General features: G+C 37.1%; 3 protein-coding genes across 8 annotated transcripts; 1 reads left to right on the top strand and 2 right to left on the bottom strand.

Moving 5' to 3' along the window:
* Positions 1-1146: 1146 nt before the first annotated feature.
* LOC127812210 (protein RICE SALT SENSITIVE 3-like) lies at positions 1147-4815 on the bottom strand. Its single transcript, XM_052352585.1, has 7 exons — positions 4248-4815; positions 4122-4172; positions 3888-4022; positions 3512-3617; positions 3316-3357; positions 3163-3219; positions 1147-2225 (listed from the first exon to the last, which is right to left on the bottom strand). Exons 1-7 carry the CDS (start codon positions 4379-4381, stop codon positions 1476-1478), a joined length of 1275 nt encoding a protein of 424 aa, XP_052208545.1. The 5' UTR covers positions 4382-4815; the 3' UTR covers positions 1147-1475.
* A 21379-nt stretch (positions 4816-26194) lies between these two features.
* On the top strand, positions 26195-119318 carry LOC127811523 (uncharacterized). Of its 5 annotated transcripts, XM_052351458.1 has the most exons (22): positions 26201-26588; positions 27874-27934; positions 36470-36526; positions 77220-77300; positions 80954-80981; positions 81130-81252; positions 83314-83425; positions 83604-83641; positions 83778-83831; positions 97772-97840; positions 98024-98140; positions 98633-98701; positions 102388-102467; positions 102910-103038; positions 103115-103385; positions 103972-104049; positions 104154-104318; positions 104820-104950; positions 105084-105222; positions 118358-118482; positions 118595-118777; positions 119106-119318. In XM_052351458.1, exons 6-22 carry the CDS (start codon positions 81217-81219, stop codon positions 119143-119145), a joined length of 1836 nt encoding a protein of 611 aa, XP_052207418.1. In that variant the 5' UTR covers positions 26201-26588; positions 27874-27934; positions 36470-36526; positions 77220-77300; positions 80954-80981; positions 81130-81216; the 3' UTR covers positions 119146-119318. The 5 variants fall into 5 exon arrangements, 4 of the variants coding, with proteins under 4 accessions (XP_052207415.1, XP_052207414.1, XP_052207418.1 ...); XM_052351455.1 differs by lacking the exon at positions 77220-77300 and having other exon boundaries at positions 26199-26519; positions 27802-27934; XM_052351454.1 differs by lacking the exon at positions 77220-77300 and having other exon boundaries at positions 26199-26588; positions 27802-27934.
* A 1106-nt stretch (positions 119319-120424) lies between these two features.
* Positions 120425-123680, bottom strand: LOC127811524 (uncharacterized). 2 transcript variants are annotated; one of them, XM_052351460.1, is made up of 3 exons: positions 123307-123680; positions 121078-122838; positions 120425-120982 (listed from the first exon to the last, which is right to left on the bottom strand). In XM_052351460.1, the coding sequence occupies exons 1-2, from the start codon at positions 123373-123375 to the stop codon at positions 121093-121095; spliced, it is 1815 nt and encodes a 604-aa protein (XP_052207420.1). In that variant the 5' UTR covers positions 123376-123680; the 3' UTR covers positions 120425-120982; positions 121078-121092. The 2 variants fall into 2 exon arrangements, with proteins under 2 accessions (XP_052207420.1, XP_052207419.1); XM_052351459.1 differs by having other exon boundaries at positions 121120-122838; positions 123307-123679.
* Between the last annotated feature and the right edge of the window lie 20499 nt (positions 123681-144179).

Below are 144179 nucleotides of genomic sequence, written 5' to 3'. Positions count from 1 at the left end.
TAAAGCTTAAATCAGATTCTAAGAGAATGTTTAGAAGTAATAGAAATATAATCTAAGTGAATTCTGATCGTACATTGATTGGAGAAATTAGTCTATATTTATAGAGATTGAGATTGTCAGGAAGAGAGATATCCGAGTTTTTCAGGATTATTTGTTACAAATTTTCAAAATAAGATCTCGAAAGTTAATTGATATATTCTTAGATCTAATAAAAACTCCTAGAAAGATCTCCCAAAGATACACAAAAGTGCTTCTCGAGTGGGTCTCCGAAGAGGTACTTGAAAATGGCCTTGAGGAGATTTCTCGAGGACCATTAGTCTCCTTTGAATTGAGCCCATTTTGTTAGATACAATTTCTATTAGAATTATTCTAATTTAATAATAAACCATGCCTACAACCAACAATAATAAATATTTTCTTTTATTACATATAGATAAGGAAACGAGGCATAAGATGGCATGGTTTGTTTGTAATGTCATTGTTTTGTTGTTGAGTTATGTTTCACCACCATCCAAAAGAAACACCAACATTTCATTGTAAAGTCTGCCTCTTCTTTTGTTTTTATACATAATAAATTATAGCAAATGCCCACACCAAAAGGGTAAGAAAAATTTCAGGATTAATTACATTAATAATCACTTAACTTTACATTATATTATTATTTGGTCACTAAACTTTAAAATGTTATTCAATAATCACTGATATTTCAAATCTATCACTAATTAGTTACTGAATTTTAAAATTATTATCTGTTAGTCATTAATATTTTAAAACTGTTTCTCATCCGTCACTTATGAACTTAAAGTTCAATTATTAACAAGTGACGAGTGAAAAATGATTTTGAAATATTAATGACTATTAAGTAACATTTTAAAGTTCAATGGCTAAACAGTAATAATTTTGAAATATTAATGACTAATAAATAACATTTTAAAGTTCAGTGACCAAACAATAATAGAATACAAAGTTGAGTAATTATTAGTATAATTAATCCAAAATTTTAATACACACAACACCATGCATAATACTACGAGAAGTGAGTTAGACAAGATTGTGTTTCTTTAAAGTGGTACCAAACATATATAATTAAATGCTTTCTTTACCTTAATTAGTTTAATATTGTTTAATAACACACATTATTCAAAATTTTGTGACTAGAAAGTATTCAATCTAATTGAAATATAATGAAAGATTGTATACAAAATATGATGTTTTTGAACCCTAATAAAACGGGAGAGATTCTCAATGCAAGTAGAACTCAAGAAAACCTACTCTAAAGTCTAAAAGGAAAGTTTTCATGTCCTGCATGCACGAACAGCAAGTCTACAACTACAAAAGATGATGGAAGATGTTCAGTCAATTGAACGAAGAAACACAAGCGATGATCGAAGAAGAAAGACCATCAAGACAAAACACATTAAGCTTAAATACAACTTCTCATCCTTTATTTATCCCCTGACTTGAGCCTCTTGAAATCACTCCAAGAAGGTCTCCATTGCATCAGGATACGATCCCCCTTCCGAGATCTTGTACTCCAGAGGATTGTGCGAATGGTGATCGAGCGAAGTTGAAGATGAAGATGACGACGACGCCATTCTGGGAGGCAAGGTGAAGCTCCTCCCGAACTTGCCTCCCCTCTTTCTCACTCTCTCTGGATGGCTATCCAAACTCAAGTACTCGTTAGGATTTGTGGCTGCATTGTGCATGTTTGAAGCATCAGAAGGGTTTGGATTATTCCCTTCCAGTATAAGGGGGTGATGATCTTGGGCTTGGTCCGGTTTGTTCCCCAAGCTCTCCGGGTTGAACAGAAGCTTTGCATCATCAGACCGGGCAGTGAGCGCATTGAAGAAACTCAACCCGTTCGGCCACTTAATGTCGTTTTCGTGATCACCTATCATGTCGTCGGTTCGGGTTGCAGAAGAATGGGGAAGGAGAAACATATGGGTGTCATCCTTGGTCTGGGGAAATCCAAGTCTAGCAGAGGTTTGAAAACTGGGAGATGCTGCTGCTGCAAGGACTGAAGTTGTTGATGGAAGAGGCGGTGGCCCCCAATTGAATAGAGGTGGCGGCGGCTGTGTTAGAAACGGGGGTTGCTTCGCGGGAGCTGAGGAAGAAGAGTTGTTTCGGGTCGATGAGAATAACTGGGATAGGTAAAACCCGGATTGGTAACCAAGAGACTCGAAGGTATGTCTCATTCTCAGCACAAAATGGAGATCTTCAGGTATCTGATACATAAAACAGTTCCCATCCATCAGAAGAATCAATGCCATGCCCAAAGATTAGAGAAATACTAGTAGACAACTAAAACAGCATCTCTTAAGTCCTTTATCCCGCTATTATTGCACAAACTTTTTAAAATTTAAGTTTGTTTACAAAATAAAACTTCGACCCAACTAATTATTCCCAACCCAAAACCCCATTTCTGACAATGCAGACACCACATCAGTGGTTTACGGAATAACCCTATTGGTCCCTCAATTTTATGCTTTTTTTAACAAATTTCTCCTAACACTTAAACTTTTGATCTTATTATAATTAATCCCTCTTTAAAAATTTCATTGACTTTGTCAAACAATTATGATGTTGTAGACACATTGAATAAAAAAATAAAAAATAAAGAAACAAAGAATAGTGGTTCTCAACACAATAATAATATTTTGACGGTAGAGAATTTTTAACAGGAAATTAAATTATAATAAGATTAAAAGTTCAACCATTACCATGAGATAAATTAAAATATAAGAACTAATTTATAACAAAGCATAAAGTTTAGTGACTAACAATATTATTATTTACCCAAATACCAATTTTTACTTTTACTGAAAAATCGGGGGCAAAAACCACAATTGCAAATTTTGCCCGAAATTTACAAATCGGAAAAGCGGGTTACAGAAACTGATGATGTGTTGGACAATGAGGCGGCTTTGATGTGATGGTAAGTTTTATTTTGAATTGCGAAATATTCTTGCAAATAGGCTTAATTTAAAATTTAAAAAATCTACTACTATGGGGTTGACTACATAAAAATTGTAGAGATTGCATGGAATTATTACCACGAAATCCACTCTAATTTGTTCAAGAAACACAAAAACTAGATAATCAACCACAAGGATCAGAGGCAGAAAAACAGAAAGGAAGTCAAAAGGAAAGAGACGAACTCACAATCTTGCAGGAACCCAGTTGCAGAAGGCCATGGCCGGCTTGAATCACAGCAATGGTCTGATTGATGGAAACACAAAGAATAAGAAGTTAGCATTATAGTCTTAAATAGACAACACTGGCAATAATGGCATTTGTTCAACTTCTGCAACTGACCTGAATGCCTGATTCAAACTGATCGGTCCATTCAGAAGGAAGCTGTGATCAATACCAACAAGAGTGAAATCATTCATTAAGCTAATAATGCTTCGATTGGGACTAGGATTTGTGGAAGGAAGGTAAAACAATTTCACTTCACTGGGAAAAAGGGGGGATGAACAGAGAAGAGAGTTTTTAAGCTTTGGATACATACAGCATCGAAAGAACTCTGCCAGTAATTGGAGATATTTGGTTCACATTCCGTGGGCTCTTTGAACACCCATTTATGGCACTTATCAGAAGCCACCTTCCCCATCAACCTGATTAAACCAAACCAAATTACCCAATCAAAACAACCATTCATCTTCATCCCATTAATCACCCATATATTATATTACACTGCTTTGCTCCCACTAAATTACTGTATCTGAAGGGGAGGGATAGAGAGGATTGAAATTTGATACAGTCCGATATCACGTTTGATTAGCTCGAAGAGCTTTTCACGATATTTCCAGTGATATAATCTTATTTGTTGGAGAAAATACTCGATATCCCAAATTGAAATGAAAAAACACCTACCCAGTACCCACCCTTCTCCATAATTATAGAGCTGAATGGACATTTTGCTGAAGGCCTTCCGGACAGGATCCTCGCCGCCGCCATCAATTTCTTCCAAGCAATCCGAAACTCTGCCCTTGCAGAACCCATCTTCCCACATCAACATCCTGCACCGAAACATCCCAAAACAGGGGTTAGTTCAACTTAGAACACTGGAAACATAGCCCTATTTTCGCCTGATTTTGCCATGAAATCGAGATGCTCACAGGCTACCGTTGTCGTCCCCGATTTTGCAGCCATTACCGCCTCGAACACGCCTGCAACAACAATGGCGGAGACCTATTTAAGAACGAATTGATGAGAGAGACAGAGAGACAGAGAGATATACGGACGGGCGAGGACGAATTGTCCAGAAAACAGAGTAAGTCCAGTCTGAGTCGAGACAGACGCTTCGGAGGGCCTCGTGAAGGGCCATCATCCCAACTGCTTCTTTGCTCCTATCTGATGATACTCCTGAGCCCACCATCTCTCTCTCTCTCTCTCTCTCTCACTCTCTCTCTCTCCACCTTTTTTTTTTTTTCTTTTATGTCTTTCACACCCCACAATGAAAACCCTCCCTCTTTGTCTTCCGTGGTCTTCTCTGTGAAAAAGAAATGGAAAGCAAAGAACAGAAAATGGTGTGATTTGAGGAGATTTAAGGGGATGTAGAGAGAGGTTAACAAGAATCAAGCATTAATTGTGGGGATTCATTTGGATGGAAGAGGAGGGAAGTAAAAGGAGGGGGCGGCAGGTGGGCTGGCTGGGCGGTGTTTTACCGTGGGCATGGAATGGGATGGAAAGGAAAGGAATGGAAATGGTGGGGACAAGCAACAGGGAGACGACTGTTCTTCACGGTTAGTAAGAAAGAAAGACAGAAAGAAAGAAGGAAAAGCAGAAGAGGAGTGATGAGTGAAGAGGGATGACAGATTGGGTGGGGTGGCCGCTGCGTCCGTGCGGTGCGACCCACGGCCAAATCTCCAACTTGCCCTCCTCCCCATTCAATGCATCTTTTTGGTCATCAAATCCAATTTTTCTTCTTAATTTGGGATCCCTCCCATGAAATTAGCTAACTTCAAAAAGGTACCTCAAAACACATACAAATTTTGGAATTTCATAAACAGTAACCACCAATGCTTTTGCATTTTAAAACTAATTAGTGTCTTTTTGAATTTTTTTTACTCAATAATAAAAAAAAAAGTGAGACAATAAATATAATAATTATCTTTGTTTATGACTAGAGATTATCTGTGTTTTATAAAATAAAATTAATTACCGCAAGTGAATTTTTATTTAAAGATATCATGATTCAATCCCCTAATCACCAACGATGTGAAATTGTCTCTCTAAGTGTTAAAACTACCACTATGATACTATAAGTTTAGTGTAAATTTAACTTAAAATAAATAATATAAAAAAATCTATTAATATCCTAATTACAGTCTTTTAGATTTTGGTTGTGGGGTAGGGGTGGGGTTAGGTTTGCTTGCTCCAACCTACCAATTTTGTACTTTTATGTTTTGCCCTGTGGCTCTGCACGTCTGGTGAATTGCTTGTTTGAAAATGACTCTAAAAATTATATTTCAAATTTTTAAATAAATTATTTAAATATTGGGTTTAGAAATTATATTTTTAAAAAATTTAATTTTAATTCTTAGAACAGAACATAACAAAATAAAAAAAAATAAAAATATTGGGATGTTGGCTAGTAGGAGACGTGCGATGAAGTGACGAAGGACAAAAATGACATTACAATTTCTGGTCAAGAGAAGATATTCTGGGGGTTGGATTTGTAATAATTAATTTTTTAAAGCATATTATTATATGATTGTTGTGTCAGTTGTAAGAGGTAAGTCAGTCCAGCATAATCATAAAATGAATAAATAAATATATAAACTGCAGTTTACGAAGTGAAAAGCAGAATTCTGGCTTGGGGGCACTCCTCTTGTCACTATTGCCTTACCTCCCTTCACAGTTAAGGTAAGTTAAAAACCTAAATTGCCCTTTGATGAATTTAGCCAAAGTATTTGTAGTTCTTTTATCTTTTTCTTTTTTTGCTTTATTCTTATTAATATTCTTAGTGATTTAGTGTTTGTAATTTCGATTATATCAAAAAAAAATAAATTATAAATATGAGACTTTATTTCACTTTACATGACGAGAATTAAATTCACGATCCACTAAACTGATATTAACATATCACTTATTCGATCATTCAATTTATATTTTAGAGATTACATTATTTTTTTTGGTCCAGAAGATTTTGAATTAAAGGAAGCGCGTTGAAATCAAGGGAGAACAAAAAATTATAGGGGGAGTGCCCAATCAGTTTCACAGGTATATTAGAGAGGATGATTAGTAATGCAAAGAAGGGGTCACGTGCGCACGTGAGAGGGCCAGTGGCAGCGTGTCGGTGCATCTCTGCATCGTTTCTCATAAACAAGTAAAAGGGAATTCATCTTTTGCAGCCAAGTAAAAGGGTAGCGCAGGAAATGCGGGGCCCTGCTCCCTCCTCTGCCACAGCCCTCATCAGCCACGCTCCGCCCCTTCCACTGAGCGGGAGAAGGTGCCGCCTACCCAACGACCGTCGTCGGTGGCGCGTGGGAGATGCCAGAAAATTATTGAAGAAATTTATCTTACCTTGCCGTACGGGGCTTTCTTCTCGTTCTTCCGCATTGACCGGCCCACTCCCCGGCGGAGCCTGCAAACCCCCACGACGGTATCTTTGTAGGCCCCACACCCAAATCCCTTCCCCTGACTTCTTCCGGGCCTAAACGACGAATACTATTTATCAACAACAAATTGGATTATAAATACAAGTCAATAATAAATCAATAAAAACTTTATATATAATAAGATTCGAATTTTTAGAGTAAATATTTATTTCTGTTATTAATATTGTTATTTAAATTTTAATTAAATTCAAACCTAATCAGAATAAAGCAAAAAATAAAAATTAACAGTGACGGGGGGACGACAAGCAATTCTCTCTCATTTAGCGACTCAACTCCTCCCCCTTTAGGCTTCGTTTCCGTGCATCCTCTTCCTCACCTCAAGTTTAATCAGGGGCAGCCTCTCCTCCAACGAATGGCGGCGGTGGCGAAAGCCCCCAATCTCTGGCGACTACAACTAGTCTTCTTCTCCAAGGCGAGTGTCTCATGCGGCGGTGGTGGTGCGCGGTGGTACTTCTTCAAGCGACAATTGGCAATGGCAGAAGGACAATAAGCAATTGACCACCGGCCATTAGCGATAGCACGTGCTTCTCCTTGAACCATGTATCAACGAAGGGTTCCAACTGATGACAATCTTTTCATTTTTTTTTTTTTTTTTTGTGAATTACGTTTCATTACGCCCTAAGCCACCCTATCTTTAGAACTATAACGAGGAGATAAATTGCGGCATGTGTCCTGAGTGACTAAGAAGATAGATCTTGACACCACTGATGCTATTCCCAAGATCCTCTCCCAGAAACCATTCTGCTTCCTGTAGGAATTGAACCCACACTTGAAGTCCCTAAATGAGCTTTCGGCCTATCCTTTTGCTATTCGGATATGCCCGGGTTACAACCTTTTCATTTTTAGTTTTATTTTAGTTAAGCTTGAGTTGATTTAATTTACTTAAAATGGACAATTCATCTCCCCCGTTTGGTGCTTTAATCATTATCCTCTTTTTAGGTATATTATCATAAAAAAATTTAAGATAAATTTTTACCCTATTTTTAATTTTAGATTCAATTTTTAATTTTATTATTTTGATACTTTTTACTATTATTTATTGTTATTATATTTTACCATTAACTATTAATTTAAATAGCATAGTTGATAACGTGCCTCCTAAGCACCCGATTTGATGAAAAACCTACAAATATATTTTTGATAAGGAAAAAGTAACAACAATAAATGGTATTGAAGAACTAAAATTAAATAAAAGATTGAATGTTCCAAATGATAAAATTAAAAGTTAAATTTAAAATTGAAAGTAAAAAATTGTTTACGCCATTACTATTAACCAAAGAATAATAATATTTATTTCCATTTTGTAGTTTGAATTAGTAGTAAATATCTAATATATTTTTTTATTGTGATTACTGACATTAATGTAAATATATATTAGATATTGTTGTTGATGGAATATAACAATTGAAATTTGTTTGTTTTGATGAAATTCAGCGAGTAGCTGGAAGGACCTGGCCAACTACGAAACCTACCTTATGAGAGTACTAGTGCAAGGGGAAGTTAGGAGAAAAACTCGATTTGTTGTCTAGGAAAACGAATATGGTGTGCCGGAGGATAGATTAGGACTATAATGCTTTGTGAGGGAATCAAGAGAAGTTTCATCGTCCTTGGGAACAATTGCAGCATAAGGGTAGGTGGAGGAGGTCTTGCAAGATCAAAGGCAATCAAAAGGCATGTGGAGATTTCTCCCACACGAATCTTCCGATACTTAAGTTAGATAATATCATGGTGATGAAGTAGAAAACAATATGCAACAATGCATTAAAGAAGGCAACAAATGATATGTTGGGCAGGATAGGTGTGTAATCTTAAAAAAAAAAAAGCTTTTGGAGCCTAGAATATGTTGGACCCAAAGGTATAAAAAAGCCTCTAGAATGTGGGGGAAGAGCCCCTAAACTGGAGGGGTTGATGGGTATTTAAACTTGCCAGTCGATGATAAGAACACATGACACGCACGTGCGAAGATGCGATGCATTTTCCCATGGAGGCACAATGCTTCTCCCATCGCACGTGGCATTGTCCTGGGATTAAGCTCGGAAGGGCATTTGGGAGAACCCCTTATTCTCATAGAGAAGGTACTTTGGAAGGAAGAAGACCTAGAACAAGCGGGTCATAACAATGCGGGGTGATGTAGATAAGAGACGTGTCTCCAGGGGCTCCTTTTGAGAGCGTAGCTCAACTAGGAAAAATTATGATATGCAAATCCAGGAAGCTAGTCTCGAATAATGGTTTCTCAAGGGGATATACTCCAACCCTGAGAAGGTTTCTTTGAAATGATGCTTTATCTCGACCCACTAGCTATTTTGAGGGGACTTCTGTTAGTGTTAGTGTAATGACCCATTTATTTATGAATTAATGTAAATTTGTGTGTAAGGAATTAAGTAGAAGAAATTAAAATTAATGTAATTTTGGTTGAGGGAGTTTTAGTAATTATTCAGAAATATTTTTGATTAAAGTGTAATTTTGGAAACTAGTGGTTGAATCACCTTAAATATAAAATGGGTGCAATATTAATTGAGGGAGCTTGTAGACCAGATGGCATGCGCACGTAAGGGCCTAGGAGAGGTCGCCAGATCAAACTCGCACCCATGCAATGAAAAGGCTGGGTTTTTTAAACCCAGACAAGCGCCAAAAAGGCATTGTTTCAGGGCACCAGATGGCGCCCATGCACGTAGCCATGCGACCCTGTCACGCCACGTAAGGCCCTGCGTGGCCTGCGGCACGCCACATGACTACTAGTTGCTGCCACCTGTTGCCTTTTGCCTTGTCACGTGTCCAAGCTACTTTTTGCCATAGAAATTGGTTGTCTTTGCTGCCATAGGGCTCACAACACTCCTTCCTCTTGGCCTATAACTAGGTAGTGAGTGTTTGAGTGAAATGGGTGAATTTTGGAAAGAAATTGAGGGAAATTTTGGTGGTGTGGACTTGAGTTGTGACATCAACGACCCTGGTACATTGCAAAGGTTAAGGAAAAATATCTAAGGCAAGTTCATGCTTCTTAACTTTCTATTTTGCAAGTTCTTCTCATTTTCTTGCAATTTCCTTCATGTTCCCTCTATCTTGCAAGCTCTTTAACACACTATTGCCCTTACTTATACGATGGCCTTGATTTCTTGAGTTTGGAGTAAGTAACCTTCGATTATGGGAGGATCAGCTTGCATGTGGCCTATGTGGTTACTCCGGTAACTTTTCATGGTTCTCATTTATACCTATTGAGTCTCAAATAGGGTTTTGTGTCACCCTATCTTCCTGTGGGAATGATGCCTTATTGAGGACATGTAAGGGTTTGATGTTGTCTTGCATGAGTTTTGCTCTTCTATGTATGTTGCCTCAAGTAATCATATGTCATCTATATACGATAATTCATTATAATATGCATAGTTGTGATGATGCATAGAGCATGTGCATGAAAAGGGTTTTGAAATGCCTAAATGTTTCATGATGTGCGCAGCGAACGGGATCTGCAAGATATATCTGTAGAGAAAGCTTCGACTCAGAGACAGACTTCGGTCCCATGGTTTTGGACTTTGGTCCCATGATTATGGTTTTAAAATATTGCATATGAGCATGAATGCATGTTTCATCTTGTTATCATGTAGAGTGATGTGAAGAGGTGTGGCATGAGTGCCATAAATGTTATTCATAATCCTTATTGTTTCTCGTTTTCCATGATTCTCATGTTTACTTTCTTTCAGTTATACTTGATGGGCCTTGTGGCTCATATTTGTTTGCATCATTCCAGGTAAAGGTAAGACTAAGAAGATGGGCGAGCCAAGTAAAGTTGGAGTCATGGGGTAGAAGTGTATACAGAGTCGTCTCAACCGGAAGGTCCTTGGAGGTGTTTTTGATATGTGTAATACTAAGTTACGTTTTGTTTATCTTCTAGGTTGTACCCCTGAGGGGATATGGTGAGTATGTTGGCCTTAATATGTACATGTCTATGAGTAATGATGTATGAGTATGGCTTTCGTTGTTAATAGCAAGGAATATGCATGACACTTCTAATTAGATTTTGCGCATATGCCATTTTTTCTGATGGGCCCTTCTCGATTCCTCGAATGCAGGATCTCCGGTGATAGAGACGCTATAATTATCAGAGCTTGTCTAAAAGAGAAATTGAGAGAGTTTAGGGGTGTTATAGTTAGTGCCTTAATACTAGATTTAGATGACTTATAGCATATGTAATTGGGACTGATAATGTAAATCTTACAAATTCAATAAAATATATTTATATATTTTATGATCTTATCTTCATTCATAGCTCTCTATTTATATTTATGAATGAGTCCCTAGATATTCTTATAAAGATCTTATTTTTAAGTTGTTAAGAATATGTGACAAAGATCTTTAGTTTGAGATTTCTTAAAGTTATTCCTGGTACTTAGATTTCTCAAAAGAGAAATATGATTAATCGATTATGAACTGGCACATAGGCTACTACCATTGATTAATATGAGATACTAATAATGGATAGTGATCACATGCCATAATGCATGAGATGTTGAAAGTAGATTTGTGGGTATATGTTTGTTGAACATCTGTTGAATGTGATGTATCTAACATATCATATAATTGAGAGGATTAATGATCTCTTACAAACTTCGTGTTGAGAAATTTGTATTTTAATTTATGGAGAAAAAATCTTGACAAATATATTTTGGAAAATTTAATTTATTGATAATTTTCAAAACATTTTATAAAAATCTTTTTATATATAAATCTTTTTGGAAAATCTCATACTCATATAGTTATGTATATCTTTCAAAATAGCTAAGTACTGCTTTTTGGTTCAACAAGTAGTATGAAACTTATAAATATATTTTTCTTTAAATTAGAGAACTTCAGGCTCATATACTTTTATATATTTAAAAATTGAAAATTATAGTTTTTACATAAATTGAGCTTGATGTAAAATGTTTTGAGAAAATATTTTGAAAGTTCGGTCAAGTATAAAAGCCTTTTGTTAAACTAAGTATATGTATTTTTGAAACTTTTGAAAACAAATTATTCAAATATCCTTTGAAAGCTTTTACATAGCCTTTAATAAAAAAATAACTTTTAAATCAATTGCTTAGTATATTTTCAGAATAATCGAGCATCTCAAAAACCTACTCGAATATGTGCAATACAAATCTTATGTCTTTCAAAGTTTCAATCGAGTATCTTTATAGAAACTAAAACATGAGCACATTTTTAGTCGAGTATTGCTTTGTATTTTCAAAACAATCAATTAAATGTTTTAGCAAAACGTTCTTTCAATCGACTATTAAGATTTTTTGCTTGAGTAATTTTTACAAGCTCTTTATATTTCAAAAATCAATCGAGTACGGACTATTTTCAATCAAGTATTTTTTTATCCTCAAAAGTCCAAGCTTTTTCTTTGTCGAGTATATTTTTCTCTCAATCAACTAATGTATTTTCAAAATCAAGTATCTATATAGTTTAATTGAGTAATGATTGGATAGAACTTGGCTAAGTCTCTGTGCTTAATTTAAATTGAGTATCAGTTATCTATACTCGAGTATATGCTTTTGTTAGTCGAGTAATCTTAGCCTAATAGTCGAGTGTTTAATGCAAAATCTCTGTAACTTTTGAGTTAGTCGAGTAATACTCCATCTTACTTGAGTGAGGCTTCCATATAATCGATTATCTAATTTATTCAATCGATTGGAGTGTTTTATTAGTCGAGTATCTCTAAGACTTAGTCGAGTAATTGAAATATGATTTCAAATTTTAAAACGGTTACTCAAAAAGAAAAAAGGGACTCGTTTTGACTGATAAAGCTTTATTTGTTTATCCTGGTGTGTCTAACTGCATTCTCTTATAAAAGAATGTTAGAATATATTTATACTAGTGTGCTTAATGCTTTCTATACTTATTATGCATATATTTCTAACAAATTTGAACGTTAATGGCTAAATCAAAGAAGCTGTAAGTGTGTACAGGTTTCTATGCCAAATCTTTAGACTCTCAAGCTTCTATAAAAGGCCACGAGCAGCAAAAGATGGAAGCTACAACTCGAGAATCAACTTAAGCTACTAATGTTGTTCTAAACTCAGCTAGCTATATTCTTTTTAGGCCTATAGCAAATGCTTGAAGTGAACGTCTTTCATACTTATTCTCCTTCACTTCCAAGCTAATATCTGGTGAAATTACTTGTATATCTTTTTAGACCAGATATGATAAGAGAGTTGAGTGCTTATTCATTCATTCTTTCAAACTATCTTTTTGTCCAAGAGAAAAGTGATATCTTTGTATCATTTTATATTTTTTCTTGAGATGTCCTTACACACATTTTGTGTAAACTTGTAAATAGTTATGATTGTGCCTTGAAAAACATTGTCACTTGTAAATGGTTATGATTGTGCCTTGAAAAACATTGTCATGGTTGTGGCTTAGTGACTGCTCTTATCCCCACCTTATAATTTATATTATTTAATCATTTTTCAATGCAAAATTATGGGGACGTTTATACTCGTCAACGCACGAGTATGCGTTACAACACAAATTTATTTACTGGACGGGAGTCCAGGTCGATTCACTAGGAGATCTTTATTAAAACAGAAATGAAAGTAGCGAAATTTTTTTATATACTGAACGACTTTGTCAGACCAATTCAACTGAATTTAGGGGAAAAAAACTAAAAAAAGAAATTGAATGTGCGATTGAAAACCAAACATCTCGGGTCAAGACAATTTCAATATCGATCCAAATATTTCCCAAGACTCACAAAAGATAGTATCATCAGGTTAAATTAATATTAAGATTTTTTTTACTATTGATTATGTTTCGGGATAATGATGGTTCTAATTCAAGTAACCGACATACATGGCATGCCAACTCTAACTTAAGCAACCACCATAAACCGAAATGTATATAAAGTACACTTGGGCTTGAGGATGATGATATTTCCAGATTGGGCAACCTACATACATGGCATGAGGGTTTCGGATTAGGCATATACCCTAATCCAAACTCAAGTGTTTGGCAAAAAAAACTAAATATTAATTTTAACACCTCTACTTACAATGAAGTTCAGTTAACTCGGGAAATTTTGGCATTGGACAGTGTCATTGCCTTAGACCAGAGAATTATTAACCACACATCTTCATTTAAAACTAAATTGATATGAATTTAAATGGCGAAATCTAAATGACTAGAATTAAAATTGCAGAAATTAAAAGACAGTATTTAACTAATCATATCAGTCGGTGGATAATAAAGAGACGAAAATTAAAATTGTAGAAATTAAAAAATAGTATTTAATCGACCATATCAGGCGGTGAAATTTAAATGGCGGAAATTAAAATTGCAGAAATTAAAAGACAGTATTTAACCGGCCATATCAGGCGGTGGATAATAAAGATAACAAAAAAAAATAATAGAACATAACTATATAGAAACTAAAGTTGAAAAATTGAGAGAGAAATTCTAAGAACACAACTATGCTTTTATTTAGAAGAAATTATATTATTACAAGTGCAATCAACTGAGCTATTTATAACCCACAAGATACAATAGAGACCACACAATTATATAGTTTAATATTACAAAGATAAACAAAATATCTAATTTAATAATACAAAGATAAACAAAATATTTAAGAAGCTTCCACAAGTTGGGCCTTTAGTTTTGGGCTTGGTCCTTCATTATGTAAAGCTTCATATCCATATATTATTTATATATTATTTTTATTTCTTTATTATTATTATAATTTTTTATTTTATATATTATATATTTTTTTATATTAATATTTTTAAATCTGCATGCAATCACAAAATGCATATCAATATTCAATTTAAACCAATTTTAAGATCAAAATAAAGGTAAAATTATAACAAAATTTTTACAAAATTGACCACTAATCACACCCCCCAACTTAAACATTGCTATCCTATAGCAATTAAACTTTACACTGACCAATATTTATTCACAATAATTGTATGAATATAAAAATTTTAAATTCAAAACCAAAATGTATAGAACAAAACAAGTTATCTGACATACAGTCAAATATTCTAGATCAGATTTCGGTCAAAGGTCATATAATATTAGGAATGACAATCAAGGTGACTAACACACAAACTTACTCCCTCGAAGTTTTAACTTCAAATCTTAGTATGAATTTCCTCTCCAATAAAAAAATTGATTCATCTGGTGTACACACAAGGGGATGCACCGTTATAAAAGTAAATGCAAAACAAGTTCAAATTCAATGTCATGCGAAATACAAAGAACGTATTTTCATGAAAGAACAAGAAAATTGACATAGTTTCATGACTAGAATAATGCCTTAGATGAATAACTTCTGAATTTAAATAGAATTCCCTACTCCGAATTTGAATCCTGAGATCACATGATTTATAGCATCAAAAGGGGACCAGACCAGGTTGTAATGGGGCTATGAGGTTAATATAGGTTGTCAAAGAAAATGGTAGAGTGTGCAAAGAGTGTGTCGGGTTTTTTTTTTTTTACACTAATATTAAACTGGACATATTGTTTTCTTCATCATTTATTTTGAAACACTTGTACTGACTAGCTAAGAGAACTTCTTCTTTTTTTTTTTCTTTTTTTTTAAATATGAAAATACTAAGATAGACCGATTCCAAAGACACATAAGGTTGGACAAATTTCAGGTGGTTACAGGTTAGATGAGAGTAAGAAAAAGAATTTGTTTAAAAATGACTCAAGTGGGATAACAAGGGAAGGTTAATGTGAAGAAAGAAAAATGTTAATAGGCTCAAATTGCAAGAAATTGATCATCTTATCATACTTCTACAAAATGATGTTACTCAATCAACTAATTTTGAATTTGAAATCAGCAAAATTTATCCGTTATCATTTTAAACATTAAAAACAAATTGATGTTTTGAAACTATTGAAAACATAAGATAAACAATAAAGCACATTTAGAGTAAGTGTTATTTCACTCAGAATTAACAGTTATTAGGCTCAAACACTCACTCAAGTAATAGTCTCCATTTATGCTAAGGGATCATGCAGTGTGATAATCATCTAATTATGATTGCCTTTCACTTTATGACTGATAAACAAATTTCTAATTGTTGAACACTTGATGCATGCAAATCACTTATTCTAATTCCATATATATATATATATGTCTTGAAATAAGAAATCAATACATTCATGTTTCGTATTACAAACTTAACCGACTATGAGTGTATAACTCTAAAACTTTAGGGATAGCGTTATTTAAAGCACACACAATTTTTTTTTAATTTTTAATAGGAGGAGATAAAAATAAACAATTCACACAAAACTACAAGCATGCAATTGCAAATTCACAATTAAACATGGAGCAGATAATTCATAAATATACCTTACTTCCCCCAACTTGAATTGCAGTAATAAAATAGAGTTGTTAGGAATACTTGTAACTTCATGAGTCTATAAATTTACTATGAACTGCTAAAACTTGAACAAATAAGTGAGAATACCCTATATATATATATATTTCTTTTTCCACACCGAAGAAAATTCATGCAAGTCATAAAATAAATAGATGCATCTCAAGAGTACAAAAAGTACTCCTTACTCAACTATCATATTATAGACTTGCCCTATAGAGATAAATCTAAATTAATTGGACTCCTTTGGCGCTTGCTTTTAATTGCCTTAGACTAGTCTATCCAAGACTCGTAAGGATCGTGCTGTGGAACATAAGAGTGTAATTTCTCTAGCATCTCCTCAATGGTAGATGCGAAAATGAGAATCTTTCTTGCTGAAAGAGAAATGAACTTTTGATCCACAGCCTGATTAAGAAAAAAAAAAAACATCTAAAAAATGGTTAACATTTAAAAGTCCAATGGGTTTGGTATGGAGATTCATCTTGACCCAGGGGATTATACAAAATATTTCTTCAAGTGTACCAAAATCTCTTAATAAAACAATGAAGGCATCTGACTGAAAAATCTTACAAGCAATGCGCTCGGACACAGAAGTCGTTCTTATAAGTTAATCGTGTGTAATCCCTAAAATATGTGGATCAGCCAAAGGGATTGGCATTACACCTACCACATATGATTTTTCAAAATGTGCAGTTTGTGAAACACATTCATTCAATCCACAACTTCACCCTCCATATACCAAATTAATTTTTTTCTCTCCCAATTTTAGGCCAAGTTCACTTGCTGCAATCATGTAACAACTATTGCTCCCAAGTTGAGAGCCACATAGTACATGTATGGTATTGATTCGACAAATTAGCTGGCATTCCATTTATGTTAGTTCTTTATGTATGCCCTGAAAGTAGAACTGGTTAAAGAGGTTTGGCGATCAAAAGTAGCTACACAAAAATTCAACGAGAAATAAATACAAACAAAAATCATGCGTATATACAAGTAGTTGTGATTGTGGCTCACATCTTCCTTTGGTTTTACGTCCAGAAATGGCTTAAACACCTTCTATGAAGTGGGGATAGGCTTCCCATCCAATTTTCTTATAAATTGGCAGACATGGTCATTTTAGTTAGATTCCCAAGACTATAGCGTTGGTGGTCACTTCTGAACTATGTTTATAAAGCAAGAAATTCTCGTTGCAATATTCCACACGGATGCGTCTCAAGAGTCAATCGGATATCATCCAAAGACTCCTTACTCAGTCCATCATTTATGAAACTAATTTTATCTTCTCGATTTATGGACACGAACCCCACAGATTTGCATCGTGTGTTACAAGTCCATCGAACACATTTGTGACAACCATTTAATCTTTTTGCTCTTAATTTTTTCGAAAAACTACTCTTTTCCAATCCTGAAAGTGCTTAAAACTAGGTGAAGTTTCGCCAGCAAATCGAACTTTGGCTTCAATCAATCAACGAATATCTTCAGGGATGTTTTTACACATCAACAGCCTAAGTCTTTCACACCTAATAGCATAATTTTTTTTCAAATCATTTTGCGAGACAGATGGATATTACTTGCGAATTTTCGAGAGCTGAAGATCCATTTTTTTTAAAACACAACTACTATAAAAGGAAAGTAGAACAAAACTATGAACCTTTCAAAAGGGACGAGAGTACTTGATTGGAGAACAACACGAATGAGAGAAGACTGAGCTTACAAAAATGTGGCTTGCCTCATACAGATATGGGGTCTCTTATAGTGCAGTGGAAGTCACTATTCCAACAACCACACTTGGCTTGAGACATGCCATAAATGCAGGGTCACGTCTGGTGTCTATTTTTTCAACATCTGGTGTCTCTTTTTTCAACGTTTGGCGTCTCTTTTTTCTTTATAGGGTAGTGTGATTGCACTTCACGAGAAAAATGGTTGCCATCAGCGTTAAGTCAGTCTCTCTCTTTTTCTATCTTTTTTTTTTTTGCATATATATATATTTATTATTATTATTATTTTTAAAAAATAATTTTTTTATTTTATTATATATATTTTATTTTTTAGAGTTTTTTTTAAGGGGCCTAATAAAGTCACATATACCACACAAAACAATATTAGCAAGTTAAACAAAATTATTTGCACAATGGATCAATTTCAAATTCTAATAAAATACATTATATGCATTATCAATTACTTGCCTAACAACATTCCACATTTTTTATTTTTAACGAACACTTATTATTGTTTTTGTATTATTTTATTTTTTTTCGCTTTTTCCAATTTAGTATCAAATAAGTGGTCACGTCTCGAATCAAAACATTAAGTATCAACTGTGAACCAATCATCATTTGAAAACTCATAGACCAGAAGTGTTTGTTTTATTAAATTTAAATGTGGAATGTTAACTCTCATATCTTAAAACACCTCGGACATGTCTATTTTTATGTGATCCCTCTCTAGATAGATTGGCCTAAAGGACATAAATTTAGGCTCAAGTTTGGCTAGGCCCGTGGTATCTTCACATTTCGGCTCTTGGGTTTTATCCTCTTCTTCCTCCCATGCTTCTTCTATTCTCACATCATTTTGGTCCAATTTTTCCTCTATGATAGCTTGTACCATCCTAGGGTCATCAAGTCTCTCAATTGGTTCATCATTCCTAGGGATGGGTGTAGATTGGACCGACTCTTGACCTATGGGTGCATTGAATGATGATTCCTCCCCAAGACATTGACCTAAGGAATTTTGATTGGGTTGGTTTGGAAACTCGTCAGGTTCACTCATGCTCAAGGTCTGTGTAAACTCGGTTAATTGTTCTAAAATATCACCTATGCCCCTAGTGCTTTGTTCTTGAAATTCGGCCATTTGTGTATGAATGAGTCCTGGATTTCCTTTTTGAGAGTCTTATTTTTAAGGTGTTAAGAATATGTGATGGGATTATCTAGTAATAGGATTTCCTAAATATTCCTAGGTGTTAGATTAGTCGGATGGGGACTCTGATTAATCTATTATGCATTGGCACGTAGTTTTCTACCTGGATTAGTATGAGATACTAATGTTTAAGGGTGGTGAATCACATACCATATAACACGTGATGTTTATAGTAAACTCGATGGTGGTTGTTGGAGAACAAAGCACTGAATGTGACCTCGATAACCAATTACATGGCAATAATCTTGTCATCAAGTTGTGATTGTGTAACTGATCCTTTGACTTGAACTGACATAATTGCCTTATGTATTAGTGTGTGGGATTTGCTAATTCACTGAACCATCCAATTATGAGGTAGGGACGTTCATCTATGTGGTCTCGTATTACTAGTGCATGGAAGCAAGTGCTCAGGAATAGGATCTGTCACCCTCATTAAAGTGAGACGAACGTCCTATGTGGTCTACTATTAGTGTGACAGGAAAATGCTTGGCCAAGACAATATCATTAATCAAGAAAGAGTTCCTAAGGTATCGTCTAGTCACGTTGATGAGATGAAACACATAGTTATTGAGTTTGTGAGTTTATCATACCATAACTCTCGCTCAGTCAGGACATTGAGTGATGGAAGGATTGTATTATACGGTAATTGACAACTGTAATAAGCTCACTTGAAGTTAGACTTCATTGCTTTCTATATTGTTCTGGGCTGTTGTTAGGCATTTCCCAAGACTTTTCAGAACGTCATGAGAAAAGAAAAAGATTCTCAGGGCAGGTTGAGGTGATTTGGCTGATGTCAAAAAGGGATTTTGGCGTTATCTAATTGCTATTAGTCAATAAACCTACAAAGTCATACACCCTATAGCATGGCATCTAGTATCAACACTATGCACATATCATGTCTCCAACATCATTAATAGTTAATGATGGATTTTGATATGTCATTAAGTGTTAATGATGTGGTTCGTTAAAAGTTAATGAATCAGTTGTAGTTTTCTTTGGAACTGCATGAAGGTGTTGATTGCTTTAGTTCAAATGGTTGATTGTCCAAAACGGTCAATAGCTTGACAAAACCAATCGACCGATTTTCCACTTATTGGAAAATGGTCAACTGCCTTGAAAGAACCAGTCGACCATTTTTGCCACTTGAGCCTAAGTTAGTGGCTTACACATGTTATCCGGCTAAGGGGGTTGGGTGGCATGAGGAGAAATTTGATTTCTCCTCTTCATGAGGCAGAATCAAGAGAGGCATTGGGGTGCTTCCTTGGCTTCTTGCATTGTGTCTTCTATTTTAGCTTCTAATTCTCTTACAGATAGTTTAAGTGTTAAGCTAGGTACTATTGGTATGTCCGAGAGAGATAGATAGGTGCGAGTAACACAGCATCTTTTGGCTAGCACAAGACGAAGATAACCAGTTGACACTAGAAAGCTTGCTGGGTGTGGATGGACTAGGCTCTCTACAGTTAGAGAAGGATTCGGTCTTAGTGTAAAAACAGTTTCTTCACCTACTTGATATCAGGTTATATGTATGCTATTTATTGTATTTCATTTGATAAAATATCATATTTCTTAAATACCCAAGTTGTATAGATAGGCATAAAATATTGCTTTCGTTGTATATGTCTGATACAAAAAAAAAAAAATTAAAATTTTACCTATACCACAATACATCAATACTGACACAATTAAAAATATTCTAAAAATAGAATTATTTTTTATTTTTAAAATTTAAAATGTATTAAAAATATACAATTTCTGGTTTGTTAAAATATTAAATAAATAAAAAATAATAAAATATATAAATCATTGAATTAAGTGGGTCATACCCGTTTTGAATGAATAACCCGACCCAAATCCGTGGATTTGGGCGGGTTTAAAAGGAAAAGAAACAATGGATCGGGGTTTCAAACAAACGACCTCCTCGGCTCTCTCTCTCTCTCTCTCTCTCTCTGTGTGCAGTCACCGTCCATCGGCGTCGATGCTAATGTCGACCACCACAACACCGTCGTAGACCAACTATTTCCATCGCCACCAGCGACCATGACCTCTCTTTCACCAGCAGCCACCATTTCTTCGCCTGTTCTGATTGACAGTCGGGGCTCTTTGCCTCCGTCTGCCCTTCTCTATTTTCTAGTGTGATAACAACAAGAATAACCTCAACCTCTAGTAACCACTATCGACCGATTTTAACCCCTATTCGATAAGATCTTTAGCCTTTTCCCTTATATATCGATGTATATATATATACACACACACTCGCACAAAGATCGAACTGTTAGATTTTTTTGATTTTTGGGTGTGTGGGTCACAAGGCCAAGGCTAGTTTGATGATCGGTTTCGATTGTCGGAATCTATCGTGGACGGTGACTGGTGATGCTGTTCAAAAAATGGGATTTTTTGATGAAAAATTAATTTTTAGATTTGGTTAAATTGTTGAATCAATCTGATTTTTAGATATGTAAACCATCATAGGCGAGAGAATGTAATGACCGGTTCTGATCGCCAGAATCCCCGACTGACGCTAGTTGATGGCAACAGGAAGTCCAAAAGCTAGTTTTTAGATATATGTAAATTGAACCGTAAATAGGATGTTGGATCCATTTAAAGTGATTATAATATTCAATCTGTGCCAGTTTATCTGTAAAAATGATTATATTCACAATTTTTCATCCGCTGGTTTGGAAACAAGAAAATAAGGATGATGAGACTATAATTGAAGGGTTTCGTTGTGCTTTGTTTTTTCCCTTGATAGTGTCTTTGTTCTTTGATAAATGGTCTTTAATGTTCTCTTTTTGATAGATATACATAGACTCAATCAGAGAGGGATACACAATGAACTTAAAACATAGAGTATGTGTGTTCTTTGTATTATACCTATGTTGCACAAGTAGATGCCACTTAATGGTTTTCTGGCTTCTTTATGTATTTTCTGTGCACTTTCTCTTGAAGATGAAAGTTTCTCACGCTTAGCATGCATGTTTATTGCATATTGTTCTTTGGGCCATTGTTTGGAATGAAGATATTTTTTTGAAGAACTCGTCTTTAATTTTGTTGTTTATATGTGGTTTTGATAGAATATAGGAAAGTTTGTAGCATATAGTCTTCAAGCATTCGTTGCCATGAAATTGTTTTTAGTTAAAACTACTCTTAATTAATATTTAAAATTAGAAAAATTACTTTTATCAATCTTATCTAATTCTTGTTTTATATCTTCAAAAACTACTAGTCAATACAGAAAATAAAGACCTCAACTGTTGATTAAAGGGTTTATATAAATTTAATATTTATGACTTTTACCTTATGGATATTTCTAATTTTTAAACGGTTAAATTTGAAAATTATATATAGTGTTGGTTCTAGTAAAATTTATTTGAAATTATAGGGCTCGGTATTATTAAATTCAAAATATGAATTATATGTTAAATTATCAATATCTAATTATTTTAATAAAATTTTCAATCCACAAAAAGTAATAGATTATATAATAAAATTAGTACTCAATGAATGATAAAACAAAAACACTAAAAACACTTTTGTTTACAAACAATATTAACTAAAAAAAATTACTTAAAGAAAACATTACAAAACATAAATGATCTTATTTGCAAGTATGATAATATTAATTGCAATGATAGCATAGGAGGATGCAAATTTTTTTTTTTTTTTTGGAAAAGACAATTTTTTATTTTTTTCAAAAATGAAAAAGAATTTTTGTTCACAAAAAATATAAAAATTAGTTTGGGAATATGCTTGCATATATTGAACTAGATTGACCATAAACGTAATTATTCATTTAAATAGGTATTACTATATTTGATTGTTGTTATTCTAACTAGTAAAAAAAAAAGAAACAAAACATAATTGAATATATGGATTACGGGGCGTGCTTATTGGGTGCGCTATGAGTCAGTTTTCACCCATTGGGAAAAGCCCTTCCCCTTCCCTTGTAGTAGTGTTGTAAACTTTGCATGGAAAAGCACGGGATTGGTTCAACACAATAATCGAAGAGAGTATTTTTTTAAGTTCAAACAACTTGTGAAACAAATCAAAAATAGAACTCAAGGCAATCGAGCCCCAAAGAAAAACAACTTTTGTTTGCTTCTAATAAAGCTTAGGCCAAATGATCCCTTGAGGCAGTTTATTGCCATATTTCAAAAGGAAATCGTTGACACAGGGGTGGATCTAGAAATTTATGTTGGAGATGTTGAATTTTTTTTTTTCTTTAGATGTAAAGCTATACATCACAAATTTTGGAATAAGCTGGAATTTTTTTTAGACTAATTTATTATTAAAAATTAATTTTAATTGTGGGTTGCCCTGTGCTTTAGCCAGGGCAGCTCACGTGTAAATCCACGACTTGGTTGACATCAATAAATTGGAGGATATGGTGGCCATGTTGTTTCCTAGAAGATGTTCCAAGAGAGTGGTGAATTGATTTAATAAAAATTTTAATTTTTTTTTAAAAGAAACTTTTGGTGATAATTGGCTTGAGATATGTAAAAAACAAATGTATTTTTACTTAACTTAATACTTAATCTTTCAAGTTAAGTAAAAAACAAACACAATTATATGAACACAAGATTTTATAGAGGTTCAGTTATAAGAGACTATGTCCTCTCTCTCCAATGTATTTCTTAAAAGTTTCGCTAAGAAACATTTTCTAATTTTTCTTTCAGAGCTAGTAACATTGATTACGACTCTAGCCTTTATACATAAGTTAGAAAACCTTAATTAAAACCCTACCCTTTGAATAAAAGCTAGAAAATCTCAAAATAAAACCCTTTCAAACAGGACAACGTCTTGGTTCAAGTAATACAAATCCCACAAGAAAATCTAAATACAAAACTTACAAAGTATACAATACAAAGACAGTGAGTGAACTCAATCACAACCTTTCAAGTTTCAACACACCTCTTTACTTTAACATAATAACTTACTTGTATTTCCAGACCTTTTGTATCTTTCATTTGAGATATGAGAAGACTTCTTATACACAACTTTCCTAACTAGTTGGTAGAGACAATGGAGATAAAGGTTGAGTGTATTTAGCAGGTGCCCTCACTTTTCATCAAAAGATAATCAGATGTATTTCAAAAAGATTATAAAGCTTCTAAAACTAATCTCAGAATGATAATATCTTCAAAAAGTAGAAACAATCAGGTCAACATAGACTAAAATGAGTGTTGATGCATGAGATGACAAGAAATGATACAAAATATCATTTAACCAAAGCAAAAAATTTCTTCAGCTTTTTGGCGACTTTAAAAATGAAAGAGCTGATTAGGAAAAAAATCTCAAGAACAGGAGAGTATTTTAAAAATATGAGACTTAGATGAAAAATTTGGGTTCAAGTGCCCATGGAACAAGTATCCTCAGATCAAGTGTGTTTCTGGTGATAGTGTTCAAATGTTTGAGGGAGCCTCTTTAGATGTTTGTAAGCTATTAGTGTGTTTGAACAACTTTGGTTTAGAAGTCCAAATAAGCTTTAGGAACAAGAACACTTACTAAACATACTTTGAACGTTTGTATCCCTTGGTTTAGGCATCTGTATAAACCTCTAATGATGAGGTTGCATTTGGACATGACTTAGACATCTGTGATTTGGACTTCAAACATTTGTATAAAGATTTGAGGCTAGGTCGCATACTGGGCATCTTTAAGTCGTGGATTGACCTTTGGATGTTTGTATGAAGCCTTACAATTGGGTTACAGTCTAAACGAGATTCAAACATTTGAAGATAGGCATCACATGTCTATATAAATGATTAATTTGGTTGACATATAGGGAATAGGTTCAAACATCTAATGAACCTCTTTTGGATGTCTGTACCTTCTACGATGTTTGAATATCCTCATTCAGATGGCTAAAATGCTTTAGGATTTTTAAGATCTAATTTTAAATTTATCTTTTATTTTTTTTTTGTTAGAAAATATTTTTATTATCATGAAAATCAGAATACTTAAAGGTCAACACATAGTTACCCTCACCAATGCTCTCAAAGAAACTAGGTTTAACTTCTCTTTCAACAAAAATGAACAAAAAAACGTTATAGAATTGTGTACTTGTGCCATAATTTCCCTCCGTTTTTCACCGCTAGTTAACATGGCCTTTTGACTTTTTTGAACTAGATCTAGCTGAGAACCACCATTAAGTGCTTGATTATGGATCATCTCTAAAGGTTTAGAATCTGACATAGGTTTCTATAAGCTTAAAAATTAACCTATCTTCTTGTAAATTTATAACAAGAATCAATATAGAAGAATAACTAGTTTGTGTATCGTAATAGAACAACAATTGCTATTCACAAATTTGAAAGAATAAATAAACTTCAACAGTGGCATAACTTGGGAAGCTCTTGGGCTTAAGTGAAACCTATGAGCAACAATTAGATTACTTGAATTGTTAGGTGGAGTGGGACATGCAAAGTGACAACGCAACTAATTTTAAACGAATAATCATTAACATACCTATTAAATAATTTTAAAGAAATAAAAGTCACATTAAACACTATGTCTACCCAACATAAATTAATGTTAGCATATAATGACATTAATGACATTTTTCACTCACCCAATAAACAAAAAGTTTACCAAGAAACTTCATTTTTCAATTATGAGTCAATTCAATTGTCCCAAAAGATCGGTTAAGATGGTCGGCCCAAATCCAAATAAGTTCTCCAATTCGATGATTTAATGATTGAAAACTCAGTATAGAAATATCAAACCTCAACATAGAAACATCATTAACAACAACAATGATTTTTCTCTATCTTGATCTCTTCTTCGCCAAGGGCCAAAGCCTCTGCAACGAGGCTCCTCCAATAGAGGAATCCATACATATATTCGTATTTGCATATATAAGATAGAAAGAAGGTTATGTGGGTTATTCTTGACTTCATTTGGATCTACATTTTGCCCTTACTATTGGAAAGGCCCAATGACCAAGCCCTTTTGCATTGCAATTAGCATTAAGGGTATGCACCCTAAAACCCCACATTGAAGGAATGGTGGCATTGTTGTCCTCGTTGTTTTCAATTTATTTTGCCATCACAACAATTGGATGAGTGGCATTCTAGAGCCCTAATTTAGTTGGGTTGTCACTTTGCATTTCCTATTCTAGGAGTGAATTTATGTATGAGTTGTCATGGGCTGAAATTGAGGACAGCCAACAATAAAATTTAAATTTATTAAGTAAAATTTTGAATTATTTAGTAATAGCCCAGTTGAATTTGGGTCCAAACCACCTCAATTTTTTTCAACCCAGCCCAGCCCACCTCCCTTCTCCTTCCTCTCTCGATCTCGCTCTCGCTCACCCTCCTGCATCTCGCTCTATGCCTCCTCTCTTTTGCTCGTCCACCCGCGCTCGCCCTCGGTCTCTGCCTCTCTCTTGCTCTGCTCGGGCTCGGCCCCTCTTGCTCTCGCTCGGCCTCGCTGCCTCTCGCCTTCGCTCGCCCTCCGGCCCTCGCTGCCTTTCTCTTGCTCTCGCTCGCCTTCGGCCCCTCGCTCTCTGCCTGACTGCCTCTCTCTTGCTCTCGCTCGCCCTCGCCCTCGCCCCCACGCTCGCTCGGCCAGTCGGCCTCTCTCGCCCGCTCGCTTGCTGCCTCTGATTCAGGTTTTCGTTTTACCCCCCAAACTTCCAGTCTCCAAATCTGCTTCATTCGAGCCCGGATCTGTATTACTGGTTTGTTTTCTCTTCTTTGATTCTCTCGATTGACAGCTAAATCTAGATAGTTTTTCTGTTTTTCGACCATATTTTTTTTACCTGTTTATGCTTGATTTGTTGTTGAGGTCTCTGCCTTTTTTAGCAAGTTTTAAGTAAGTGATTTTTCTAACTTTGTGTCTGCTTGCCTATTTGACTACTGCATTTAGTTAGGAATTGTCGTGGCTGGAAGCCTGGAATTTGTTATTGTGAATCTGTTATTGAATATTTGAATCGACCATACTTTTGCCTTCTCTTGTTTGAACTCTAGAAATACAGTTGTTGTATTGGCCTTGCATTTGCCTCAAATCTTGAGTTAAATATTTTACTTGTTCGATTATTGAATTGTGCTATTTTTGTTTGTGTATCTTAGAATTTAGAATGGAACAATCTTCTGCAAAGAAAGGAAAAACATTGTTATCTTTTTTCAGAAAGAGATCATCATCTTAGTGAAAGTACTTCAATTCATAGTGTGCAAAATCAATCTAGTGAATTTACATCAATTTCTTCAAGTTTATCTCCTGAAATTTACATCAATCTAGATGAATTTTTTGTTTCAAAATCTCGTCGAGCACAAGCTTAATGAAAATTTGTTGTAATGACTTTTTGGTTACACAAGAATTTTATTATATTAAGTTTTTAAAATTTCATCCCCCCCCCCCCCCCAAACCTAAATTCCTGGATCCGCCCACCTCACAATTCGAGTAATCTAACGGTTGTTCATTGGTTTCGCTTGAGCCAAAGAGCTTCCCAGGTTTTTCCATCGTTGACGTTTATTTATTCTTTCAAATTTGTGAATAGATTTCAGATCTCATTTTGGTATTGGTTAATGATATTTCTTCAAGTTTTTCCATCGAAACCATGTTCGATGAGACCACCCCTTTATGTGAATATGCGAATTCGACTTTGTGAAGTGTAATTCAAAGCTAGAAAAGATAAATTTTTAAGCCAAAATTAGATGACTGAGTTGTGTATCTCTGGTATTAGATGACTCTGAGTTGTGTATCTCTGGTATTAGTTAATGATATTTATTTTGGTTTGTCCATCAAAACCACGTTTGATGAGACGGCCTCTTTATGTGAATATGTGAATTTGACTCTGTAAAGTGGAATTCAAAGTTGGAAAATGAGATATATTTGAGTCAAAATTAGATGACTCTGAGTTTATTCAATTGTGTGCTTGGCCTATTTATTAGGAGGGTGAGATGGAAAGTAATCGTGGATAAAGATGGCTGATGAGGATGTTGCTGCTCTTTTGGAGACTGCAGGATCCAGATTTAGTGACTTGGAGCTGATTGGAAGGGGGTCTTTTGGAGATGTTTATAAGGCGTAAGTTTTGAAAGTTCTACTGGTTTCATATTTATGATTTTATTTGTGCACAAGGTGTTATTACAATGTCTTGTTATTCACATTTTTCCTTTAATTGTTTGCCCATTTAATATTTTTCTAAGATTCATAGCAACTAAGTAGAAGTAGTTTTGTTTTGAATTTCATCAAACAATGTGATTGAAATTTAAATAAGGATTAAATTTTCTATTATGTTTGCCTTTCATTTGATTGATGCATTAGCCTCGAGTTGCATATTCTTAACAAAACACACTGCATTTATTAATTAACAGTATTGGGCTTTTAGGCTTTCTATCAGGGTACTGAGTTTGTAGCTGTAGATTTGTTTTGATAATCACAGGATTATCTAAACTGGTACTTGGGTTTGTCATATGGTTTTATCTAGTCATCACAACTAGGCCTTACCTAGTGGTAGAGTTACCTTCTTCAATTGTGGCAGAGTTGGTGATGCCTCCTTCAATTGTGGAGTTCAATGGCATGCCATAGTTGACCTAGTTAGTGGATGACACAAATATGGGAAATTACCTTTTTATGTGTTATCAACCCCATGTAGTGGGATAAAGGTTTGTGATTGCCGTTGTTTTTTGCTTTTATGTGTGATATGAAATTGTTATTGAAGGAGAAATTGCATAGCTTGTAATGGAATCCAAGGTCTGCTTCATATTAAAGGGAACTATGTTCAATTTCTTGTTAGGGATATTGCACACACCTGTTGATGTATAGAGAGTTTTGCGTATTATAGTTTTCACTCTTTCTAAGGCATTTCTACAAAATGCAATTTGGTTACTTATCAAGTATAAAGAAATAACTCATCAACTACATAGACAAGTAGAAGTATAGTAAATTATGTTAACATAGAACTATGCGGAATTACCCTTAGATGATATAGGCCTCTCTCAACACTCACAAACCCTCTCGGTGTTAATAGGAATTGAAACAGAAAACTTAAGCAATCAAACAGAAAGAAAATAAGAACAAGAAACAGAAAACAAACCACACAAATGCCAAAATTTATCTTGGTTCAGTTTCCTTTGAGGAAACCTACATCCAGCCTTCAAAGAGCACCCCGAGCAATCTTATTAAACCAAAGAAAACCGACCTGTACATTAGCAAGATCTCCCCCCTATTCCCGAGTACAAACAACTTCTTCTTTCCCAACATTACAAAGCTAAATCAAAACTCTAGCCTTCGTCTCAGAGAATACAATGTACTCGTTACAATAGAAGAGAATAGAATGGCCGCACACACCCCCTAGCACTCTATTTATAGAGTGGGCGGTTATCCTTAGAGAAGGTATTAGATATTTACAGTTTAACACTCCCAATTTCCATTAATTACAGTTTGAGATATAAACTTCTATCTAATTCTTCAATGGCCCTCTAGCACACTTCCATCATTCACTCCCTACTGCCATCCTCTTCTTATACCATATACTCAAGACAACATTTCAACAAATTAAATCGGGGATATTGAGATTAACACTTGGTTGATTACATGCCAATAGTTTGACAGGTGTTGCTTTGGAGTGGTCAGCCAATTTGTGGTGCTTGTTGTAATGATAATTATCTGGATGACTTTGGAGAAAGTATTTGTTATCTGGATGACTTTGGAGAAAGTATTTGTTCCTCAGATATTGATCTAGTACCAAAGAAAAGGACACTTAACAGACATTTTAGAAAGCCAATGATGTTTTTATCTGCTTTAGAATTCTACTGTTACTTTTTAAAAAAAAAACAAACTCTACAATTGTCATGCTTTTGCAGGTATATGACTGGCTGGATAGCAGAATAATAGGTCTTATCATCATTGAATTATTGGGGACCTGATATTCTTCTTCATTGAACTGAACTGAACTTTGAATGGCTTGGAATGCCAAGGTTACGGGTATGAGTTGTGGAACAGCCTCTTTGTAAACACAGCAAGGGGAAGGCTGCATATAAATACAACCTGCCCCTGACCTTCACAAAGAGGGAGCCTCCTGCAGTCGGGACACCTTTTCCCCCTCATTGTGCTTTCAATCTTTTCTTTTTGCTCTTTGTGTTTCTATTTCTGATAAGGAGCCTGGTTAGTTTGCAAATGAGGTATATGGGGCACCCCTTGTGCATATTAGGGGAATAGCCTTTTATATCCTCTCTTCAATTAGTTGCACTGATATCGACAATTGAATATCACTATGTTGAACAAGAAAATTCCCACACATGGGGATTACTAGGATATCACCATGATCATCTGTGTTAGCTTTATCAATTTGTGCTGCTAGTATAACCAGCTATATAATCTTCTTGTCTGATTTTTTCTTGTCGTAATAAGAGTTGTTTGCTTGTTTTCTTGTATATAATCTTCTTGTCTGTGTTAGCTTTTCCTCCCTCATGAGTTTCTCTTTTACAGATGCTGTATTTTGTGTGAATATATTTTGACATTTAAATTGATCTGTTTTATTATACTGCAATTAGTTTTCTTGTATTATCGTTTTGTTTTTTGAATTAATGTTGGATAGGGTAGGGTTAAGTAAAAGAAAAACAAAAGAAGAGAATTTTAATTGGCAAAGAGGTTGAAGCCTATGCATAGACAGTGTATAACAAAATAGATAATCTGTTCTATTGTAACCCTCTAGAAATTTTGAAAAATGCCTCTGTAATCTACTAAGGTTCAAGTTCCCCCCTCAACAGGAAATAGTAGCTGCATATACATCTTCCAGAGTAGCATCGCTCCTTTCTAATTCAAATAACATCAAGCAAGGATGGCCAAGACTCATGGTATTTTTAATCTGCTTGAAACCGCAAACCTTAATATAGTTTACGGCAAGCGTGTGGATGTTCTAGTCTGCTTGCAAAGAGTTATTGAAAACTCTCCATGTTATTGGTATTGCACAGCCATGAGAACACCCAAAAATACTGAACGATCCAAGAATTGTTACAACTCCATCATCTGTTCATAATTTATGAGTAAATGTTTTCTGATTCACCTGATCCTTTATTAATGCCACTGTAAGATAGAAATGCCCCTCACATTGAAATAATCAAGTGTAAGGGCTTTTCTAGGATTAGCCAATCAGACACTAGCTTGTGTGAATCATGCGTTCCCATCTCAAACTTCTTCAATGGCAAGGTTGATCGTTCTTCTAACCACCTATATTTGAGGATTTAACCTCAAGTTTCCTTGAAGGAATTGCCGTACATCTTAATAGGTCTAGTGAGAAAGGATTTTACCTCAACTCTATGAGGTCAATAAGTTTTCACTTATTCTCTCCCTTTCTCTCTATTAATGACCACACTGAAATACCACATGTTGTATCAGAGATTGGCTTGAGTACATCATTTGTTATATTTTGAGTTGTCTTGTTTAGTTCTGTGGTCTTATCAAGAATTGAGATATACATTATCATAAGTCAAGATGCACCTTGACAACAATTGAATTTGTGGGAAAAAGGAAACGGTATTCCTTCTTAATTTTATTGATGTAAATAATAGAATTTATACAACTTACATCATAGAATTTATACAAGAAGGTTCCTAAGAATTCTCCTAAGTTTTAGAACTAGATTACATTCCCAATTTTTTAGGACTAGATTACTTATCTTATATCTAGGACTAAATTACAACAATTTAAATATACAACAAATAGATAAAACACAAAATAGATACAAAAATAAAAGAATAAAATCCTATCTCCATCTTGATTCTCGGCCATAGCTTCTTAATCTTGTTCTAACACTCCCCCTCAAGCTAGGGAGTAGATATCAATCATACCCAGCTTGTTGATCATGGCTTCAAATTGGGTATTTGGCAAACCTTTTGTAAGAACATTGGCTATTTGATGGCTGGAAGGGATATATGAAATCTTCAATAGACCACTATCCAATTTTTCCTTTTAGGAAATGCTTATCAATTTCAATATGCTTGGTTTTTTCATGTTGGACCGGATTGTAGGCTATACTAGTAGTTGATTGATTAAGATCCCTTTTTTAGGCGTAGCTTTAAGATAACATAAAATTTTCCTTACTGTTGCCACATGTTCTTCATTAGGATCATGCATGAACTGGCTGACAGCAAATGATATGTCATGCCTAATATGTGATAGATATATTAATCGCCCTACCAAGCATTGAAATCTCCCTTTGTCTACTTTTTGACCACCCTTATTAGCTTGTAATTTTGTATTGGGATCAATTGGTGTCCTTCCTCCTTTTCCTCCTAATAGCCTTGTTTCATCAAGCAAATCCAAAACATATTTTCATTCTAATAGAAAAATACCTTACTTTGAGTGTGCTACTTCTATACCCAAGAAGTATCGTAATTGGCCGAGGTCTTTGATTTCAAATTCATGAGCTAAGTTTTGTTTGAGACAACCTTGTCCAGTTGTGTCCTTCCTCATTTTCCTCCTAATAACCCTGTTTCATCAAGCAAATCCAAGACATATTTTCGTTGTGATAGAAAAATACATTTCTTTGAGTGTGCTACTTCTATACCTAAGAAGTATCGTAATTGGCCGAGGTCTTTGATTTCAAATTCACGAGCTAAGTTTTGTTTGAGACAGCCTTGTTCAGTTGTGTCATTCCCTGTCACCACAATATCATCCACATAGACAAGTAAAACTGTTACCTTTTCTCTTGTATGTTTGATAAATAGGGTGTGGTCTCCTCGGCTTTGGTGGTATCCTATAGAAAGCAAAGCATGGCCTTTGAAAATCTTCCAAACCATGCATGAGGGGATTGTTTGAGCCCATATAGGGCTTCTTGATTTTACAAACCTGATTCTTTCCATCTCCTTCATGTTCAAAACCTAGAGGGATTTTCATAAAGACCTCTTCCTCTAAATCTCCGTGTAAGAAGGCATTTTTGACATCGAATTGTTGCAATTTCCACCCAAATTTAGCTGCCAATACTATGAGAATTCTTATCATAGTCATTCTGGCCACAGGAGCAAAAGTTTCTAGATAATCAATACCATAAGACTGTTGATGTGCTTGGTTGCAGTTCTTCAATGGGCTGCCTTCTCTTGTACACATAAGGAGAACCTTTATATCTTATAGGAGAACAGAGCCTTGAGTGAACTTGTTCCATGGGATGATCAGTTGATAAGAGTTGTGGTGTCATAATAGGGCTAGTATCTTGGGAAGGAAGACCTTGACCAGCTGCTCTTGTTTCGAGACTAGTATTTAGAAACTCCCAGTCCATATTTACAGGACTGATATCTGTTGGACTTGCTGGAATGGGAGCAAAATAGGGCTGAGATTCGCTGAATGTGACATCTTGTGAAACATAGAACTTTCGGGTGTTTGGGTGGTAGCACTTATACCATTTTTGTGTTGGAGAATATCCAAGGAAGATGCACTTAAGGGCCCTAGGGTCCAACTTGTCTCTATGGATTTTGAGTATGTGAACAAAACATACACATCCAAACACTCTTAAGGGTAACTGAGTATGAAGATTAAAGTCTGGAAAAAATGAAGTTAAACATTGGAAAGGACTTCGACCATTGAGAACCCTAGATGGTATCCTATTAATGACATAAGTAGCAGTTAACACTGCTTTTCGCCAAAAATATTTTGGCACATGATGATGATGAAGTAAGGTTCGGGTGACATTGAGAAGATGACGCATTTTTCTCTCTGCCACCTCATTTTGTTGGGGCGTATCAATGCAAGATGACTCATGTATGGTACCCGCTTGTTGGAAATAATTGTGCAAGTGAGTGTTAAAATAATCCTTTGCATTGTCTGTTCTAAGCCTTTTTATAGTATTCCCAAATTGGGTTTGAATCATTTTGCAAAATGTGATCAACGCGGACCCAATAGTAGCCTTATCTTTGAAAAGAAATACCCAACACATTTGAGTGCAATTGTCGATAAACGTAATAAACCATTTTGCCCCAGAACAATTGGGTATTCTAGACGGTCCCCAAACATCAGAATGAATCAAGTAGAATGATTTTGAAGAGAAAATGTTGCTAATTGGAAATGAGACTCGATGATGTTTAGCAACAATACATTCATTACACCTAAGACTACTAGGATCTAAAGAATTAAACAAATTTGGAAATAATTGTTTTAACAATCTAAATGGAGGATGACCTAGTCTAAAATGGTGTAACCGTATAGAAGATAAGTTAGAGGCTGACTGGGAGGAAGAAGAATAAGCCACAAGTTCCTGCTATCTCCTTGTGGAACAATCATTCTCCCCATCCAAGATATAAAGCCCATTTCTAACTTTAGCCACACCAATCATCTGCCTCATTTTCTTGTCCTAAAACTTACACATTGAAGGTGAGAAAACAACCCAATAGTCAAGATTTTGGGTTAGTTTTTGTATAGAGATTAAGTTGGTAGTTAGAGCTAGAACATAAAGAATTTGTTCAAGGGAAAACTGAGAGTTTAATGATACTTTGCCTTTACCTAAGATAGGGATAGTGGTTCCATTGGCAATCATGATATGTTTGGTAGGCTCAAGGGTGTCATAGGTCACAAAACAATGAATATTAAGGGTCATATGGTTGGTAGCCCCTGAATCAAGGACCCAACTGCTATTCTTACCAATTTTAGAAGCTGAAAAAACTGTATAGGAAGGGAAGTTACCTTGAGAATTACCTTGGTGGGCTAAGGAACAGGTTCCTCCATCTTGAAACGTTCGGAGAAAGGCCTTTAACTTACCTAACTCCTCAGTATTCAGTTGGGTAAAATTAGCTTCTGCTTCTCCTTTATCAGCCTCCTCTTCTTGTTCCTTGTTAACATGAAAACTTTCAGACTTCATGTTCTTGAAGCCTCCAATCCTGCTCAAGACTGTCTCCTTCCCATGCAGTTTAAAGCATGTTTCCCTAGTGTGGTGGGGCATTTTGCAAAAGCTACACCACTGTGAATCTCGATTAGTACTAGGGCCATGGTTCTGGAAGCTTGATCCTGGTCTGCCGGGGTTCTGAAACCCTGATTTTCCAGCTTTATTTCCTTTGCCTTCTTGCTTGCTGATCACTAGGGATGATCCCTTGGTGGTATGTTCAGTTAGCATAGCATATCTTCGATTTTCCTCACTCCTTACAATTGCAAAAACCTTATTTAGATTTGGGAGTTTATCCTTACCAAGAATTTGCACCCTTACTTGGTCAAATTCAGGATTGAGTCCAGCTAAGAACTCAACAATCCAGTTTCGCTCAATTATTTGATTGAGTGTTGCAGCATCTTCTCGGCATACCATTTTGATGGGCTGATATTGGTCAAGTTCCAGCCATAATCCTCTCATCAAGTTGTAGTAATTCGTGACTGTGAGCTGGCTTCGTTTGGTAGATGTGATCTTTGTTTTGACTTCAAAGATCGTGGAAGCATCTTGGGTTTTGGAGTATGTCTGCTATGTTGTCTCCCATACAGCTTTGGCTGTATTTAGGAACATAAAGTTCCTACTAATTTTTGGTTGCATAGTTCCCCATAACCAAGACATGATGCGAGAATCATTTATGTCCCAGGCTATGTAAGTTGAATCCGTTTCCATGGGAGGGTTTCTAGTTAGATGGTTACTCTCCCCATGGCCTTTAAGAAGAGTCTTCACTAATTGGACCCATTGGGGGTAATTCTTTCCGTCCAACCTATAAGATGGATGGACTATAGGTAATTCAGAGGCAAGAAGAATTTCACCAGCTACTGGAGGGTGATCTTGCTGGTGTCCTTCCACAAGATTTGTCTCTCTGGTTGCAGGATTTGGACTTGCTACATTTGATAATTCTGCCATCACGATCTTAGGAGGGATGAAATCTTGAACTGCTGCAGGCTACCAGAGACTCTTGGAACTACAGGCTAGTGAGTGCAATAAAGGCACTCGGGTGAGAACAAATCTGGCCAAGAACTGTGCAATGAAGGCAGCACCGATAGGTGGATCAAATAGAAGGCTGTGCAATGAAGGCAAAAACAAGGTAGGAACTGTGCGATGAAGGCACTAGGGCTACGATGTATCAAAGTAGGACTGATGCTCTAATACCATGTGGGAAAAAGGAAACGGTATTCCTTCTTAATTTTATTGATGTAAATAATAGAATTTATACAAGAAGGTTCCTAAAAATTCTCCTAAGTTTTAGAACTAGATTACATTCCCTACTTTTTAGGACTAGATTACTTACCTTATATCTAGGACTAGACTACAACAATTTAAATATACAACAAATAGATAAAACAAAAAATAGTCTAAATAGATACAAAAGATAAAAGAATAAAATCCTATCTTCATCTTGATTCTCGGCCATAGCTTCTTAATCTCGTTCCAACAGAATTAGACAGGCTGGTATGATTCAGATTTTGGACTGTTTCTTCATGCCATTTCTTCATTTAGAAACTAAAACTATCCATTTCTTTTCTATATTTTCGACTGTTTCATGAAATTTTCTTATGATCATAATATATCACCCATTGTATAATGAGATTACGACTTTCATGCTCTTTCTTCATCTAGCCTAGATTTTTTACTGCTTCATGAAATTTTCTTTTGATCATAATATAATACCCCTGTGCATAATGAGATTACAACTCTCTGATTTGCAGGTTCGATAAGGAGCTTAACAAAGTGGTTGCTATCAAAGTTATAGATTTGGAAGAATCGTGAGTATATCTTTGGATATGCTTGTTTTCTAGAATCTATTCTCTGTTTTGCAGTTTTTTCCTCTTACTAGATCTGGTTATTTATTCTTTGAGTCTGTCTTGTGCACTTATCTTAGAGCGGAAGAAATTATAAAAATAAAAAATAAGTGTATCAGGATTTATGCATTTTTAGTTTTGCTGTCATTAAGTGTTCTACTGACAGTCATTACTTCTAGCCGATAAAGAGACTGGAAACAATTCTGTTGGGAACTGCCAAAGATAATGCCATCATGATATGCTAGTCCCCATCTCATCCCATGGATTTTCATCAGATATAGTAAAGAATGTAGACATGTTGATGAGCTGCACGTATATGACGCCTTTATGTGTATTAATTATCCATATAGGATTTAGAGAAAAGATGATTAATTGACAAAGCGACATGTAAGTCCAAAGATATGCACACACATACATACATGAATTGAGGTGAGTGGTTAATCTCTATTGATATTTTGCCAATTAAGCTGTGGATCAAATTGATAGGCTGAGTATTATATTGGAATGAGGGGAATGGCCCAAGGACAGACTTAGATATTGTTGTTTTGTTTCCTTCCTGTGTAGGCCATCCAGCTGCAGTAGGTTGTGGGGTGCTGGGTGTGAAAATGGCTGTAGTATATGGGTTTACTTTGTGGATAAAACTCAACCATAAAAGTTTGATTAAAAAAGTCACAATTTTCGAGCTCTATGATGCTCTACGGACACTGAAATTACTTTATTCACTTGTTTTCTTTATTGTGAGGAATGATGCAGCATCTGAAACAGAAGATAATGGATTGCTATCAGAAGTTCTATTGATCAAATTAAAGAATTTGAGCATCTCAACTCTGAGTTCTGTTCACATAATCTGTCTTCATAGCTTACTCACACCTACCAGTGCTCAAGAATTCACAATGTTTGTTTAGCATTGCACAATCACATGCCCTATTGCGCTGGAATTTTATCCATAAAGCTTGCTTAAAAAGGTTATGATCTAGTTTAACCCTTACCAATTCAAGGTGTTGGAGGTGTAATTTAAGGGTAGTTCTTTGTTTTGAAAGCCACAAAATTTTTTAAAAGGCACTGGAAATGGTTCAACCTTGTAGTTGTTATACAACTAATGATACTTGATATATCTTCAAGAATGTGCAAACCCAATTCAATATAGATCCAAATTTTGGTATAGTAGGAGGGAGGATATGGAAAGCGCAGAGAAGGTGCAATTGTGTTTCCCAGGTAAGGAAATGACAATTAATGTCCACAACAGAAGAATGAGATCTATTTTTTTTTTCCAAATAATTATAATGGAGCTTGTGAAGGTGAGCTGTGGTTCTATAATTGAAAGGTTACAGGTTTTGAGTTCTGGAAACCACTTATGTGTAAAGCAAGAGTAAGGTTGTATTAACTAAGGGAGACTGGGAAAATCACTTGCTCTATTTTCTCTCTCAAATTGATACATGGATTCCCCTTTGGTTTTATAGAGGAAGAGAACAACATGAAAGAAAAGAATAAAAAAGGAAAGAAGAATATGCCTAAGAATATACTCTATTAATAAAATATTTCTACATTCCCTCTCAAGCTGGTTTGAAAATATCTTCCATGGAAAGCTTGTTCACTAATTTTTCAAACTGATTTTTGTGTAACTCCTTTGTAAGAACATCGGCGACTTAATCAATTGTTGGAATGTAGGGCGTACAAATTACCTCATTATCAATTTTATCCCTAATAAAGTGCTCATCCACTCCTACATGCTTAGTCCTGTCATGGAGTACTGTATTATGAGCAATGGAAATCGCAGCTTTATTATCGTAGTAAACCTTAGTTGGTAAGGGAGTGGAGACCCTTAAGTTCTCTAGTAGTCTTTGTATCCACATGACTTTACAAATCCCGTGGGCAACTGAACGAAATTTAGTTTCAGTACTACTTCTGGCTACTGCGTTTTGTTTTCTTGCTCCTCCAAGTGACAAGATTTCCTCCTACAAAGGTGCAGTAGCCTGATGTAGATCTTCTATCAGTAACATTGCCTGCCTAGTCTCCATTTGTATAAGTCTCTATGTGAAGATGTCCATGTTTTCTAAAGAGCAAACATTTTCTAGGAGTTCCCTTTAGGTACATTTGAATTCTGTAGACAGGTTCAAAATGCTGTGAACCTGGTAAGTGCATAAATTAGCTTAGTACACTTACTGCAAATATTATATCAGGTCGAGTATAGGACAGATAGATGAGTTTGCCCACAAGCCTTTGATATTTCTCCCTTTCTACCACATCTTTGGCGTCGACAACTTGTAGTTTCAAATTAGGTTCGATGGGAGTCTGCTCACAAGCCTTTGATTTATCTTATTAACTTTATAAATAGTCACATGCATGATTACTAGATTGCAACGAGACACATCAATTAGGGTGTAATGTAAAGGAGATGTTAATTGACACACCGATTAGGGTGTAATTTAAAGGTGATGTTAATCTCTATGAGATTTTGAGTTTAGGTGTACTGGGTTGTAGGGTCTCTTTTGTAATGAATTATTTACATAGTGAATTTCATTTATCTTTCACTTGTTGATGTTGGCACATTGTTGAACCACGTTAAATCTCTGATGCAGAACCCAAACCAAGGAAACGAGTAATCTCGGTTAGTCAAACTAAATATCATTAATCATTATTATTCATCAAAGTCTAACCTACAATACATTACTAAAGGATTATTTATAAATAACTAATAGATAAAAATCTACTCTAATTAGGATTCTTTGACACAATCTAATTAAGATTATAAAGATACTCTCGATCTAATTAGGATTCTAGGAAATAAAAGAAATCAAAATATATTAGGAAACAAATTAAAAATAAATTAACTAATAAAATAATATTAATTTTTATTTTTACCCCTAAAATATAGTTTTCCAAAATATTTGTTTCTACGAACTTCATCATTCTCCCTAGTTGAAAAGAACTTAGATCTGATGAGTTGGATCGTAGATACCACTCTAAGAGCTCAAGATTTATAACTTGAAAATCCTCTTTAATAATCCAAGTATTATTTGAATCTAGGTAATATTCCGTTTAACAAGAAATCATTGATAACCACCACGATGAGAAGAAGCCACAATCTCATCGTCAAGCAAAACATGAGTTACATTCTTTTATTGGTATGCATGGGATACAAGGAATCTGATGGCCTATAAGAACACTAGTAGGCAAGAGAGGAGGCTCAAATGTGCCTTGATAAGGAGTGAAATCTTCCACATTGAAAGCAAGACTAATATCTATATTATTAGGTAAGGCAAATAAATAAGCATTAGGTCCAAGTTTTCATATGATAAGAAAGGGGGCCACTAACTTGAGCATGTAGTGTCTGGAAGGAATGTTTAATGAAGCGTTGAAGGCAATTTCAAACTATAACATAATCTCCTTTATTAAATTCTCGATCCCTACGATGTACATCAATAATAAGTTTGTAGTCAATATTACTCATTATAATTTTCATTTTAATCTTAGTCATGGATGTGTTGGGCAAAATTTTCAATAGGCTAATTTTTTTTTGGCATTTATAGGTAAAGGTACAAAATCAATAGGGGTGTGTGGGGAATAATCGTGAACAATCTCAAAAGGACTTTTGCTAGTCGACCCATTAACAGAGTAGTTATAGGCAATTTCAATAGTTGGCAAAACCAAGTCCCAATCATTAGGCTTCACAACTTCAATTTGTCCATCAGTTTAGGGATTGAAGGCAAAATTGAATTTTGAACATGTCCCAAATAATTTTCACAGTGTCTTCCAAAAATAACTAACAAATTAGACATCTCTATGAGATACATTGGAAGAAGATACCATGCAACTTAACAATCTCTTTAAAGAACAATTTTACAACATGGGAAGCATTTGTTGTGTCATACCCCCTATTAGTCTTTGGCATACGTAGAATGAAATCCATACTCACACTTGCCAAGGGGTATGTGGGATAGGAAGAGGAGTGTACAAGCTCGTGTTGTTCTTCCTAGTCTTAGCGAGTTGACATATGCGACACTGCGAAACAATCATAGAGACATCTTTTTTCAAAGACAACCAATAAAATCTATCCTTTACAAGTACAATAGTCTTATCTCTTCCAAAATGACCAACTAATATGCATTTCCTATTTGAGAAAGTCTCTAAATGAAGTTTGTGGAATGCACAACTTAGATCCTTTAAAAAGATAATCATCATGAATGACTAAATCAACAAAGGGGTAATGATTACCTTGGCTAACAAGGCATCTCTCGATGATTGGCAAAGTTGTTTTATTCGTCCATGCAACTTTAAATGGTTTTGGATGTGGTTCTACCTTAAGGTTGAGTTGAGTAATTGTGAACTTGGAAACCATGTTCATGGTGCTGTCATGTATCCGCATAGTAAGGGGGCGGTATAGTAATTAAATGTAATAGGAAGGAAGAAATAGCAAATTAGTAGAATATGCTATAGGGAGTTGTACAAAGTTTGTTGCTACTTTGGGCAGGTTATACATTCCCAGTTGTAAGCGGTTATTGCACATGGGAGGTTAGGATCCAGCTATATATATAGCCGATCCACTCTTCGGATGGATATGAAAAATACCATAACAGATTCTGAATATTCTCTCTCCATTTTCTCTCTCCCTCATTCTATCTCTCCTTCTCTCCCTAATTTCTCTCTTGACTTCCCCTATTTTTTTCCTTCGATCAATCTGTTGATTGAGAATTGTTAGTCAGATCCTTAGTGTTGAAGGAATTAAAGCAGGTTGAAGTCTTGAGTTACTGATTAGTTTTTTGTCTTCATTTAATAATAGCTGCTACTTGTATTGTTAGTTTGTTATGCTTAAACGGTTATTAGATAGATGTTCCAGCTATATAAATAGGTGATTCTTCTATCATTAATAGCATTGATCGAGGCATTTATTTTCTGACAGTCTCTTGATTCGTTTTCATCCTATTCTGTTCAAATCACATGGTATCAGAGCCATGACAAACATCTATGGCTGCTGCTCAAGATTCTAGTGCTTCATCCTTGCCTTGATCAAATTGTTCCTTTGATTCGGAAATTGATTTTCGATCTGTTGCGAAATCTTTAAGTTTCGTTCATATTAAACTCAACATTGATAACTACTTGTTCTGGAAAGCGCAAGTTCTAGCCACTATTCGAGCCTTTGATCTTATTTTGTTCATAAATGAATCTCAGACTCCTTCAAACTATATTCCGAACCAAAATTCTGATGCGAAAGATTCAGATCCGATAATTTTGAATCCTGCATACATTACATGGATTCGCTCTGACTATCTGATACTTGATTGGTTATTCTCGACGATGGACAAGGAAGTGCTCGCTCAGGTTATACTTTGCGAAACTTCAAAGAAGGTATGGTCTTCACTAGAAACTTTGTACTTGCAGCATACTGTTGCAAAGTCCTTTCAATTAAAATAGCAATTGAGGTCAGTTAAGAAAAATTCTCTGTCGGTTAATGACTATATTTTGCATATTAAAACCATTGCACATGCATTAGCTGCAATTAGTGAACCCCTAGGTGACAAGGATTTACTGTTGTCTATTTTGAATGGTCTGGATCATGAATATGACACAATAGTAAGCTTGATCACTTATCAGATGGATGAGATCAATCTAGAAAAGGTACAATATCTTCTTATGCATGAACAACGCTTAGCCTCTAAGAATTCAGTTGATTCCTCTTTTGTGAGTTTTGATTTTGCTGCCAATTCCAATATTGCAACCTATGGTTATAGATCTGGTAATGATTCAGTTAATAACAAGAGAGGAGGAAATATGTCTCGTGGAGAAGGCTATATGAATAGAGGTGGTCGAGGTAGAGGTCGATCTGGTGGAAGGAGAATTTATTGTCAGTTATGTGGCAAACCTGGTCACTTTGTGGACAAGTGTTACCATCGTTTTGACAGAAACTTTTAGCGAGGTTCTGGTTAATCTCAAGGCTATGGTCAGTTTGGCCGATGAGGTGGTTTTTAGATTCCAACAGAACCACATGCATATATAGCCAATCCTAGTGAGTCTAATGAAGTGTTTATGGATGATCTAGGTTCTACTTCTTCTAACAATTATCCGTCTCAATCAACGGATACCTATTCTCAGTTTTCCTCTCGTGTTGATTCTCCTTAGCTCGTTGATTCTAGTGCAACCAATCATATTACCACTAATTTCAACAATTTATCTCTATCATCTCCTTATCAAGGCACTGATAAGGTCACTGTTGGTGATGGTAAGGCCTTACATATTTCTCATGTTGGTGTTGGTCATTTATGTACACAGTCTTGTCCTTTCTCTGTTCTTTCGTTGCCTAATGCTTTACATGTTCCTCATATGAAGAAGAATCTTCTCAGTGTTTCACAACTTACAAGAGATAACAATGTAGTTGCTAAGTTTAACTCTACTTGTTTGATTAAGGACAAAGACTCCGGGCTGGTGTTACTCCGAGGAACCCTTAGAGATGGTCTGTATTAGTTGGTGTCAGCTTTTGATTCTATTGTGCCCAAACCATCTTAGACCAACAATTTTTTGACTTGTTGCCAAGCGTTGTTTCCAGACCTCAGACATTGCTCCCTTTGTTTCCAATAAATGTCAACAGAATCTGATTACTCCAGATCTGTTTTTGAATGTAAATTTGGCTCAAGTAGATTGTGTAGGACAGCAGTGGCATGCCAAATTAGGGCACCCTGCCTATCATGTACTAAAACATGTGTTGAATAAAATTCAAGTTTTTTGTCCAAAGTCTGCTTTTTCTTTTTGTGATTCCTGTAAGATTGGTAAATCCCATCAACTTCCGTTTTCTAACTGTCCAATTATAGCTAAAACTCCTCTTGAATTAGTTTATTAAGATGTTTGGGGTCCAACACCTATTATTTCTGTTGAGGGATATCGCTACTATATTGTCTTTGTTGATGCTTACACACGCTACTCCTGGTTTTATCCTTTTAAACTGAAGTTTGATGCTCTCCAAACCTTTGTAACATTTCACAAGTTGGCTGAATTACAGTATAACTCAAAGTTGAAAGCCTTACAAATTGATAATGGGGGTGAGTTTAAGGCCTTTTTACCCTATCTTTGTACTTGTGGCATTTAGCCTCGTTTTTCATGTCCTTATACACACCAACAAAATGGTGTAGCTGAGAGAAAACATCGGCATATTGCTGAAATGGGATTAATCTTGCTAGCTCATGCTTGAATGCCATTATCCTTTTGGGTTGTAGCTTTTCACACAGCTGTTTATCTCATTAATATCCTACATTCATATGTTCTTAATTTCTCAAGCCCATTTGAGCTGCTCTACCATAAACAACCTAACTATTTTACTCTTCAACCTTTTGGATCCACTTGTTTTCCCTATCTCAGACCTTATAACCGGCATAAGTTTGATTTCCATTTTGCTAAGTGTGTTTTCATTGGGTATAGCCATCATCAAGTTGGGTATAAATGCTTGCATCCTTCGGGAAGAGTGTATGTTTCAAGGCATGTTCAATTTAACCCCAATGAATTTCCCTATCCTAATCTGTTTCAATCCTTTGGTCATCCAGTTTCTGTGGCTAACTCTCTTGGACCATCTTCAACTGAAGTTTTTCATTATCTTCCCTCCTTTTATTCAAGTGTTCCTCGGGTACCACAGTCCGTTCCTTCCTTATCACACACTAGTAGTGGTAGCTCAATCAACACTTCTCCAATGCCTTTGGAGAATTTGACTGTGTCCGCTCATTCTTCTTCTTCATCTTCTTCTAGACCTTCTTCATCTTCTCTACCTACTCCACCATCTCGTGTACCTAAGTATAAATTGCCACTAGCACCATTGGTTCATCCTATGCTTACTCGATCTCAAGCTAAATTGTCTTTGGCTACTTCTCCTCATGTATTGTTAACTACCTTAGAACCTAGTTCAGTTCATGATACTCTCTTAGATCCTCACTGGGCAAAGGCTATGCAGGTGGAATTTTCTGCATTACAGTCTAATCACATTTGGGATTTGGTTCCCTTCTCATACGATATAAATCTTATTGGGTGTAAATAGGTGTTTCGTGTCAAGTACAAATTTGATGGGTCTATTCTCAAACACAAGGCTCGTTTGGTGGCTAAGGGTTTCTTACAAACACCCGGTATAGATTATGGAGAGACTTTTAGCCATGTTGTCAAGGCTCCAACAATTCGAGTTCTCTTTTCTTTAGTTGTAAAATTTGGCTGGAATATACAGTAGGTTGATATTAACAATGCTTTCTTGAATGGAGATTTAACTGAAGATGTATATATGGCACAACCGAAAGGCTTTACTGATTCTCAGTTTCCATCTTATGTTTGCAAACTTAAAAACTCCCTTTATGGACTAAAGCAAGCTCCAAGAGCTTGGTATACCAAGCTACGCCAAGCTTTACAAAGTTGGGGTCTTATTTAGTCAGTTTTAGATGCATCCTTGTTTATTAAACGAACTTCTAAGGTTGTGTTGTTTCTTTTGGTGTATGTGGACGATATTCCAATCACAGGTTTTGATTCTTCAGCTCTTAAGACCTGTATACATGATCTGGACACATATTTTGCACTCAAAACCTTAGGTTCGGTTAATTACTTCCTAGGGTTTGAAGCATTTCGGGACAAGACTGGAATTTATCTTACTTAATCTAAGTATACGATTGATTTGTTGCATAAGGTTGATATGCTGGATTGCAAGCCGTGTGATACATCAGTAAACTTGGGGATTTCCTTTATTGATGAAGGTGATGAGTTTTCAAACCCATCTCTATATAGAACCATCATAGGTTCACTTCAATACTTGACCTACACCCAGCCAGACATTTCATTTGTGGTGAATAAGCTAAGTCAGTTCCTTTCTACTCCTAAAATACAGCATTGGACAGCTTGTAAACGATTACTTCAGTATTTGAAAGGTACTATTGGCTTGGGGTAGTTGTTTACACCTAATCTATCAGATTTAGCCTTGACAGTTTACACCGATGCAGACCATGCTGGCTGCAAGGTAACAAGGAAGTCTACAAGTGGTATTTGTGTGTTTCTTGGTTCAAACTTGTTGGTCTGGAGCTCACGAAAGCAATCTGTTGTTGCTTGCTAAGTAGGAGAAGCTGAGTATCGAGGTATGGCACAAAGTGTAACATAAATTATGTGGTTAAGATCATACTCTTCACTGAGTTGGGGTATTCCTTGTCACATGTTCCAGTCTTGTGGCGTGATAATCTAGCAGCTAAGAGCATAACCGAAAGTCTAGTATTTCACTCTCGTACAAAGTATATCGAAATAGATGTTCACTTTGTTCAAGAAAAGGTGGAAAATGGAGATGTTGAGATTAGGTATGTTCCTACTTTGTATCAAGTAGCATACATCTTCACAAAAGGGTTGCCAAGAGACAAATTTTCTTTTCTGTGCAAGAAACTTGGACTTCAGTGGTCTCCTGTTTATGCTTCTATATCAGCAGAATCAGGTATGGCACAAACTAACAACTTTGTATCAACTATCAGGAAGGCTACATTGAGGGGGCATGTTGAAGGAATTAAAGCAGGCTGAAGTCTTGAGTTACTGATTAGTTTGTTGTCTTCATTTAATAATAGCTGCTACTTGTAGTTGTTAGTTTGTTATGCTTAAACAGTTATTAGATAGATGTTCCAGCTGTATAAATAGGCAATTCTTCTATCATTAATAGCATTGATCGAGGCATTTATTTTCAGACAGTCTCTTGATTCGTTTTCTTTCTCTCTCTGTCTGATTTTCGTTTTCATCCTATTCTGTTCAAATCACACTTAGGAGCTGACAGGTGCTACCCCCATCAATAACTAACATACAAGTACTTTCACCACTCCTAATGAACGTCTCCATTCATCATCATGGACACTCTTAGTCAGCCCACACCCGACAATGTTAACATGTTCTACCATATCAAGTTCTTCATCAACCTTTTCCTCTCTTCTAGAAAAATCTAGTGGATTAACCATGCTGATATCATCCGCATGATCAGTGAATTCTTGGTCTTGCTCTAGAATTAAGGCGTGTTCAAGACGACTAGCAGCTATCCCTAGAGGTAGAATAAGAGTTTGCCCCACTGACATTACTATCTCTAGGAGGTGGAGGAAAGAACCTTAATGAACGGGAATCAAATGATTGTTTGGGCACTCTATGAGTAGGAGGGGCATTAAGGTATTTTCAATTTTTGCAAGGCCTTATGTTAGGCTTCCTCTTCAGTCTCGGGGGAGTGCAACATTCATAATCTCTTCCTTGATGTCTATCTCCAATCCATTTATAAACCCTTACATTGTAAAGAAAGAATCCTTATTTAAATCACATAGGATGAGAAGATTTTCAAATTGGGCCAAGTAGTTAGTTACACTTTAAAGTTAATTGGTTTAGGTTTAGTGGTTGTTGTAACTGAACCTTATGGAAGGAGGGGCATGTATTTCTCTTTCAACTTTTGCTTCATGACAACCCATTGGGCAATGGGAGGCTCACTTAATCTCTCAAAATTACCTTGAACATTTTGTTGATATTTCTTTGTAGACCTAGTTAATTTCATTTTGGCAAAACGAACTCTCTCAATATGAGTCATGTGTCAGAGCCTGACTTTGACAAGGGTGAATTCTCTTCAGAGTGGGGAGAATTTGGGGTAATTGAGAGGGAATAACAGAGAGAATTGAGAGGGGGAATAGACGAGAGAGAAAGAGAGGCGAGAGAGATGTATATTGATAATAACCTTCGATACTTTGGGGCACGGTATCAGTGTGTTTATATATTGATCCGACTCCTCCTAGTGGCGCCAAGGCCAACTTGATCATCAATTACGTGAGTAGTTTGAATTTAAAATTCAGGCCTAACTGCCTAACTTCTCTTCTCACCTAAACAATCAATTAACCACAATCCCCCTCAATTATTACAATTGTATGTCCGTGACATCATGTTATACCAAGTGAAGAAATCTTCCCTGCCATCCAGCTAATCTAAAAACACATTAGGGTCTAACCTACCATCATAAACCTGAGCATCCACTTTCACATTCCTATTATTTTCTCAATTGTCTTCTTATCTATACCTATGATGCTGAGGTGATTGCCTATGTCCTCATTCTAGATTCCTTTCATGTTGGGCTTCTATTCTAAGATTGCCACTTGCAGGTTCTTCAAAGTTTAGATGCGAACAGTTATACCTAGGTGCTTCATGACCTGTATTTCTATCTTTTGAGAGGGTCATATAAGGTTGTATTGGTGTACTGTATATACTAGTTGCACCTTTTGTCTAGCATAGGTTGCTTGTACAAAGAAGTTACAATGTTACTTGTAACCCTAGCTAAATAGAGATTTGATTTTAGTTCTTCCCTCCAATTTCTCTTTTCTTCTCTTCTGTTTTCTTTCAATTCTGTATATCAGATTTTCATGGTATCAGAGCCATTGAGGGGTAGAACTGGAGAATCGGAGTAGATTTGATGAAGTTCAATCATCAAATTTTGTTTATTGTATTCTTGATCTGATCATCTGATCAAGAGGGATGATGTTCTATCAGCAATCTGATTGACTTGTTATTAGCAGTTGTGATATCTCTCTAGGTTTGTGATAGGAACCTGATTGAATTCCAAAAAACAATCCACTATCAATAGTTCCAATTCCTTACAGCAGCAAAACAAGAATGAAACAGGGCATTCGAGAGGCCCTAACTCTCCCAATTTACTATCAAAATTCCGCTCCTCACCCTCCCTCCTCCCTTCCTACTTATACCACTCTCGGACCCCACTCTAACTGAATTCCCCATTCACATGCTGATTATTCCCTTAGCAGCAGTGTTCTAAAAATCGGCCTAGGCGGCCGCCTAGGCGCTAGGCGGCCGCTGGCCGCCCCGAAATTGCCCTAGTCGGGCCTCCTAGGCGCCGGCCCGAGTAATCAGCCGGCTTGGGTGCCTAGGCGGCCCAGGCGGCGCCTAGTCGGCCTGCGCACCTTGGCGCCCAACTCGTTGGCTCAGCCATTTTTAGGGTTTTTTTTGCTAAATCATTAAATCGAACCTCTCAACATCTCCCTATTTCTCTCTTCTCACCTGAACACTGTCGCCGCCTCAACGCTGTCGCCTCAACACCGCCAAGCTTCATCGGCCCGCCAGTAGCTCACCGCTGTCGCTACGTCTAGCTCGATCCTCGCCGCCAAGCTTCATCGTCACCGCCTCTTATCTGTCGCGTCCTCGTCGTCCTCAGCGTCATCGTCGCCGCCCCCGTCCTCGCCGTCGAGCTCCATCTCCGCTGCGGCAAGCTCCATCTGTCGTAACCTCTCTCTCTCTCCCGTCTCCCCGTCTCTCTGTGTGGTTATTGGGGCATTTGCTCCGTTTTTGTTTTTTGTTTTTATTTTATTTTATTTTTCTTTTCTATTTAATATTTATATATAATTATAGATTTATATTTAATTTTATTATTAATTATATATATTCTATAATATTTCCAAAAAATCCACTTAGCTGTTTGCTTATAGTATTGATTGTATGACTAATTAAAATGTTATTTATTAATTACAATAATTTATTTCTCATGCTTAATTCTATATATTATTAGTTTATGTTGCATTATTAATATTTTTCAACTTTGATTTAGTTAAAAATAACATCAAATTATATCACAAAGTTTAAAAAATAAAAAAAACAGTAGTTTTCTTAAGCGCCGCCTAGGCCCCGCCTAGGCGTTCTAGGCGCTAGGCCCCAGCCTGACGCCCGACTAGCGCCTAGCGCCTTTTAGAACGCTGCTCAGCAGTGTGGATTACAACTCTACCCCCATGTGCACATGCTGGTTTTTACACCTGCATGTGCGGACCACCCCCTACTCCCATCTTCATGCCTTCGGCTGCTTGTTGCGTCTTTGATAGGTTTGGTGCACCGGCGGCCTATCAGTTTGTTGCAATCTACTAGCGATTCTATCTAAGGTTGGAATCTCTAGAACTTGGCTTGATTTAAGATCAATAGTTCTATTTGAGATTGAAATCTCTAGGGCTTGATTTGAAATTGAGATTTCTCTAGATCTGAGTGGCCGCTTTTATGTTGTATTCTATTGGTTAATATTTTTTTTCTGGTCTGGATTGTTCTTGAAGCTATGATCTGTTGCTTTAGAATTCCTGAAATTGAGATCTGGTATTTTGGAGTCATCTTTTTGTGTTGATTGTTGAAACTAGGGCTTAACATGTCTGGTTTTGAGGTAATATCTCATCTATCTGAAAGGTTGAATGGGAAAAATTATGTTTCTTGGTCAACCTCAATTAAAATGTGGTTTTGAGCCCAAAGGGTTAGTGATCATTTAACTAAGAAGTTGAATGAGATATACTGGAAAATGATAAGGATATTATGGGACAAAGTTGATGCACAACTTGTTTCTGTATTGTGGCAGTCCACTGTACTAGATCTAGTTCCTCCTTTTTGTGTGACCAAAAGTTGTGCAGAAATATGGTTACATGCACAAAGGCTTTATATAAACAACTGCTTTTGTTTGTATACAATTATTAATATATTGTTTAACTTAAAAAAGAAGATTTAGATATGACCACATATCTGGGCAAGGTTCAATCGGCTGTGCCAGATTTCAATTATCATGCTGCCAGTCACCAAAAATATTACTGAATGACGTGTCCAATGCGATAAATTGTTCATGATGCCTATATTAGCTGGATCAGGACCTGACTTGGAGAGTGTTAGGACACACATTCTCAGTGCACCTGTCATTCCTACCATGGAAGAAGTGTTTCAAGGCTGCTACCTAGTACTTAGGTGTTTACTGGTTTTGATTCCACAGCTGAGGCATCGATTATGGTTTCCCAGGATACATCCTTTGGTATTCAGTTCAAGAATAAGCAGCCACAACGTGGTGCAAATGGTGGAAAAGGGGGAAAAAAAAACCTCTGTTCATATTGTCGCAAACCAGGTCATTATAAATAGATCTGTTGTGCATTACATGGTCATCCATTTAAAGAAAATGTGAACTATGGATGATACCACTGACCAGCTACATGCTGATCCTGTTTCCACCCTTGTTTTGTTGGATAGGGTGTAATCTTAGGGCCTAGTGCTGTTTCTCAGCTTATTTTTGGGGAGGAGTAAGCTGAATTTTGCCAATTCCAAGCAACTAAACTGGCATCTACATCTGCAAGCTGTAGGTTTTGTTCCTTTCTCAATAGCAGGTTTTTCTCTTCTTGTGTATCACATTCCATGCTTAGTCCTTGGATTTTTAATCTGGAATCTCTTAACATATTTCTTGTAATAAATTTTTGTTTTTCTCATATTGAATCTTCTAATATGTTGCCTTTTATTACTGTGGCTGATGGTTTTGAGGCCATTCCTAGGGGTATAGGCCAATCCAATTCATTGCCTTATCTCTTAGTTCAGTCCTGCATGTACCTAATTGTCCTTATAGTTTAATCTTTATTAGTCGTTTGACTAACTCTCTTGATTGTCGGGTTATCTTTGATTCCAATCTGTTTTGGTGTAGGATCGGAATATTAGATGAGTGATTGGTACAAGAAATGAATTTGAAGGCCTTTATCATCCCTTTTTACCCTCTGTTTGTACTGTTACGACAACCACACCTTTCTCAATCCATTGTAGATTGGGCCATCTTCATTTGTCTTTACTAAAATAGATGGTGCCATCTTTGTCTTCTTTATAGTTTTTAGATTGTGAATCTTACCAATTGGGCAAACATGTACGCTCTTCTTTTCCTAATTGAATTAATAAAAGAGTTGATTCTCCTTTTTTCTCTTGTACATTCTAATATTTGGGGTTCGAGTCGAGTTAAATCTAAACAAGGTTTTTGTTATTTTTATTGATGATTATTTTCATTGTACATGGTTGCATTTGATGAAGGATTGAATCGAGCTATTGCCTTTATTCACTTTATTTTATAATGAGGTTAAGACTTAGTTTCTATTCGTATCCCTTGAAGTGATAATGCTGAGGAGTATTGTTCCTAGCCTTTTCAATATTTTTTGTCTTCTTATGGCATTCTCATCAAACTTCATGCCCATATACTCCACAACAAAATGGGATCATTGAACGTAAAAATCGTCTTCTCATTGAGAAGTCTTGTACCTTATTAGTTCATATGCATGTTCCTCTTTCGTTTGGCGATGTTGCTCTATTGACTTCCTGCTATTTCATTAATCAAATGCCTTTTACTGTTCTTAATGGGCATATTCCTCATTCTATACTTTTTCCTCATGAACATATCCTCTTCCTCTTTGTATTTTTGCTTCCACTTGTTTTGTTCATCTTTTATCTCTAGGATAGGACAAATTATCACCTCAATTTTGTTAAATGTTTCTTTTTGGGATATTATCGCTTTCAAAAAAGGTAAAGTGTTTTTCCCTAATCTTAATTGGTATTTCTTTTCTTTTGATGTTACTTTCTTTGAATCTAGTTCTTTCTTTCCTTCTTCCTCATCTCTTGATAAGGTTTTTCTTATTCCTTTTTTCTTCTTTGGTTCCTACTATTCTTCCATTCCTTCCTCCCTGTCATGACCCAAGGATCCGTAGAAGGACAATATAGTAATAGGTTGATAATAGTTGTTAGAAGATATTTTAGCATTTGGTTAGAAGCATATGGGTGTTGTTATGCAGTTGTTTAGGAGCAAATATGCCTATATAAGGCTATGTAAATGGATGGGATTTTTCATGCTGGAAATTGATATTGAATCTCTCATTTTCCTCTCTACATTTCTCTCCAAATCTCCCTTTCGTTTCTCTCTGTTACTCTCTCCCTTTCTACTGATTTCTTCCCCCCATTTCTGCCCCATTTCCCTCTTCAATCATTCTGTTCTCCGTTCTATTTCAATTCTGATTTCTTCTCTAATTCAATTCCTCCCCAATTACTTCTTAAACCTGTTATGAACCCTAGGTTCATGACAAATGGTATCCGAGCAGTCATTCCTTGGTTGTGGTTTCGGAAAATCAATAGTGTCCGATCAAATTTGAAGTAAGCAAGCCATATTCGAAGCAAAGCAAGTCGGTCATTGAAAGCGAATTCAAGTGACTCTTAGTGGAAGCAAATGAGTTGCAGAATTCGGCAATTCCGACAGATATGAGCGAACAAGTAATTTTCGCTCGAGTCTTGAAGGCTAAGCCAACAGTAACTCTTAGTTGTGAATTCAGTGAGCATTGATTAGAAATTGCAAACGAGTAGGCCGAACGATTCGGAATTGGTAGGTGACTTGGCCAGACGAATCTAATTGGGCAGTTGGAGTAGGCGAGTTGTGGAGATAGGCGTGATAACGGCTACTCCTAGGGGAGCTCCTGTTCATTGGAACTCCCAGATGAGTAAGGCCTTCCCATCCTCAGAGCTGTTTGCGGGAGAATTTTGAAGAATCTGCAACCATTGATTCTTAATTTTGGAGAATTTCTCTGGTTGCATCACAATCGCTCAAGGAAGGCGAGTTGCCCAGGCGATTCCAGTGGAGAATTCCGGGGATCTGGCGGAATTCCAGCGATCTGGAAGCTTGTTCGATTTTTTGGAATAGCGGCGAACAAAGGTGATTGAGCAGTACGGCGAACTTTCCTTGTGCCGACGGAATCTGTGATTTCGGCTATTGCAGACGAGGTTCAAGGAGGCAACCACAAACATATCGCGATTCGGTAGCAGATCGGAGCGGGTGAGCGTCTCTCAGATTAAATTCCAAATGATAGCTAGTGGTCCCAGTCATTGGACGGTGATTGAGGTGTGGGTCACAGTCGTTGTCGGTCTTGATTGGCGTCGAGTGCAAGGATTCTTAGGCTGTGATTGCTCCATTCCATCATTACTAATTTCCAACCCTTTATGACGATTAATTTCTGATCGTTCATAGGCAACGCTATGACGGATCTCAGTTTGAATTTTGAAGGCAAGATCCGATTCAGCTACCATTCTGGTAATTTAGTAGCTGATCAAGGTTTGAGTATTGATAGAGATTGCTTGCAGCAGGTGAGTTAGGAGGATGTTTATCCATTGCGTTAGTCATCTCTAATTGGCAACTCAGTTGCAGATTAGAGTGGCGCAGCGGATTCGGCGGATTCTGTGTCAGAAGTGGATTCTTCCAGCTTATCCAGCTAGTTGATTGTTGGCGCTTGAGGCTGTGAGCAAAGGGAACAAGAGGTTGATTTAGGCTTTGAAATTTGGTTAACTTTGTTTGAAGAAGGGAGGCAAAGTAGAGCTGATGTTCTTCAACTATTGAGTTGCAATTGAGGTGAGTATAGGAACTGCTATAACAGGCAAAACATAAGCATGTACAAAATTCCCATTCCTTGGCCATCAGAGTATGCTGTTGGTGAAAAGTCGGCCATGGGGAGCAGTGCATATATGAACTATTGGAGTCTCAATTGCAGTAGAAGAATGCTGCATTTTCAGTGGAAAATTTTGCTCGTGAATCCATGGGAAGCAATGGAAGCATGAGGCAATTGGAGCCTCAATGGCAGCAGAAGAAGGTTGCAATTTCAGCTGGCAACAAGAAGAATCAGGAGCAGTTTATTCAGAAGAATCAGGTTGGGGAAAGGTTGGATAATGTGTCTAGCTGAATTGACAAGGGAGCAAGCAGTGGGATTCATGAAAAGTGCGAGGAATTTGGTCGTATGTTTCGCGAGAAGCTGCAGGAGTTTGCGATGATACTACTAAGAAGTATCATTACAACTTCCTGGTAGAATATTTCGATGATTATCACGGAAGTTTTAACAAAGAGGACTTCCTTAAAATGGAGTAGCCAAGGCAAGAGTTAATACACTTGAATGTGTCGAATGAGGGCTGGCAAGAAAGAAATGAAGGGTCAAGCCAGATTGCAAATTTCTCTTCCAGTCAAGGGAAGTTTTGACCTTGATAATAGTTCTATCCACCAACAGCAAATTCAAAGTGGTGAGGAATTCTTGAAGCCGATTGTAGCTGGGGAAAAGCTAAAGGAGGCAGTTGAAGAAGTCAAAGGTTTTGTCAAAGGGAACAAAACTCCCACTGCTGTATTGGTTCTTCCCCTAGTTGGCAAATCCAAATGCTTGTCTATTACGTTGAAGGACGAACAGATGGATGGAGAACTAGTTAGTCAACCCTTTGTATTCAAAACAACACACAACGAAGATGATGAGAAGAGGGGAACATATGTGGTAGCTAGTCGGTTGAGTGAGTTTCAGAATGATTGACATTTGAAGGCTGTAGGGTGGCAGATTTCAACCGCTACCTGTGACAAGGAGCGGCTAAATTCATTGAAGGCATTTGATGTGGACACATTGACAGGTTTTGGCATTATATTAGATCCCCAGACTATGGGTACTAGCCACCTTAATTTGGTAGCTATTGCAAACCCAAGGGAAATAGTATGTTACTCTTTGGAGGAAGATGCAGCCTTGTCTGCAATGATTATCATTTTTGTTTCAATTGAGAACCTAAAAATGAAGAAGAAGAGACCTAGAAGGAGGAAGAAAGAAAGAAGGATGAACCAGGTAGAGAAGGCTGGAATTGGATAAAGAGCCATGGCTACTTGTTGCAAGTTCTTGGGGACAAGAACTCTCTCAAGGAGGGGAGAATTGTCATGACCCAAGGATCCATAGAAGGGCAATATAGTAATAGGTTGATAATAGTTGTTAGAAGATATTTTAGCATTTGGTTAGAAGCACATGGGTGCCATGCAGTTAGTTAGGAGCAAATATGCCTATATACGACTATGTAAATGGATGGGATTTTTCATGCTGGAAATTGATATTGAATCTCTCATTTTTCTCTCTACATTTCTCTCCCTCTCGTTTCTCTCTGTTACTCTCTCCATTTCTATTGATTTCTTCCCCCAGTTCTGCCCCATTTCCCTCTCCAATCATTTTGTTCTTCGTTCTATTTCAATTCTGATTTATTCTCCAATTAAATTTCTCCCCAATTACTTCTTAAACCTGTTATAACCCTAGGTTCTTGACATTCCCTTGCTTCTCATCCTCACTTAACATGTTAACGTCATTCACGACCTTTTATTCCAGATTTAGATGCTAGTCCTTCAGATGGAGTTCCTACATGTGTCATTATTCCTTTGGTTTTTGATCTTGTGCACCCTTCTCTATGTAGAGGTACTCGTTCTTCTCGTAATCCGCATCCTATTTTTACTTTTTTTGAGCTATAATCGTTGATCTTCCGTCCATTTTACCTTTGTTTCTACTCTTTCATCTATTTCTATTTCTAAAACAGTTGTAGAGGCTCTTCCTCACACCGGTTGGCATCATGCTATGGATGAGGAGATGTTTGCTTTGCTTGCTAATGGGACTTGGGATTTGGTTCCTCTTCCTCTTAGGAAATCCTTGGTTGGTTGTCGCTAAATTTTCACTATTAAAGTTGGTCCTGATGGTTCTATTGACAGATTGGAAGCTCGTTTGGTCTTGACAATGGTGACAACTTTTCTTTTGTGGCTAAGATTGCTTCAGTCCATTTGTTTCTTTCCATGGTTGCCATTAAACATTTGCCTTTTCATCAGCTTGATATAAAAAATTCTTTCCTCCATGTCGATCTTCTTGAGGAGGTTTATATGAAGAAACCACTTGGGTTTGTTGCTCAAGGGAAGTCTTTTCATTTGGTTTGTCACCTTAAGAAGTCATTGTTTGGTTTGAAACAATTACGTCGGTGTTAGTTTGGTCACTTTAGTTTTGTTGTTCAATCCTTTGGTTTAAGTAGGAGTTAAGCTGACCATTTTATTTATCATTGCCATGCTCCTAGTGGTGTTTTCTACTTAGTTGTCTATATTGATGATATTGTCATTGTTGGTGATGATGAGTAGGGGATTTCTCAATTGAAGGCTCATTTGCATATTCATTTTCAGACTAAAGATTTGGTTCAACTACAATATTTCTTGAGTATTGAGGTTGCTAGATCTAAGCATGGCATTTTGTCACAACGTACTAGTTAATTAGGGGCAGTTGCATTATTTTTATAGTTATGTTCTTGGAGTAATTGGGTATTATTTACAAGTAATTTATAGTTATGAAAAGTGGGGAGATAGTGGAGTGATCTAGGAGCAATTATTGGGTGTGGACGATATGGTAACTGCCAAAAATAATTGTTGGTTAGCTTTTTATATAAACTTGTAACCCCAGAGTGCAGATCATGTTATGAGTTATTAAGAATTTATTGAATTCTCTCATTTTCCCCTATTGTTCTCTCTGATTTCCCCCTTAATTCTACTAGATTTCTCCCCAATTTCTCTTGGTTTTCCTCTTACTTTTTGTCAGTCTCCCTAATTTCAGTCTGTTTCCCCCTCAATTTTTGTTATTTCTCCCTCAAATTCTAGTTCTACCTTTAAAAAAAACATTAGCTAGGATTAGAGTCCTAACATTTGGTATCAGAGCAACAGTTTCTTGGTTGTGATTTAGGGTTCCTACCAGTTGATTTTTGATTAGAACAAGGTGGTTATTGTAGTAGTGATACGCAGTAGATTTTGAAGAATTTGGACTGTGCAGATGGATGAAGGTGAAAGGATGCAACGATTGTACGCGCTAACGCTTAGCGGTAGATGCAAGAAGATAATCTGGTTTTTAAAACTTCTTCAAAAACCATACAAATAAGCAACAAAAACGGATCGTTTCTTACGTGACACAGTGATAGTAGCCATATGCATGTAACAAAACCATACATTATGGAAATGCAATAAATGGTAACTTTTATCTCAGACTCAAAGAGCATGTTGGTTGCTTCTGATGCGCGTCTGATCCAAATACTTCGGTCACTCAGTTGAGCTCCTGTGATCTCATCACGTGCCAGCTCACCAACCTGCTTCCCGTACTAGCTCCTTGTCCTCTTTGGTACTTGTCCTTGGTTGACCAAGCCATCTGCATAAGCGTAGGGGACCAAGTCAATCCACTCATAGGCCGCCCTTGAACCCTTTGCTGGACCCGTGCTAGGACCATCTCAACGAAGGTGAAAAGGAGTTAAGTAAAATTATTCCAAAGGGACTGTCCATCTCATGGACTTTGAAGCGGGATATAACAAAAGGGGCTGCAGCTGTAAATGCACCACCGGCAATCTTGCTAGTGTTACGACCCTAGAGTTTGGATGGAAATTTGGAAGAAATTGAGGGAAATTAGATTGAAAGGGGGAAAAGATACAACAAGAATTGGGGAGAGAATTACATAGAAAGAGAGAGAGATTAGAGGCCAATTGAGAGAGAATTGATGAGAGGTAAATGGGATTATCTTTCCAAACATATCGTCCTCTAATTACTCCAGCCTATTACAATTGGATATACTAACAATTATAACAAAAAATACAATCAAAAGAAGAAACATATAATTTGTAGGACTATTATATCCTTGGGGTCGTGACAATTCCCCCCTTCTTGAGAGAGTTTTTGTCCCCAAGAACTTAAAGGTATCGGCCCTACTATTCATCCAATCCCTGCCTTCGTGATCTGATGGATTTTTCTTTCTTTCTTTCCTTCTCCTTCTAGGACTCTTTCTCTTCGCTCTTATGTTCCTTTACTTTTCTTACCCTGCTGACATAAACTGTAGACCTCAAGGATCTCCATGCCAACGCTCCTTTCTCTAGTGTCCGAACTCCTGAATCATATGGCAGTAGACTCATTTTCCATCATTTTCTAGGCCATATGAGTGTTCTCCTGTTTATTCAGTTTGAATTGCTCCATTTCTACTAGAGCTAACATTTGTAAATGATCTACACCCTTTGAAGTAACAACAAAATCAAAGCTCGAAGCAACAGTAGGATTGTGCAAGTCCTTAACCTCCCGCTTCTTTCTTTGGTCCAAGTCCTCATTGCATGGCTGTCTTTCATTAGTGGTATGGAACCTATCTGTAACGTCATCCTCATCTCTCGATGTTACTCTATCGGGTTCCTGCAAATATAAATTGTGATCCCCACCAATATCCATGTCTGATCTGTCTTCATTGTGTGAGTTTTTAGTTACAACTGGCCAGTCTAATTCCAATTTTCCCTCAGATTCTTGCTCGATATGATTTGCAGCCTTAGAGGCTCCTTCAATCTATTGGCTGCTTTTAGTAGATCTGTTAGGCTGTAGCTCATGCTTTCCAAAAATGGCTTCCAAGGCAAGTTCCTAAAACCTTGCTTTCTCCACTGCTTGATTCACGATTGTAGGCATCATCATCTTGACCATTGACCTTAGTTCGCCCTTCAGTCCCTTAATAAAACTTGATACAAAATAGTGTTTCGTCAGAGCTGGTTGAGTACTCCACATTAGGGACCTTAGCTCCTCAAATCTAACTTGATAATCCATCACCGATCTCTCCTGCCTTAATTTATTGAACTCAGTCACATTAATCATGTTCTTCTCCCCAAATCGGTCATGTAAATTTCCAGCTAAATTCGTCTGCCTGGCCCCCCTTTCCCTAGGCAGTGGCATATGATGTGGAGTGTGGGAAGATGGACCTCTTACCTGAATTTTCGGTTCTCAGGCCGGTAGTTCCTCTGCTTCTTGCAAGTCCTAGGTCATAGGGAGGGTGTCATGGTTGGGTAGAATTGGATCAGCTACTCCCTGGGGAGGGCATTTTAGTGAGGTAGCGAAGACAGCATGTTGAACGTGCTATGGATCTGCTGGCCATGTTGCTCTATCGTGTCTTCCGATGCTTCTCCAATTCTCTCTGCATTCCTTCTTGAGAGGAAGCTACGTCCTCCCACATGTTTTCGCTGATGGTCGCAATATCCCGGTCGCAATATCCCCTCAGCTGTGGGTCATTGCCTCATGCATTTGCGTCATCCCAAACTTCAATGCCTCTATCCTCAACTCCAACTGCTTCGATTTGGTTCCTTCAACCATCACTCAATTGTTCGCACTGACTTCACCTACGATTAGCTTCCAGCAACGACATGCTTCTACAATGCACCTAAGAGGCAGCTTCAGAAGCTTGCTGGCTTGCACAATTTTCGTGATTCAACTAGCTTCTGTGAAAGACCAAACCTGAGCAGCCTTTTGCCACTCGATCGACTTCGATAATCGTTCGCTCTGCGCTGCCTTTAAATCTGAGCCGAGAATCACGATCGGATCACAACTATTGATAATCGCCTATTGTCGGCAGTGTCTGAAATCACTGCTCGCTCAACGTCGTCTCTTGTTGTGGTTCGACAATCCAGAATTCCGAGCTGCAACCTACATCGCGATGCTGTAGTTGAGAATCAGCTGCTACGAATTTTCCTTCTAAGAATCTGCTTCACCTTTGATGTGGCCTCTTGCTAATTGCCTCTTGTGTAGTTTCCAAGGACCGTCTCTGAAATTGCTTTTAGTCCTCGATTTAACAAGCATGATTCACCTCTTAGAATTGATCGCTCGTCAGTCAGCAACCGTTAATTTCCAATCGAAATGAACAACTAGGTGATAGATCCAATTCAACCTCCTGAAGTGCTTGCTGTAACCATTCCCTGTATTCCCCTGAATTGCGCACTCATTGTTGAGCGATCGCTCAAGATCCACTTCCGACCGCACCTTCCTTCTCATCTTAGTCACATGCAATGACCTAGATACAATTGCTTTGGAACAATAGCCAAAGTCACATGCAATGACCGCACCTTCCTTCTTGCCTCACTCAAGATCCACTTCCTTCACCTTCACACGTCTTCAATTTTGAGTCGAGTTGCTTTGCTCAGCTTTGCCTTCCAAATCTGAGTTTAATTTTGCCTTGCAACTAGTCGCTATCTCCCCACAATCAAGATCCCCAATGGACTTGCCACTCAATCACCGTCCAATGATTGTCAAAATTCACCTGAATTCAGTGCCTTCGTCTCTCACCCAATCATTGTTCAAGGGCCGGAGAACCATTGGCTCTGATGAATTTTATGGATTCGTTGGGATTTGCTTCATTGATTCGCTGCGAGGTGGTGCCTGAATTGCAGCAATTCCAATTTGAAATCCTTTCTAGCAGCCACCATGAACCGCCAGTCTAAATCGCTGTCGGAATTAGCCTTCCAAATCTGTTGAGAATTGTTGCTCGCTTGGTTACGATCAACCCTTGGTTCCTTTGGAATCGGATCGGAAATGTTAGCCGATCTGATCTGTTGAAGCTCCTCGAGAGTTCGCTTATTTCGTCGAAAATTCATGGCTAAGGACTGATCGGCCTTGTCTGCCTTCAATTCTGGAATCAAATTCTCATATTCAAACGGAAGTCGGATTTGCCTGGCTAAGTTGCCTTCAAATTTCGAACTAAAATTATAGGTAATGATTGATTGGAATTCACTAGCAGATCTCGATTTCGATCAATCATTGTCTCCTTCTGACTTGGATCTAAAACGTAAACAAAATCTCTAATCTAACTCGCTTGAACTATCGATTTCCTTAATCTCCTCTGGCTCGTCTTCACTTCTAGAATCGATTGAAATCACAACTAAGGAATGACGACTCTGATTCCAAATGTTACGACTCTAGGGTTTGGATGGGAATTTGGAAGAAATGGAGGGAAATTAGATTGAAAAGGGGAAAATATATGTCAAGAATTGGGGAGAGAATTACAAAGAAAGAGAGAGTGATCAGAGGCCAATTGAGAGAGAATTGATGAGAGGGAAATGGGAGAATTCAATTATCATTCCAAACGTCCTTTAACTACTCTAGCCTATTTATAGGCTTATAATTAGATATATTAACAGCTTTAACAAAAAATACAATCAAAAGAAGAAACATAAAATTCATATGACTATTATATACTTGGGGATTCCTTGGGATCGTGAGAGCTGGACAGCCGCCGGAAGCTCGTTGGAAATCCAAGCCGCTGTCATCACTAACAACTTGCTGTCTCAGCTACTGGAACTGTTGGAGAATGAACCACGACCGCCACTGGCTGGTTGCTACAGCGCACTACTGGCCACTGACAACTCTTCCCATGCCGGAGACGCTGTTCACTGGTTGTCCATGTTGGTCTCTTGCAATGGCCACGACAAACTCCTTCGCCAGATCTGCTTGTTGCTGTCCGTTCTTCTGACTAGTAATTTTCGGTAGCACCCCTTCTTCCCATAATAGGCTGTTGACAAGCTAGGCTTCCTTCACCAACTCACCTCTTAATGCAGTCTAAATATTTTAAAAACACAAAAAAGGCCCATGTCCAAATTAGTACTAACCAAAGAAGATCAAATGAAGCCCAATTTGACGAAGCTTTTTTTTTTTTTTTTTTTTTCACTTTTTGCATTATTAAGTTAGGTGTGTCTTATGTGTGTGTTCCATTAGCTAAGTATTGATTAGGTTTAGTGCTAATTGTGTGGTTGTACTTAATTTAAGTATTGAGTGGGTTTATTACTAATTGTATGGTTGTACTTAATGCCACCAAGGTATTTCCATCACCACCCCCATCACCTTACTTCCATTTTTAGCATCTTTACAAATCCCCACTATCTCTAAAAAGAAAAGAGAAAAAAAAAAAAAAAAAGCCCGTGGAGCTTTCTTGGTTACTTCAATACCACCAAGGTATTTCCATTTCCACCCCCATCACCTTACTTCCATTTTTAGCATCTTTACAAATCACCACTATCTCCAAAAAGAAAAGAAAGAAAAAAAAAGCCCTCATTTTCTTCTACTATCTTGAAACCAAACTCACTGCCACTAACCTTTACAAACACTTCCATCCTAGCCTCTACTAACCAAGACCAATATCTACCAAAATCAAAGCGCAAAAACTACCTTACCATATCATATCTCGAGCCCAAACAAAATTCTACATATACTTTGGTGTCTTCTTGGCGTTTTCCTTTAAGAGTAAAAAGAAAAAAAAAGTGTCAATTTTTTTTTTTTTTTTTATTGTTTGGAGAGTTTGTTTCTTATTTAAAAAAAAAGAAAGACGAGAAAAAAAAAGAAAAGAGAAAAATAATGTTAGGTAAAGAAACCAGCCAGAGGTTTGTGACAAAGAAATCAGTAGATGCATTTGAAGGTAGATTACAAAATATGGAAGCAATGCTTACAACCTTGACTCAACAATTCCCAACACTTCCGTGGTGGACCAAATAATAACCTTTGACAAAAGAGATATAACGAGGCTAATCCTCATCAAACTCTTAGGCTACACAGAAACCAACTTTTTCAAGATGAAGATTCAAGTGAAGACGAAGAAGATCCAATTCCACCAGTAAATAACCAAAGGCCTTGAGAAAATGACTATTATATGAAGATTGAAATTTCGCAATTTGATGGTTTATTCGTGATCGAAGAATTTCTCGATTGGCTGGCCAAAGTAGAAAGTTATTTGATTATTGGGGAACAAAAGAACACTTGAAGGTCAAACTAGTGGCCTATAGACTCAAAGGAGTCGTGCTAGCTTGGTGGGACCAGTTACAATCAGCAAGGATTCAACAAGGCAGAAGCAAATTTCCAACCTGGCGTTGGAAGAAACAATCGATGGTCGAGCACTTTCTTCCCCCAAATTATGAGCAAGCACTTTTCAGTCGCTATCAACTTTGTCGACAAGTCTATCGAACGATACATGAGTATGTTACTAAATTTCACAAACTTGATGCATATGTTGACATCCATGAATCTGAAAATCAGAAGATTTCGAGATTCACTAATGGACTTCGTGCCAATATTCATGACGAGTCACATAGTACTCTATCTAGTGCCATTCAACTTGCTTTGAAAATTAAAGCACAACTCAACAAAAGGGGAACCCGTAACCCAATGCTATCGTAATCTTTTGCACCACCACAAAAACTAGATTTGGGCAAAGGAAAGATTGTGACAAGGCCACCTGATGAAACACCAAGGACAAACCCCTCTCAAAGATAATCGGTTGCACGGTCGCAAAGGGAAACAATGAACAAGTCCAATTCCATCGACCCTTATGCCATTAGACAGGGAAACAAATGTTACTGTTGTAGGCAGATAGGTCATTATTCTAACCAATGTCGTCAAAGAAAACCAACAATGTTCTAAAATGCGTTAGGCGCTAGTCGGGCGCTCGACTAGGGCCTAGCGCCTAGGCAGGGCCTAGGAAAATTGTTCTTTTTTTTAACATTTTGATGTAATTTGATGTTATTTTCAAGTAAATCAAAGTTGGAACAACAAGTGAAATAATGGAATAAGCTTGAGGTAGAGATGGGAAATGGGCCGGCCCTGCCTCATAGCTCGGCCCGGCTCGGCTCGTTACTGTAGCAAACTGGCCGGGCCGGCCCGCCTAGCGAAATGAGGGCCGTGCCGGGCCAGCAATATATGGCCTGTGGCTCGGCCCACCAAGATGGCCTATGGGCTGGCCCACCAATTGGCCCGCTAAAATGGCCCGAGCGCCCACCAAAAAATAAAAAAATATTTAAAAATTATGTTTGTATTTAATAATTATAAACATAATAATTAAAAATTATGTTTCTTGTAAACATAATTTTATTGTAATGTTTGTAAACGATAATTATGTTTGTAAACATAATTTTAGTGTAATTTTTGTAAACATAATGTTTACTGTAAACATCATAATTTTACAAACATCAAAATTATAAGTAAACATTAATAAACATATTTTAAAATATAGTAGTTACATTTGGGAAAAATTAAAAAAATATATTTAAAAAATTATATATACAAAAATTAAAAATAAATAGCTCACGGGCTGACCCAAATAGCCAGGCCCACGGGCCGGCCCAACAGGCCCATGGCCTGGCCCGACCCACTTTGGCCCATTTATTAAGGGGCCACAGGGCTGTGCCGGTCCCAAGTTTCCATTTCCTTGGCTCGGCCCGTCTCCTTCGTGGGCCAAATTCGGCTCGGCCCGCCAAATGGGTGGGCCAAGCGGGATGCAGGTCGGCCCGGCCCCGCCCGTCCATTTCCCATCTCTAGCTTGAGGAAACAAATTGTTGTAGATCAGTTTTGGGTTTAAGAAGGCAAAAGCAACAATAATGCAATATAAACTATATCTGAATAATTCAACTAATAACTATTTAATTGAACTTCTTCTTCTCCTCCATATTCTTCTGGCACATGATCTTCAGTGGACTCAAAATCAAATTCATTGATTTCTTGCTCATCTTCTTATTTTGATTGAAAATCATCTTCATGAAACTCTCTCATCCTAGAACTTCTTCGATGTTGAAGCATCTGGTCTACTCCGGATGTTTCACCAACCACTTCCCAAGTGAGCACCATACCAGGCTCAACTTCTTCATCATCTCCTCTATTAACAATCCATCCTTGTGCATTACTGGCATCATTAGCAAGTAGCACATCAACATTCATTTCCTTCTCCCTTTTTTGCTTGTTCATCAGTTTCGCATTAAATTGGATATAGACAAAATTGTTCAATCGATGCCAAATCTAGTCTATTTCTTTTCTTCGTATGTATCTACATAAATAAAATAAAAACAATATCAATTTAAATGATTGATAACTAATTGATATTAAAGAAATATAGTTCATACTTTCACAAGGATAATGAAATTAAAATATTAATTTTTTTTTTAAAATATATACTAACTCCTTCAAAAGTGTTCCAATTTTTTTCACAGCTGGATAAACTACTGATTAACGAGAGAATCCTTGTTGCAATTTGTTAAAAGTTTGGAGTTTGATTTTCATAAGTTATCCATCATGTAACTACATAGGTTAACAAGTATAAAGTAAACAAATTTATACACTAATACACAATAGGAACTAAGAAAAGGATTAAATGAATTTTATACCTGGATTATAATTGTCATCATTTTTTGCACACCCTTGAGCTGTCCACACTTTTTCAAAAGCTCCCTCTTTATGAGTATATTTTAGCGACTCAATATTTATAATATGACCTTGCAATTCACGATGATCATCACCATGATAAAACATCTCCATACAATTAAAAAGCCCATCCATCACTTCATTATCAAGATGTATATTCTTATTCTTGAAAAGGTAGTAGGGACTTAAAAGGTAAGCCGCCAAATGCAATGGACTATCTAGCCTATCTTTCACCCTTACTTCAATAATCTCTATAATTGGCTGATAGTTATTCTCAAGATTATTTGGGGCCTTCTTAATATCTTCCTTTGCTTGCTTAATCTTTTCATATAAAAAGTCCATAGAAGGCTTTCTATCTGCATCAACAATTCGAAACACCTTCACTAAAGGTGCAAAAACCTTAAGGCATAAAGTTACACCATTCTAGAAAGCAATGCTCATCAAAGTAGCATAGGCTGCTTCCCCTTTAACAGTCTTTGACCATTTACACTCCTCCCATTCAGAGCTAGTAAACATTGTCCTCAATTGGACCTTTTTCTCTATCAAACTCTGCAGAGTAAGGAAAGAAGGAGCAAATCTAGTGACTCCCGGTCTCACTATATCCCTCTTTGTAAATGACCTCATTAAGGACAAGGTCTTATGGTGTGCATAAATGAAGATTGTTGTTGGAGTAGTTTAAATATCAAGATTGTTGTTACTTTACTTTCTGTTATATATATGTCTTTCTTAATATTTTCAGTTAGCAGTTGTAGTTGTATTGTTTGTTATGAGCTGGCTATTTAAACAGCTCATCTTTAGAATCAAGTAAGCTGGTTATTCATTTATTGGAAATTTAGTTCTTCTTTTCTCTGCTCCAGTTAGTGTTCTGTTTCTTTTCCACGCCCTAGGATTTTTCATTTCATGGTATCAGAGCCACAGCTCTAACCTGATGGCCTCCAATCAAACTCTTGATTCTTCCTCGTCTCCTTCTCCTCGTTCTTTCTCCTCTTTATCGACTGCATCTCAGTCGAATTTTTCAACAGTTGCTTAGGCGCTCAATTTTATTCCGATTAAACTCAACTCTGGCAACTATATCTTTTGGAAGGTACAACTCCTCGCTACAGTGTGAGCCTTCGATCTGGTGTCGTTTCTCAATAAAACAACGCCTCCGACGAAGTTTCTAGCTGCGTCTGATGGTGAAGAAACGAAAGTTAATCCAACGTATTTGAGCTGGATTTGATCTGATCAGCTTCTGCTGGGATGGTTGTTCTCAACTATCGATCAAGAGGTATTTGCATAGGTGATCCATAGTGAGTCATCGGCTGAGATATGGAGTATTTTAGAAAATTTATACTCTCGTCAGACTATAGCGAAATCCTTTCAATTAAAACAGCAGCTACGATCTATGAAAAAGGATTCTCTGTCTATAAACGATTTCATCCTTAAGATTAAAACAGTAGGACATGCTTTGGCAGCCATAGGTGAATTGCTGAATGATAAAGAATTGTTACTTGCAATTCTTAATGGAATAGATCAAGAGTATGAGGCAGTTGTTAGCCTTATTACATATCAAATAGATGAAATAGATTTGGAGAAGGTGCAATACTTATTGTTGATGCATGAACAAAGACTTTCAGTCAAAAATTCTGTCGTAAATTTTGATTTGGTTTCTACTATGCATGTTGTCCTGCCTATTATATTTTGCAAGTGGACGGATCGTGACAAATAATATAGTAATGAATAGAGTGTCGTACCCACGAGTACTAACTTTTGATGTTTACTCTCACTGATTTAACCTTAACCTAACACACACATTAACAAAGACTACAACTATAATGAAAACTAATTTACTAATAAAAGATGCAAACAAAACAATTTCTTTGATTCAAAAACTCTCGAAGTTAAGGCACTAGGGTTTGTGAATCCACCGTCGGTCTTCTATGATTCAATTATTCATTACTCGGGTTTTGCTATTCCTTATCTTAGGTTGAAAATCGATAATCCAATTACAACCAAAAGCCTCTCTATATGGTCTTTCAGTTCTATGTATATATATGAGATTAACTATCTCTAATTAACCTTCGAACATATAAACATGCATTCAATCACGGAGATCATCACAAAAAGATTTCATAGGGCATAACGGTATCTCTACCTATTATAGGACCCTACTTTGTTAGCCACCATGTCTAATCCATATTGAATCTCTCGAAAGCAATACAAATCACAAATATGTTTTAATGGTGATCAAGCATCAAAACACATTATGAACATAGCAAACAATCAACCAAAATAGATAAGAAAATAACAAACCGAATAACTTTAAATCAAACCATTAGAAGTCGAGGTTTCATCATTCACCCTAGTTATAAAAACTTAGCAATGCATTATTGCAATCAAAAGAAAAAGAAAAGAGTTGGAATCCATAACAAAGAATTGAAGAAGAAAAGAGAAATACAACTCAATAGTAAAATCTTCAATCTTCCGTCGGCTTCTCTTCCATCCCAAAACTCCCCAAATCTCCCAAGAATAAGTCTTTATATAGTCCTCTTTAGGTTATCAAAGTCCTGCACCTTGAAAGAGTCTATTTCTCTTTTATTTGGATTGAAACGGGCTTAAAACAGCCTTTTCACGAAGCTTTGATCCCTATCGCGGTCCTACTACGGTATTTTTGTTGCTGCAGACCCGTGAGCTCCAGAAACTAAGTCTTATAGCGGTCCTACAACGGTATGCATATCGCTATAAGCCCGCTAGCCTTCTTCTTTAGCCTCTTGCTTTATCATCTTCAACTTCTTGCTCTCGATACTCTTTTGTTTTCTTTTAATTCGATACTCGACCATGCCTCCAAGCTTCATTTCACTCCCATCATGCACCAAAATCACTCTTTTTGCTCCATGTCCGCTTTAACACATGCTCCACATCTACATAACCATATATAGAACCAAATTAAGTAGAAATCATGCTCATTGAATGTATAAATGCTAAGTTTATAAACCAAAATAAGTGTATAAAAGACGCTTATCACATGTCAATGTGGCATTAGTACCTTCTGTCTAGAATTATAATTTCGGTAGTAATCGAGGAGGATCTTCTCAACGAGGGAATGGATATGGTAATAGAGGAAGAGGGAGAGGCCGAGGTAGAACTTCTAATAGGAGAATCTACTGTCAGTTATGTGGAAAGCCGGGGCATTTTGTGGATCGGTGTTATCATCGTTTTGATAAAAATTTCCAGTGAGCATCCAATTCAGGTTTTGGCAGGTCTGATGGTGGTAATCAGCCTCAGTTTGTTAATCAGCATCCCTCAAGAGCTTACTTGGCCTCCTTTAGTGATTCTAATGGGGTCTACACTAATAACATGGTGTCAATGCAAGGCTCTCACTATGGTAGTCCTTCTAACTCTTTCACACCTGATAGTTTTGCAAGCCTCCCCTTTTCCAGATCCAACCTCGTTTGTTGACTGTGGGGCAACTAATCACATCACCTCAAACCTAAATAACTTTTCTTTGCATGCTTCTTATACTGGTGGAGACAAAGTTGCTGTTGGTAATGGTAAGCAATTTCCTATTACTCATGTTGGCACTAGTTATTTGCAAGCTAAATCTAAACCAAATCTAGTTCTTTCCTTACCTAATGTCCTTCATGTTCCTAGTATGAAGAAAAATTTAATTAGCGTGTCGCAGCTTACTCATGACCATAATGTTGTGGCTGAGTTTGATTCGAATGTTTGTTTGATTAAGGACAAAGCTTCCGGACTGGTGCTGCTTCGGGGACACCTTAAGGATGGGCTTTATCGGTTGACTCCAGCTTCTTGTTCTGGTGTTGGCAGCACTCTTGCTCCATCCCTAGAAACTTCTTTTCTTCCTTCTGTGTTTCCTTCAACTACATGTGATAAACTAGGTGCATGTAAACGGCCAAACTCATTCTGTCATGAGTTGCCATAGGATGTAAATGTTGTTCAGCATACTCAAGTTTGCCAACAGTGGCATAATAGATTGGGACATCCTTCTATGAATGTACTCAGAGTTCTGTTGAATAAAATGGGAATTTCTTGTTCAATTTTAGATTTGTCATTTTGTGATTCTTGTAAGATTAGAAAATTAAGTCAACTTCCTTTTGCTAATCATGATATTACTGCTGTTAAACCCTTGGAATTGGTCTATTTTGATCTTTGGGGACCTGCCCATGTTTTGTCTGTGGAAGGTTATAGATACTACGTCATCTTTGTAGATGCATGCACTCGGTATACTTGGTTCTATCCCTTAAAGCTTAAATTTGATGCTTTGTCTATCTTTGCTATTTTTCACAAATTTGCTGAACTTCAATACAACACTAAGCTTAAGGCTTATGCTTCTTCGATTTTAGGTAGAAGCCTTTCAAACAACAGTTCCCCTTATTAATTTGCTTTCGTCTTCTTCTCTAAAGTCTCTAACACCTTTTGAATTGCTGTATGATAAACAACCTAATTACTTCATTCTTCAACCATTTGGTTGCGCTTGTTTTCCCTTTCTTTGTTCATATAATAGACATAAATTTGATTTTCATTTTACCAAGTGTGTTTTTCTTGGCTATAGTCATACTCGAGCTAGATACAAGTGCTTGCATCCATTTGGGAGAGTGTGTGTGTCTCGGCATGTTCAGTTTAATTCTAGTGATTTTGCTGAGAACAACATTACAATCTTGGGGTTTTGTCCGGGCTGTATCCGATGCATCTTTGTTTATTAAGAAGGCTGCTGGTTGTGTGCTTTATGTATTGATCTATGTTGATGATATCCTAATTATTGGTTCTGATAATGTTGCTCTTAAATCATGTATTCATGACTTGGACACTCATTTCGCCCTTAAGACTCTTGGTTCTGTGAACTATTTTTTGGGGTTTGAAGCTTATAGAGATAGTAGTGGTATACATCTAACTCAATTTAAATATGTGATTGATTTACTGAAAAAGGCTGCTATGCAAGATAGCAAGTCGTGTGACACTCTTATGGTTGCTGGGGTTTCGTTAACAGATGAAGGAGAATTGTTTTTCAATCCCTCTTTGTATAGAATTCTCATTGGCTTATTGCAGTATTTGACACATACATGCCCAGACATTGCGTTTACAGTTAATAAATTGAGTCAATTTTTCTCTAGTCCTAAGGTTCAGCATTGGTTAGCTTGTAAGCGCTTACTTCGATATTTAAAGGGCACAGTTGGCTTGGGATTGGTCTTCTCTCCTTCATGAGATGATTTGTCTTTGCAAGTATATACTGATGCAGATCATGCTGGTTGCAAAGTGACTCGGCGCTCTACCAGTGGATTTTGTGTCTATTTTGCCAAGAATCTTGTTGTTTGGGGATCCAAGAAACAGACTATTGTTGCTAGGTCTATGGGAGAGGCCGAATATTGTGCTATTGCTTTGGGTGTGATTGAATTAATGTGGCTGAAAACATTATTTCACGAGTTAGGCTATCCATGTGCTGCTATTCCTATTGTGTGGAGTGATAATTTAGCTGTTAAAAGCATGCCCAAGAATCCAGTTTTTCATTCTTGAACCAAACATATTGAGGTTGATGTTCATTTTGTTCGAGAGAAAGTGGAGAGTGGTGAAGTTGAGATTAGGTATGTTCCTACATCTAATCAAGTAGTTGATGTTCTTACAAAAGGATTGCCTAGAGATCAGTTCCAGTTTCTGTGAGCAAGGCTTGGCTTGATGTTGTCTCCTATGCATGCTAGTTCAACAGTTGCTGGAAGATTCTCCACACTTGAACACTCAATCGCTATGGAGTCTGATTTGAGGGGGAGTGTTGGAGTAGTTTAAATATCAAGATTGTTGTTGCTTTACTTTCTGTTATATATATGTCTTTCGTAATATTTTTAGTTAGCGGTTGTAGTTGATTGTTTGTTATGAGTTGTCTATTTAAAGCAGCCCATCTTTAGAATCAAGTAAGCTGGTTATTCATTTACTGGAAATTTAGTTCTTCTTTTCTCTACTCCAGTTAGTGTTCTATTTCTTTTCTGCGCCCTAGGATTTTTCATTTCAATTGTCAAACTCTTGGCCTGATCAATAACTTTCTTATACCTCGGCATTTTTTCAATACTTTCAAGCATCAAATTGATGGTGTGAGTAGCAAATGATGTCCAAAAGATATTTGGCCTCTTCAGCTTCAATAATTTTGTTGTTCCCATATTGTTAGCAGCATTGTTGGTTACTACTTGGACGACATTTTGTGGCCTAACTTGCTCAATGCACTTGTCCACATACTCAAAGATGAGTTCACTTGTATGTGTTTCATCTGATGATTCTTTTGAAGAAAGAAAAGCAGTACCCATGCTAGAATTAACACATAGGTTCATGATGCTCCTTCTTTTTCTGTCTGTGCAAGCATCTGTCATAATAGAGCATCCATTTTGTGCCCACTTTTCTTCATGCTTCTTCAGTAACTCTTTCATTCAATCAACTTATTCCTTTAATAACAGTTCCCTCAACTGGTATTGATTGAGAGGTTTGAACCTGCCCAAATTGACCAACTACCTCAACAAACAATTTGAAGCTATCGTGATCAACAACATTAAAATGTACACCAGTTTTCTACATCCATCTAGCACAATATTCACGAACAATCTGTGTTCTCTCTTTAAATAGTGCTTTACTAATATTTTGCTACCTTTGCGTCATTCTCGCACTCAAACAAATTTCAAGACTGATGGAGCTTGCAAATTTATCCATAGGGCCAAAAGTACAAGGCGCTTTTTTGCTCCCTAACTCTTGCAATTCATCTTCATCATCTCCCCTTCCCCTTTTCAGAAATATTAACAGAGGATCTCATCGAATCTTCCTCCTCCTCCTTATTCTTCTTCTTACTCTTTGCCTCGACAATAGCATTCTTGAATTTGGCTTTATCATCCAGAGAAGATTTTGGACATGCAAAAACATTTCCGGAAATGTGGCCGATGTGTTCTTTTACTCTGTAAACTTCTTCAGACATAACTTTACCACACAATTTGCATTTAACTTTATCCATATTCTTTGGATCAATTAACATTTCATACTCCCATCCGACATCATTTGACTTCATTTTAAAAACTGATGCGACATCGAACGATGCTCCTGTACTCCCAATCCCATCCGACATGACTTCCTTTTTTTTTCCTGGGTAAATTGACATTGAATTAAAATAGACAACTAGCTAATAAACAAAGCCAACAACAATAAGAAGCAGCAACAGCAAGTAGCTGCTATAGCAACAAAGGAAAATGCTTGTAGCATGTTGCTTGTTGGCTTTGTTTGTTGGTTGGTTGCTTGCTTGCAAATATTAAAATATTTAAAACATTAACAAAAATTCAAATAACAAAGGCACACATTAACAAATATTAACATAAATTAAATAACAAAAACAAAGGCAACAACAAGTAGCAGCAACTGCAACTGTAGCAATGCTTGTTGCTTGCTGCTTGCTTACTTAAGGCTGAGGAAGACGAGGGAGAGAACTAGAAACCAAGGAATGGAACAACGGTCGGCGGCGGTGATGGCAAGTCCATTGTTCACAAGAGATAGCGGCAGTGTGTGACGAGAGAGGCTAAGACAGAAATGGAAAGCGGTGACGACGACTCCACAAGAGATGGCGATGATGTGTGATGAGAGAGGTTGAGACAAAAAGGGCAAGCGGCGACGGCAATGGCGGCTTCGCAAGAGACGGTTGGCAGCAATGCGCGGGAAAGAGAAGGGGAAAGCAATGAGAGAGATAAGTGGTAAGGGGAAACAAAAAACGTAACAATCAATTTATACAAAATGGATTAGGCGGCCCAGGTGGTTCATGAGGCTAGGCGGCCGCCTAGTATCGATTAGCCGGGCTAGTGCCTAAGGGGGCCGATTAGGCCATAATTGTGGCGGCCACCTAGGTCGATTCTTAGATCACTGAAAACCAATCAATTTGGCTACTCGTGATGATGACGTTAAAGAAGAAGTCTATTCGGAAAATGACGAGTTTGAGGAAGAAAACAGAACTTGAAGAGCCCACTTACGTAGATGAAGGTGTATATCATTAGTGATCAGGTGACTAATGTATACCCCAAAGAAAGAAGAAGACTGAAAGCAAGACAACATCTTCAAGACACGATATACAGTTAGTCAACGGGTTTGTGATCTTATCATTGATAGTGGAAGTAGCAGGAACATAGTGTTCAAGACCATGGTGGATAAATTACAATTACCAACTCAGCCACACCCATCTCCGTACCGTATTGGGTGAATCAAGGATTAACGGGGGTGTCACAAGGATTACAATCTTTCATATCAACCTTCTCCAACAAGTCTAGAATGTACTTGGACTGAATAAGGTAGATTCCATTATGATCTCTATATGCTTCAAACCTTAGGAAATAGTTGACAGAACCAAGAGTCTTAAGAGCGAAGTGTGTATCTAGATCATGAATACATGCTTGTAGAGCAGAAGAATCAGAACCCGTAATCAAGATATCATTAACATAAACCAAGATAAAGAGCACAAAAGTAGATACCCGTTTTATGAATAATGATGCTTCAGACACAACCCTTGAAAAACCCCAAGATTGAAGTGCACGCCTTAATTTCGTGTGCCAAGCTCTAGGAGTTTGTTTTAGTCCATAGAGGGACTTTTTCAGCTTACATACATGAGAAGGAAACTTGGAATGAACAAAACCCTCAAGTTGTAACATAAAAACTTCCTCGATAAGATCACCATTTAGAAACGCATTGTTAACATCAACTTGCTGTATATCCCATCCAAAAGTTACTGCTAATGAAAACAACATTCTAATATTGAGTATTTTGATGATATGGCTGAAAGTTTCAGCATAGTCAATGCCTGGGTTTTGAAGAAAACCTTTTGCAACCAAGCGAGTCTTGTGCTTTAGAACAGTCCCATCAGAATTGTACTTAGTTCTGAACACCCATTTACAAGAAATTAAATTCATGTCTTTAGAAAATGGAACCAACTCCCATGTATTATTTTCTTGTAAAGTTGAAAACTCTTCTTCCATAGCTTTAACCCATCGTGAGTCTAATAAGGCCTCATGAATTATGCTAGGTTCTAAGGAACTCACTACGACATGAGGAGATGTGGTAAAAAAGTGTCTAGCCTTGGACTTGGTAAGCATGGGATGAATAGAATAGAAGGAGCTAGAACAACTTCGTGTTTAGGAATATGAACAGAAGCTCTGGGTGTTGTGGACTGTAAGTGTTTGTCGTCTGGAGCAGTAAAAACTGGATCAAGAGAGGGATTAGAAGAATTGGTAGAAATTGGTGTTGACACAGGAGGAATATAGGACTGTGTTACTTGAGAAATTGAAGAAATGGAAGAACGTGAAGGAAGAGATTGCAATAACAATGTAGAAGAACTGTCTGGTACTGACTGTGATGAAGAAGAAGATGGAGAAAATAAGGTGAGATGTGAAAATTCATCGGGATTGAACCGCACATATCTAGAAACATAAACTTTTCCAGAGGGATGCAAACATATGTAACCACCTTGTATATGGCTACATCCAAGAAATATGCACTTAGTGGTATGAAAGTCAAAACTTGTGCTTGTTATAGGGCCTCTTTAAGGAAAACAAGCATATCCAAAATGTTGTAACAATGGGTAATTAGATTCTTTATAGTAGAGAAGTTGAAAGGTGGTACGAAAATTCAAAGAAGCGGATGGTAGCAAATTGATGGTATACACGGCAGTTTGAAAAGCCTCTTCCCAAAATTGTAAAGACATGTGAGCATGAGATAACAATGTAAGTCCCATCTTAGCTATGCCTATGCTTTCTTTTTGTAACACCATTTTGTTAGTGAGTGTGCGGACATATAAACCTAGGTTTTATCCCATTTCTTTGAAGATAAGGCAAGAAGTCTCTAAATTCCTTCCCCCCCCCCCCCTCCCCTTGTCAATTTGGATAGCCTTAAGCTTGGTTTGACATTGGAGTTTAACAAATTTATGAAAATTAACAAAGGTGGGTAAAGCATCAGACTTTAATTTCAATGGATATAACCATGTATATCTTGTGTATGCATCAACAAATATAATATAATATCTGAATCCCTTAACAAAAACAGTAGGAGAAGGACCCACAAGTCCGAATAGACCAATTCCAATGGTTTCTTTGCTGTAATTTCATGAGTAATAAATGGAAGCTGATGATGTTTCCCAACTTTGCAAGAATCACAAAATGAAAGGGCTGAGGAAGAACAAGGAATTTGGATTTTATTTAGAATCAATTTTAGTACATTGAACGCAGGATGCCCTAATCAAGCATGTCACTGTTGGCATGTCTTATTTTGTTAAGCTATACTAACACTAGGAGACAATCCATGACTAAATGGAAGCTGTCTTTTACAATTTCCCAAAGAAAAATCATTACACTTATTCAAAGAAATTGAATTGCCAGCAAAGGACTTAGGATGTTTAGGCTTGACAGAACGATCTGGAGTGTTGGTAGCTTGACCAAAAGTTGGAACCAGCTGATGGAGACCATCCTTAAGATGTCCTTGAAGTAGCACCAGTCCTGAATTCTTGTCCTTAATCAAACACATAGTTGAATGGAATTTAACAATCACATTATGATCATTAGTAAATTATGATACACTAATTAAATTTTTCTTCATATGAGGAACATGATGAATATGAGGAAGAGCAGTAATGGATATAAGTTTACTTTTGAGTGTATAATTGTCCAAGACCAATATTAGAAATAGTAAGTTGCTTACCATTACCAACGGAGACGTTATCACAACCGTTGTAAGGAGCATGCAAAGATGAATTGTTGAGATTTGATGTGATGTGGTTTGTTGCTTCAGAATCAACAAACCAAGAATGTTCTAGTAAGGAGGCTTAAGATAAAGTTTCAGAAGGTTGAGGAAACTGGCCATAAGTGGTTCCTTCTGCTGAACCTATATTAGTCATGTAGGGCTCATTAGAATCAATAAGGTAGCAAGATATGCTCTAGGATCATGCTGTGAAGTAGTAAAAGGCACTCTTTGAAAATTCTAAAAATCATGACCAAAACTTCTTCGAAAATTTTTGTCGAATCTATGATAACACTTATCAACAAAACGCCTTGGTTTCCCACATAACTAACAGTAGATTCATCTATCAGATGATCTACCACGACCATTGTTATTAGAATCGTACGATTTACGATTCGAATCATACGAGTCGATTTTATATGGTGAATCGAAATTGTAGAAGAATCGACATAGAATCGCAAGAATCGACATTGAATCGGATGAATTGCACGAATTGGAAGACTCGTAAGCAAAAAAATTAATACACCCAAAATACCCATAAAAACCCATTCTATCAAACAGAAAGAAAAAAAAAAAATAGTTTGAGTTAAATTCTAATATGTTATATAATATAGGGCCAAGAAACTTGAAGCTAGATAGAAAAGGAAAAGGAAAAGTTGTTGAAGACAAAGTGGAAGAAGAATTGAATTTAGAAATGATTGATGGTGAGGAAGATGTAAAGGATGGAGAGCAAATGGATTTGGCTATGTTTAAAGGCAAAGAAGATGATGATGCTCTTGAACTTGAAGATAATTGATAATTAGTGAAGATTATGGACAATGGAGTTTATTAGTAGTCTAATAGTTGTAGTTTTTTTTTTTTTTTTTTTCTAGCTTGTTATTTTGAAAGTGGTTTGGTTTCGTGCAATTTGAATTTAAAGGCAATATGAATATACTTTTGGTATAATTTTAAACATAGCAAATATATTTAGAAGTATTATTTATCTATTTATATTTAAAAGAATTAATCATGGTGGGGACATTTCTTGCCTTGTAGACAAGCGTCTTTCCCATTGGCCGCATAATCCATCATATTTATTAAAATATGTTGTATTTTAATATATTTTTTATGGATATATATTATTTATAGTTAAAATTGAGAATGTATACCAAATCTTACGAGTCGAGTCAATTTGATTATCAATTCACAATTCATAAAATAAGGATTTTGATTCTCGATTCGAATCTCGATTCAACAACTATGACCATGACCTCTTCCCCCTCTATTCATATATCCACCTCCTTTTTGTACAAAAACTTCTCTATTATTACCATGTTGTGGTGTAACAAAAGTCATGTTTAACATTCACAGGAGTATTCATAACATATTCAAAATGCACCGAGGACTGAGGCGACAAATTTTTAGAGTTTAACTATTGTTCACGCATCAATAGTAAGTATTGCACCTTCTCTAGATCAATTTCATCCATTTGATAGGTAATCAGACTAACTATTGTCTCATATTCATGATCTAGGCCGTTTAAAATAGCAAGCAGTGGATCCTTATCATTCAAAGATTCACTAATAGTAGCAAGTGAATGACCAATAGTCTTAATTTTCAAGATGTAATCATTAATAGACAACAAATCCTTTTTAACTGACCTTAGTTGCTGCTTTAATTGGAATGATTTTGCTATAGTTTGATAAGAATATAAGCTCTCAAGGGAAGACCATACCTCGATAGATGATTCACAATGAATCACCTGAGCTAACACCTCCTTGTCGATTGTAAAGAATAAGCACTCGAGCAGCAACTGACCAGATCGCATCCAATTCATGTATTCCGAATTGACCACCGGAGCTTCATCATTACTGATTGGATCTGATACATACTTAGGAGGCGGCGGTGATTTGTTCAGAAATGGCAACAGATCGAAAATTGTTATTGTAGCTAGAATCAAGGTAGTTAAAATCGGGATATTAAGTGGGATCGAAAAAGGGTTCATAAAATTGGATCGTAAAATCTTAAAGATTTTAGAGATAATTAAAAATTTCCTTTAATTTTTGTAAATATATATTTACAATAATATAATTTTATAGAAAATGAATTCATATCATTTAAAAATCTGATTATTCCTTATTATAGCTCAAAAGATGATGTTTCCAAAATATAACTCAAAAACTAGTAGGTTGGTATAGGCAATTTAGAGGCAAAACATAGGCAATTTAGAGATAAAATATAGCTTAAAATTCTTTAGAGGTTGCTTCCAATGTCTTCCATCATATTTAAGTTACAATTTTTACTTGATTTAACATTGATTAAATCAAGTAAAAACTCGATTCAGGGTTGGGTGGTCCATTAATTAATTACCTGTTTGTCTTGATTTACTTATACAATCAATGTTAAATCAAGTTTCAATTCAGAGGCAAAATATAGCAATTCGTTGCATAAGTTTCAATGTCAGATGCTATGTGACATTCAGACGTTAAAAACATCCTCTAAATTGCAACTTAAATCAATGGAGGTCTTTAAATCATAAAATCGTTTGGGGGTCTTTGAAGCGTAAAATCGTAAAATCGAGATTTTATAGGATTTTACCTTAAATTAGATTTTACATGGGATTTGAATCGTTTGAGGGTTTTCAAAGCTTAAAATCGTATCATAAAATCGGGATTTTAACAACAATGGCTAGGATTTGTGCTTTCCAGAAAATATAGTTGTTCGAGTCCAATTTGATTGGTATGAAACTGAAAGCGTTCACCGTAGTTGCAAATTCAGACTTTGCGACAGATGATAATGAGGAGGATGAATGAGGTGGAAGAGAGGAGGAAGAACTCTGGTCAAGATTGGATGCCATAGACACAAGTCATATAGCTCTGATACCATGTAAAAGCAATTAGGGCATTATGAAACCTGGGGAACAAATTAACGAAATGAGAGAGAAAGAAGAAATGCTCTCGAGCACTTTCAATTGAGAGAATGAAGAATGAACTCAACATTACAAGAGGGAGTCTCGCTGAGTTTATATATTGCTAAGCTTAGCCACTAAGCTAATCACCGCCAAACTAATTAGCTATCAATACATGCATCATATATATCAAGACACAATAGCTAACTAACAACAACACAATAGATAATGAAAACTGAAATGAACTCAAGCAAGTTCTTCCACAACATCAAGGATTCTACTGATGTTATAGTTGGATTATATCAAGGATTGCATATCTAGGCAGAAGTACCTTGTTGTATGCTACTTGCATATGACAGTGTTGATGGATAAAATAAAAGAAGGCATGGATACTAAGCTTAGGATATGGAGGAATTCTTTAGAATTTGATATTTTAAGTTAAATAGATTGAAAATAGAATATGCAGGATGCAAGTTTAGTAAAAATATAATTGTGGATGGAGTTATGGTAAAACTTAAGGATCCAATCATACCAAGAAAAGATCATTCAGATATCTTGGACCAATCATCCAAAAATGAGAAGATCAATAAAAATGATACCCATAGAAAAATAAGGTAAGATGGTTAAAATGGAAAAGTGCATATGGAGTTTTTTGTGATAATAAGATTCCTTTAAGACCAAAAGAAAAATTCTATAGAATAATTGTAATACCTCAAGAATCCAGAGAAGGGTAGTATATATCGAGGATAACTAAGGAAGGAAACAACACTAGCTGGATACCTTTTGGGGTGAATGTAGGCAAATAACTCTCGGGTTAAGCGTACTTAAGCTGGGAAAGCTCAAGGATGGGTGACCTCTTGAGAAGTTCGTGTAGGCCCATCAGGGTAAGTTGCTCTGGTCATTCCTATCGCTCGATACGGGATGTTACAGGTGGTATCAGAGCCGACCCTTGGTAAAGGCGGTCCGATGAGAGCGGGTAGTGGCGTCGGGGCTTGAGAGCCTGTACAAGGAGCGGCTTTTGATAGGCTTCTAGGATAGTAGCCCCCAAAGGGGAGAAGATCTGGGACCAGTTGTAAGGTCGCATGACGAGAATGTCATGTGCTCAAGGAGGGGAGAATGCAATACCCCAATAGCCCAGAGAAGGGTAGTATATATCGAGGATAAGTAAGGAAAGAAACAACACTAGTTGGATACTTTTTGGGCTGAATGTAGGTAAAGAACTCCCAGGTTAAGCATGCTTGAGCTGGAGAAGCTCAAAGATGTGTGACCCATTGGGAAGTTCGCGTAGACCCATCAAGGTAAGTTGTTCTGGTCCTTCCTATCGCTCGATGCGAAATGTTACAATAATCATAAGACAAAATTTGTTGTATGTGTAGAGTGTTGGGTAGAAAAACATCAGCATGTGCGAATTATGAGTATAATAGGGGTGAGGATGTTAAGATGGGTGTGCAACCATACAAGAAAAAAATAAAATTAGAAATAAGGTTGTTTGTAATGAGGTTGGAGTGCTATTAAAAATAATATGCTTGAGACATGATTAAGATTTTTGTCTTGTGAGAAGAAGACCAATAGAGACTCTTATGAGGAGAGTGGATGGAATGGAACAAGTATATAGATGGAAATGTCGAGCAAGATGGAAGTAAGGTAGGATTAATACTTCATATTTTGTTATTTGCTATATATCCAAGAAGCTACCTAGCATTGTCTGGCATTGGTCTCATATTGTATCAATGACAAATTTGGTATCTTATCCTGTAGGGTTTTGACAACCTTGGTTAATATCATGTGCAAGTTTTGACTCCTAAAATATTGTTATTGATGTGGCATCTTTTTTTTTTTTATGTGAAAAATTGTGAAGTTTTCTTTGTTCACTGTATTTTGAGAAGCTGAAGTAATGAAATTCCTCTTTGCCGACAATTTGTTCTCAGTTTCACTGAACAGATCCTCTCAAGTGTCTCTGAATTCCCCCCCCCCCCCTCCAACTAGGTGTCCTTGTTGATTTCGTGACCTAGAATTTCTAGGTGTGATTAGAGTTATCAGCATGGTTGTTTCCTCATTGGCCAGAGTATTTTCCTGGTGGTGATTATGATAGCAAATCCAGAAAAAATAAGTGCATCACATACATCTGCAACTGTTTAACAGATAATTGATGTTACTTATAGATGAATTCTAACTTACTGCAATTTGTTTTCTGTAGAGAGGATGAAATTGATGATATCCAGAAGGTACTGATCCACATTTGATTTTTTTTTTTTTTGGGTTCGGCAAATAATGCATTTGATGTAACTTATTTTTTTATATTGATTTAATTTATTGATATAATTTGTTGAAAATAGATGTTTAGGTCTCTTATCGAAATCTATTTTCTTACAGGAAATTGCAGTTCTATCACAATGCCGATCGCCTTATATTACAGAGTACTATGGGTCCTATCTGAACCAAACCAAACTATGGATAATAATGGAATACATGGCTGGTGGTTCTGTTGCTGATCTAGTAGGTTACTTATATTGATTTGTATCATGGGGTTAAGATTTTAAATACTTGAATTAATGTTTCACTTTTCTATAGCCTAATGTGTATCCTTATGAATCAGAATCCCAGCATCGTAGTGTTTCTTATTGCTTTTTACCAGAGTAAGTCATCAATTATGATGGTGATTCTTATGTCATAGTTGCATGAATTGGAATGTTGTAGATAAAACACCCAAAATATAATCTCATTAGGTGGGATCAGCCACATGGATTCTAGCTTGCCAAATCAGGATGTTTAGATGTTGAGGAATTTTATGGTAATGCAAGCAGTAGTTTTTTCCACTTACTATGATTACTTTTATGCAGAAGATACTTAATGGAAAAGTAGAACTCAAACAAGATAGAAATTGGCCTTACAATAGGTTGTTAGATTACCTAATTTTGGCTCTACTTAAAAAATATTATGGAGTAGCATAATATGTGTGGGTGGGCCAGTGTTCCAAGAGCATTATTGTTGGAGGCTAAAAGGTTCAGAATGAAATAAAATTTTATATGTATGCTATATTTTTAATTTAGAATGGAAACTCAACTCTTTTAGAGGCATACTCTATACATGTTGTGTATGCATATTATTCAATAATTCAAATTTAAAGTGAAAAATTTAGATGATATGGTCAAACGTGAGTTATTATTACTTTCTGTCATCAGGTCAAAGTTATAGTATGAGTCCTTAAGAATATGAGATCCACAAATTATCAATAGAGAGGATGATGAGGTTTTGCAGCAATAGTAATCAGATGATTGCTCCTTCATGTTGGAATGCCCCTTTGTTTCCTACATCATAAACTGTATTCTAGTCAGCCACTTATGAGTGTCTAAACTCAAAACTGACCTGAGGTTTGTCTACCGTTTTCCATTGATCTAATTAATTGGGGTATATTTGAAATTGTGTTCTATGGCTTGTTAGTTCATATTTATTGGAAGATAAACTTTCAAAGTATAATCAGTTAACTTGTGGTGATTCCAAATTTCTTGTTCTAATGCTGGTGCAACTTTTTAACATCAATGAGAACTTTTAGATGTATAGCTTAATGCACCTTGGACCTGCATTGCCAATTTAAGGGTACTAGTTTTTTTAAAGAATCATGCATACTGTTCTAGTCTAATGGTGGCTCTTACCTCTAAGGTTTTGGAGAATTTTGCTGACCCATATATCTTATAGAAACTTGATTCTTTCTTGGTTCTATGAAGAACAGAAGGTCGTCACCTGCCTTAGAATATTCTCTCAATTGTGTCACTGGTTAAAATCCTGTAACCTTCTGATTGGAAGCATTTCCTGGACATGAATAAGATGAAAGGAAGGAAACGGATGAAATTTTAAGGATCTGTTCCAGTTCTTTGTGTTGAACTTCAAACTAAATCCATACAGTATTGCCCTGAAGTCAATGCTGTCATCTTCATGTTTTTAGTCCCTCTTTCAAAGCTCCAGTTTGGCTGACAAGTCTGCTTCGTCGTGCTTATGTATTTGGGCCTGATTTATTTTGATATTTTATCTCCTAGCTCACAAATTTACTGGCCAAAACTTTTGAGCTGAGCTTCCACTAATCTGTTTGTACCTTTCTGAGGAAGTGAGAAACATGAATACCACCCCCTCTTCATAATTGTTTATACTTTTCTAATTTTTCTGGCAATGAAATCATTAGGGGCTTCCAATAATCTTTCTTTTTCTCCTTTTCTCTTCTTTTTCTCCTTTTCTTCCTATTGTGCAGTGATGTTTAGAATGAGTGTTGAAGGATTTGATTTGTTTCTCAATAGTCCATCTATCTATGGTATATCAATTTGTCTAGGAATAAAGAATCAAATTATAAATTTGGCCTAACAATTTCAGCTAATGCTAGTCTTCGGGTATACTTGATTCCCAAAAAAATGGTGTATCGGATTGTCATTGTGTTATTTTCTGCATTGTTCAACAATTGAGCTTGCATTTTCTTCCTATTTTCCTCTGTGTGCACTGAGTATGTTTGGGTGTATATAATTGGACCGGAATTGCAATTTTAACATGCTGATGATACTGTTTATTCAGATTCAACCCGGTCAGCCACTGGATGAGATGTCTATAGCTTGCATTTTGCTTGACTTGTTGCATGCGATTGAATATCTCCACAATGGAGGGAAAATTCACAGAGATATTAAAGGTTCTCCATGAAATTTATTTGCTATTGAGAAAATTCTCATGAATCTTATATTAAAAGCATACATGCTTTTCCTTGGAAAACCTTTTTTCTCTTCAGTTTATTATATTATTTTCCTTGTATGGTATGTCCTCTTATGTTAATGTTGTTATGTTGACAAAACTTATATTCCATCTTGCAGCGGCAAACATTTTGTTGACAGAGAATGGTGATGTTAAGGTACATTCTTCTTTATGTTCAAGCAAGCTGGTTATTCAGTGTAGTTATTTGCACTTGGCCTAAGTAATTGTGTCATTTTATGGTTGGACTTAACAATGAGTTGTAGTTGCCAAGTTCACATTTCGATTGGTAATAGGTTGCTGACTTTGGTGTTTCTGCACAATTAACACGGACAATATCAAGAAGAAAGGTACAGTTTCCATCTCTTAGACTGTATTCTTGGTCCAAGTTGCTGATGAGTTCTTTCTGTACCTTCTGTGTCTGTTCTTTTTTGTCAAGATTTGTAGATTTTAAGGACCCTGTTAACAGGAGTGCTCTGATATTGGTAAGGATAGATCTACTTCATGCTGTGCACATATAAGAGGAGGCACCGAACTATTAGACGTAGGCAGTTTATTCTCAGTTGCTTATGTGGTTAGTTTTAATTTTGTTTCTGTAGAAATTGGCACAGAATATGTCGGAAGAACTGAAGAATATTATTTCTCTCAATTGAATATGAACACTGAATTACATTCCCTACTAATAGAGAAGAAGAATACAATATAAGAAAGCTACAAAAAAGGAAAGATATGCTGTACACTATACAAGGAAATCAAAAAGATACAAATACAAGAATAGGAAATATCTAAATCAGAACTTGTTTCTAAATTTTGGAGATAGTATCTGTCTCAATTTAGGAAGATTAGCCCAAGATATCATCATCCAATTTCCTCATAAGCTTTGAGAATCAATCAACAGTTTCAACAAACAGCAATGTTTGCTTAGTTTGTTACAGCCACCTGTCAGTAAGAGTTAATTTGTTAGAGATTCTGATGAGTAATATATAAACTCAACAAGTCCCATTGTATCATTAAGATTCAGATTTAAGTGTTTCAGATTCAGTCTTTTATTCTAAAATTTTTGCTTTTTTTCTTTCTTCTCTTTACATGGTATCTGAGCCAAAGATAAATATTAATGGGGAGAGACCATGACCAATCCTCGAGTTCAACATCTCAAAATCTTCACTCTAATCACAATTGCAATATGATTTTTCCTCAATTGCGAAAGCATTGAACTATAATCCAGTACAATTGGAGACAAATAATTATGTCTTTTGGAAGGCTCAAATTCTTGCCACAATTAGAGCATTTGACCTAATCCAGTTCATCATTCAATTGGAGAAATCTCCTCTGAAGTATGTTCCAGGTTCAGGGTTCAGTAATCCAGATGGTCAGAAGGTTAATGAAGAATATCTTGCATGGCTTAGGTCCAATCTGGTTGTTTCCAACTATTGGAAGAAGTTGTAATCCATTAGGAGTCTTGGAAGATAATCTCATGGAAGAAGAAGGATTCCAGAATTTAAAAGTTGTATCTAGGAGATAAAGTTAACTATTTTTAGGACTCTTTGTGTATAAAGTTCGATTACCATTGAATGAATTGGATCACGGTAGTTTTCATTCAAGTTTTTACCAAAATTCTTCATGGTATCAGAGCCATGGTTTGTGGCAGTATATCAGAAGTTCTACTTCAACTAGAACTCATTTATCGTCATGATGGCCGAGAACTCTACACCAAGTGAGAGTTCAGCCTCTGATCCTCCCTCCCAGGTTAAGAATTATCAGATTCCAGTCTCTACAACAGCTCTCAATAGCCATACTCTCCAAATAACCGTGCATAAGCTCAATGGAACCAATTTTCGTGAATGGTCCCAATCAGTTATGCTTGTGGTTAAAGGGAAAGGCAAGATGGGCTATCTGACCGGAGGGATAGAAAAACTGAGTGCAGAAGCAACAACTTATGGAGTCTGGGAAGCAGAAAATGCCACATTCATGGCATGGCTAATAAACTCCATGGAGCTAAAGATTGGTAGGACATACTTGTTCTACAAGACGGCGAGCGAGATTTGGAAGGCTGTCAAGGAGATATATTCGGATCTTGAGAACACAACACAAAGTTTTCAAGTCCGAACCACAAAGCAAGGTAATAACTCGGTCACTGAGTATTATAATACCTTAGTTGAATTGTGGCTAGAGATGGATCTCTTTTATGAGATCATTTGGGAGTGTTCAGCGGATGGAATGAAGTATGATAAAATGATGGAAAAAGAGAGAGTATTTGATTTTCTATATTGCCTAAATTCGGATCTAGATGAAGTAAGGGGCAAGTTGCTTGGTACTAAACCATTCCCATCTCCAAAAGTGTTTGGTGAAGTAAGAAGAGAAGAAAGTAGGAAACAAGTGATGTTGTCTTATGCTGGACATGCAGGAAACGAAGGATACTCAGCATTGAGTATGTCACGAGGAAAGGCCTCTGCCTCCACAAAAGGTGAAATACATAGAGAAAAACAGTGGTGTGACCACTGCAATAAACCCTATCATACTAGGGAAACCTGTTGGAAGATACATGGAAAGCCAGCTTCGTGGAAACCAAAGAATCAACGTAAAGGTGGTAAATCCGCATATGTTACAGAAACGGAGAAAAGTAACTCAAATATGCCTACTCTTACAGACGATTAGTTAGAGGCTCTTTGGCAATTACTAAATCATTCTAAAGGAAAAGGGAGTTCGGAAGTAACTAATAATCTTGAGATACCTTTGGCAAGGCAAGGTAATATATGCTACTCTCTCCTATCTAAAAGATCGTATACTAATTGTTGGATTGTAGATACGGGAGCTACTGTCCATACGACAGGATCCTTGGAAACCTTATCTAATTTTGAACCTGTGGATCAAGAAATAACAGTTTTGCTAGTTGATGGTTCAAAATCCTCAGCCCAAGGAAAGGGAAAGGCTTACATATCAGGCCTAAGCTTAGATACGGTACTCTATGTACCAAATCTGAGATGCAACCTGATATCAGTAAGCAAATTAGAAATTGCTCAGTAACTTTTTTCTCCTCTTATTGTGTTTTTCAGGACATAACCTCGAGGATGATGATTGGCAAGGCTAAGGAAAGAAGAGGATTATATCAAATAAATCAGCTTGAATCTCCTATAGAGTCTAGGTTATTTTTTCAAAACATGTTAGCTTTAGTTTTAGAGTCAGAATTGATGTTATTGCATCAAAGATTAGGGCATCCTAGCTTAGAATATCTCAAGTTTTTGTATCCAGATCTTCCCAATAAACTTAAGACTTTCAATTGTGAGGATTGTATCCTTGCAAAGAAAACTAAGAGTTCTCATCCTAAACATGCTTACAAACCATCAAAACCATTTCACTTGATTCGTAGTGACATTTGGTGACCAACTAGGATATCCAACATAACAAATACCCGGTGGTTCATTACTTTTATTGATGATCATACAAGAATGTGTTGGGTTTTCCTTATGAAAGACAAATCTGAAACCTATCTTGTGTTCAAAAGGTTTCATCAAATGGTCTTAAATGTTTTCCAAACCTCCATTCATGTTCTAAGAACAAACAATGGCCGAGAATATTTTTCAAACGAATTCAATCAATACCTAGATGAGCATGGTATTATTCACCAAAGCTCATATCCTTACAACCCTCAACAAAATGGGATTGCAGAAAGAAAAAACCGGCACCTTCTTGAAACAGCCAGGTCTTTGATGTTTGCTAGATCAGTTCCTAACAACTATTAGGGGGAAGCTGTCCTGACATCTGCCTATCCCATCAATAGGCTACCCTAAAAAATTCTCAGCCTTTCTTCAAACACCATCAGCCTCAAAAAAGTACCAACAACCTAGAAGATATATGGAGTACTCTATTGCCTATATCTGGTCATCTTCATCCCAATTCTCTTCGTGAGCTATCAAAAAAACCTGAGAATTCTCAGGATGATCCTAATCTAAAGATTGATTCTATCAATCCACTCTCAGATCATCCAAGGAGAGAAGGAGAAAATATTGAGACCTGTAGGGAAGATCAAGCTAAAAATAAACCTCCTCTCCAGGTTTACTCAAGAAGACCTCAGAATCCTCAGCCTACACATTCATCTGACTTGGGGATAAGTCCATAAAATGTTGAAGAAGGCAGGGTGGCAACCGAGAGCAGAGGTGAAGATGACCTTGGAATTTCAATTGCCCTAAGAAAAGGAGTAATAGCCTGTACAAAATATCCCATCTCAAATCACTTGGGATACTCAAAATTGTCTCCTCTATACCGAGCATTTACTGCAAGTCTAGATTAGGAGGTTATTCCTACAAATATTAATCAGGCTCTACAAAATAAGAACTAGAAGGGAGCTGTTGTGGAAGAAATGACAGCTTTGGAGAAAAATAATACCTGGGAAGTGATTGAGCTACCAGAGGGAAAGAGAGCAGTGGGAAGCAAGTGGGTCTTCACCATAAAGTATAGATCTGATGGAAATTGACCGATACAGGGCAAGGCTTGTTGCACAAGGGTTTACCCAAACCCATGGCCTAGATTATGATGAAACCTTCGCACCAGTGGCAAAATTGAACTCCATCCGGGTGTTATTGCCCTTGGCTGTAAATCTAGACTGGAGATTACACTAGCTAGATGTAAAAAATGCATTTTTAAATGGAGAGCTGGAAGAAGAGATCTACATGAGACTTCCACCAGGTTTTGAAAAAGGCAGCACTAAAGGAAAGGTAGAAATCACTCTATGGGCTTAAACAATCTCCTAGAGCTTGGTTTAAAAGGTTTAGTGATACTCTATATACACTCGGGTACAAGCAAGGCCAAGCTGACCACACTCTCTTTACTAAAGTCGAAGAAAATGGAAAAAGAACTATCTTGATAGTATATGTGAATGATATTGTCATCACAGGGGACAATTTGCAGGAGATTGAGAGGTTGAAGCAACAGCTGAGGCAAGTGTTTGAAGTAAAGAACTTAGGGGAATTAAGATATTTCCTTGGATTGGAAGTAGCTAGGAGCAGTGAAGGCATATTTATATCTCAGAGAAAATGCACTCTGGACTTGCTATAAGAAATAGGAAAAATGGGTTGCAAACCGGCAAGTACTCCCCTAGAGCCAAATTGGAAAAATAAGGAAGAGAATGGAGACTATTTGGTAGATAAAGCGAGGTATCAAAGGTTGGTAGGAAAGCTGATTTATTTATCTCACACTAGGCCAAATATAGCCTATGCTGTGAGCATTATTAGTCAGTATATGCACCAACCAAGCAAGAGACATCTTGAGGCAGTCTATCACATTCTTAGATACTTCAAAGGGACACCTGGGATAGGGCTGTTATTCAAGAAAAATCAAGACAGGAGGTTTGTTGGCTTTGCTGATTCAGATTGGGCCAAATCAATTGAAGATAGCAGATCAATGTTCGGGTATTGCACCAAAGTTTGGGGCAATTTAGTAACCTGGAGGAGCAAAAAACAACCAATTGTAGCGAGGAGCAGTGCGGAAGCGGAATACCGGGCCATTTCTCAAGGAATTTGTGAGGTAATTTGGTTAGAAAAATTAATGAGTGACCTGTCTATGCCTATGTCATCATCTAATGTGTTATATAGTGATAGCCAATCATTTATTAACATTGTGAACAACCCGGTTCAGCATGACCGAATGAAGTATGTCAGAATTGACAGGCACTTTGTTAAGCAAGAGATAGAAGAAGGAGGCATAAAACTGATGTATATCCCTACAGCAAATCAGGAGGCAGATATCTTAACTAAAGCCATGCAAAAATAGGGTTTTGAAATCCTTAGAAGCAAGCTGGGAATGATGAGCATCTATTCCTCTACTTGGGGGAGGGTGTTGGAAGAAGTTGTAATCCATCAAGAGTCTTGGAAGATAATCTCACGGAAGAAGAAGGATTCCAGAATTTAAAAGTTGTAGATTATCATGTTAGCTGTAAATTGAGTTGTAATCTTTCCCTATTTTATAGGAGAATATCTAGGAGATAAGTTAGCTAATATTTAGGAGATAGATGGGCTGGTATCTAGGAGATAAAGTTAACTATTTTTAGGACTCTTTGTGTATAAAGTTCGATTACCATTGAATGAATTGGATCACGGTAGTTTTCATTCAAGTTTCTACCAAAATTCTTCACCAACAATCTGCAAAGAAGTGCTAGCTTAGGTTATTCACTGTGAGACTTCATCAGAACTATGGTATCTTCTTGAAAATTTATACTTATAACAAACTATAGCAAAATCTTTTAGCTAAAACAACTTGGATCAACTAAGAAAGGTTCTATGACAGTAAATGAGTATATTCTGAAGATTAAGACAATTGGACATGTTCTTTCTGCAATTGGTGAGCCTATATTTGATAAAGATCTACTTTTGGTTGTTGTTAGTGGTTTAGATTCTGATTACGAGACTCTTCTCTCTTGCATCACGTCTCAAATGGGTGAGATAAATCTTGAAAAAGTTCAATATCTTCTACTTATGCATGAACAGAGATTATGTAGAATTCAGTTAATTCCTTTGATGGAAATATTTCAATCAATGTTGCTTCTAATTAATCACAAAATGGAAGAGGTGGATGTCACAGCCTGAGGGCACTACTGTAATTGGGGGAGCGATAAGATTGTAATTAGGAGTTGGTATATTGGTAATTAGAGCCCAAGCACACATGGCCACTTGGGTCCTAACTGTTGAGAGCTCATAATGGGACTTTGTCACAGCCCAAGGGCACTACTGTAATTAAGGGAGGGATGAGATTGTAATTAGGAGTTGGTATATTGCTAATTAGAGCCCAAGCGCACATGGACACTTGGGTCTTAACTGTCGAGAGCTTGTAATGGGAATTTATCATAGCTCGAGGACACTACTGTAATTAGGGGAGGGATGGGATTGTAATTAGGAGTTGGTATATTGGTAATTAGAGCCCAAGCACACATGGCCACTTTGGTCCTAACTGTCGAGAGTTTGTTATGAGAATTCTCTAGAATGTAACTCTCCTATAAATAAGATGATCATGAGAGGATGGGAATTATGTGAGGTTTATTCCACTGATCTTCCCCCCCCCCCCTCTCTCTCTCTGTTTTCTTCTCTTGAATTTTCTCAGTTCTCCTTCTCGCCAATTCAATCTCTTCCTCAATTACAGAAGAGGCCCCTTTGTCAGATTCAGGTGTGACAATTGATATCAAAGCCAGCGATTTGGCTGGAGCATTGGACATGGCTAAGGACCCGATCCAAATTGGCCTAGTCAAGAACTGGCCCAAACAGGGGCTGAAACTTCATATTTATATTCTTTTAGGACTTTAGTTCTACTTCATATTTTAGAGTTTTATTTCTTTTAGAATTCTAGTTGGGTTTTTTTTGCAATATTACGTGGAATGGCCGAACACTATATATACTTATTAGTTAGGGTTTGTAAACAGTTTTTTCCCAATTAAACTTTCTACAAGCATATTTGATTTTATCAACCAGACAGATTCAGTTTTGCGCCTACTTGAGAATCAAGTTTCAGTCATTGAAGCTTGTTTTTTTTAAGAGTTTATTTTGAGTGTTTATTCTCTACACACGCACTACACGTTGCGTTCATTCTCTCCCAACAGAGAGCACAAAATTAGTTGCAACGAAAGGGGATCACCAAGCTGATGCGGTTTGACTACATTATTCAGTATAGAAAGGGGAAGGAAAATTTGGTAGTAGATGCACTATCAAAAAGGGAGAACACAGCTAGCTGCCATGCTATATTAGCCTTGGTTCCTGATTGGGCACAAGGCATAACAAGCAGTTATGAGCAGACTACATGAATCAATGAGATACTGACTAGGCTGGCAGTACAACCCCAAGAGGAGTTAGAGTATACTTTCAAAGGGGGATTGCTAAGATACCAAGGCAGGGTGGTCATTGGGGAGGATGATCAACTATGGAAACGTATCCTCCAATCACTGCATGACTCCCCATATAGGAGGGCATTCGGGGTTGAATGTGACTTATCACCAGGTAAGGCAACTTTTTTATTAGCCCAAGGCTTAAAAAGGATGTAACAAAGTATGTGCTACAAGGCACCATTTGTCAAAGGTGCAAACATGAACAAGTACCCTATCCGAGTCTCCTTCAACCATTGGAGATACTTTTCCAAGCTTGGGAACAGATCTCTATGGATTTTGTAGAAGGTTTGCCTAGGTTTGAGGGATTTGACACTATTTTAGTGGTAATTGATAGAATGACGAAATTCAACCACTTCATCACTCTAATGCACCCGTTTATTGCTACAGAGGTGGCTAGGAAACTAATGGACTTGATGTTGAAGTTACATGGATTACCAAGGGCAATTGTCTCCGATAGAGATAAGATATTTTCAAGTTAGTTTTTGAAAATCTTGTTCCAGGGGTTGGGAATAGGGTTGCAGTTGTCATCAGCTTATCATCCAGAAACTAATGGACAAATAGAGTGAGTAAATACGTGCCTAGAGACATATTTAAGATGTCTATGCTTAACCAAACGAAAGAGTTGGAGTAGGTGGATGGCAGTGGCACAATGGTGGTATAACATCAACTTCCATACAGCCCACAAGAGAACTCCATTTGAAACACCCTTTGGGTATCCATCCCCTATAATCCCGATTGTCATGCATTACACTCCAGCTGAAACCTCAACTAATCAGTACCTAGAGGCAAGGTAGGAGTCACTGCAAGTTATAAAGAAGGAGCTCACTATGGCACAACAGAGAATGAAGCAGATGGCTAATAGACACCGCTCGGATAGGACCTTCGAGGTAGGAGAGGAGGTCTATTTGAAGGTTAAAAGGTTTCAACAACACCTTTTCAATAAGGGTCCTACATCTAAAATAAGCCCAAGTACTATGGGCCTTCAGGATCACTGCCCAGATAAGGCCAATGGCCTATCGGTTATAACTTCTTGAAGGAGTAGGGCTGCACCCCATGTTCCATGTATCCCTCTTGAAGAAGGTAGTGGGAACAACTGAGGAAGTTAGTAGGGAGGTTCCTGAACTGGTTAAAGATAGGATTATGGAGGTGGAGTCCCAAGCAGTGCTGGACAAAAGGGTGATCTACAAGGATTCCATTCCCGTCACACAAGTTTTGGTGTAGTGGACACTCCTGCACCCCAACAACACCTCTTGGGAGTACTTGTCGGATCTTCTCTAGCAATATCCCAAGGTGGCTAGGCTTCTTTGATTTGTCATGGGAATTCTCTAGAATGTAACTCTCCTATAAATAAGGTCATGAGAGGATGGGGATTATGTGAGGTTTATTCCACTGATCTTTTCCCTTTCTTCCTTCTACTCGGGTCTCTCTCTCCTCTTCTCTTGAATTTTCTCAGATCTCTTTCCCGCCAATTCAATCTCTTCCTCAATTACGAAAGAGGCCTCTTTGTCAGATCTCGGGTCTGATAGTGGATTTAACAATAGAGGAAGTGGAGGAAGAGGTAGATCTGGCTAAGGAATATTTTTTGTTACCTGTGTTGTAAACCACGTGAGAGAAATTTTCAGCGTCCAAATTTAACTAGTTCTAGTAAATCTTTTGTTCAGACTGACCAGAAAGCTTATTTAGCAGCTGATAGTGGTCCTGCTGAAATGTCTTTACCTAAGGCAGGGGTTCAGGTCAATATTCACGTTTTTCTAACACATATATTGTTCAGACTGACCAGAAAGCTTATTTAGCAGCTGATAGTGGTCCTACTGAAGTGAACCTAAGGCAGGGGTTCAGTTCAATATTCACATTTTTCTAACACACCTGAAGCCTACTTTGCCTCTCTTGAAACCCTAAAGGAGTCATTTGGGTTTGTTGATTTTAAAGCAACAAATCATATCACTTCAAATCTCAACAATCTAACTCTCCATTCTTATTATCAAGGCATTGAGAAAGTTGTAGTGGGAAATGGTGAGAAGCTACCTATCAAACTTATTGGTTTTAGTTATTTGCCGACACGAACTAAATATTTTTCTACTATTTCTTCACCTAATGTTCTACATGTTCCAACAATGACTAAGAATTTAGTGAGTGTTTCTAAACTTACAAAAGAAAATAATGTTATTGTTGAGTTTTGTGCTGATTCTTGTTTGATAAAGGACAGGGAATCTAATTGTGCAACTCCAAGGCCAATTTAGAGATGAACTTTATCAACTGGCACCTGCACCTGCCTCTTCTAGAAGTTCATCCTATTTTTCAAGTTCCGTTCTAGTTTCTTGTCTAAGCTCAGTTTCAATTTCTACCACTGAAGACTCTTGTTTGTCTTCACAATTGTATTTAGGCTCCCAGCCTCTTTCTACACAGTTGAATTCTGGTTTAAAGCTTTGTAGTGCTAGATCTTTTACCGCTAGTACAGTCCCAAACAAAACTGTATGTGATATCTGGCACATTCATCTTTCTTTTTGTGATTCATGTAAATTTGGCAAATTACATCACTTACCTTTTAATGATTGTGAAATTAAAGCCTACAAACTCTTGATCTTGTCTATTATAATCTCTGGGGGCCAGCTCATCTCTCTATTTAAGTGTATAGATTCTGTGTTATCTTTGTTGATGCTTATACCAGATATACCTGGCAATATCCATAATTGTCAACAAATTAGTGCTTGGGGCCTAGGTACAAGGCAAAGCATGAGTCTTTGGCACATGAGGTGCACATTTGTTCTAAATGCTTATAAGTTATAAAGTACTTGCGCACTATTCTTTTTAATATGTACCTATAAGGAGATAGATGCAAACTCATAAAATCATAAATGACAATTTACCAACCCTATAGTAACAACTAATATTATTGCAAAAAAGTAGTTAGTTTTTTCTAACTACAAAAGAGATTAGAGGAAAGAAAAATAGAACACAAGATGCAAACAACAATTACAAGAAAACATTTAGTTTCTTCTACTTTCTTTTGCAATTAGAAGAAAGAAAAAAAAAATTACAGCAGAACAGAACACAAAAAATTACACAAAATTTAAATTGCAAAAGAAATTAGAAGAGTCAGAAAAAACAGTTGATCACACAAATAAAATATTTGTTTCATAGCAATTAGTTTCTTCTAAATTGCAACAGAAATTAGAAGACAGAAAACAAAATTAGAGTAGAACACAACAAAAAACATTTTCATCATAGAATTTGTTCTTCTAAATTGCAAAAGAAATTAAAAAGAAATAAACAAAAATGAAGCAAAACGCAGATGTGAGTAGTTCTATTGCAAGTGAACATCATTGCCAAAGGATCCTAGCAAGTGGGAGATCTGACAGACTTCCAGCTTACATAGGTAGGTTTGCCTCTCACTAATATTCAAGAATATTTAATGAAATCAACAACAAATTAACATGACAAATAGACAAGAAATAGGTTTTTAGTACAATTATATATACAAGGAATGCACCTCATGCGCCTAAGCAACGCCTCAGTGGTGATGAGGCATACAGAGCTGTGTCTTGTGCGTAGGCATGCCTTAGGTGCACGTTTGACAATTATGGCTATATCCTTTGAAATTAAAATCCGATGCTCTTGTTATCTTTATTAGATCTCTTAAATTTGTTGAACTACAGTATAACACTAAGCTCAAATCTTTTTATTTTCAGAAAATGGTAGGCTTTCTTGTCCTCATACTCACCAACAAAATGGTGTTGCAGGGAGAAAGAATAGTCACATTGCTGAAATGGGTTTAACCCTACTTGCTCATGCTTGTGTGCCCTTAAAATTTTGGGTGGAAGCATTTCAGACTACAATTTTTCTCATCAGACTATCACCACCTTCAGCTTTAAGGTTTTTTTTTTTTATCCTTTTGAGCTCCTCTATTGTAAGAAACCAGATTATTCTTCTCTTCATCTTTTTGGTTGTGCTAATTTTCCTTTCCTAAGACCTTATAATCATCTTAAGTTTGATTTTCATTCTTCTAAGTGTGTTTTCATTGGATATAGTCCTATACATGTTGGGTATAAGTGTCTACATTCTTCAGAGAAAGTTTATATTTTCAGAAATGTTCTTTTTAATGCGTCTGATTTTCCCTATAACGTTCTTTTTTCATGTTCTCCTGTTTCTTTTGTTTCCATTTCTAGTTTGCTTATTTTTCGCCTTCAGTCTTTTTCTTCTCCTTCTTATTCATCTGTAGCACAGTCTCCTGGTACTTTTCCATCCCATCAAGATGTTTTTACCTCTTCTTTGCAGCCACAGTATATTTCCTTCATCATCTGAACCTACATTACAATCTCTGCCCACTCATCATCCTAGACCAACTCATCGTATTCATCTTATGGTTGCTCATTCAAAAAGCAAGAAACTCTTCTCTACTTCTGTTCCTCAACCTCCATCTTTGTACCAATTGCCTTAGTGAATGAACTAGAACCCTGTTCAGTTAAAGCTGCTTTATCAGACCCTAGGTGGCTAAAGGCTATGCAAGAAGAGTTAGCAGCCTTACAGAATAATGGTACCTGGGAGCTTGCTCCAGAGTCTTCTAATGGGATTATTCTGAAGTATAAGGCTCGCTTGGTGGCTAAGGGTTTCCATCAAACTCTTGGTATAGACTTTTTTAAACTTTTAGTCTGCTTATTAAGCCTCCAACTATGGGAGTTTTTATTTCTTTGACAAGTCACTTTTGTTTGGGACATTCAACAGGTTGATGTTAATAATGTTTTTCTTAATGGAGATTTGACAAAAGAAGTTTATATGTCACAATGTAAGGGTTCTAAAGATCCTGCCTGTCCTGCTTATGTGTGTAAGCTTAAACCATCACACTTTGGTCTAAAACAAGCCCCTAGAAGGTATCTTAAAGGTGCAATTGGTTTGGGTCTAGTCTTTACTCCATCCAGTTTAGCTACTGAGGTGTTTACAGATGTTGACCATGCTGTATGTAAAGTTACTAGGAAATCTACTAGTGGTCTGTGTGTATACCTGGGTAATAATCTGCTTCTTTGGAGTTCAAAGAAACAGTCTGTAGTAGCAAGATCAGTTGGAGAAGCTGAATACAGAGCATTAGCTCAAGGTGTTACAGAGATATTATGGTTGAAATCGTTATTTACTGAGCTTGGCTATTCTTTCTCTAGTTCACCAGTTATTTGGTGTGATAATACAGTAGCCAAAAGCATAGCAGAAAATCCTTTGTTTCATTCTTGAACTAAGCATATTGAGATAGACATTCATTTTTGTTAGAGAAAAGGTTGAGAATGGTGGTGTAGATATCAGATATGTACTTCTGAGCATCAGACAACTGATATTTTTATGAAGGGCTTATCTAGAGATCGATTTTTATCTGTTTACAACATTGTGCTTGATGACTCTTCAGTTTGTTTTGAAGAAGAGCAGAAATTTTCACAGAATTCTTTGACAGCAGGAGCTGGCTGAGCACAGTGCTTCTAAGCAAGCAATCAGGGGTCATTTGAGGGGGAATGTTAAGGATAGAAGATGTTGTGCACATATAAGAGGACAGGAAAGGTGTTGTATTTTACTATTAGCAGCGGGCAGTTTATTTCTCAGCTGCTTACGTGGCTAGTTTTAATTTTGTTTCAACAAACAGCAATGTTTGCTCAGTTTGTTACTGCCAGCTGTTAGTAACAGTTTGTTTTTTAGAGATTCTGTTGAGTAATATATAAACTCAACAAGTCTCGTTGTATCATTCAGATTCAGATTACGAGTTTGAGATTCAGTCTTTTATTCTAAAATTATATCTCTATTTTCTCTTCTTTTCTTTCTTCTTCTTCTTTATAGATACATTACCTGGTACTAACTCCCCCTCCCCCCATCTTCTCCTCTCTTTGTGGATGCATGTGTCTCTAGTTAATTTAAAAGAAATTTTTTTGATTAATCAAATGATGAAATCCGTATTTTTGACTGCTGTTGTTGGTTAGTCTTTTTTTTTGTTTTTCTTTCCTCAGTACATTGTTAGTTATCCATTTGCAAAATAAAACTGATTTCCAGTAGAAGGTTTTTAATTGCTTCAGTTTCAATTTCCTACCATTCCGTCCTCTTACAAATGATTTTCTAACTATAATTTTTTTTCTGTTTCACCTCTCTTTTGCCCTTTGTAGAGACAGTCCTCTCTGTCTTCCATCAAGAAGGTTATGGTTGAAAATTTTGTTTTTTTATTTTGTTAAATATGTAATTTAAACTCTTATTGGGGATCTATGAAATGGATATGTTTGTTTATTAGATAATAATTCCTTCTGTCTCACAAAGTTATCCTGATCTCGATCCTTTAGTTCATCTTGATTCTGTGAAAGTTCTTAATTTTGATTATGTTTTTATACTCTTTTCATTTTTGATAAGATGGAAACATTTTCATCAAGTTGCCACTAGTTCTGCTAATGCATTTGACATCAACAGACTTTTGTAGGAACACCATTTTGGATGGCCCCAGAGGTAATTCAAAACTCAGAAGGATACAATGAGAAGGTATTCTTAAGACAGTACTGCAAGTCTTTTTCTTTTTTTTTTTGTTGGGGGCCCGCGGGGGTGGGGGCCTGTTTCCCCTCAAACTGCTCTTGTCATTCTGTCAAAGGGCCCTCCATTCAATTTTATTTTTAACCTTGTGGAGTCTTACAATTTCAATATGCTGAGAACCTTTGCTTGATCCAGGCAGATATCTGGTCTCTAGGGATAACTGCAATTGAAATGGCAAAAGGAGAACCTCCACTTGCAGATCTCCACCCCATGAGGGTTCTCTTCATTATACCTCGGGAAAATCCACCACAGGTTTGTATTGCTTGTCATTTGTTCTTTTTTCTTTTTGTCCCCCTGCTCCGTGTATAATCTTTCCATATTGTATAGGTTGGTTTCACAATATTAACTATGTGATGAAACACAACATCAATTATCTTAATTCATCACCCTCTCTTGAAACTTTTCCATATGAAAATGATGTTGAAACTTTATCTCATCATTCCCTTGCTAGAGATTGTGTTAGGAAGGCGTCCCGTGTCAAATTTTTCCACATTGTTCTTTACATGGATTTACATTATTAATGGGACTTTTAGAAGTCAATTGACGATGTGCCACTAACCCTAACTTAGTTAGGATAAGGTGCAGTTTGTGATGATGATGATGTTCTGCAGTTCTGCCTCCTCTCCCTCCCAGTTTTGTGTTATTTCATGTAATTTGTACTGTCAATGTTGATTACTGGTTTTGATTATTAAATAATTTCTCTGCCCTACTTATTTATCCAATAGTGAGTTTCATTTTGTGCAGCTGGATGAACATTTCTCTCGTCCTATGAAAGAATTTGTTTCACTGTGCTTAAAGAAGGTGCCTGCTGAGGTAAGTACTTGGTCATCCAAATACATGCACTTTTATTTTGCTCATCTAACAAAGGTGTCCCTAGCACACAAGCTCCCTGCTGTCATTTTTTAATGCAGCCATATGCTTGCTCCCTGCGTTGTTCACTATTTGTTTCTTTTTCTTCTTCCCTGCCCGATTTTAAAGGAACCGATCATTGATTCATGGTATGTATTCTTGAGAAGAAAATTCCTCTTTTTCATTCTCATAAGTTCTTTCCTAGCTTATACTTAATTTGGTCTGCACCTGGCCGCAGGCTGTGAACTGGAAAAGAATGGTTAGGAAATGCTCTGTTCTAATTTATTATATGTGCTTCCACAGTTATGGGGATAACACATGCATTTGCATGAACTATGGTGATGAAATTGGCCTCCTGTCTGACCTGACTCTGACCCCCATTTCATTTAAAAGAAAATTGGGAACTTCCAGGAAAAAAATAATTAATAAAACAATCTTAAATGTACAAGATTTTTTAATTACCTGAATCATCAAAACAGATAACTTCTGGTTTTGGTGTCAATGCATATTTCCACAGAGCAATCTTCATATTCATAGTCTATATGGTGTTGGTTAAGCCTTAAAACAGTATAAACAGTATAAGAGATGCAACGAATAATGGATTGTTAAAAGTTGTTTGCCATAGTTTTGACACATTGACCTACATTGTAAGATTTTCTTCCATTGGTAAGTTTTTCGTGTTAATTACTTTTAGATGGTTAATATTTTTCTAGAAAAAGCTTTAACCTCTAAGCAGAACTTTTGTGCATGGAGCCTATCCTAAGTCCATATGCTAATTATGTGAACAGCCTGTTCAAGTAGTTTTCATCTGTGGCTTTTTGTTCATTCAGGAGTTTAGCTAATTGACAAATGTGGAAAGGCTATATTGTTCTCGAATTGTTTACTTCCCTCAAGATTACTCGGCTCCTATTGTAATTTGTCTATAAATAGCATGGCTTCAGGAATTATGTATATTTTACCTTAATCAGTTTGCACTTAACTCATTAAAAATTGACAAAACTTTTTAATCTTCTCTCATCCCCTTCCTTTTTTGAGCTAAATAGAACACAGAAGCAGTGGGGAGGAAGGAAAAATCTCTTTTTACCCATTTTATTGATCTTGTAAGGGTTTAAGGCGGAAAAGGATGGTTTCATCTTTTTTGGGTGTTATTTTAAGCATAATTAAGTTGTTTAAGTTTGTAAGGCTGGTGCTGCAGATCTTGTGGGAGGATTTTTATTCTTCTTTATCCTGACCTTCTTTTATGTTCCTACCATGTTAAATATAACTTAGATGGGTCATTGGAAATGTATAAAGCAAGGTTGATTCTTAAGGGCTGTACCCAAACCTATGGCGTAGATTATCTTGAAACTTTTGCTCTGGTTTCAAAAATGAACACCATAAGAATATTGTTGTCTCTAGCAGCTAATCTTAATTAGAAATTGCAGCAATTTGATGTGAAAATAACTTTTTACATGGAGACCTAGTGGAAGAGATTTATATGGAAGTTCCACCATGGTTATGTCCAAGTGCAAGAAAGGATGTTGTATGTAGATTAAATAAGGTGTTACATGGCTTAAAGCAATCTCCAAGAGCATGGTTTGGAAGATTTACCAAAGCTATGCTCAATTTAGGATACAAGCAAAGTCAAGGTGATCATACTCTGTTTATAAGACATTATATTTCTAGAAAGTAATTGTTTTATTAGTCTACGTGGATGACATCATAATAATGGGGGATGACCTCGAAGGAATGGAAAGCCTAAAGAAGTGTTTAATAGAGGAGTTTGGGATTAAGGAGTTAGGCAAGCTGAAATATTTTTTGGGTATTGAAGTGGCCCATTTTCAACAAGGGATTTTTATATCTCAACAGAAATATATCTCAAATTTACTGACAGACATAGGCAAGCTAGGGTGCAGACCTGCTGAAACGCTTATTGAGCCTAATCATCAACTTGGTGATAGCCCAGAGGATGCAACAACAGATAAGAACCTCTACCAAAGGTTAGTTGGGAGGCTCATCTATTTATCACATACCTGGCCGCATAGCATTTGTTGTTAGCATTGTTAGCCAATTCATGCATAATCCTAAGGAGGTACATCTGAAAGCAGTGCGCAAAATTCTACGTTACTTCAAAGGTAGTCTAGGTAGGGAAATCTCGTTCGAAAGGGGACAAGAACTAACTCTCGAAGCTTATACAGATGCTGATTATACTGGGTCAGTGATTGACCGGAGATCAACATCTGGGTACTGCACATTCCTAAGGGGAAATATTGTGACTTGGAGGAGTAAAAAATATAGTGTTGTAGCAAGGTCGAGTGCAGAGGTTGAATTTAGGTCAAGGGCTCTTAGGATTTGTGAGCTATTATGGGTGAAAATAATCCTAGAAGATCTGAAGGTCAAGTGGAAGGCTTCAATGAAGCTATATTGTGATAATAAATTAGCCATTAATATTGCACACAATCTGGTGCAGCATGACCGCACTAAACATGTGGGGGTTGACAGATATTTTATAAAACAAAAACTTGATAGTGGTTTGATTTGTACACCCTTTGTGTCTACAGGAAATCAGCTTGCGGATTTACTCACAAAAGGACTTCCTGATATTGTTTTCCAGATGATAACTAGCAAGCTGGGAATGGAGGATATCTATTCACCAGCTTGAGGGGGAGTGTCGGGACATAAGTTTTATTTTTAGTTTCACTGGTTGCTCTTATCTTGTTGTGTCTTTGAATAGGAAGTTATGGACCAATCTGATCCATAAGTGGGCTGAGTCTTTATCTTTAACCTCTTATCTCTATTTCAAATTAGGTAATTATGTTAGTGTCCTACTTTTAAAGAAATGGGTGGTTGTCTCTTCCGAGGCTGTATATATTGAGTCTTATTCTTCTAAAAATTGGCATACAGTTTTCTTGCTCAAATTCTGTCAGGTATCATAGCATATAACATTTGTATTATTTGTTCTTTTTATTGTAGAATGTGATAGTCTTTTTTTCATTCTCTCCTGAGCAAGCACAATGGTTCATTAAGTATTCATTTTTTTCCAATGTAAGTTTGTTAACTATTTAATGATTCCAGTTTTTGCATTGGTATAATTGACAATATTGCTATGTTATATGGCCCTTTCCATTTTCTGCTTTTACTGGTCTCACAAGAACTAACGTCTTGAAATTTCATGGTCCATGATAATATGGGATTTTTTTATTTGTGAATACTTCACTTGGTTGATTCAGTAGTCGTGATCAGCTTGAGATGTGCCGTAACATAAAGTTCTGCAACTAAAGGCACATTCTTGATGCTTGCCTTACAGAATTTTGCTCAGTTTCTAAGACATTATGCACGTTACACATCTTTCTTTTGAGTGAGATATTTACTTCAGAAGCTGTAATATAGCTTTTCTTGTCATTTAACTGCGGCTTTCTTTAAACGAAGCAAGTTAAAATAAAAGTTGATTGGACTAGATGAGAGTTTATCTTGTAGTTCATTGCAGTTGAACATTACTGATCTGTGCACTTGATAAAACATGTTTTTCAATAATCTTGATAAGATTGCTTCATAATTTTGTTTTGATCCTTGGAAATTAACTAGGCAGTGATTACAACATTCACTTTTTACACCTTTGTCTTCACTGCATACTGCACTTCTCATATTATCTTTTCATTTCTGGATTTCAGAGGCTTAGCGCTAGGGAACTTTTGAAGCACCGTTTTATCAGAAATGCTAGGAAGAGCCCAAGGCTATTGGAGCGAATAAGGTCTGTTGCGTTTGGAAATGTACTTAGGGAAGTGTTCCTGCAGCATTTATAGTTCTCCGGGATGTTGTAAAATATAGAAATGGGTTCCTGCTCGTTATGGATATGTCTGTTGGTTGGCAGAAAGAAACTGAACTGACAGTTCGGTGTCACTTCATTATACATTTTCTACTCACTCGCTTTTCAGCATTTCTGTTCTGTACTCTTGTGTTTAAAAGGAACTTAAAATCTATGATGGCAAAATGGAGGCATTAATATCAATTGTGTTCCAGGAAGAAATTTTAGATATGGATATTTAAGTAATTTAAAATTTTGGTTAGTTCTATAAATGGCTAGGTACTGATATAGGTATTGAAGATATTGATGGAGAATATATGATTGCTTGGATTACTTTATTGTAATAATTGTGTAGGTAATGATTTTTTTTTTTTTTCAATTTTGACAGAGAGAGACCTAAGTTCCAACTAAAAGAAGATGGAGGAACCACCCAAAATGGTCCTATAGCTCTAGGGGAGGCATCAGGCACCGTGAAGGTGACAAGAGACTCAAAAGCTGAAGAAATGGTTCAAACCAGGTGGGAAGGTTGAATTATCAGTTTTCTGTATACTTGTTTTCTAGTTGAGTGTTCACTGAATGGCACTTATTTGCAGTACCCAGGGGAAGACCTTGAGAAATGCAGGATGGGACTTCAATGTTGGTGGGTCACCTAGTCCAAGTACCGGAACAGTGCAAAGTGTTGTAAAACCACCTCAGATTAGAGACAGGAAACCAGAGGTTCCACTCAATCAGGGTAATCCAAGAAAAGCAATAGATGGGGGTAACAGGTGGGGATCTCCTCCTAGAAGTTATGTTCATGATAAAGTTGGGAAAGATGCTAGTGATCAACTCCTCCATGAAAAAAAAGAGTATTATCGTGAAGATGTAAGCCTCCTACTCTTCCTCTCTGGTCTAGGATTTATAGAGACTACCTTGTGGAAATGGCTGTGAATTTGAGCTTCCCTTATCTGGTCTTTGATGACCACAAAGTGGAAGAGTTGCTTCTGAGCACAGAGATGCCCATTGCTCTCCCATACAATAGGAGAAGGTGATACACCTAAATCATAAAGATGCTAAGTCCTTAAATGATTGTCTCCTGTGCCAGACAAGGACTATACATTACTGATTGGGTTATCTCATATCTACATGAGTGATTATGACACTTGGAACAAGTTGGTTTGTGGCCAGTGCTAAAGTTCATGGTTATTGAGCATTTTCCTAGGAGTTGGCTAAATATTGTTTGATCTAATAACTTGTCTAAAAAAGCATTTTAATTTTCTCAGTTTGATGATAAACATGAACCAGAGAAACAACCTCTTTAAAAAAAAAAGAAAAAAAAAAAAAAGAAGTCTTTCTTGAATAAGAGATCAAATTCATTCAAAAGTTAGTCGGGTTGAAGAGAGCTTACAATAAACTTTATAGGTTTTAAGAATTTGTGATGTCTTTGACCACTAATATATTTAAGTCACAGGAAGAATCAGCTGGGAGTGGGACAGGGACCGTGGTTGTACGATCTCCTGGTGGACTTCAATTATCCTCGAGTACTTTGGTATGACTACTATCTGGTTGAGATGAAGAAAACTAGTGATCAGATAAAGCTTGAATCACCTGCTGTGCTTGAAATTGAATTGATCAGGTTTTACTTTCCTTTAGTCTAGCAGCAGATACGCTTCTTTTGAGGATGCCTCTACAACAGGAACTGTTGTCAACCGAGGACAAAATGATGATTCAGATTTTCCACTAACTCCAAAATCAAGAGTTGGCACCACAGAAAGATCTTCAAGTGCTTCTGAAGACAGTGCAATGAACCTTGCCGAGGTGGTTTATACTGAATTAGTTTTCATTTTATTTGAATTCTTACTTAATACTTTGTTCAAATCGGGTAACTGCCTCTTTGCTAAGCAATGGTAAGGCTGCATGCAAATGATCTTCCCTAGAGCTGACAATGCAGAAGCCTCGTGCACTGTGTTCACCTTTTATTAGTTAGTACTGTATGTACATTCTTATCTCTCTCTCTCTCTCTCTCTCTCTCTCTCTTGTGGGAGACTATCGATTGATTGATTGAGTGAATGAATTTACCAGTCCTCTCTCTTTTTTCCTTTTCTTTTTATTGAACAAGTTAAGGGGTTCACCCCTGGTGTTCTATATATTTTTCCATCCTTCAAAAATCTACTATATCTATCATTCTGAAATTGCTTACCTGTTCCCCCCATTGAATGCTAACTTTTATTATAACTGTCCTGATTGAGCACATGATTTCCTTGGCATTATACACTGTTCTGATTCATGTTAAAAGGCTCCAGTTGTTCTTTTGTTTAGGCAAAGGCTGCAATGCAAGCAGGGTTGAGGAAAGGAAATACTCGGGAAAGGTCAGCATTGGCCAAGTCCAGTAGAGATGGGAATGAAAGTAGGAAATCTGAGCAATTAACAAATAGCTCGGATTCTTCAAGGTATATGTTAACTTTGGGTTAAGAAAAGGAAGTGGACATAGAGATTTTAAAATTCTAATTGAATTTTTTTTACTTTTACCCCCATTGCCAAGAAAATAACAATATGAACATTGGTGTGGAACTTTTGCTGCAGTCATTCTAGCCATTACTTTGATACACAAAAAGTATCTCCAAAATCTGACAAAGCAATTGTTGAGGATGACAGTTCAAGAATTGCTGTGACTTCATTATCTGCCCCATTATCATTTTTGCTAATCCCTTCACTAAAAGAGGTAAGAACTAGAGATACCAATCCACTTGCAGAAATAACTTAAATGTACTTGATTGTTTCTTATTGTAATTGACATCTATTGGGTAGTGTCAAGAGAAACTTTTTTATATGAAAATAGTGTTGGAACTTATCTTAGCATTCCCTTTTGAGCGTAAAATTTTACCATGTTCTTTTTGAATTGAATTGTATTGTTGAAGTGACTTTCGAAGGCAATTGACATGACGAGTGCCGTGCTACCAATCCTATCTTGGTTAGGCTAAGGTGCAGTTAATGATGATGATGAAATCTATTGGGTCTATAAAGCTGAGTGCTATGAAAGTTGAGATTCTTGGCCAGTTTTATCTCATTCTTGAGTTCAATATATATTTTTTTATCTAGTATTTAAAAATATATAGCTGACTCACCTGTGGGATTAAAGCTTCAATACAATTTCTTAACTAGGTGAAAATGCTCCCATCATATGTTTAGAATTATATGAAGAAAAGATGACTAATCCTTCTAAAGGTTTCATGTTTTTCAATGATCTCATTGTTTACAATGGAAAGACAACAATGATATGAAGAGGAAATTGAATTTAAGGTGAGAAAATAATGCACAATAGTTTGTCATAGAATCTCAAAATGTAGCTTATTATACAATTTTTTGGCCGTAAAAGTAATGAAATTGATAGGTAATTTCTGCAGTGGTTTTGGAATATTGTTTCAGGGATTGCGTAGGACTAGAGGATATAATTGAGGATAATATGAAAGACAAACACTCCCAAGTGGTTGTTAGAATGTTAGCTAAGCTCAATTTGGAGCCTGCACTTGTCTTTATATTTCTAACTAAATTAAAAATATACGTTGTTACTTATTTGAAAGAGATCAGTACGGCATTGATGAACTCAATGGCTGTGGTTTAAGAAAATTCTATAGCTGATAATCATGTTAGGTGCATTGATTACGAAGTTATTTCAATTTTAGAAAAGCAAACAAAGAAATAAATGTATGGTATGAAGAAATGTGATTAGTGATGGGGATGAATTCACCAGTAAGCTGTGTCATTACTGTTGTATGAATTTGTCAACATGAACATTGGGACCTTTTCCAGAAAAGGTAGTGGGTGCTTTTTCCAGTTTGAGTTGGGGGAAAGTGCTGGGTTTCAATCACTTGTCAATGGCCTTTTTTTTTTCCATTGTCATAGTGTCATTAATTTCTCTGCGTAGGTTGAAAAGGTGATTAGTATCATCCATTGTTGTCAAATGCGTGCCTAGGTGCAAAGAGGGATAACTCTGTGCGCCTCATGCTTACAGATAAGCCATTAAAACATAGGGTTATAAGAATCAAAGCAATAAAGATACTAGTTTTATGTGATTAGGAGTTTTTGATATTATCTAAATGTATTTTAGTTTTATTATGAGTTAGTGGATTATGTGATAGAATTTTAGTTTTAGGAATTTGTTCAAAGCCTATATATATGGCTGATGAGTGCAATCCGAAAATATGTTTTTTTGATTGATTGAATGAAATTATTGATTCACTGCCAACTTCTTTTCTTCAATTGTCTGCAATTTTTCTGCCCTCTATATGTCGTCTCCTTTTGTGCCCCAATTTATTTTCTTTTCTTTCCAATTTCTCGCAATCTTTCCACTTTCCTGCATCATAAGGAAAACTGAATAAACAAAGAGCAATAACCAAAGCTTCAGATTTTTCTCCATCTACCAAAACAGAGCAACGCTCATCAACCTTCTGTTACGCTAACTAGTGTTGGTAGAAGTCATAGTATAATTGCATTGATAGTATGTAAATAAAGCAGTGTGCTTAGCTGGAGAAACTGTTCCAGCATGCACAATCGCGTGAAGCGGTTCAAGGCGCGCGTAGACCACTGTCCACTTGTAAGTGCACATGGCCACTTGTGCAGTCACATGGAAGAACCAACGACTTTTGGCACCTAACTGATTTGATCAGTATATAATCTGATCAAGGCGCTTAGTTGGGTGATGTTGAATGAAATCAGGAAATTAGTTTCCTCCTCACTTCTACTCCTTCCAAATTTCTCTCTATTCTCCCTCCCATCTATCTCGAGCCTTCTCTTCCTCTTTCCTCATTACTCTCGGCTAGTCGGTTAGATCTGGAATCTGACAAATTGGTATCAGAGCAAGTTCTGGGCCAGATTGTTGAAGGCGATCAAGTTGATGGCGGATGGTACAAGGATGCGTCAGATGGAGATGCAGCTCCAACAGGTAACAGCGACAGTAACAGAAATGCAAGGAAGAGTTGATACGGTGGAAGAAGAATCGGATCGGCGGTGGATAGGAAGTTGGAGACTTTGGCCGATCGACTCAGGGGGGATATGCGTTTGCAAATCCGAGAGGAATTGCAGGATGTTCGTGATCAAGGCAATTTGTTGCGAGATCAACTGCAACAATTTATGTTGATGTTTGCAAATCAACCACAGGTAAGGATCTCCCCTGATTTTCCACCTAGAGAACGGACATAACCAATTCTACAAGGAATTGGTATACCACACCGACAGGAAGGAATTACCGTGTCAGAAGAAGAGCCTACGATTGGTGAAGAACCAGTCGTGGACCGGAGGCAGGGATTTCCAATTCCTAAACTGGAACTCCCAACCTTCGAGGGGATTAGACCGCGATGGTGGTTAAGAAGGTGTGAGAAGTTGTTCGAGATTCACCAAGTACCAGAGAGTCAGAGGGTAGCCCTGGCAGTAGCATATCTTCACAATGAAGGAGATGTGTGGTTCCAAGGGTGGTCTAGGGTGAGAGCGAACTATAATTGGGAAGACTTCACTCAAGGCCTCAATGAAAGATTCGGAGAACGGGGACGGTTGGATATAGTACAGGAATTTAATCGCTTAAGACAGGAAGGAATCGTGATGGATTATCAAGTGAAGTTCGAAGAGCTCAAGTTCTTGATGCTCAATAGGAATCCCAGCCTCACTGAAGATTATTTTGTATCCAGCTTTATAGGAGGACTTAATGAGGAGCTTCGATCGGCAGTTCAAGTCCTTAGGCCCAGGACAGTCTCTGAGGCAGCAGAAGGAGCTTACCTACAGGAAATGACGTTTGATGCGTTGCTGAAGAAACAAAGGGGACAAATTAGAGGAAATCAGGGAGGAATGGTATACCAGGGTGGTAGACCACCAGGAAGAGAGGCAATCAGGATGGGCCCGCATACCAGGTATTCCGCAGTACCTGCCCCCCCTGTAAATACGTTGAGTAGAGACAAACTGCTGGAGCAAAGGAGGATAGCCGGATTGTGTTTTAAGTGTGGGAAAAAGTACACACCGGGACACCAATGTAGGAAACAATTATTGTTATTGGATGGTGAAGAGGAAGGAGATGACATAGAAGAATTGGCAGCAATAGAAGAAGGTGAGGACGAGGGTAGTGGCGCCATATCCTTACACGCTATAAAAGGAGTGGCCAACAGCAAAGTTATAAAAGTAGAAGGGAATGTGCATGATAGTTCTCTCATGGTATTAATCGACAGTGGGAGTACCCACAGTTTCATTGATGAATCGACGGCTAAAAGAATGGGGTGGCCAACGGCGAGGACACAGACATTATCAGTCACGGTAGCTAATGGAGATAAAGTCCTCAGCAAATCAGCTTGCATGGGGTTCTGTTGGGAGATGCAAGGGGAAGAATTTCAAGCTGATCTTAGGCTACTCAGATTGCGGGGCTGTCATATTGTATTGGGGGTAGATTGGATGCGGGAAGTGAGCCCCATTAGCTTTGATTCTAATAACATGGAGGTGACGCTGGATAAAAAAGGAAAAAGAGTGGTGCTACAGGGACACATAGAGGTGGGAACATGCAAATTGATAAGGGGCAAGAAGTTACAAAAGATGTTCAAAAAGAAGTGGGCGCAGGTGGCTCATCTATTTTCCATTGAGGCCAGCGATCAGAGGCAAATTCAGACAGTGAGCTCAAAATCCTCGCAAGAGGTACTTAAACTGACCCTTTTAGATTCATTGCTGAATGAATATCAAGATCTCTTCGTGGAACCTAAAACCTTACCTCCCAAACGTTCCTTAGACCACACCATACCTCTTATACCCCAGGCTGAACCGGTTAACATCCGATCTTACCGATACCCGCCTAAACTCAAATCTGAAATTGAGAAAATGGTCAGGGAAATGTTAGATCAATCCCTAGTTCGCCCAAGCCACAGCCCTTTTGCTTCTCCTGTTCTGTTAGTTAAAAAAAAAGATGGAACTTGGCGTTTTTGTGTTGACTATAGACAGCTTAACGCCATAACTGTTAAAGATAAGTTTCCTATTCCCATCATTGATGATCTACTTGACGAACTCAAACATGCAACCATATTTACTAAGCTAGACTTAAGGGCTGGATACCACCAAATTAGAGTCCATCTTGATGACATTTTCAAGACAGCTTTCCGAACACATCATGGGCATTTCGAGTTTACCGTAATGCCATTTGGCCTCACAAATGCTCCCGCTACATTCCAAGCCCCCATGAACCAGATTTTTGAACCCTACCTCAGAAAGTTTGTGCTGGTTTTTTTTTTATGACATACTAATATACAGCCCATCCGTTGACCTACACCTTAACCACCTTAGGGCTACATTTGAGATCTTGCGATTCAATCAGCTATGTATCAAGCGGTCGAAATGTGCCTTTGCACAAACCCAAGTTGAGTATCTCGGACACATTATATCAGCAGCGGGTGTGGGAACTGATCCCAAGAAGATTGAGGCAGTTATGGCTTGGCCCAAACCTGCTAATATATGGGCCTTAAGGGGTTTTCTGGGGCTTACTGGTTACTATCGAAAGTTTGTAAGGAACTATGGTTCTATCAGCAAACCACTGACAGAAATGTTAAAGAAAAATGGATTCCAATGGAGTACTAAGGCAGAAGAGGCCTTTGAGCAATTAAAAGCAGCCCTCAGTAGCGTGCCCACGCTTGGATTGCCGGATTTTGATAAACCCTTTACGTTAGAAACTGATGCAAGCAACACGGGTATAGGAGCAATATTGACTCAAGAGGGAAGACCCTTGGCTTTTCTTAGCCAGGCCTTGGCCCCAAGACATCAGGGTCTTAGTAACTATGAGAAAGAACTGATGGCAATGTTAATGGCAGTAGAAAGGTGGCGCCACTACTTGGAAGGAGGAAAGTTTATCATCAAAACGGATTATGAGAGCTTGAAATACATCTTACAACAAAGGTTGCACAATCAACTACAGAAAAAAGGTATGTCTAAACTCATGGGCTTAGATTATGTGATCCAATACAGGAAGGGTAAAGAAAATGTTGCAGCGGATGCATTATCCCGCTGTCATGAAGAAGGAATGGCTGCAACCTTATCTACAGTGGTACCCGATTGGTTCCAAGAAATTACTGACAGCTACCACCAAGACGAATGGGCCAAGAATCTTCTGGAATAGCTCACCGTGAGCATCACCGGCAAACCAGGGTACTCGCTGACCAATGGAGTACTCAGGTACAAAGGCAAGATAATAATCAGTGATTGCAGGGAGTTGAAGGACAGAATAATTCATGCATTGCATGGATCTCCAATTGGAGGACACTCGAGTATCCAAAACAGATATCATAAAGTCAGACAGCTCTTTTTCTGGCCACAGCTCAAGAAATATGTGTGGGAATATGTTTTGAGATGCGAGGTTTGTAAGCGTTGCAAGCACGAGACAGTGACTCATCCCGGCTTGCTTCAACCTTTAGAGATTCCCGATCGTGCTTGGACTAATGTTACTATGGATTTTATCGAAGGCCTACCAAAGTCGAAAGGAAAGGATTGTATCCTAGTAGTTGTTGACAGATTCACCAAATTTAGCCACTTCATCAGCTTAACCCATCCGTTCTCAGCTCAAGAGGTGGCTCGAATTTACTTGGATAATGTAGTCAAGCTACATGGTGTCCCTAGCTCAATTGTCTCTGATCGAGACAAAATCTTTACCAGCTTGTTTTGGAAGGAGCTGATGAAAAGCCTCGGAACCACACTTCTAATGTCTACCGCATATCATCCGGAAACGGGTGGCCAAAGGGAACGTGTTAACCAATGCTTGGAAGGTTACCTGCGGTGCTTCAGTTTTGCGCAGCCCAAAGGATGGCATAAGTGGTTAGCAATGGCACAGTGGTGGTACAACACGAGTTTCCACAGCTCTCTTAAGATGACTCCTTTTGAGGCCCTTTATGGCTACAAACCAGATTTACTTCCTGCCCTAGGAGGTCACACAACAGTGGCTATTGTGGAAACCTATCTTCAGCAGAGACAAGAAGCGTTGAGAATGATAAAAGAGGAATTGACCAGGTCACGTAACCGAATGAAGCAACAAGCCGATCGGAAGCGGAGCAAACAAGAATTTGCTGTAGGAGATGAAGTCTACTTGAAGCTCAATCCGCAACACTACAAGGCATTGACTAAACAGCCCGCTTCAAAGTTAAATCCTAAGTTTTATGGCCCTTTCAAAGTTTTGGAGAAAATTGGTGTTGTGGCCTACAGACTGGACTCCCGGCTGAAGCAAGAATACATCCTGTCTTTCATGTGTCCTTGCTGAAGAAGTCAGCAGGTAGCCACAGCTCTACACCAAGCTTACCGCCTATAGCACGTGAGATTCCACCGGAGGCTGTTCCCATGGCCATCATAGACCGACGGTTTACGCACCACAATGGCGCTCCTATGATTCAGGTGTTAGTTCAATGGACTTCTTTGCATTCCGACAACAATACTTGGGAATATTTACCAGACCTTCTCAGCAATTTCCCAATGTGGCCAGCCTACTGTCCACTTGTAAGTGCACATGGCCACTTGTGCAGTCACATGGAAGAACCAACGTCTTTTGGCGCCTAACTGATTTGATCAGTATATAATCTAATCAAGGCGCTTAGTTGGGTGATGTTGAATGAAATCAGGAAATTAGTTTCCTCCTCACTTCTATTCCTTCTAAATTTCTCTCTATTCTCCCTCCCATCTATCTCGAGCCTTCTCTTCCTCTTTCCTTATTACTCTCGGCTAGCCGGTTAGATCTGGAATCTGACACCTTCAGCAAGAGATATCTTTTGTTAATCAAAGCTTCAAGGAAACACTTAAGTTGACTTTGTCAAGAGCTCTGGCCTTCGGGGAACTCCTTTTTTATTTGTCTAAAGGCTTCAGCTTCTATTTTCCATCTTTGCTTCTTCTCCTCGAGATGAAATCACATTCTTGTAGATCTGTGAAAAACAAGCCAGGAGAGGTTGAATAAAGGCCCGCTGGAGTCTTCATGTGCTAGGAGATTTCAGCGAGTGAGGTTCACACACAGGAGAACCGCTCATGAGTGTGGGAGTGTGCCCATTCTTCCAGTGACCTGATCCTCACCAACAGGGATGCTGGAAGGTAGGTACACCACTCTGGTGGTTGCTTTTAGTCCAGCAGGTGTTGCTTTCTTTCAGCCACATGCCTGGGTGCTTCCCATTTCTCATATTCAATGTATGTTTCTGCATTCTGCTTTCTGTTTCCGAATGTTGTGAGACCCACAATGCTTTGCTCAATTTATGCTTTCTGTTTCTCTCAATTTCAAGACCCACTAAGCAATTTCTGTTCTCTTTTGCTGTTCCTTAATTCTTTCTTACTGAATTTCAGACTTTCTGTTTATGTCTTTCATTTTCAGAATATTCAGACTATTGCAGTCATGATTTCAGAATAGTCTTTATTTTTTAAAATCTGGTAAAAGTAATTTATATTTAAAACTACTTCTTGTTTCATTTGTTTAAACAGGTTTGTATTTCGTTTTTACTTTTGAATTTGTCTACTTGTGTTGAAGAATGTTTTTTGTTGATGTTCTAGTAACTTGTTGAAATAATCTTAGTTATTATAGTCTAAGTTACTTGTCATTCATGATTTTATGACTTTTTCTTTACCTATTTATGGTAATAAATAGAAAATAATGTACATAAGTATTTTATACACATTTTGAATAATGTGCAGTGTGCCTCATATCTATGAGGCGAGCATTTGTGCCTTGTGTTTCGTCTCCCAAGCACTCTTTGTGCCTCAAACACATCTTGTGAAAGGTGCGCTAACACTTAGCGGTAGATGCAAGAAATCAAACTAGTTTTCGAAAAATTTTCAAAAACCAAACAAAGAAGCAGTGAAAACGGATTGGTTTCGTGCGAAGACACAATGACAACAACCATATGCATATACAAAACCATCAAATGGAAATGCACGAACAGGTAATAGTTACCTCAAGATAGAAGAGGATGCAAGCTGCTTCTGTTGCGCCTCACGACCCTAACTTTTTTGTCTCCTATCATGTTCCCGTGAAAAGCTACACGAGCAGCCACAAACCAGCTCCCAAACCACCTCCAAGCAGCTCCCTAAGCTAGCTCCCTTGTCCTTGGCTCACCAAGCCACCCCCACAAGCATGGGGGACCAAGTCAATCCACACCTAGGCAGCCATCGGAACCCTATGTCGGACTTTTGTGCTAGTGTCTCAATGAAGGTGATGGAAGGCTGTGCTTCGGTTCACAATGAGGATGATGACCGTCTCACAGTTGTGGGATCAAGATGAAGAAGATGGGAGCGAGAGAGGAAGGAGAGCATACAGAGCAAAGGAGGAAGAAGATGAATAATGCAACAAGCAAGAGTCAAGAGAAGCTTCTAGTGCACACTCGAGCTAAGGCTCACACAAAGAGAGAACCCTTCTCCTTTTCTTCTTCCAATTGTTCTCCCTTCTCTCTCTCTCTCGTCATAAATGCTTTGGAGAGCATTAAATGAAGAGGTGACAGAGCATTAAATGCTCTGTCATCGAAAGTGACGAAAGACTGGCACTCTGGTACAAAGGCCGCCCAAAGAAACAGTTGACTGTTGATGGCAACCAATCAACCATTTTCTTTCTTCCATTTCAACTTTCAACTAATTGCATTAAGGCCATTAACTTCTAATAATCCTTTAACTAACTCTTAATGGAAGGAAGACCTCTCATTAACTCTTAACGGCATACTCGCTAGCTCTTAATGATCTCCCACTGTTTAACTCTTAAAGAGTCTATTGATCCCTTCGTTAACTCATAACCACATCCATCATCATTAACACTTAATGATGATTAAGAACACACTGTAGTGACGAATCACTAATCGAATGCTATGCCTAGCTTGTGTGTGACCTTCTAGGTTCATAGCCATGTAGCAATCAAAAAATGCCAAACTTGTTAATGCCGATTGAACTTTTCAACTTACTATGAGAAAAGTACTCCAAAAGGTCTTGAGCTATAACTAGCATTACACCATGACGATCCTAATGGCAATGAAGTCAAACTTTAAGTGAGCCTATTTGGACTTTCGATTACCATGTACTATAATCCTTCCACTAACCAACATCCCGACTGAGCGAGCGTCATGGACTAATCAAACTCACAGGACTCAGTAGGTATGCCAAGATACTGTTTGAGGTGATCGAGATAACACATTAGAACCCCTTCCGACATCGGAAACTCCTTTCCGATCATGAAGGGCCAAGGCTTTTTCAATTACCAACCAACTAAAATGCATAGGATGTTCACTTTACGTCAAAGGTTAATGGATCCCATCAACGATCACTTGCCTCCATACACTAGCAGAACAGAGACCACATAAAGAACATTCCCACCTCCCGATTGGATGATTTCGCTCAACGACAAATCTCCGACACCAGCATACAAAACAATTGTGTCGTCTCTGGTCCGAGTTCCAGTTACACAATCGAAGGCTTGTAACAAATCATTAATCCTCTTAGTTATGTGATATGTTGTGATCTGTTACATGCGTCACATTCAGTAAATGTTCTACCAACTCCTATCCACATCTCTATTATTTGTTTCTCATGCAATATGGTATGTGACTCATCATCATTTATCATTGATAGAGTTGCAATCAAACCAAGTCGAGCCGAGCTTCGTTGAGCTCAGGCTCGGCTCAACGAGCCATTGTCTAGGCTTGAGCTCGGCTCAGGAGCTTGGGCTCAAGCTTGGTCGTCACCCTTTTGACCTCAAGATCCAACTATGGAGCAAAAACTTGAGGCCACTACAAGTGAGTTCGGACCTGATGTCAAGCAAGGAGGAATCTAGAGGGAGGCTGACGACGACCATGGCTAGGGAATTCAAGGAGGAAGTCGAAGGATAGCTTCATTGGTCGGATCTGATCATTCAAGAACAACTCATCCATCGAACTCATTGATCCATTCCCAGCCGAATTGTTGAGAGAACCTAGAAGAAAATTCAAACTCAAAAGATCCAAACACGTTGGATGACTCATTTGAAAATTGATTTGTTGCCTCGTCAGACAAAAACGGAGGTTTGGACAATACATAGTGCATTGGACTCGCCGGTGCACTGAAGAAGTAGCCAATCAGGCCACAACAAGGGCTCAAAGGCGAGCTGACGTAAGGAGTGGAACACGTGTTGTCAATGTCTTAGCTAAGACGGTTGTCATCGTCAGACAAGTAGAGGTGGTCGGATTCTGGGGCCTTCAGTTCGCCATTGTTAAGGCTTGAGACGAGCGTTATTGGAGAAACATGGAAGGCGGAAAGGTTTGGCGTTGGGAGGAGTCAGATTGGCTTGTTGGAAAAGCAATAATTAGACCAAGAGCTCTCTATGAGCTGGATGCTAGAATTCAAAATTTGATAACTTTATGTTAAAGTTATAAATAAATGTATTAATGTTAAATAATATATTCAAAATTTTGAGGATGCCAAGCGACTATATTTAAAATTTGATAATTTTATAAATAATATATTTATAAAATTATAAATATATGTTTTAATTTATTTATAAACAAACTTGTTTATGAGTTATTGGTAAACTTCTAATTGAGTCTATTAATTCACAAGTCTCTAATTGAACATGTTCGTGAGTTTTAACGAGCTGAGCTTTACTGAGATCAGGCTTAACTCATTTACAAATTGAGCATCAAAGTTAGGCTCAAGATTGGCTGATTTATCTTAACGAACAAACTCAAACGAGATTTTGTTGAGGCAAATACCAAGCTGCTCGCGAGCGGGCTCAACTCAATTGTGATCCTAATCATTAGCATCCATACAAATCAAAGGTATGCCCTTGTGCTAGTCCATAATCAATTAATCATGGTCTCCTTCCAAGAAATCTTAGAACTAGGAATAACTTTTGGAAATTCTATATTGAAGATTTTCATCACATATTTTTAACAATTTAAGAATAAGATCATCAAGATATGACCATTTTATTAATTTGTAAGGTTATCAATTAGTATCTCATTACGTACTAGATGCCATATAAATCTAGCATTAGGACACTAATACTAACAATCTCCCACTTACACTAATGCTAATTTACAGGACACTCTATTGCATCGTCACCTAATATGTCATACTCATCTTCTCAAGATGGCAATCTAGTGTTGCATGTAGTAGTGCCTCAATTAGTGGGTCAGCGATATTCTCTAATGACGTGACATTCTCCACGTGCTACTACTATCCCTCTGATAAGATGAAAGTGTCGCTTGAAGTGTTTGGATTTCAAGTGAGATCTCGGTTTCTTGACTTATGCAAATAGCCCCATTGTCGTCGCAATATTGAGGTATGGACAACTCAATGGTCAAAATTGCTTCCAGTTCAACAATGAATTTCTTCATCCAAACAACTTCCTTTGCAGCATCACATGTCGTGGTAAACACGAGTTACGTAGTTGAATTTGTAGTCATATCCTGCTTGGAACTCTTCTAGCTAATTGTTCTACCATAGTAAATAACCACAAACCCAGATGTAGACTTTCTATCATCTATGTCAGACTAAAAGTTCGTATCTATGAACCCGTCAACACGAAGATCACCTTCTCCATATATCGAAAGCATATCCTTAGTTCTTTGCAAGTACTTTAGGATATGTTTTACGGCTATCCAGTGTTCTAAACATGGATCAAACTGATATCTGCTAGCAACACTTACAACATAGGTGATATCTAGCTGCACTTTGGTTGAAACTAGAGAATTCTTCCTGAGACATGATCTAGACAGCTTCAGAATTTGCCTCTGCGCTACCTTAGATTCCTTAGCTTCGGAATTCCACTTCTTAAAAAGATCTGCCTCAAAAAATCAATCTTCTAGAAATCATTGTTCTGTACAATCCTCATTCTCTGCTTCGTAAACAGCTTCCAAGGTTCAGCTATTGCTGAACAGGCTCCAAATGAATTTCTGAGTCAACCTCAAACAACTGGTTGGCTTCAAACAGTTTCAGAAAACAACCTGTTCTAATAAGCTTTGGAAACCTGCTACGCAACTTCTGAAACCAACACTTACGATTTGCAATTACTTCTGCTGAACAACTCCGAAACCAAAACTTCCGCTGTCCAACTATGAAACCAGCTTTCGAAAATTGCTGGCCTGTTTAGCGTCAGGAAATCAATGATCTGAACAGCTTCGAAGAAATGAGAGGCTTCTGCAATTCGCCTAAGAAATAACTTTCGAGAACCGGTAGCTCTGGATCAATCGCCAATTGCCAATGGTCCGCATTCAAATCAACAATCCTCCAGTTTTGCTTCCAATTCACAACTATCTATCGCCTGACCGCTTTGCCTTTCAATTTCAAACAGGAATGACCAGCTACTCTGCTTGGAATCTCGCCAAGAAGTGTTGGCCACTGGATTACAGTGACCGAACCTTACTGCTTTTGTTGGAATCACAGCCGAGGATGGATGGGCTCTAATACCAAATGATACCAAATGTCTGGACCTGGGGTTTTCCTAGGATTTGGATGGGAAATTGAGAAGAGTATGGGGAAGAATTAGACAAATGGAGGGAGACAGCAAGAGTAGAGAGAGAACAGAGGAGATTGAGAGGGAGAACAGAGAATTGGGAGGGAAATTAGAGAGAGAATTTGAGAGCGAAACAGAGTTAATTATTATTCATCAATGTGACTAATTCTCTAGGTTACAGCCTATTTATAGGCTTTCTATATAAAGGTACAAACCAGCAAAGCAGTAAAGTCGCCTTACACCTTTGAAATTGAAATTCCCTGCAAAGTAATATTACTTATTGTTTAACAGTCAAGTGTCACATACAAAAAAAGTATCCATATATAGAGTTTTGAACACACTTGAGAAATTTATCTTAAAATGAAATGTCTCTCTTACCTTGTATTACTTGTTTTCCTATTTGATGTAGGCCATTTCTGATGATGCAGAGGTGCCAGCTGTCCGTGCAATGGCAAATTCACTCGTAGATATGGAACGCATCAAACCAGGTTCTAGTGAATTGTTCGTCACCAGATTCCTTCAGCGGCTTGGAAGGTTTGCAAATTCTCTATTTACTTTTCTTTTCCTTGGTTTCATCAATCTAGAAATGTGAAAGGTAAAAGGTTTGCAACCCTACGTTACTAAAGTGGTTAGAAAATACCCGCAGTTCAAAGGAATCTTCGTTGAGAGATCTGCAGGAGCTGGCGGCTCGCATCTTTGGCAAGGGCAAGATGGCTACTGAACAAGCAGAGGCTGCAAATCCTGAAGTTGACGGCCGGAGAAAGCAACCCAATAAGGAATTACATTCTAACACCAACTTAAGCTCATTAGCAAGGTTCCTGTTATCAAGGTTCGTCAGATTGTTTGCTGCTTCTCTCTAATAATCTGTTTTGTTTCCGACTTTAGACAACCACCAGAACTGTGAACCTGATGGTTCATGCCTCGAGAACACCCTCTATTCTTTTTGTAAGCAAATAAAAATGGAAATTAAAATTTTACAGATTTTCCTATGATTCTTCTGCAAATGTTTAAAAACTTGTGTGAGTAAAAATGACAAGTAAATTTGCAGCAGGCGTATATATGTGTGTATGTGTGGTGGTTTAGTTTTGCAGGTTTCTTCAGTTTTTCAATATTGTTGTATACTTATGGACATGGATTGTGCTCTGTGTTTCGTGCAGATGGCAAGGCCAAGTTTCAAGAGATCTGAACCCGACTTAAAGAAAGTTGGGTTTTGCTCGATTTTTTTTTTTTCTTGGTGCGTTTTGTTTATTAATCAATTTTGATCGGATGTACATATGATTATATGATATTTAAATTTTTGTTTCTCATCTCAGAGAAATCATTATTAAGTTGAAGCATTGATTTAGCTCTTTCTAAAGGAAGGTTCTTTTTGTTTTTTGTTTTTGAAATTTCAATTTCTTGGTCACTATTAAGATATTGTAGAAAATTTCTGTTTTAGGTAAATTTAAAGATAAAGATATTTAAGGAGGTTATCCTCACTTCAAAATTTAAATATATATATATATATATATATAACTAGATGTTTTAGATTGTATTGAATATTTTGTTATAGTGAATCTTAGTCTTGGCTTTATCTTATTGCACAAAGCTTCTCAAATTCAAAATTGAAATAGGAAATCATCTTTATCTTATTTCAAATTAATCTTTAAATTAAATAGCTCTTCAAATTCAAAATTCAAATAAGAACTCATATTTTATCCTATTTCAAATTAATCTTTAATTTTATTATTATTGTAAGAGCAGCAGCAGCTGCTTATTAAGCGTATGAGTTATATTTGGAGTCTCTCAACACAATAATCTTGTAAGTCTTAGAAATTACCGTTCACTTATGTTCACGATGCATATTATAAATATGATGATCCAATCTCTGATCTTATTAGCAAGAAATAATACCCTTCTCATCCTTCAATCTCTCTCTATTCCTCCTCATTTGCGAGCTGAGCTAGCGGTTCAATGTTTACGCTTGTTTTCTTACTTTAGGACTGACTTTCTTTCAAAGAACTTTTCGTGGTACACTTCCATCGGCTATTTCTTTTTGATTATTTTTAATGTTGCAATAGAAAACATATGTATAATTTGGAACTGATTTCCATTTCCAATTGTTGACAAAATCCATGAATCTTTTCTTTGAAAGGAAGCTTATCAAGAAGAACTTATGCACCCATGGTTTGGGCTTTGGCCCCTTCTAATAATTTTGTGAAAAGTCAAAGACGCTCTGATTTAGACGAAACCAAAATGAATTTTGGTGGTTCCAATTTGTCCCTTAAAATTTTCAAACTCGCTTCTTGTTTTTGTTTTTAAAATAATGACAATGAAAACAAAAGCCTAAAAATGAAACCCCTGTCAAAGGAAGGTAAAGGGCTCGTTTGATAGGAGTTTACAACTTCAAGCTTCTGTTTTCATTTTCAACTTCGTGTTCAATTCACAAAGGAAAAAACAAAAAAGAAAAAGCATTTATTACATATTGGTTGAGAACTTCAAAACAAAAGCCAAAGCCACAATTTCTGATATAAGTGCAAACAAATGAAGCCTGCAAATAACTACATTGGGTAACTTGTGAATTATCAGACAATAAGACAACCACCAAACAAGAAATAAATAGTCCATGTGAAAGAGCTCCCCTAACGTCCCATAAAACACATTGTCTATGTATCCAAAAACCAAAAAAAAAAAAAAAAAAAAAGAAGCAAGAAAAAGTCTGATCACATATTTCTACAATGAGCATAACAAAAAAAAACATGTGCCAACGAATAAAGGATCTGCACTCTTTGATCCATTCACATACTTCATCAAGATCTTACCTTTTTTAAGCTTTAGGTCTTGTCTTAAAGGGCAAAAACTCGTCCCAAACTCTCCAATCCTCTAGTTTTATGAGGTTATGATTTCCTTCCTAATGCCATACATATAAACCTGCGATGCCGACACTTACCATATGGATCCTCTTAGCACCAGCAGCATAAACCAAAAATCAACGGCGAAGTTGTCTTCTCCCCAAAGCAGGAGCTTTCTTTGGTATATAAACCTTGTAGCTCACCTGGTAACAAAGGTTCAAGTTGATATGATATCAGACCACAAGAAATGTAAAACAGACCACTACTGGGTCTACCATCAAGGGAATGGAGATCTTACATGGTAGCGAATAATCTATGTTTGTGAGATGAAAATTCTCACCTGTACCATTTCACCACCCCGCATCACAGACATTGTCTTCTGCTCAAACTGTGACCTATCCTTGTCTTCATCTGGCTGTTTCTTTGAGCTATGTTGCTCCCTTGTGGGTTTGAGTGAAGAAGGCTCTGCCGTATCAGATTCATTGACATTATTAACTCCTACACCATCGCCATTACTAGTCTGAACCACTATTTTAGCTTTTTTGTCCAAACTCTTATTAACATTACTCTCAGTAGCCTTAATATTGGCCTCATGTGTTTCCTTCACGACAGAATTATTGCCAAGAGATTCTTGCCCCAAAGCTGATTTACCCATTTCAGATTTATTAATGTTGGCATATACCGGAGAAAGGTTGGAACCACTAGAGATTAACATCTGATTAGGCGTGCAAACAACAGACAACCTAGACCTTCCAGATCCAGTAGCAATGACTTCTCCCTGTTGAACCTTTGGTTCATAACTTGCGGCAGGAGAAGAGAAAGCTATCCCTATGGTAGGTTTAGGGTTCTGATCAAGTACTGCATCTACACTTAGAACTCCAGAACCATCCTCCTTCGGCACCCTGTTCTCCACAAATTCAACCTTGGCAGTAGATAACTGTTTCAGATCACCATCCCTCCTATTTTTCTCATCAGCAGGAGGCTTTGCAAACTTTTGGAGGCCACCTCGATACTTCCTTAGATTTTCCAAAGCCTTTAGCCTCAAAATTGACTCCAAATCATCATTATTTGCACCACATGCTGTCAGAAAAACTCCACCCTCATTTTCCCTAATAGAATTATTTGCACCACATGCTGTCAGCAAAACTCCACCCTCATTTTCCTTGCTAGAATTATTTGCTACAGCCTCTTCACGATGAGAATAACCTTGAGAATCTAGGAGGCCACCTTGCTCACCAGCTTTTGCGAGATCAGTCATTTTAATGCCAGAAACAAAAGCTCCTTCTTGCACCATATTCACTACCCTCCCATCAGAATGGACTTGTGATTGATGAATAGTTTTCCTCTTACTACCCATGTCAGTACTATTCTTGCCTCCAGAAGTTGGGCAATCATTAGGATCATGTACAATCTCATCGTCAGGACCATCCTTATGCCACTCATTTTCTTCCTCCTCTGGTGATTTTGCTACAATAATAACAGATCTCAAACGCTTTGGATTTTCCTCAATTGGCATCATATCCTTGCTCCCATAACTGCTATCATCACTGTACCTACAGCAGGAAGAACAACTCATATATGCAGTCTTTCTTTCTCTAGGTCCACTCTTAGCCTTACTCAAATCTTTCACGTATTTAGTTTTTTCTGTATATCTGTCTCTGTGCCTCTTGAATTCACCCTTATTCTCACTACTACTACAAACTCGACAAGTTGAGCAGCTCTGTGAATCACTACCTGTTGAACTAACACTAGGATCTCTCCTATGCTTCTTCTGGGATTTCTTCCTTTTTTCAGACATGGAACTTCTCTTTGATCCTTTTCTCTTCTTTCGATGTCGAGAATCCTGACTGCAACTTTCACTAGAAGGGCTTCTTCGACTCCTTTTCCTACTATCTGCATCCCTTCTTGTGCGAGACCGAGCCCTGCTATACTTATTGTCAGAAGTGGAAGACAAAAAGGATGCTGAACTAGATGAGTAATCATCAGAGCAAGAAGAAGAATCATCTAGATGCCGCAGCTTCTTGTATTTAGTCCTTCGACTTTTCCTCTTCAGGACAGCCTAACCACACAACACAATACAAGAACGTAGAATCACGCTTAGAATGAACCATTGCCACAATCCTAACATCCTATGTGGTCACTAGGAAAGTAAAAATAAACTGAACTTTTTGAATTCATAAATCTTCATAATTCAAGACACCTTCAAGATTCAAGATTGCAAACCCCCACCCAACCAAGCCCATTACAAATTCCAGCCAATTCTTGAGTGGCTCAGCCAAATTTAAAGTTGGGTTTGCAAAATTTCCGTTACTTCTGCTTTTCTTGCAGTGGCCTACACGTATCAACAATCAAAGAAACAGAGAGACCAAATTGCTACGAGCAAGTGTGACAAACAGGAAATCAAACCCCTAAACCAAGTAATCAACTACAGGAAAAACAAAACCCCAGAACAAAGATAAGACATTCTACAAACATCTCATAGGCATTCAGAATATATATCTTCATAAACATTAGAGAGCGGATAGACCTCGGAGGAAATCTTGGAGGCCTTCTTTTTAGAAGATTTTCTTTTGGAAGAAGACCGACTGCCTCCCATTGGAAACTCCGATCTTCTGTCCTTTCTTCAACTCCCTCTTCTGCCTGAAAAACAAACAAATTGAAACCCTAGAAAGAAAAAGAATTAAGAGAACCAAAGGAGAAACAGCAAAGGGTTAACGAGTAGAGAAAGCTAAATCCGAGTAAAAATGAAATGGAGAATCTGTAGAATCGGGGACGGGATGAGAATTGGGGCAGCGAGGTCGTCGATTTTTCTAGAGAGAGAACAGAATGAAAGCCTTCGCATCTCTCTCCCTCCCCCCCCCCTTCTCTCTCTTTCTCTCTCTAGACGACGATGGAAAAAAAAAAAATTAAGGAAGAAGCAACGGAGGCCAAATGTATCTTCATAAAGAAAATGTGAAAAATTATAAACAAAGTATGTGTTTTTATGAAAAATAAAATAAAATTTCATATTTTCAAAATCTTGAAAACTAAGTAGCAAATGAGCTGAGCTGTTTGGGCTCGGTTTAGTGTTTGACTCGATAAAATGTCGTTTGAGTTCATTCATTAAGTTAAACGAATCAAATTTGAGTCTAAATTTGAAACTCGATTCATAAACAAGTCGAGTTTGAGCTTAGTAAAGTTCAGTTCGTTAACTCATAAGATAACTCGATTAGAGTCTCGTTAGCATATAATATATTAGACATATATTTTATAAATATATTATTTAACATATATATATATTATTTATTAAATTATATATTAAATATATATTTTATAAATATATTATTTAACATACATACATATTATATCACTTTTTTCTCTACAAGACACCCTTACTTTGCCTATGAAAGAAACCCATTCTCTCTCACCCAATCTCTCTCCCAAGAGGAAACCCATTTTTCCTCTTCTTCCCTCTCATCTCTTCTCTTCTTCTAGTCTGTTGCTCTTTCTTTTTCTGGTCTATCCATCTGTTGCTCTCTCTTCTTCTCTAGCCCTCTTCTCTTTGCCACATCCCCCTCATCGCCGCCGCTTTGCTTTTCCCCGCAGCCTCCCCTCTTGCTGCCAATCGTCACTCATCCCCCCATCTCCACCTCATCTCGTTGCCACTACACACTCTTCCGTCTTCACCGCTCATCCTCCTCTCTGTGGCGAGCCCTAGTCGAACTTGAGTTCGAGCTATGTTAATCAAGCTCGAGCTTAAGTTTGCGCTCAAATTTGCTGAGCTGAGTCGAGCTAAGTGAAGCTCGACTCAACTTGGCTAATTTGCACCCCTAAAACTAAGGTTTTCAAACAATATATTTGTATTCCTATATGTTAATAATAATAATAATAATAATAATAATAATAATAAAATTAAACACAAACAAACAAAAAAATAAAAATTAGGGACTAAACTAAAAACCTAAAACATCTATAAAGCTGTTAATGATAAATTAAAGATGAGAGAACTACTTAAGATGTGTCTCAGGAACACTCTTTGATACTTAAATTAGTTTAAAATATATAATTTTAAAACGATAACAAAGAAATCAATCTCTCTCATACCTTTTGATTGTCGCCTTTGCATAAATTTACAATGTTTTGGCTTTTACATAATTTCAAAAGCAAGATACTTGAGTCGTGATGTTAGAGATTAAGATGATGCCTCATTTGGCATTTCTGACGTCCTATCTTACCCAACATTTTGTATGTATAATCTCGAAACGTTTTGAATGTTATTTGTTGGTAAGTTAGCCAATTCTCTACCCTTTTGACTGACTTTAGCTTTATCCTCATGGTTGACATGTGGCTTTAGCCCATGTGGCATTTGACTTATATGTGAGAGTGAGGTCCTCTGCATAATTAATGCTATGTTATTAAGGTGTCATTTTATATCCACGTGTTAACATTTAGTTGCGTGCAACTAAGGTTCGCATCAACAACTAACTCTCTAATTGTTGTACCATGAAAAATAGGGAAAAAAATGAAAATCTTTTTTTGAAAATGAAAGCTGGCCGCAAGGCTTGCGGCAAGCTGGCTGCGAGTAGGCCGCAAGGGCCCGCCTCGCGACCAGCAGGTGCTCATGGCAAGCTGGCTGCGACCTGGCCGCAAGGGCTAGCCTCGAGGCACCCTGCTGCGAGCTACCTCGTGGCACCTTGCCGTAAGCTATCTCGTGGCAGGGTTGGCGACTGGTTGGCCGCGGGGCTAGCTGGCGACGAGGCTAGTCGCAAAGGCTAGCCTCACGGCACCCTACCGCGAGCTGCCTCGCGACAGATTCATGGTGATCCCTCTCCTTTGTTAAAATTGGCCCTATTTGGCAACTGCCACGTGTCGACACTAGCCACCCTTGAGAATCGTGTCCTATAAATACCCAATTACAGGACATTGATGAGGACTTTCAATTTTTGGTATACTCTAAACACTTTGAATACATCTTGACTGTTTTCGTGAATAGTTATTGGGATTCAAGATTGACTTTGGCATCAGAGGGTCTTCGCATTGAAAGATTCCCGCGAGCCTTCTAACCCATTTTCTGAGCATCAATAGGGTCAAATCCTTGTGACGAGACCTCGTGGTGAAGGTAAAAGCTTGCGACGAACCTAGCGGCGAAGGCAAAAGCTTGCGGCGAACATAGCAGCGAAGGCAAAACCTTGCGGCGAGACCTCGTGGCGAAAGCAAAACCTTGTGGCGAGAGCTAGTGGAGAAGCCTTGTGGCAAAACCTTATGGCAAGAGCTAGTAGCGAAGCCTTGTGGAAAAACCTTATGGCGAGAGCTAGTGGCGAAACCTTGTGATGAGAGCTAATGGCGAGAGTTAGTGGTGAAGCCTTGTTGCAAAAGAGCTAGTGGCAAAATCCTTGTGGCGAGCATCCTAGTGGTGAACTCCCTTAAAGCAACTTCTCTTACAGCAACCTAACTTCACCCGACATCGAGCTCGAGTGGACCCCACATCACAAATTTTAATTGTTGTATTTTGGCAACAACAATTTGGCGCCGCATGGGGAAAAGCAACAAAAAGCCAAACACAAGATGCCGAGAGGGACAAGATCAGCTGGTTAGGCAAACCCGCCTAACCCTGCCCAAATGAGTGCTCATACCAGGACGAGAGCCACGAAAGGCCCCCATCAGGTGAACTCTATAGTACCAGAATTTTTAGTAGATCACCCTAACAACGAAGTGCGTTCAGGGAACTTTCCTCTACTCAAATGTAACCATACCACCGGACTATGGGGCATGGAACGTTCAAAACAAGGAGAAGCACACGTAGCTGGATTAAGGAGATATGCAACAGGGCAAGAGAAGCAAGCCCCATATGCAGCGCCCGTTAGTCAGGAACAACAGTCATTTGGGCAATCTTCAATTCCAAATGGAAACCTCATGGGGACTTCAAAAATAACTCCACCCATAATCTTACTCTCAGATTATGAACTATTGCAGAGGAATTTTGAGAAGCTGAAACAACAGAATGATGAAGTCAGGATGAATAATGAGGAGAATATGAGAAGACTACAGGGAGTCACTGCTTTGTTACGTGAAGTAATGTCGGACATTCACATTTCCCACATGGGAAAAATCAATATGAAGGGAGAACACCGGAGATCCCAAGACAGCCCTCCAAGGGCCTCTTGGCAAGGGATAAGAATCAGAACTACAAAACTGAATAACCAAGTCCCAGAAGTAACATACTTGAGAAGGAAATATAGTAGGAAGGCAAGAAAAGCTCTCATGTATAAAGAGACAGCAGAAAGCACCTACTCAAGAGTCCCTTATGACCCATCTCTTTACCAAAATGAAGCGGGAAAGGAAACACTCAGCGCGTCTAACATCAAACGCCTCATAGAAGAGGTGCTAGAGTAGAAGTAGGTAATGATGGTGCCAAAGGTAACCCCCCCCGAAAGGGTTCCCTCTATCGAAGGAACTCCAAAGGCAACCAGTGCAACCAGGGTTCGAACTGCCACAACTTTCGGTATACTCAAGAAAGGAGGATCTCGAGAAGCACTTACAACGTTTTGTCGCAGTGGCCGTGTTGTAACGACCCGCTCCCACTTACGGGTGCCATCGGTAAATAATCGACCGGATTACTTACCCGACGAACCACAACTGAAGGGTTGGACTATGTTTCGACAGGAAAAGTCCTAGGTGGGAACTAGGCTTCGTCCTTCCCTTCGCTCCACTCAGGAATCGGTCCCAACTCAAACCAAAAAAACCCAGCAGATCGAGACCCGAAACCCGAGTGACCTTCACCTCTCTTCAGCTCGCCCCATAGCAAGCCAGAGGTGACCCAGGCATAAAGCTAGCATACAAACACTTCGCTAATATTGAGGATTTATGAGAACATACCTTGCTGATCTTTACTCGGTTCAAACTTGGCTTCAATAACTCAAGCCGCATATAAATCATGCAGACTCACAATCATCTGACACACTGATGATTATAACAATTAGATACATCTAACTCTCATCAACACATACATTTACTCACAAGGGTATACATACACAACACCACATGGCTACATACAAGAGGTAATAAAATACACAACTCGAGCAACACCGCTAGTTGCCACAACAGCCTTCTGACACCATCCCTGCTTGCATATGGTCTTACATTATCTACAACATGAGGTAAAACCTCATGAGTCATAAAGACTCAGTAAGGGTGTAATGCATGTAAATATGAATATAAAGATATTTATGTATGCCCAATGCATGCAAATGAGGCTAGGCCCACACATCCTCACAACCTACTAAGGTTTGAGGCATCAACCTATCAGCCCCCACCACACTAGTCCTCCATATGGCCATTGGTCCACTAGATCTTGCATCACACAAGTAACAACTATTACATGCAAATGCTATATAAAAACATTATCAAACACATTTACAAACTTGCAAGGCCACCTCCACATGGGGCCATCTCTTACCTGGCTCGAAACCTCATCTCTGCCTCGACGAGAATGTCAGCCTGCACTCCGAGCTTTTCTAGGGTCACCGCCTCCCTGGTCGAACCTAGATGCAAACACACACAAACCCAACTCCATTAACATTCGGCATTAAACCAATGCCCCCACTTAGCCACACACCACCAAATCATCCATCAACAATTTCCAATCAACCCTACCCAAGGGTTCAATCCAACCAATACTACACAATTTATTATCTCATTTAATGAAAATAACTAGGAAAGAATTAACTCAATTTACCACAATTAATTCTGGAGAAGACATCAGGAAAACGTTCATTCGGCATTGCCTCCTTGGCTGCAAATCTTGTGCCCAAATCTCATTCTCGGCCTTCAGCACGCTCTTCGGGCCCCAAATTAATTTCCAGAACTTTCCCTAATTTTTTTGGAATTTTTGGCTATTTTTCCTTATTTTTTCTCCTTTATTTCCCTTCTTTATTTTTTTTTCTTTCTCCGTTTCTTCTTCCTCCTTCCCGCGCTTCTTCTTCTTTCTCACCAAGCTCGCGTACAGCGCCATGCGCGGTTGTCATCGCTGCTTGCCTCATTGCCATTTCGGCCGCACAACGGCCACCACCCGACCAGCGCCTCCAGCCACCACCTCCCTTGCTCGCACAGCGCTGCCATGGTCGAGCTCCGCTGCTACAGGCCACGGCTGCCTCCTCGCTGCTGCTGCGTCGCCGACCTCCACCGCGACCATTGGCCTTGCAAGACCACCATTGGAGTCTTCAAGCTCCCGAAATCGATGCTTCAATCGTCGGCTATGGCAGCTTCTGCCATGGCCGATCTTCACTCTCCCTCACAAAGCTCTTTCTCTCTCTCTCTCTCTTTCTCGCGGCTCACTCTTTCGCTCTCACGGCTCACTCTTCCGCTCTCACGATCTCTCTCTCTCTCTCTCGCAACTCCTCTGCGGCTCATTCTCTCCCTCGGCTCTACTCCATTCGGCCATTTCAAATGGTAGAGATAGAACATAGGAAGCTTCCTTGAAGCTTCCTCTCACGCAGGAGAACTTACACACATATACATATATATATAATTGCATATTAACCCATTGATTCTCATTAATTGCACTTGAGAACCCCTAATTCCACTTAGGAATTTTTAATAATGTCATTTGGGCCCTCCTAACCTAATTTAATTATCTTTAAGCCACACCAAGACTTGATTTCTCGAAATTAATTGCCGACGATTACTCGATAATGTCGATTTCGTCCCTACACCTACGTGGGACCTCTATTCGACCCGAAAACACTTAAGGGTTGCCTTACTCAGAAAATCGAACCAGCTCTAGGGTCCCTTCAGCTTCCAGGAGGTCCCTTACGACCATTCGGTATTGGCACCCACTCAGGCTTATACAGAATTTATTCCAAAAATTATTCTCGGTCGGACCGCTTCCAGCGTCACTATCCTCATCTCGAGAAGCTCACCAATCCCTTGCCCTCTTCCCTGGACATCCAAGTCCCGAGGCACTCCCAGCCGACAATTCGACAATTTTATTAATTAATTTCTCTAGATTGACCCTTGGATTTCCCGGACCACCTAAGGTCCTGACAAAATAATCCAAATTTATTTATTTTTAATACCATGTAATACCAGGTATTACACGTGTTACATGGAATTTAGTATATGACACTAAATTCCTAAAAAAAATTATATGACAATATTTGGAAAGAAGCAACTTTTAAAATTTTTTGAGAAACCATACCACGGGATAGGCATTTTTCTTCCCTTTGCCAGAAGGGATAGCTTTTTCTTTTTCATTTGCCTTTGCCTATAATAATAAAAAATAAGTAGACTATATTTATAATTTTTTTTAAATGATAAGAAAATGCATGTCCAATGTTGAAGTGACTTTTAGGCTTACCTCATGAATGCGAACAGTATTAAGGTCACGCTCATCGCGAATAACAACATTAACATTTCTTTCTTGAAGAAATCGAACCTATACATGTAAACACTTTAGAGTGATAAATAAAACTTTATACACATAATAAGTATTTTTTTTTTAAAAAAAATAGGCCTTATATTAAATTTATATGAAGAAAAAAAAACTTACCTGACCAAAAATAGTAATATTGTCCATAACTGTTGCACTTTTAACCTAAAAAACAAATCAGTTGCTACCAAATCAGATAATAAAATTTAATATTTTATTTAAATAAATAACTGTCATGGATAGAATAGATGATGAGGAGAAGAAAAAAAATATATAAATCAAAATGATAAAAGGCCAACCCAATGTTTAGAATAGATGTATTTTAACAATCGTATTAAAATGATAAAATTAAAATCGGAGCACAATTTTATAGAAATGAAATTAAAACCAAAATCAAAACTTGGTATGAATAATTATCACTTGGAAAACCTAAGAGAAATAATTGGAAAGTAAAATTAAGGAAGATGACGACCCTAATTTTTTACACTCAATAATTTTTTATAAAATTAAAAATAAAATAGCATTTATTATGTTCTGGTACATGAAATTACCATTGATGTTGGGTTAAATGGGCTTCCGGGCAAATTGGGTCTTGATAAAGGATTTGCTTGGTTTTTGGCTTGAAGTTTTCACATTTATTCTAGAAAGAGATTGTTTTTAGTTGTTTAATGTAAATTTACAATTCTCAATGAGTTATAATTTACGTACACTACTCTTATGAGTTATAATTTTTGACGTTTCTTCATAAGTTATAATTTAAAATCGAGTTTAGTGCCTTTAAGCACGGGTTATCTCAAATGAGTTATAATTTTTTTCGGAGAAACTTAAATAAGTTATAATTATATAAAAAAAATAAACACATATATTTGGGTCCAACTCATGAAAAACATAAAATTGTATAAACACATAATTTTATAAGAGTGGGACCTACATAAACACATATGAAAAATAAAAAATAAAATTGTATAATTGGATCCAACTCATTTTCGTCCCATAAAATTTTTAAAAAATAAAATTGTATATTTGGGTTCAACTCAATTGTACATTTTTGAATAAAAGTGTACCCAATGTCATAATTTTTTTTTCTTTTGTTATATTTTTTGGTGCTTCCAATACTAAATTTCCTTTCTCTAGAAAGATGGCAAAAATTACAATTTATAATTTTTACATGGATACACATACACATGACACTAATTTATAATTTAAATTTAATTTGTTATTAAAATTAATATAAAAAAAATCTCAATTAAAACTAAAGCTATATTACATGGAAATGTATATAAATGGGTGAGATGAATTGTATAATTGTATAATTCTAATTGCCATTTAATACCTCTGATCAAGGTACTTAATTAAACAGCTTTCTTTCATTTTAATTGAATTAGATCAAATGGCCCACTACCTAAATTCTTAATTTTTAATTTTATTTTATAAATTATTACTAATTTTAAATATAATTATTATGAATTCTTATTTATTATTTTATATTATATTATTAATTTTAAATAATTATAAATTTATTTTACATGATTGTGTTGGGCCATGCCAAGCCCAAGCAAGTTGGGCCTCTATATAGCTATATTAAAAAAATATAAAAATACATACAAAATGTACACCCCTTCTAAAAAATGCACAAAATACATATAAAATGTACAAAATACATATAAAATGACTACAACACACACAAAATGACTACAAAATACACACATATACATAGGACCTGTAACACTATCGCCATGATGGTGATGATAATGCGTATGAAATGTAACGGCAATAAAGCATCCCTTTGCATATGCAGCTACTGAAAGTGCCTCAAGCTGATAGATATTGCACAGACATATACATGTATGAATGCTGATTTGAATGGGACATAATTCCCTATGCTTAATAATGGACTGTTATGCTTTTGGTCCCAATCTTTGTTTCTAGTGGGATTTAATTGCCTCACAATTCTCCCCCTCAATGAGGGCCTTGCCATCCAAAAGCCAAAATGCCAATAATTAATTTCCTGGTAATCATCATGCTTTGCTAATGGCTGCGATTGAATGACTAAAATTTATATAAAAATATACTTTCATAAGTATGCACGTGCACACAGGCACAGAGAAATAAATATCCAGTGTTCTAAAAGCAAAAGAAATAAATATTTTCAATAAAAATGATCACACAGCAATTACACGCACACACACTAAATACATACACACAAAATACACACGCACACACAACAAAATATACACAAATTGACTACAATGCACACAAATTGACTACAGAATGTACACAAAATACACACGTACACCTTTAATGAGAGAGAGAGAGAGAGAGAGTGTGAGAGAGACCTAGTGTATAGTTGAAGCAAAAACACCTTTCAATTCCACTGCCACCGATTGGAAACTAAAATACCCACAACCAGAACCGGCCTTACTCTCTCAAGTCAGGCCCAGTGAGTAAAGCAAACCAACCTAAAAACCATTAACAAACAACAAGTACATCACCATTAATAATAAAAAAAGACTGAAGATTCCGAGCGATGATCTAAGTTGGGTGCTCAGATCAACCCCTTTTTCTGTCTCCACTCCTAAGGTACATGAATAGGGATAAATAAATTCCTCTAAAAATATATGGTAAAAGGATCCATATCAGCTCCCAGAATCATTAAGACTTTGAAATAAGATTCAATGAGAGAGAGAGAGAGAGAGAGAGAGAGATGAGAACCAAGTACATATAGATTAAATAGAACTCACTAAATACACACACATATACATACACACGCACACACACACAAAATACGCAGGCGATGGAGCCAGAGGCGATGGGGCAGCAAGGAGGCGACGATGAAGGTTGAGGTGATGGAGAGCTTCAAGCAGGCTGACCGCGATGGAGAGTTGCCCGCTGCCCGTGATGGAAAGCTTCTTGATATAGAGCTGCCTACAAGGATGGGTGGAAAGAGGGAGGGGTAACGACGGGTGGCTTCGATGTGGGTGGGTGGGAGGGAGAGTAAGGGAGAGAGATAGAGGCAGTGAGTGAGGGAGGCGAATGGATGGGAGAAAGAGAGAGAGAGAGTGGGACAGAAAGAGAGAAATAGTAAGTGAGAGCCGCAGAGGAAGAGGGAGGGAGAGAGAGAGGGGGGAAGTGATTGGGCGGGAACAAAATTGATCTGAGCCATTCGTCTGAAAAAAATTAATTTGAGCCATTGAAATGTAGACATTTTCGAAAACCCTTGTGTTTTATTATATAGATATTAGTTCTAATAGTTGTGATACGTTATGTGGTCTTATTTGAGCTGTCATTTCCTCTTTTCTTGCTTGGATTACTTCATTGTTAATTATTATAGGGGTACAATTCCTAAAAATATCATGCAATATTAGATTATTGAAAAATATTTCAATTTTGACGAAAGTATTTTTGTCAATTTTTATAATTTTGTGAAAAAATAATTTCATCATTGTTAATATTTTCTTACTTAAAAAATCTATCACTTGTATGAATTATTGACATAAATATTTTTGTCACTATTGGGACATTGACAAAAATATTTTATCACTATTGAATAATTTTAAAAAATTTGTTTTGTCAATATTTTTATATTGTCAAAAAAATATTTGTCGCAATATTTAATGATTGACAAAATTATTTGTCATTATAAAATGTGTAACAAAAATTTATTGTCAAATTAGCTAAAAAGTGACAAAATTTAGTTTATCACATTAAAAATTAAGTTAAATAAGTTTTGTCACTATTTAAATTATAACAAAATATTTTTTCACACAAAATACACTTTGTCACAATAAAACATATGATTTGCATCTAAAAATTAGATTTATTGTAACTAAATAGTACCTATTGTGACAAAAATATTTTCTTTTACAACAAAATAATTTGTCATAATAAACTAGTTTAAGTGAGTTTTGTCACAATATCCTTATTAAGACAAGGTTGTTGTGACTAATATGTGACAAACCAATTTTGTCACAATAAGTATGTTGTGACAATTTTTACAATTATTATGACAAATTAATTTATCATAAGAAGCCTAAATTCTTGTAGTGTATGTTGGCCATGACTTTATTGAATAAACCCATAAACCCCGAGTGAAGTCTAGTAACCTATTGTGAGACCCCTACATGGATACCCCAGCCAAGTCGAGGAACTTGAGAGAGAGCTCCACGAGGGGTAAAGAAAATAGAATAGAAATCACCCTGACTTGACATGTATGCTCAATTAGGATTATCCATACTCATACATATGCGGAAACATATGCAGAAACATAACTCACATCCTAGGCATGCATACAAAAGATAAGCGGTCACTATGTTACATGGTGTATATACATATATACATACAAAAAAATTTGTGCCAAGCACTCAAGTGCTAAACATCCATGTCACAACATCACAAGGTACACACCAAACCATGATCTACTAGGACTGCCTTGTACACCACCTATCGTGATAACTCAAGACCGCTAGCCTCGCCCCCATACTTAGGTTTGCCCTTACCTAGAATAAAGAGAAGAAATAGTGAATCACAAGACTCAACAAGAGTATAAGTAAAAAAAAAGCTAATAAGAGTATGGAAGCTAAAGATAACTCGCACCCAAGTACAAAACTCATGCAAAGCATGACAAGCAACCATACATCTAATGTCCATGAATCACATGACAGATATATATATATATATATAAACGCCGCATAATAAAATATGCACATACTGGTTCTTGGGGCCCATAATACACACGACACCCAAGTCCCTATCACAAACCTGTCATTGCCCTGAAAGGCAATGTAAGTAACATCTCAAGCCATAGCTCCTTCGAGTGGGAGCGATCAACACTCGCCAGGGCATGCATAAGCGTCCATAATCTAAGTTGGGGCATGCCAAAGTGTCCATAGTCTAAGCTGGGGCACGCTGAAACTTCCATAAATCTAGCGCAACTATGTCCTTAAATCAGGCACGCCAGTAGCAATCGTAAACCCATTACAACACACCTACACGACGCCAGTAACCATGCAATGCGCAAATATAATTGTTGTAGCCCAAAAACTATGATAATAGAAATTTGTAATGAAGAAATACTAGAGTCGAGGCAGAGAGAGGTTGATAGCTGGAAGGAGCCTGCTGGTGGAGATAGGTGTTGGGTAGCTTCGGTCCTCGATGTACAGACCGGGGTCGTAAGTGGACCTTTAAGGGCATCCTCGGGAGCACCTAGAAGTGGTCTCCTGTGTGCTTGGGACATATCTGTGCTCACAGGAACAAGTTAGAAGGCACTCGGGGATTCTTTACCCACGTATGCCCTCCGATGCTTAAGTTAGTACGGCTTGGAAAATAGTGCAATAGATAAGGCATGCTATCATAGAATAGTTATACCTTTCCTGACGAGAGAGGGTCAATCTCGGTACTGTTATAGGGAATTTGGAATGTGCCTGCACGTTAGTAACATTCGGATGAGCTTAAGAAAAATCCCCTTTGGAGGGTCGGTCCACATAGGAGGCCCTCTGGGAGAAGGTGTGCCTCACGGCGGGCTGTCGAAATAGGGTCTCAGCCCCTAGGGGGCCTACCTGAGCGCAACTCCAGACTTAGCGAGAGATGTCTCGAGGTGATACTTACTTAACCACTACTTTCTTAAGGGATATATCTCATTCCACATATATAAACATATTGAATTACATCCTATCGACATTTCACGTATGAAGCTATGCAAGCATTATATGAACATCATATAGCATTTTATATACATTATGTTGCATACATAATGTGATGTGAGGACACGAGGGTGCATCATAATAGTATGGTCTGCCTTTACACCATAATGTAACATTCAGATGAGTTTAAGAAAAATCCCCTTTACACCATATAATAACCCATTGGTCACCTATGTACTTGTCTAGACATCCCCATGCTTATGGGTGTGAGACCCCCATTGCTATCACATAGCAAAAACTTAGCACATACAAATCTTACCGCAATTGTCAATGTCCATTCTTGACATTGTTATGACTTGGGATGTTTAATGATGTCTAGAAACTATGATGCATCATCTCACATCTTTACAGATTAATCACAGCATACATCATATGGACTTCTATCTAGTTTCATTCGGTTATTACTATAATAATAAGAAACTAATAGAATGACTTCTTGTGAATTTAAACAACTCCTTATTCAAATAATAAATATGATTACAATTGTCAGTGTACAACATGCCCAATCTGATTGGGTTTAGAGCACCTACACTAACAGTTAGACCTTGGGAGAGTAGACTAGGTATGTGTGGAGACATCAAACCACTATAAATTGTCTCGTGTATTATTTTATTTATTTTTACTATTTCTTATGGCTTACATTTATTATTAATCTCAAATATAATTTATTATATTTATCAAATATATATTCTTCAATAAAATCACTAATCAAGAATATTTATTAAAATTGAGACAAAATTTAATCACTCAATTCACCCCCTCTTGAGTGGTCATACCCTAAGGGACCAAAAATTAGTATCAGAGCAGGCTTCTAAAATAGTTGAACCTTTAGTTTTTACTTCAACTTAAAAGATATCTAAATGGCCTCATTTACTAACTAAGTCATAGTTGAAGGACTTTCACCCTCTAAACCACCATTCTTTGATGGCACAAATTTTGCTTATTAGAAGATGAGGATGGAGTCATATTTATTTTCAATAGATTATTATTTGTGAAAAATAGTTAGAGATGGTTTTATTACATCTAAACCCGAAGAAAAATATTGGAATAAAGAAGATATTAAAAAAAAATGGTTCATAAAGCTAAATATATAATCTTTTGTTCAATTCTTCCTAGTGAATATGAAAAATTATCTACTTGTTCTACAACACACAAAATTTGGAGAAAATTAAAAGTAATGTATAAAGATACCGATCAAGTAAAAGATACAAAGATTAATCTTTTAATGTCTCAATATGAAGAATTTAAATTACTTTAAAATAAAAATATTAGTAATATGAATGGTAGATTCCAAAAGATTATAAACAATCTTGAAATGTTAGAAAACATAATTTTGGAAGAAGATCAAATTAAGAAAAATTTTAGATCTCTAACATTAGATTGACAACTTTTAGTGACTGTAATTTCCCAAGCTAAGAATTTAAAAGAATTAAAAATGAAAGAATTAATAAGAACACTTCTAATTCATGAATTAATATTAAACAAGACTAATGAAGATACTAAAGGTAAAAAAAACCCTAGTCTTAAAAGAAAATGAAGAATCCGAGTTTAGTGAAGAGGAAGAAGAGAATGAAACAACCCTTCTAACAAAAGCGTTTGCTAGAATAATGAGAAAGAAAATGAGCGTAGGAGAATGTCTCCTACTTGCTTTAAATGTAAGAAGAGTGGGAACATGCAATTTGATTGCCTGGAGGATAAGAAACAAAAGAAAGTAGAAAAGAAAAGATTTAAAAAAAAAAAAAAACATGCCTTCTTAGCATGGGATGCTAATGATGCGTACGAGTCATCCCAATTCAAAGATGAACAAGCACATATGTGGTTCATGACTATAGAATAAGAAGAAGAAGATACGAAGTTAGAAGAATTACAAAAGGCATACGAAGAATTATATACAAAATATCAATCTATTAAGAAAGAAGTAAAAATTATCAAGAAAAATCATGAAGAAGAAAATGAAAAATTAAAGACTGAAATAAAGAACTTAAAAGAAAAATCACAAGAGCTTAAGAAAGAAAATGAAAATAAATTAAAAGATCAACTAACTAAACTTCAAGAAAAAAATAAAATATTAAAAACTTAAAATAATAAATTATTAGTACAAAAAAATGCTATAGAGAAAAGTTTAGCCACATTGATTTCAAAGAAAAATTCAAAACCAAACCTAGGTACAAAACACCTAAGAGAGAATGGAAACAACTTAGATAGAGACCCCAACCTAAGAAAAGTAATATAGTGAAAATGTGGACACCCAAAGGGGTAGTACAAGTTATGAATGATTTATATCAGAAAATTTTAAACGTTGCTCCTTATTCAAATGCATAAAAAATAATTAAATTATTTGATCCAAATGAAAAAAAATTCAAGGGACTTGTCTATAGATGGGTACCCAAATCTAAAACATGATATTTAAAATGTGCAAATGTGCATGAGGACCACAATGGGCAACAAGTGATATATGGACAGTGGCTGCTCACAACACATGACCAGTGAAAGAGATCTATTCTTATATCTCACTCCGAAAGAAGGAAAATTTGTCACGTTTGAGGATAATGCCAAAGGTAAAGTGGTTGGTATAGGTACAATTAACTAGCCACATTCCACTACTATTAGAAATGTTCTCTTAGTAGATGGTTTAAAATGTAACGTCCTGTTAGTGGGTCTAGATTATTTGGCCATTTTTTTTTGTGCATGCGATATTTTGATATATTTTGATCAATGCGATTAAAATGATTTAAATTGAAAAGTCAAAATTTGAAAAAGATTGGGTTTGGATTGGAAAAAGCTGCCCGCAGTATGTGTATAATATATGTTTTATATTTTATTTAAATGAGTTGTAAAAGGACATTATTATGTGTGTATGTATACATATAGATGCATTTCATGTTTTGTTAAATGTAGAAATATATAAATATGTATGATAATTTGTGTAAAATGGATTAAACTAAAAAAAAAAAGGAAGAAAAGAATAAAAAAAAATAAAAAGACATAAAGGGGCATAGTTTAAATATGTATGTGTGCAAGTGGGAGGGGAAAATTTGGGAATGACCAAGTGGGGAAGTGAGGTGGCAAACATCCCCCAAATTCCTCCTCATTTCCCTCTCTCTTTGCCTCTTTGTCCCTTTTTCTATCTCTCTACTGATTGTCTTCTTCTTCTTCTTCTTCTTCTTCTTCTTCTTCTTCTCTAGTTTAGAGCTTTAAGGAATGAAATTGAAGCAATTAGCAAGTTGTTTCTTCTCCAAATTTAATCATCAATCAAGGTAAGTTCCATTCCTTTCGTGATCTTCATTTCGAAGTTATTAAATTTTTGGCTAACTTGCGCATATTGTATTTTTTAGGCTATAACTTTGTGTATTTATATCCAAATCGAAATCCGTTTATTTTTTTGTAAACTAGACTTCTTAAAATTCATTTTGGTATATTAATTGGATTATTTGGTCAAGTATTGAGCTTGTAAGTGTCCTATGAAATACCTACTAGAATATGGAATTTCTATTTTTGTGTAATCTGTCATTGCTTCGATATTTGGCCTATAACTTTCTGTATTTATATCCAAATTGAGATCTGTTTGTTGCATTATAAACTAGATTTCTTAAGCTTCATTTTCGTATATTACTGGAATTATTTATCCAAGTATTGAGCTTGTAAGTGCCCTGTGAAATACTTAGTTGAATCTAGAATTTCTATTTTTGTGTAATATGTCATTGCTCCAGTTTTTAGCCTATAAGTTTCTGTATTTACATTCAAATCGAGATCTGTTTGTTGCTTTATAAACTAGAATTATTAAGATTAATTTTTTATATTACTTGGATTATTTGGCCAAGTATTGAGGTTGTAAATGCCCTATGAAATACCTACTCAAATATGGAATTTATGTTTTCATGTAATTTGTCATTGCTCCAGTGTTTGGCCTATAACTTTTTGTATCTATATCCAATTCGAGATATGTTTGTTGCATTGTAAACTAGACTTTTTAAGATTTATTTTTATATATTACTTGGATTATTTGGCCAAGTATTGAGCTTGTAAGTGCCCTATGAAATACCTACTTAAATGTGGAACTTATTGTTTTCTTGTAATCTAGCCATGCTTCAATTTTTGGGATATAACTTTTGTGGTTATATCCAATTGGAGATCCTCTTTTTGTTCCATGAACTAGACATATTAAGATTTGTTTTGATATACTACTTGCATGATTTGGTTACGTTTTGAACCTATAACAACCCTGTTAATCTTTGCAAAAAATCTAGAAATTTTACTGTCCGAGTAATCTCTCTTGCTTTGGTTTTTGGAAAATAATTTCTTGTGATTATTTCTGATTTAGAATCCATTTGTTTCTTCAGAAATTAAAGATCCATGGCTTCAATTTGAGTATATTATATTGGTCCCTTGACATACAATGGCCACTCAAGAGGGGGGGAGCATTGAGTGATAAAAATTTATTAAACTGAATTCTTTCCTTTTCAAACTCTTGAGCTTTTCTTATACAAAGAAAATATTTGTTATAAATATATATGTTGTTTGAGAGTGATAGAAATATAAATACACAAACAACCACAATATTAACATAAGATATATAGTGGTTCGGTGTCTCCAACACCTACGTCCACTCTCTCAAGGTCAACACGACACTTGAGGTTCCACTATAACCATACCTAGGTTTTCCAACAAGTTCACCTAGGAAACTTTTACACCACACTGAGGTTTTCCCCTTAGCTTACCCCAAAAACTAATACAACAATACACCTAGATTACTTGGGCTCTAGGAGGCCACTCACAATCCACAATTAATACAAATAAACAATCCTATGTCCAACAAACTTAGACTAAGATGGATATGAATACAAGAACAAATATTACAAGGAAAATATACAAATGATACAAGAATTACCAACAAGAAGAAAACTACTTCTCCTTTGCCTTAAGCTCCAAATGATGTATCTTTAATGCTTGGGCCTTGGATTACTTTTCTTGAGTGCTTGAGAGCTTGGGTGTGCTTTAAAGATATAGATCTTAATAGTGCATTAGTCTTCTCCAAAAAACTATCCTTGATATATATACTTGAGCTTCCAAAGAATTTGTAAAGGCTAGAAAAATTCGACCATTGGACCCGAGGAGTCAACTTTTCTAAAATAGGAGTCGACTCTAGTTATACAAGAGTCGACTTCTCTGCTGCTAGAGTTGACTATTCGAAATACACCTGTTGTTGTCAAAAATACAACAATTAAAATTTATGATGTGGGGTCCCCTCGAGCTTGGTGTCTGGTGAAGTGAGGTTTCCATGAGAGAAGTTACCTCAAGGGAGTTCGCCACAAGGGTGTTTTCCACAAGGATCTGTCCCGCCACAAGGATTTCGCTATAAGCTCCTTTGCCACATGGATCTGTCTCGCCGCAAGGATTTTGCCACAAGCTCCTTTGCCACAACTATCTATCTCGCCGTAAGGATTTCACCACAAGCTCCTTTGCCACAAGGATCTATCTCGCCACAAGGATTTTTCCAGAAGCTCATCTGCCACAAGCTCCTTTTCCTTAAGACTCTTGCAGCAAGCATTTCGCCACAAGGATCTATCCTGCCATAATAATTTCACCACAAGCTCCTTTTCCTTAAGACTCTTACCACAAGGATTTCACCTATTGATACTCATAAATGGATTAGAAGGCTCGCGGGAATCCTTACCCACTATGACCTTCCGATAACTATTCACAAAAATAGTGAAAAATGCAATCAAGGTGTCAAAATTTTACCAAAATCGGAAGTCTTTTTCAATGTTCTATAGCTGGGTATTTATAGGGCGCGATTCTTAAGGATGCATGGCGCTGACATGTGTCGCTTGTTGAATGAACCATGTTTAAGGTGTGTGGCTGCAATCAAGTCTTTACCACAAGGCCTAGTAGCATAGTGTTGTAAGGCCTTGCCATAAGGCTTGCAGCAAGGCCGCTGCCGCAAAGGGGGCTTGTGGCACACTGCCGCGAGCCTTTTTATTTTTTCTTTAAAAATTCTCATTTTTCTCATGGCACAACAATTTCCCCCACTCTTCTGTTTTGTCTTTAGGAAAAATGGAAGAGTAAGAAAATTTCAGCCTAATTGAGGGTGGCGTAGAGGTGCACTACCATTATCTTAGTTTTTACCCACAGGGTAATTTCTTCATCACCCATCATGCTTCCGGCACTCTCCTGTTGTGGAGTTAGGATGCTTTAAATTTAGGCTTTTGTTTAATTGTTTCTACGACTGGACATCTTCTGCTCCCCTTCACGGCCCATATTCAAGAACCATTCGTCATGAGGAATGAGCATTGTGCCTCTGGTTTAAATCATGGAACTCGTGCTGCGACCTTGAGTTCTCCAGGTGTTCAGGTTTGAGGGGCGTCTGTTAGTTCCGAAAGTTGGCAAATATATCCCAAGAGCGAGGGTGAATTGGGATTTGGGTAAATTTTGGATATATTAAAAACTTATAGCATGCAGAACCATATGTTTCGAAACATGATGAAGTATGTTTCGAAATAAACCTTTCTATTGAGTATGTTTCGACACTTCCCTCTCTATTTTGCTTATTTTGAACCTTTTAGCTTTTGAAAATGATTCTTTTGAAAGTATGAACAATGAGAATAAGCAAGTAAAATAGTAAAGCAAATTGCACACGAGATTTATAGTGGTTCGGCCCCCGCCTACTCCACTACCTTCAAGCTTATCCACTTGAAGGATTTTCAAACACAATCACTTTCACTAGAGATCAACGACACTAAAGGTTTTACCAAGGTTTACCCTAAAATCTTACACAATGAGTTTTTATGGGCTCAACTCAAACCTTACAACAAGATAAATAAAACTTATCTTTTACAACCCAACAGCTTGAATGTAATGAAATACCTTACCAAATAGTTGTTACAAACCTATTGGTATGGAGTGAGGAGAGCTTGAAAGGATGAGAGCTTCGGTTTCAGTTTGCTTCTCCTTTTCACACCTCAATGCACATCAAGGATTAATTGAAAGGATCTTCTTTGAGAGCTTGTTGAAAGAGTTTCGTTCACTAGTGCTTCAGTATGTAACAATATCCCTTGTAGGTGTGTATACTTGTGTATGCTTGTAAGAGATGATTATTGTCTTCAAAGAACTGATATATATATATATATCAACAAATAGAATTTTGGTTGATTATAACCGTTAGATACAAGATGATAAAGCAGGTTTTGAAACACACATTATAGGTTTCAAAACAACACATTTTTACACTAAGATTTTGAAACATACATGTCATGTTTCAAAACATCAAGCCTTTACAACTGGTTATGCACTGAGAGACAGAATGAGTGTGAGACAATGCTTTTAAAATAAAATAATTTTGTTTTATTCTCCACTTGCAAAATATTTGAAATTAAAACATCAGGGTATGGAGATTAAGTTAAAATGTGACTTTTAAAATAGCTTTTGAATTAAAGTACAAAAGCATGTCAAATTTTCAAATATTCTGCTGACAGAGTCAGATGTTTCGAAACATGCTATGAAAGTTTCTAAACATACTTAGAAAACATATTTCAAAACATGTTAAACACAATTTTTAAATACTCTACTGATAGAGATGACAAAGGTTTTGAAACATACTATATAGGTTTCAAAACATATGCTTATTTTTCAAACAGGTTTCGAAATACAACATATAAACTTAGCAAACATTGAAACCTTAACAAAATACATTTTGAAACATGTATATAAACATGGAAGAATGATGTTTCGAAACATGGAAAGTTGGTTTCGAAACATGATGCATAACTTTTGAGAATTTCAAACATTTTAACATTCGCGCTGAAACACTAGTTATGCATGTTTCTAAATATGAAAAACTTATTTCTAAATATGAGAATCTAGTAAAGATTTTTCATGCTACGATTGATTTTTCATCAAATAGATTTTCACATATATCAAAAAATATGATACAACAGCGTCTCATCATTAAGCCTTCGTGAGACGTCTTGAGGACAAACATGTATTTTCTGAGTGGAGAGCCTTATAGGGGCGTCCACCTTCCTCTTACGGGATCATCTACCATAGGTAATCTAGGTTTGGGCTAGGGTCTGACATAGGATTCTCGTCAGGCATTTGAAATTTCTATGAGGTTTGGGAGCTGGATCAACAGGGGAATCGGGCCTAGCTTGGGGGTATAGCACCAAACTCAATCAAGGGATCTAGGTAAGCCTGCGAGCATAGGTGTTGGAGCATCCGATAACCCTAAGACAGGTCATGGCACACTGGCTATTGCGTCCTTCATGTTCATCTTTCGGGGATGATCTACCTCAAGGAATT

This window comes from Diospyros lotus, chromosome 10 (assembly GCF_014633365.1).
Source record: "Diospyros lotus cultivar Yz01 chromosome 10, ASM1463336v1, whole genome shotgun sequence".
In the NCBI taxonomy this organism is placed as follows: domain Eukaryota; kingdom Viridiplantae; phylum Streptophyta; class Magnoliopsida; order Ericales; family Ebenaceae; genus Diospyros; species Diospyros lotus.
This window is presented reverse-complemented; position numbering and strand designations above follow the sequence as displayed.

Coding starts and splice junctions, on each gene's coding strand:
- LOC127811523 (XM_052351455.1), top strand. CDS start 27,834: ATGGCTGATGAGGATGTTGCTGCTCTTTTGGAGACTGCAGGATCCAGA. Junction 36,527..80,953: donor GTTATAGATTTGGAAGAATC/GTGAGTATATCT, acceptor TGTTTTCTGTAG/AGAGGATGAAATTGATGATA. Junction 103,386..103,971: donor AAGAGTATTATCGTGAAGAT/GTAAGCCTCCTA, acceptor TTTAAGTCACAG/GAAGAATCAGCTGGGAGTGG.
- LOC127812210 (XM_052352585.1), bottom strand. CDS start 4,381: ATGGTGGGCTCAGGAGTATCATCAGATAGGAGCAAAGAAGCAGTTGGG. Junction 4,173..4,247: donor TGGACAATTCGTCCTCGCCC/GTCCGTATATCT, acceptor TTGTTGTTGCAG/GCGTGTTCGAGGCGGTAATG. Junction 3,220..3,315: donor AGTTTGAATCAGGCATTCAG/GTCAGTTGCAGA, acceptor TCCATCAATCAG/ACCATTGCTGTGATTCAAGC.
- LOC127811524 (XM_052351459.1), bottom strand. CDS start 123,375: ATGGGAGGCAGTCGGTCTTCTTCCAAAAGAAAATCTTCTAAAAAGAAG. Junction 122,839..123,306: donor CCTCCAAGATTTCCTCCGAG/GTCTATCCGCTC, acceptor TTGTGTGGTTAG/GCTGTCCTGAAGAGGAAAAG. Junction 120,983..121,119: donor GGGGTGGTGAAATGGTACAG/GTGAGAATTTTC, acceptor CTTTGTTACCAG/GTGAGCTACAAGGTTTATAT.